General features: G+C 38.3%; 1 protein-coding gene, 1 long non-coding RNA gene and 1 other non-coding gene across 5 annotated transcripts; 1 reads left to right on the forward strand and 2 right to left on the reverse strand.

The window, feature by feature from the left end:
* Positions 1-8,870: 8,870 nt before the first annotated feature.
* On the reverse strand, positions 8,871-65,565 carry TMEM64 (transmembrane protein 64). 3 transcript variants are annotated; one of them, XM_053558880.1, is made up of 4 exons: positions 64,569-65,565; positions 48,327-48,482; positions 42,802-42,973; positions 8,871-9,004 (listed from the first exon to the last, which is right to left on the reverse strand). In XM_053558880.1, the coding sequence occupies exons 1-4, from the start codon at positions 65,367-65,369 to the stop codon at positions 8,997-8,999; spliced, it is 1,137 nt and encodes a 378-aa protein (XP_053414855.1). In that variant the 5' UTR covers positions 65,370-65,565; the 3' UTR covers positions 8,871-8,996. The 3 variants fall into 3 exon arrangements, with proteins under 3 accessions (XP_053414855.1, XP_053414853.1, XP_053414854.1); XM_053558878.1 differs by lacking the exon at positions 8,871-9,004 and adding an exon at positions 14,351-14,412; XM_053558879.1 differs by lacking the exon at positions 8,871-9,004 and having other exon boundaries at positions 39,124-42,973.
* Positions 65,566-65,987: 422 nt separating this feature from the next.
* On the forward strand, positions 65,988-76,897 carry LOC128563520 (uncharacterized). The gene is made up of 3 exons (XR_008373797.1): positions 65,988-66,170; positions 74,813-74,854; positions 76,515-76,897. It is a non-coding gene; the product is annotated as an uncharacterized LOC128563520 (long non-coding RNA).
* Positions 76,898-92,074: 15,177 nt separating this feature from the next.
* Positions 92,075-92,141, reverse strand: LOC128564203 (small nucleolar RNA SNORD77). Its single transcript, XR_008374065.1, has one exon. It is a non-coding gene; the product is annotated as a small nucleolar RNA SNORD77 (small nucleolar RNA).
* Positions 92,142-144,179: the final 52,038 nt, after the last annotated feature.

A 144,179-nucleotide genomic window follows, 5' to 3' on the forward strand; every position in this document is an offset into this window, starting at 1 on the left:
AAAATCCTGAAATTTGATGCTAATGATAAAAGGTCATTTGCTGCATTTTGTTTGTGGAGAAATACAGGAGGTTGGTGCCCCAATCAAAATTATTATTTAAGTAAAACCATTTGATACCTTTCTAGCCTCACTCACACTCAAGACATTTAAAGCATTCTTGTTAACATTAATAACCAGGCACAAAACAGATGTCTTTAGACAATTCTTTATTGGTTACAAGGGAATATACTATTTTCTTTATGGTAATACTTCAATATTCAACCAAATAAATGGAAGACATTTGGAGAAATACTTAATAAGCAATATATACAGATGCTAGAATGTTTTTTGGAAAGACATGTAAATTTTTTATGTATTTGTAAGTAGGTAGTTTATTATATTAAGCTAATGTTTTCTCTAAGATGTAATGCCTGACAATGTGTCTGTACTTTATATGGAATTCAGATGTAAGCATGAAGCAAAGATGGCTTTGGTTAGGAGGCTCTATGCATAGGAGTCTTTTAGTAAAAGATGGCATTTTAATGTGATAGTTATTCCTTTTCCTTACTGCAGTCTCTTATCCACACAGAAGGTTTCTCACTCAGCCCTAATTGGGGTTGGCAGTTGCAGTGTTAAACCCTGAATGTAGACTTGTAAAAGTGATAAACATAGTACAGGACACTGACTTTTTTTTATCTCCGTGGAAACTTCAAGAGTTTCACAAGAAGGATTTTTTTTATTTCACTTTGATAATGAATTTTCGTAAGTCATATATTCTTTCATTCAAAGTTCAAATTATTGGAGCTAGACAGAAGCCAGCACAAAAGAGAATCCTAACATTAATCTTTAATGAGATATTTTTTATCATCAAAAAATCCTTGGATAAAGACAGAGAGCAGCAGCCAAGACAAGCAGACACAGACTACCCTGTGACTTAGGCAGGTGCAAACCTCTGGAGTATCTGCTTACTGCAGACAACTGACTGGGTCACAGCCCTGTGGGGCTAGCAGTGACTGGGTGTGACAGAGCTGCAAGGTGGGGAAGGAGGCATCAACCTTCCCAGACTGACCTATTTACTGGGTGGCTCCTCCTGACTCCACACAGCACTGGAGCAAGCCATATTAGAGCAGTCACCAACCCCTGTGATCCAGTTCCCAGGGACCTCTTGAACTCTCCCACTCGAGACAGCTGCTGACTGAGACAATTGATTTGGACCTTTTGAACTGAGCCACTCACCTGGGGACTATCCAGGTGGTGCCCTGGGTGTGTGGTTGTAAGAAGGTTTGATTTTCCTTTTCCATTTGTTGGTGGGTGGGTGGACTTAATTGCTGGTATTTCTTCACAGCTGAGACTTCAACCCAGAGTAACTGTTTCACTGGGGTCAAAAAGAAACCAGCTGAAAACAAGACAAAACCACTTAGCCCCTCTACACCAAACAGGGCCCCAGTTTCTCAGGCCACAGCACTGTACAGGTCCTCGACAAAGCACCAGGGGAGAAATCAAAGGGAGTAAAACAATCATGGGGTGGAATAAGCGGAAAAACTCTGGTAACATGAATAACCAGAAGATCAATCCCCCCAAGGAAAGATATAGCAGATGTAATTGAAGATCCCATTCACAAACAACTGGCTGAGATGTCAGAAATAAATTGAATTCAGAATTTGGATGGCAAACAAGATTAACAAAATGGAACTAGGAATTCGAGGAGAAATTCAAAAGCTGTCTCAAGAATTTAACGAATTTAAAGACAAAACCACCAAAGACTTAGACACACTGAAGCAAGAATTTGCAGCCCTCAAAGATATGAAAAATACAGTAGAATCCCTCAGCAACAGAATGGAACAAGCAGAAGAAAGGATTTCCGATATTGAAGATAAAGCCTATGAACGCTCCCAAACTCTCAAAGAGGAAGAGAAATGAAGAGCAAAAATGGATCATTCTCTCAGAGAGCTCTGGGATAATTTGAAGAAGGCTAATATCCAAATCTTTGGAGTTCCAGAAACAGATGAAGTGGCCTCGCTGGGCACAGAGGCCATTCTGCATGAAATTATGAAAGAGAATTTTCCAGACATGCCTAGAGATTCCGAAATACAGATAGCAGACAGCTTCAGAATCCCAGCATGACTCAATCCGAATAAGACATCCCCCAGGCATATCATAATTAGCTTCACTAAAGTTAATATGAAGGAGAAAGTTCTCAAAGCTGCCAGGCGAAAGAAAGTTATTACGTACAAAGGGAAGAATATTAGAATGACTGCAGACCTCTCTGCTGAAACTTTTCAAGCCAGAAGAGGGTGGTCATTGACTTTTAATCTCCTAAAGCAAAATAACTTCCAACCCCGAATTTGTATCCAGCTAAACTGAGTTTCATCTATCATGGAGAAATTAAATACTTTAATGACATTCATATGTTGAAGAAATTTGCCATAACCAAACCAGCTCTTCAGGATATTCTCAGACCTATCCTCCATAATGACCAACACAATCCTATACCACAAAAGTAAACTCACTCAGAAACTTTGGATCAAACTCCAACTTCCACACTGGCAAAAGGATTCAAAATGCCCACTGGACTTTTGAAAAACTCGATACCCAAAACTTCACCAGACTTATCAATATTCTCCATTAATGTGAACAGCTTAAACTGTCCTCTAAAGAGGCATAGGTTAGCTGACTGGATACAAAAACTCAGGCCAGATATTTGTTGCATACAAGAGTCACATCTTAACTTAAAAGACAAATACAGACTCAGGGTGAAAGGATGGTCATCCATATTTCAGGTAAATGGTAATCAGAAAAAAGCAGGTGTTGCAATGTTATTTGCAGATACAATAGGCTTTAAACCAACAAAAGTAAAGAAGGACAAGAATGGTCACTTCATATTTGTTAAGGGTAATTATCAATATGATGAGATTTCAATCATTGATATCTATGCACCCAACCAGAATGCACCTCAATTTATAAGAGAAACTCTAACAGACATGAGCAACTTGATTTCCTCCAGCTCCATAATAGTTGGAGATTTCAACACTCCTTTGGCAGTATTGGATCCATCCTCCAACAAGAAGCTGAGCAAAGAAATTTTATTTTTTTTTTCTTTTTTTTGTAGAGACAGAGTCTCACTTTATGGCCCTCGGTAGAGTGCCGTGGCCTCACACAGCTCACAGCAACCTCCAACTCCTGGGCTTAAGCGATTCTCTTGCCTCAGCCTCCCGAGTAGCTGGGACTACAGGCACCCGCCACAACGCCCGGCTATTTTTTTTTTGTTCTTGTTGCAGTTTGGCCGGGGCCGGGTTTGAACCCGCCACCCTCGGTATATGGGGCCGGCGCCCTACTCACTGAGCCACAGGCGCCGCCCGCAAAGAAATTTTAGATTTAAACCTAACCATCCAACATTTGGATTTAGCAGACATCTACAGAACATTTCATCCCAAGAAAACTGAATACACATACTTCTCATCAGCCCACGGAACTTACTCCAAAATTGATCACATCTTAGGTCACAAGTCTAACCTCAGTAAATTTAAAGGAATAGAAATTATTCCATGCATCTTCTCAGACCACCATGAAATAAAACTCGAGCTGAGTAACAACAGGAATCTGCAAACTCATACAAAAACATGGAAGTTAAATAACCTTATGTTGAATGATAGCTGGGTCAGACATGAGATTAAGAAAGAAATTGCCAATTTTTTGAAACAAAACTACAACGAAGACACGAACTATCAGAACCTCTGGGACACCGCAAAGGCAGTGCTAAGAGGGAAATTTATAGCACTGCAAGCCTTCCTCAAGAGAACAGAAAGAGAGGAAGTTAACAACTTAATAGGACATCTCAAGCAAATGGAAAAGGAAGAACATTCCAACCCCAAACCCAGTAGAAGAAAAGAAATAACCAAAATTAGAGCAGAATTAAATGAATTTGAAAACAAAAGAATAATACAACAGATCAATAAATCAAAAAGCTGGTTTTTTTAAAAGGTCAATAAAATAGATAAACCTTTGGCCAACCTAATCAGGAAAAAAAAGAGTAAAATCTCTAATCTCATCAATCAGAAACAACAAAGACGAAATAACAACAGACTCCTCAGAAATCCAAAAAATCCTTAAAATATTACAAGAAACTTTACTCTCAGAAATATGAAAATCTGAAGGAAATTGACTGATACTTAGAAGCACGTCACCTTCCAAGACTTAGCCAGAATCAAGTGGAAATGTTGAACAGGCCCATATCAAGTTCGGACATCGCATCAACCATAAAAAACCTCCCGAAAAAGAAAAGCCCGGGACCAGATGGTTTCACGTCAGAATTCTACCAAACCTTTAAAGAGGATTTAGTACCTATACTACTCAACCTGTTCCAAAAGTTAGAAAAAGAAGGAAAACTACCCAACACGTTCTATGAAGCAAACATCACCCTGATCCCCAAACCAGGAAAAGACCCAACAAGAAAAGAAAATTTTAGAACAATATCACTAATGAATATAGATGCAAAAATATTCAACAGGATCCTAACAAACAGAATCCAGCAACACATCAGACAAATTATACATCATGACCAAGTCGGTTTTATCCCAGGGTCTCAAAGCTGGTTCAATATATGTAAATCTATAAATGTAATTCAGCACATAAACAAATTAAAAAACAAAGACCATATGATTCTCTCAATCAATGCAGAAAAAGCCTTTGATAATATCCAGCATCCCTTCATGATCAGAACACTTAAGAAAATTGGTATAGAAGGGACATTTCTTAATCTGATAGATGCCATCTACAGCAAACCCACAGCCAACATCATATTGAATGGAGTTCAATTGAAATCATTTCCACTCAGATCAGGAACCAGACAAGGCGGCCCGTTGTCTCCACTGCTTTTTAACATTGTACTGGAAGTTTTAGCCACTGCAATTAGGGAAGAAAAGGCGATCAAGGGTATCCATATAGGATCAGAAGAAATCAAACTTTCGCTCTTCACAGATGATATGATAGTATATCTGGAAAACACTAGGGACTCTACTACAACACTCTGAGAAGTGATCAAGGAATACAGCAGCATCTCAGGTTACAAAATCAACATTCATAAATCGGCAGCCTTTATGTATACCAACAATAGTCAAGTTGAAAAAACAGTTAAGGACTCTATCCCATTCACAGTAGTGCCAAAGAAGATGAAATATTTGGGAATTTATCTAACAAAGGACGTGAAAGATCTCTATAAAGAGAACTATGAAACTCTAAGAAAAGAAATAGCTGAAAATGTTAACAAATGGAAAAACATACCATGCTCATGGCTGGGAAGAATCAACATTGTTAAAATGTCCATACTACTCAAAGCAATATGTAATTTCAATGCAATCCCCATTAAAGCTCCACTGTCATACTTTAATGATCTCAAGAAAACAAAACTTCATTTTATATGGAATCAGAAAAAACCTCGTATAGCCAAGACATTACTCAGAAATAAAAACAAAGCTGGAGGAATCACGCTACCAGACCTCAGACTATACTACAAATCGATAGTGATCAAAACAGTGTGGTAGTGGCACAAAAATAGAGAAGTAGATGTCTGGAACAGAATAGAGAACCAAGAGATGAATCCAGCTACTTACCGTTATTTGATCTTTGACAAGCCAATTAAAAACATTCAGTGGGGAAAAGATCCCCTATTTAACAAATGGTGCTGGGTGAACTGGCTGGCAGCCTGCGGAAGACTAAAACTGGACCCACACCTTTCACCATTAACTAAGATAGACTCTCACTGGATTAAAGATTTAAACCTAAGACATGAAACTATAAAAATACTAGAGGAGAGTGCAGGAAAAACCCTTGAAGAAATCGGTCTGGGCGAGTAATTTATGAGGAGGATCCCCCGGGCAATGAAAGCAGTTTCAAAAATACACTACTGGGACTTGATCAAACTAAAAAGCTTCTGCTCAGCCAAGAACACAGTAAGTAAAGCAAGCAAACAGCCCTCAGAATAGGAGAAGATATTTGCAGGTTATGTCTCTGACAAAGGTTTAATAACCAGAATCCATAGAGAACTCAAACACATTAGCAAGAAAAGAACAAGGGATCCCATAGCAGGCTGGGCAAGGGATTTGAAGAGAAACTTCTCTGAAGAAGACAGGCGCACGGCCTTCAGACATATGAAAAAATGCTCATCATCTTTAATCATCAGAGAAATGTGAATCAAAAGTACTTTGAGATATCATCTAACTCCAGTGAGACTAGCCTATATCACAAAATCCCAAGACCAGAGTTGTTGGCGTGGATGCGGAGAAAAGGGAACACTTTTGCCCTGCTGGTGGGAATGCAAATTATTACATTCATTTTGGAAAGATATATGGAGAACACTTAGAGATCTAAAAATAGAACTGCCATTCAATCCTGTAATTCCTCTACTGGGCATATACCCAGAAGACCAAAAAATCACATTATAACAAAGATATTTGTACCAGAATGTTTATTGCAGCCCTATTCATAATTGCTAAGTCATGGAAGAAGCCCAAGTGCCCATCGATCCATGAATGGATTAATAAATTGTGGTATATGTATACCATGTAATATTATGCAACCTTAAAGAAAGATGGAGACTTTACCTCTTTTATGTTTACATGGATAGAACTGGAAAATATTCTTCTTAGTAAAGTATCTCAAGAATGGAAGAAAAAGTACCCAATGTACTCACCCCTACTATGTAACTAATTTAGGGCTTTCACATGAAAACTATAACCCAGTTACAACCTAAGAATAGGGGGAAGGGAGAAAGGGAGGGGGGAGGTGGGTAGAGGGATGGGGACAGGCGGGATCACACCTGCGGTGCATCTTACAAGGATATATGTGAAACTTAGTAAATGTAGAATGTAAATGCCTTAGCACAATAACTAAAAAAATGCCAGGAAGGCTATGTCAACCAGTGTGATGAAAATGTGTCAAACGGTTTATGAAGCTAGTTTATGATGCCCCATGATCATATCAATGTACATAGCTATGATTTAATAAAAAAAAAGAAGTAGGAACATAAAATACTGTATAATATAAAAAAATCCTCAGTTAGAAATATGTGAAACACTATTTTCAAATTTTGGACTCAAAACTTCATTATATAGAGATTGTTTAGAACAAACTGGATCTAATGAATAATTTGGGGAAAAATAATTGGACAAGGGTAGGGTAGAATAAGATAAAAGAAAATGAATTTTAGAAGTAAGGATTATAACATGATCTCAAAAAATTTTTGAAAGGTTCAGAATACAGTTTATGAAATACATAAATGCACATAGGACAAAATTGTGCTATTCTACTCAGAAGATGTGAATTGTAAGCATTTTGAAGACAATATGAATTCTTTTGGTCCAATTTATTCAAAGTATGTTCCCCAGCTATCAATATATCCATTGGTGCTCCTTGAAAAAGAAAAAAAGGACAGAGCATTTGAGATAAGCTTACTTCATTAATACTCCATCTTTTCTCATCCCAGACCCTCTCTCCAGGAAAGAGGGTATTTGAGATAAGAAAAATAATATTCAAGAATTCTACAGCCTTGCAATTAAAAAAAAGTTATGGAAAGGAAGTTCAGAAGTGCTCTTTAAAATATTGTGGATTCTAAAACATAATCTCCCCCCCAAAAAATCAAATCATTATCACTATCAAACAGTCATGCCAATGGCATTGTAAAGAGCTCATTGAACTTAGGTTGTAAAAGCCGTGAACATTTTCTTATAAAATTATATTGCAGTTGATTATAGCATATTACAAGATTGCTGAACATAAAGTCAATGGATAGGAAAAATAAACCAGATACACTGTAGGAATTTAATGAAATCTTTCACCGGCCATGGCAGAAAGACAATCATCAGACTGCCTGGTAAAGTGGTTTGTACCCACAATATGTTAGTATCAGATACAGGTGCACAACCTTATGATTGAGTTGATTAAAAGCAAGGCAGAAGGGCGGCGCCTGTGGCTCAGTCAGTAGGGCGCCGGCCCCATATACCGAGGGTGGCGGGTTCAAGCCCGGCCCCGGCCAAACTGCAACCAAAAAATAGCTGGGCGTTGTGGCGGGCGCCTGTAATCCCAGCTACTCGGGAGGCTGAGGCAAGAGAATCACTTAAGCCCAGGAGTTGGAGGTTGCTGTGAGCTGTGTGAGGCCACGGCACTCTACCGAGGGCCATAAAGTGAGACTTTGTCTCTACAAAAAAAAAAAAAAAAAAGCAAGGCAGAATATTTCCTATCTTTTTTTAAGATAAGTTGAATCATACCAGAGGCAGCAGAATGGATTACCGTACACACTGGTAAAAGCATTAGGGGATCTGCATTTAAACCCCACTTTTACCACTTTTGAGTTACACACATTTAGACAATTCATTTAACCTCATTAAACTTCAGTTGCCTCATTAGAGTCTCATTCAACTCAAAGGACTAGTATGAGGATTAAATGACCTCAAATATATAAAAGAGCAATGTAAACTATAAAGCTATATGAAATTTTAGTGGTTACTACTGCTAAAATAAATTGTAGAATTCTCTCATAAAAGAGCTTTGATATTTTTTACCTTTCAACGTAATCCCAATTGCTATGTACAAAATATATGTTTAATTGATTCAATTCGTGATCAATTAACTTTTTAAAATCCCACCTCAATAAAATGCTGAATCATCATGCAAACATATTAAACCTGTGCTCTTTTGTACAATCATTGCTTGCAGAATACATATTTCAGTTTTCCTCAGAGTTTTAAATTGAGTGCTGCTGTCCCTTTGAGAACGCAATGCCAACATCCTAATTTATTTTCAATTAGTGGTTAATTTGCTTTCAAATGTACGTTATCCACACTTGCTAGTCCTAAGAGTTTCTCAGATCAGATAAGAGTACTGGGAACCCACCTCATTTCCCTTTTGTAGCACATTAATAGGTCACATAGCATCATAGCCTACTCTGAGAAAACTTTCCGAGACACAAGAGGTTGTCAAAACCTCAGCATTCTTCTGGGGCAGCTCACTTGATCATTTCCTCTTCAACATTCTACAGGACAAGAAACAGAAATCATTTGCTTAGAACAAATATGCTAGATAAGATAGTCCCCTCCAAAGATACTATAAATAATAATAGCTTTCGAGAAGATCCCATTCACTACCAACCATAATAATAAAATATCTAAGAATAAACCCTTAAAACTTTTTCAAATAAGATTACAAAAATCTCAGATTTACAAACAAATCTCAGATTAGTGCTGAAACATATGTTCCTGAATTCAGAAAACTTACTGTAAGATGTCAAACTGATTCAAAAGTTTAGCTAGAAAGTAAATACTCCAGTATATATTATTTTTTAAATAATAATAAAACAGGAGCTGCTTTACTGTATTTAAAAATGTAGAACATTACTACAAACATTTAAAAATCTGGCACAGGTGCTAAATAGATAAATATATCAATGGAACAGAATAGAAAGGCCAAAAATAAACTCAGATATACCTGGGAAAGCACATATAGCAAAGGTGGCACTTCAAAGCAACAGGTGGACAACTGGACAATTTATGGGGAAAACTCGATCATTTAAAAAATGAATTGCAAATGTATTAAATATCTAAATTTAATATAATAATATGTAAATATATGTGCATAATGTATATAACTATATCAGAAAATGTAGGTGAATGCTTTTATAATCTTAAAGAGAAATTGGCCTTTCCAAGTATGACCTAGAATTTAGAAGCCATGTAAGGAATATTTGGTGATTAGCTGATTTGATTGCATAAAATAACTTAAATTTATATACAATAAAAGACATCTCAAAAGTAAACTACATGAACTATAGCCAAAAGCAAACAGGATGGCAGAAAATACTAAGTCCTCCTACAGATCAATAATCAAGACAAATAACAGATGAACAATAGCTACTAATGGAAGAATATAAATGGCCAATTAACATCATATTTTAAAAATTATTGTATTGAGTTTTAAGCATGTAAATATGTATTTTTCTCCATAAAAGTTGGCCAAGTTTCAGAAAAAACATATATATACACACACATTGATGTGTGTGCATACATGTGTATAATAAAAGTAGAGTATTATTAATAAAAAACTAGGAAGTATTCTATCATAATAAAGAGAAGAAGAACTCATGAGAATTTTCCTGTTTTTACAAACAGGTGCTCTATATACACTATTTCTTTTTTCCACTTAATTTTACAAAAATACTCAAAATTTGGGCAGCGCCTGTGGCTCAAGGAGTAGGGCGCCGGTCCCATATGCCGGAGGTGGTGGGTTCAAACCCAGCCCCGGCCAAAAACCACAAAAAAAATAAATAAATAAATAAAAATAATACTCAAAATTTTAGATGAAAAGAAAAATGACAAATGGAATGTATATTAGAGTATTAACAGTGGTTGTCTCTTAATATGTTCTTTTTGTTTATTGTATTTTCTGGATTCTTTACAATTTGTATAAAAAATATTTTAAGGGTATGTATAACTTTTTAAAAAAAGGAATTACCTATTCTTTTAAAAGTCACTTAAAATACCTCACATTGTTTTTGTTTTAGTTAGCACTGAGGAAAGAAGGGAAGAGCGAATCTGCAATTCAGATCCACAAATGAAATATTCAGCACAATGAAAACTTAGATAAAATAGCTTGTGAATCAACTAACAGAAATAAAACGAAAGTCTGAATTCATGGTCCAGAAAAATAGCTGGACACTGGTTATAAAACATGATCTACTGCAATCAAACAAAGTCAAGATCATATTTGAACTAGGACATAAACAAAACAGAATTTCAAATAATTCAGCAATGCTTTTGCCTTCATAATCCAACACAATTCGGCTGACACCGTTATTTCTAGCATCCTTGCCCTGGAGTCAAGTGAATATAAAGATAGAGAAAATGCATTTTCTTGTTAAGAAAAAATAGATTAGAAACAGAAAGAAATACCCATTGCTTTCTTCAAATTAAGAGAAATTTGTATTAAATGACTGGTTGTAAATCAAGAGTCAAATATCCTATGAAATCTTATCGCGTCTAAGATCAGCTCGGCCCTCCCTCTGCCCTGAGTGTATTGTTCTCTTGCTTTCTGCCAAGCAGCATTTCTCAGCTGGCCCCTTTCTGGATCAGCACGTGTTTTGCTGACACTGTCCAGAGGACCAAGATTAATTTCCTACAGACTATAGGTAGATGGAGAAAAATAAGGATTCCCGAAGTGAATCTGTCAGTCTACCAAACAAACAAAGAAGAAAGGAAGAGAAGAGAGAAAGAAAAAGGAAGAAAGAGTGAGGAAATCATAGATTTATGTGAAGATATCAAGCATCTAATAAACAGTTCACAAAGCTCAAACCAACTGACAAGGAAAGTGTGTAATGTCATTAAGGAACCAGAGAAGCTTCTGCACTGCCCAGGAGGGTAGGCTTTAGTAATGCAACATTATCTCTCCACTTAGAGATGGATCTAGGGAATCCAGACCAGACAGAACAATCTGTCAAAAATGTGGAGTATTACACATGCAGGGCTGAAAGACAGACATCTAACGTGCAGTGTGACAAATGTTAAAGGGAGGGCAGAACAAGATGACTCAGAGCACATGGAAAAGCCAACTAATAGGAACTTGAGGGAAGGAAAAATATTTTAGCTGAGACTGAGAAAGTGGAAGGGAGTTAGCCAGGCCAAGAGCAGAGAGACGTCATTCTCCAGAAAAGAGGGAAAGGATTCTGTAAATGCCCAAAGGAGAAGTAAAAGTAGTTGACTTGGAGGACAGTAGTAGCAGTGGGATTGGGTCATCCCTGGTACTGGAAGGTCTTATAGGTCCTATTTTGTAGGAGCAATGGGAGTGTAAGCAAATAAAATTAAAATCACTTAATGGCTGGCGCTATACATAATTTTACTTTTAGATTAGTGGCAATCAAAACAATTTAAAATACAGAATAATAATTTAGAAGACCCCAAGGGTATATTATAGCTTGCAATCATTATACTTTTTTATTCCAAAATATTAAGGAGCTACAAGTGTTTTTGTTACGCGGATAGCTTTTATAATGCTTAAATCAGGGCTACTAGTGTGTCTATCACTTGAATAGGGTTCATTCCACCCATTAGGTAGGTTTTATCCTCCCCACTACCTTCCTTACCCTTCTTGATTTTGAGTGACTTTTACTTTTCTCTGTGCCCATCGATTACGTTCATATTATTACAGAGTACATGTGGTGTTTGTTTTTCTATTCCTGGACCATGTAGCGTAATGGTCTACTGTTCCGTCCAAATTGCTGCACAAAGGGGCCAGGTGTGGTGGCTCATGCTTGTAATCCTAGCACTCTGGGAGGCCAAGGCTGGTGGACTTGTTTGAGTTCGAGAGTTTAAGACCAGACTGAGCAAGAGTCAGACCCCATCTCTAAAAAATAGCCAGGCATTGTGCTGGCACCTGTAGTTCTACCTATTCAGGTGGTGGAGGCAAGTGAATTGCTCAAGCTTGAGAGTTTGAGATTGCTGTGAGCTATGATGCAACAGCACTCTACCGAGGGCAACAAAGTGAAACCCTGTCTCAAAAAAAAAATACAAAAAAACAAATTACTACAAAAGACATTAATTCATTCCTTTTTATAGCTGCCTAGCATTCCTGTATATAGATAACATTTTGTTACTCCAACTCAGAAACTGGAGGGCACGTGGGTTGATTCTACATCTTTGCAATTGCCCAAAACACATTCAAGAGAGGGCGGCGCCTGTGGCTCAGTCGGTAAGGCGCTGGCCCCATATACCAAGGGTGGCAGGTTCAAACCCCGCCCCGGCTGAACTGCAACCAAAAAATAGCTGGGCGTTTTGGCGGGCGCCTGTAGTCCCAGCTACTCAGGAGGCTGAGGCAAGAGACTCGCTTAAGCCCAGGAGTTGGAGGTTGCTGTGAGCTGTGTGATGCCACGGCACTCTACCGAGGGCCATAAAGTGAGACTCTGTCTCTAAAAAAAAAAAAAAAAACATTCAAGACAGTGAATCTTCTTGATAAAAAGACTTCTTTTCCTTTGAGTAGATGTCCAGTAGTGGAGTTGTTGAATCAAATGGTAGCTCAACTTGCAGTTCTTTGAGGAGCTTCCATTCTATTTTTCATGACGGTTGTACTAGTTTGCAGTCCCACCAAGTGTTCCTTTCTCTCTGCATCCATGCTACTAGCATCTATTGTTCTTTGACTTTTAATAGTGATCTTCCTAACAGGGATAAGGTGATGTCTCAGTAGAGACTTAATTTCCATTTCTCTAATGGTTAATGATGTTGACCATTTTTTCACATGTTTTCGGCCATTTCTCTATATTCTTTTGAAGAGTCCCTGTCTTGCTAGGGCAGCAGAGCCTGTGGGGAGGGTGAGAAGCCCTGTGGCTCTTTCCTGACCTTCCCTAAGACCTCCCCACAGATACCTTCAATTTTGCCCAGTGAATCACCCTGTCACCTTCTCAGTCACTCTGAAATCCCTCATTGCTTCTCCAGAGTTTCACGATGTTCTCTCCAAGAAGAGCCATAGATAGGTAAGTATCCACCTGCAACTTTCAGTCCTCTCTTCGAGAGTGGGGCATGTGGTCTGTTTCTAGTCCTCCATTTTCTCCAGTATCTGATTATTATACTTTAATGGAAATGAACCTGGCATGTCCTACAAGTGGCTTTTTAGTTTTATTACCTGATGTATGTAATATAGTTTAGCTGTTTCTTATGGAAATATTATTTTTTTCTAAAAGTTCCGGTTATTTACATTACTGTTGTTTAGATCACAAATAAATAAATCCTTATTATATTTTAGAAATGCTAGAAGCTTAACTCTCAAATTCATTTTAATTCCAAGGATTTTATAATTTCCAAAGATCTCTAACCCACTGTACTTCAGACTGTTTTTGATCACTCATTTATCAATAAAACATTTTTGATCATATACCTCATACATGTAGCAGTACATAATTTCAAGTATAAATTATGGATTACTATTATGTACATTATACAACATTTATGTACATTTTAAAACATATACAAAAATAGAAATTAAAAAAGAATGAGCTGGGAAGAAGAAGAATAGAATTGAAGTTCTAATCAAAGAATCTTTCCAATGGACTATCTTATGGACCCACTCTGAAATCTTTATAATCCACATGAAATCTTTTAATTCCAGATGTTATTTCAATTTACTCAATAAAGTCTACACATGGGTCTTTTTAATTTCTGATTTGAAGAAATAAAATATTGTTCATGGAGTATTCCTAATTCTTAATTTACAGGCACATCTTAGCAGGGAATTAATCAATGTTCTTACTATTTTGATTACAAAAGAAAAATTTCAACCACAGTAATCACTGAGATCACCATTTACTGCTGAATGGATTCAATGTGTTATGTCGTCATATCTTTGACAAGGAATTTCAGACGTGCACAGTTGTATGGCCCTCTCGAAGCCTTATGTTTCTTACTGTAAGGAACAGAGAACAGAGGAATTTAGTATTTTAAAATATTAACCCTAAGGGCCTCAATAAAAGAAAATTAAAGATAAGAGGTTAAAAATGTGCAGTAAAAAGGATCATCATTTAAAGCTTTCCAGATGCCTCCTCACTTAAAGGAATATCTCAGCGTTCTTTTTCTGGATTGAGTAACTGCATCTGAAAATATCACTGAATACCCCAGGGTGGTGGCCACACCGTGGGTTTCTCAGGTCTCTCTCGTTTTGATCCAGCTCTGCCACTTACTGCATGATGTTAGGTAAGTCACTTAGCCTAAGTTGTTGATTCCTTATCTATAAAAGAGGTGATAGCAGCACCTACCTAGTGCCTAGGCTGTTGTAAGTACTCAAGAAATACCAGCATAATTGTTCAAAGAAATAAAAGTATATGTGGGACATACCATCAGGGTTAATGTAAATTATAAACACTTTTTTCTTTGTCCTGTTCTTACAGAATTTTTGCTCCCTTGGTGATCAGTGTCCTTTCAAATGCCATTTCTTTTAGATTAAAAACTAGAGATACAGAGATTTCAGATTTGCTCACAAAGGACAGACAGAGTCCTGAGGGCCAAGGGTATAGAGGAGATAAAAGTAATTAAATCATACGGGTAGTGGCTTCCAGCAGCAGTCTTAGCTCATGCCAGGAAGAATGCCTAAGGTTGAACAGGCCTTGGGAATGGATGGGCAAATGAGATAGGAACGTCAGTTCCCAAATATGGAGCAAGCAGCCACAGGTACCCTGTTTCCCTGAAAATAAGACATCCTCCAAAAATAAGACCTACTTACAGGAAAGATAAGACGTCCCCTGAAAATAAGACCTAGCACATCTTTGGGAGCATACCTTAAAATAAGACACTGTCTTATTTTCGGGGAAACAGGGTAGTTGTTGAGACAGAAATAAGAACCATCTCAGGGAACAAGAAGCCTGGAAAAGTACAACATAAACACTCCCATACTTCTTTCCCAAGTCTAATATTTACCTATATGCCTTACTGAAAGCCACATACTGTGCTAGGCATTTCACAAACTATCTTTATCTTCATATTTTTATGAACTATAATAAAATCTTAAGCCTCCCCCTAGATGACTAAATGGACCCCTTGTTGGCCTAGGAGGTCCCAGAAAAACTCTAAAATGAAGTTGCCAGATGTGGGGAAAGGGGAAGTCAGATTTGCCTCTTTATGTCCTCTCCAATGTGGGGTTATTCTTTGTAACAATAAGACAACAAATCATAACTAGACCCAAGGCCATGCAAGACACAGTTTAAATCCCATCTGCAGGCCATCAGTTTATTTAACAGATTGCTTGAGTTGTGATCTGCTCAACAGACATCCTTATCTTAGGTTAAAATATTCCAAGCCTTTAAACAAAGGCTTCATTTCTTTAATTAATTATGAAGCAAAGAATCTTCTTTTTTTTTTTTTTTTTTAGAGACAGAGTCTCATTTTATTGCTGTTGGTGGTGTCACACAGCTCACAGCAACCTCCAACTCCTGGGCTTAGGCGATTCTCTTGCCTCAGCCTCCCGAGTAGCTGGAACTACAGGTGCCTGCCACAACACTCGGCTATTTTTGTTGTTGTTGCAGTTTGGCTAGGGCTGGGTTTGAACCCGCCACCTTCTGTATATGGGCCCAGCACACTACCCACCAAGCCACAGGTGCCGCTCAGAAGCAAAGAACCCACCTATCACCTGTAATTTGCCCTCCTCCAGCTTTGACCTGTCCTGCATTTTCAGGTCAAAGCAATGTACGCCCCCCTCCCCCCCCACTTACTGATTTACTATCTTATATGTAATTCTTATTTCTGTGTCTAAAAACCCAGTTACTGTAAGAACATTTTCTCAGGCTTCTCAAGGCCATATGCTCAGAGCCAGTCACATACATTCAACTCAGAATAAACCTCTTTAAATTATTTTACTTTTTTTTTTGTTGTTGTTGTTTTTATAGGGGAGTTTCTGTTAACATTTTCCAGATGAAAGATCTGAGGTTGTTTACCCCAGTTTCTATAAGGAAAACAGAAACTGCAGTCAGAGTGGTATTTGTTGGCTGTACTAAGTTATCATCAACTGGATCGCAGACATCAGAAATAAAAGTGAGAGCAAACTAAAAGTCTGCCCCCAGGTTTTTAAGTGGCAGGTTTAGGACATTCCATTTGACCAACAGAGTCGCATTTGCACTATAAAGTCCCTGGGACAAAGAGGTAAAAATCCTAAGAGATTTCATGTGGATGATTTGTTGCTGCAAAAACAATTTTCTTGTTACTTGATGGTAACAGGCTTAACAATTCTTACTTTGTAGTATCCAATGTGCTCAATACTAATATGAAGCCAGTAGACATCTAACACATGCCCACGTGAAAGAAAAGCTCCATTCAATCCAAGATGAGGGAGGGGGTAAGAAGAAGGGGCAGAGGAGAGGCGGGAGGGGATTGGGGTGCTCCCACCTGATGGGCACAGTGTAAGGGTATATGGCACCTCCTGGATGCAGGACACAACTACAAAAGGAACTGTTGCCTGAAAAATGCAAACGCTATTGTAACTTAATTGTTTGTACCCTAATATTAATCTGAAATTTAAAAACAAATAAATTAATTAAAATAAAAAATAAATAAATAATTCTTGCTTTGTGTCTGTGAATGAATTGGCAATCATTTTGTAGCTCGAGGGAATGCAGATTTTGAGGCAGGGAAATAGTTACTTTAGCTCATATACATGCAAAAAGAAACAGGTTATGTAATCATTACATATCTACAAAAGAAATTGTTTTTAAATAGAGTGTTATTTTCTGAATGACTAGTCACATCTCTGGATTTAGGCCATGGTCATTTAAAATAAATTTTTAAATATTTATGCCTTGTTGCCAACTATTTTGATCACCAACTGCATATTTTACACTCACTTGGGAGAGGTGCCAAGAGGCTGGTAAGTAAAAAGGTGCTATGCCCAGGCTGAAATGTTTTATTCTCACCCCAATTAGAGCATCCACAAACTTAAGAGCTTCCCTTCTGAAATGTTTCCAGATTTTATACAGTCTTCTAAAAAAAAAAAATTCTGCTTCTGCTAGTGTAATACTCATTGAAATAGATTGCACACCCAAAACATGCCCTAGAGAAACTGTTTTCTCCTAGCAACATTATGCCTGTGACTAGTAGACGTTATCAGCAAGATGGTGGAATTCAAGTTTACAGATGGGAACCCAGGAAGTACAGAAACCCCAGCACTCAATGACTAAACAGATTTCATTTGCTATTAATAAAAATTCTTAGTAAGTCAGACACAAGTGCATAAATATTGTATAATTCCACTTACATTAGGCACCTAGAATAGGTAAATATATAGAGACAAAAAGTGGGTTTACCAGGGTTCAGGGGAGATAAATGGGGAGTTACTGTTTAATGAGTAAAGAGTGTCAGTTTGGGCTGTAAAAATGTCACAGAGGTGGATGGTGGTGACCATCGTCGTACAGCAATGTGAATGTATTACTGCTTCTTTTTTTTTTTTTTTTTTTTTTGTAGAGACAGAGTCTCACTTTATGGCCCTCGGTAGAGTGCCGTGGCGTCACACAGCTCACAGCAACCTCCAACTCTTGGGCTTAGGTGATTCTCTTGCCTCAGCCTCCCGAGTAGCTGGGACTACAGGCGCCTGCCACAACACCCGGATATTTTTTTGTTGCAGTTTGGCCGGGGCTGGGTTTGAACCCGCCACCCTCGGTATATGGGGCCGGCGCCCTGCTCACTGAGCCACAGGCGCCGCCCACTGCTTCTTAATTGTACGCCTGGAAGTGGTTAAAATTAAGTTTCATATTATGTACACTTTACCACAATAGAAACATTTAAAAACCATAAACATGCCAACAATAGCAGTTTTGACTGCTAGCTGGACAATATGCTAAGTTCTTTCCATGCATTCCTTCATTGGACCCCTCGGTAAATATGGAAGAGAGTGAGATACAAAAGCTTAAGTCATCTGCTTCAGCTTCACACAATGGTAGAGCAGGCTGGGACCTGAGTCTATAGCCCTTACTATGCCCACATCATTCCATATTTAGGACTTTATAAAGCTTTCTAAAGTTTGCATATAACTTTTATATTTGATTTATGTTTTCAAATCAAACCTGGGGCAAAGTTTAAATAAGTAAAGTTACCCTGGCTCCATATGCTAATGATAACAAGTGATCTTTCTTTTTAAACTCTCTGTTTATGGAACCTCATATACACAACAAAAGCAAGCCCAGATCTAGCATCCTTTCCTCTGATAATCATTTGTAATTTCAACAGTAAAAAGGAGGGGGAGGGCAGTGAATTGACTCCTTTTCCCTTGCTGTCTCCCACTATTGCTTTCATACCATGAAGCCACTATGGATTCTAGGACTTCTAGAATAAACTTCCATGACTTCATTTTGGTTTTGCCCCATGTCATATCCTGTTTTCAAAACTGCTCCCCCTCTCCCATGAGTACTCAGTCCATCAAGGTCCCTCCTCTTTGGCAGGCAGATGACCCCAGCAGGGACAGCATCGCTTTAGAGTAAACACTGACTCTGCTGACACTTGGGAAGAGTCGGAAAATGATGCCAGTATCTAGAACTCTAGAGCCAAGAGATGAAGAGAGAACTGCTGACGCAGTTTAAGAATGTCTGACCTCTGTTCTAGGAAGGCCTGGCACACAATGGGTGTCCTTTTGTATTCTTTTTGAAATAGCACATCAGACCAGTTTATCAGAACTTGATGATCTTGATTTTTGGAATGAGGCCCTGAGCACCTCGTCACATTCCACTTCCATTTATTTAGTCAATGAATATTGTATGGCAGGTGACAAGAGAATCAAAACAGGTAAGTATTACACTCTGGTGAAGGCAGTGTCATAAACTTAAGGGAGTATTTTGGGAGCAAAAAGGGGAAAAAAAAAGCCTCTTGGAAAGCTTCCTGGGCTTGAGGATGGAGATACAGACGCCTCAGGTTGTGCTTGGTGGGTTCAGGAACAACAAGGAGATCAGTCTGCCCATCTCTTCTGCTGTCTAACTTTCTCCTCCTATGAAGATGGTCAATCAGGTAATGTGAGGAGGTCTACCTTTAAGCTTATCTCTATCCTTTCTTCCTTGGAGGTTTCTTTCACCCCTAACATTATGCATCAGTACCCAGGAGTAGAGTATCCTAAGTATACTCCTAAGCATAGGATACTTTACTCATGGGTACTTATACATAATGTGTAAACCTGCAGGTGAATGGATTAGATGTGTGTAAGTGGGCAATCATTCTCTGACGGTTGCAATGAAGAAGAAATAATTTTTTCTTCTCTGATTCATCTGCAACTTTTTTATTTTTTGCCTACAAACTTCTACTGAGATAAAATCTGGAAAACCACAAACCACATGTTCAGATGAGCTTCCATAATGAATGTATTATAAATCTATCACCTTAAGCACCATGAAAACTTCTGAGTTCAAGTTTTATGTGTCTCGCCAGGCACAGTAGCTCATGCCTATAGTCCTAGTACTTTGGGTAGCTGAGGCAGAAAGTTTGCTTGAGGCCAAGAGTTCAAGACCAGCCTGAGCAACATAGTGATACACCATTTCTACAAACAAACAAACAACAACAACAACAACAACAACAAAAAAAAAAAACAGAAAAATTAGCCGGATATGGTAGTGTACACCTGTAGTCCTAGCTACTTGGGAGGCTGAGGTAGAAGGATCACTTGAGGCCAGGAGTTTGAGGTTGCAGTGAGGTATGACCATGCCACTACCCTCTAGCTTGTGCAACAGAGTTAGACTTTATCACACACGCACACACACACAAAAAAATGCCTATGTGTCTCCATGCTTTTATTTAAACCAACTGGAATTACCGTGTTTGGTTCCCTTGAGTGGTTCATATGGTGCCCGGAAATTCTAACTATTTTGTATTTCTTTCAGTCCAGGTACTGAAGAGATATGAAGTCCCCAGTGTCACTTCAGTGCTACTCAAGGGCACCTAAACAACATAAGTTATTCCTTATCAAGACAGTATACCTATTCTCTCCATCACAAGTTTAAATTTGAAAGTAGCACGTCTTTAGAAAGTATTCCCTTATTAACTTCATGCACCTGTATGTACCTCAGCATTCAAGCATAAACATTTGGCAGTTCTGATTAATTTAGAAGTAGACAATTCATAGGAACAGTAAAATTACTTTATCAACAATCATTAAATTCAATTTTAATGATATAAAGACCTTGTTTAGCTCTAGCTAAAATATATGTTGCTTAATAGTTGAGAATAACCAATAAGCAGAATAACGAAGTATCAGTGGAAAAAGTTATTGGTTTTGCTCTCAAACCAGTTTTCTTTTCTCATTTGTTTGGTTTTTTGTTTTGTTTTGTTTGTTTTTTGAGACAGAGTCTTGTTCTGTTGACTAGGCTAGAATGCAGTGGCATCAGTCTTGCTCACAGCAACCTCAAACTCCAGGGCTCAAGCAATCCTCCTGCCTTGGCCTTCTGAGTAGCTAGGACTATAGGCACCTGCCACCAGGCTTGGCTAATTTTTTCTATTTTGAGTAGAGATGACAGTCTAGCTCTTGCTCAGACTGGTCTGGAACTCCTGATCTCAAGCAATCCTCTGATCTTCCCACATGGGCCTCCCAGAGTGCTAGGGTTACAAGTGTGAGTTACCACACCTGCCCTCAAACCATTTTTCGTATGTAATACTTGGACAAGAAATGGACTAAAATAGGGGCGGCGCCTGTGGCTCAGTTGGTAGGGCGCCGGCCCCATATACCAAGGGTGGCAGGTTCGAACCTGGCCCCGGCCAAACTGCAACCAAAAAAAAAAAAAAAAATAGCCGGTCATTGTTGCGGGCGCCTGTAGTCCCAGCTACTTGGGAGGCTGAGGCAAGAGAATCACTTATGCCCAGGAGTTGGAGGTTGCTCTGAGCTGTGTGAAGCCACGGCACTCTACCGAGGGCCATAAAGTGAGACTCTGTCTCTACAAAAAAAAAAAGAAATGGACTAAAATAGAATTATATAAGATATACAAGTAATCCCTTGCCAGGGTTCTGAATCTGAAAATTTATTTAAATGTCAGTTGACAATTAGGATACATTTAAGATACTTATCTATATATATTTTTTCTCTCTCTCTGGCAGTGTGCTTGTCAAACTTTTTCACATCTTGGCACATGTACAAAACAATCACCTTTGCGTAGCACACTGGTGTAAACAGATCAAGATGTTCACAACCATAAGAAGAGGCCTGGGATATTGGGCTGCAAGTCCTGCCTAGCACCTTCAAAGGCAGACAGGGTTAATATCAGGGTTACTTGTAGCAATTTCATGCTTGAAAAGTTGTAGTCTAGTAAATAGAAAGGCAATATAGCAAGTGGCCCAAAACTCAGCTGAATCAAAGTCTGTTTTTAAGAATCTGCTGGCTAGGCGCAGTGGCTCTCACCTATAATACTGGGACTCTGGGAGGTCAAGGAGAATGGGTGAGGTTGGGAGTTGCAGACCAGCTGGAGCAAGAGTGAGACCCTGTCTCTACTAAAAATAGAAAAATGAGCTGGGCATTGTGTGTTGTTGTGGGAGCCCGTAGCCCCAGCTACTTGAGATGCTAAGGCAGGAGGATCACTTGAACCCAAGAATTTGAGGTTGCTATGAGTTAAGCTGATGCCATGGCACTGTAGCCTGGGCAACGGAATGAGACTCTATCTCAAAAAAAAAAGGAGAGAAAAAAAGAATTTTTTAGTTATGAGAGTTCACTTCCCTTCAGTTTACTCATCTGTAAAAGGAGCTAATAAAGCCTGTTTCAGGGGGTTAGGTCATGCCTGTAAAGTACTTGGAATTGCACCTGACCCACAGTAGGAGCTGGAAAAATTTTTTTAGTTACTGAATTCAAACTGTGGGATTATCCAAATACAGACAGTTCCCAGCTTAAGAACAAGATAGGTTCTGTAGGTTTCTTCTTAAGTTGAATTTGTACGTAAGTTGGGACAGGTATATTTACTTATTATCTGTAATAGCCGCCATTTGGAAATGCCAAGTCAAAGGTCAGTCAGATGTTTGTAACTTGGGGACTTACTGTAACAGACTCCGTTAATAAGTGAACGTTGTAAGTAAGTAGGAGGATGCTTGTAACTCAGGGATTGCCTCTTAATCAGCCTCAGTGGAATAGAGAGGCACAGCCCTCCCTGGAAGATGAGTGTGCGAGTCACTGGAGAAAATGCTACATCATTACGATGGAAATCTCCGTTCTCTGACTGTGCTCTGCAGGGTCACAGCAAACTACATTGTGGCATGCATTTTTCCAAAGAATAATTCCAGACATATAAAAGAAGTCAATAGGCAAACAATATGATTTATGGGATTTCAGCATGGGTCCCTATTTCAGGAATGACTATTTTCTACATGTAAAAAGTACCATTTAAACTATTTCCTATTTTGTCCATACCAGTATAAGAACCTAGAATTACATGGACTTTGCAATACAATGACTTCATGTGCAAATTTGAATGTAAATTTAAATTTAATAAAGCCAAAGGTAATTTTAACTTACCTTAAAAGGAACCACATTTATAAATTAATCAGAATACTGATGAATATGAAAGGAGTGTTAATACTTAAATAAATTTAATAGTTTAATTCTCCAAGTTTCTATCTCTGCCTTATATATGTAACACCCATCATTTAGTTACTGCATATATCCTATAGCAAAAGGACAAATTTAACTGGTACTTTATTTCCCACTTGATAAAATTAGAACACATAATCAATATCTGAAATCTGTTTAGAATTATTTTGAGTTCTTTATATTTCCATCTCTAAAGAATTTGCTACAAAGAAATTTCTTTACAAAATTACCAAATAAATCTAGTCTCTGATAAATTAAGTCTCAAGAAGCATAAGAAAGAAGAAAAATAAAGTTGGACACATTTTCAATATTAATTTATCAAGGCACCTGGGCAAAAATACTAGAAGGAGACACTTGCTGTCACTATTTCTAGTGACGAGAATAAGTCCATGGCAATTTCAATGGGAATTATTCACTATGCTTTGAGTCACAAACACTTCAGTGACTTTAATTTTTAATTTGGGGGGAGTTTGTTTATCTTACTGGGTGGCCAATATACTTTCCCATATACAACTTTTCCTACATACAATAACATTGTACTCATATAAGCAACATTTTCCCCTGGAAACATAAATGCTTTAGTGTAATTTTAATCACAACTTAAATACAACAAGCCGTAGTAATTATAAAATAGTGTTTAGAAATTTTGGAAAATAGAGAATTTGCTTTTAACTGAGTAATGCTAAGCCATCACAAAATTTTCTTCCTACCCTAATTAAAAATATACATATTTTTCTTATTTCAAAAACTAGAAAAAGATCACTTTTAAAATGGAGAAACCTAACTATAATGACAAAAGCTCAGTCAAAATCAGATGTTGTTTACCTTTTACCAAATTACAGTAGAACTTCCATACTTGAACACCTCCCTACGTTGACCACCTACTTAAGTTGACCTAATTTTCATAGACCACATAAACACATCAGTGCAGCAGGCCTGTTCCTTATGTCGACCACCTCCATATATTGATTAGTTTGTTACAGTCCCCAGGGTGGTCAACTCACAAAGTTTCAACTGTATTTTAGTCATCAGGGGGGAAGCATGGTAAATGAAGTATTTTTTATTAACAAAGGCAAATAGACAATATTTAAATAATTAACATAATCTATATCAATGATTACTATGTGTCTTTTTTACACACTTAAAAATCATTTTGATAAACAGAATACTTTTGATTGTTGCAACCTATTTAATTAATAGGTTTAATAGAAACCAAAATTTCTGGTTCCATAAAGAATGCTTGTAGTTTTAAAGTACTTGGGGGGAAGATATTTTCAGGGGGATCTGCACCTGTACATATAAAATAACTCTCCCTTTTTATAAAACCTAAAAATGTATAACATAAAAGTTGATTTTTAAAAATAAATATCTTTATTCCTGAAAGAAAGAAAATTAAATCCTAAGCCCTAATAACAATATTCGTTACATGGAACTCTATAACATCCCTTAATAAATTTATTTTAAAAATTCAGTAAGTATCTATCAGATTAACAAGAAATTAAACGTTTTGTTTCCAGTAATCTAGAAAAAGCAAGATCCTCTGGTACAGCATAACTGTGAGTATTAAATTGTATGTCCTCTTTACTACATAACCCGTGAAAAGTGAAAAATGATTTGTCAGCATTTTAAAATATTTATTAAACCCAGTAAAGCAAGCAGTCTTTGACTTACATAAGGTGTTACTAATTTTACTATTTAGTAGGTCAACAAATATTTACAGTGTGTCTACTCGGTTCTAGGTGCAGTGCTAGGTGCTCCATTCAGTGACAGACAAGACGGAGAACCAGACAAATGCTGCTCAGAGGACTGTGTGTGCATTAGCAGTCATCTCTAATGACTAGTCAACTCCACACAACGTTCTATCCCCAAATATCTGAAACACCTGAGCCCTAATCAGGGTCCACCGCAGGAAGAAGAGGAGAAACACACAGTTGTGCATACAGAGATGAGGAAGAGAGTTTGTCCAGCTGGCTCTTTGTTTTGCTTTGTGCAATGGTGAATTCCATCAAATACCCCAATACACTACTATTACTGATTTCACTGGTAAGAGGCTCAGGAGACTAGAATTCTAGCTGTGCTTCCTCATAAATTAGAAAGGGAACTCAAAGCTAAGGAAAAGGCAAAACCGAAGCCCAGTTAGTGAAGCCTCTGTCAAGCGAATGGCAGAGGTGAGCTATTAAAAATGTTGCTGTTGGGCGGCGCCTGTGGCTCAGTCGGTAGGGCGCCGGCCCCATATACCGAGGGTGATGGGTTCAAACCCAGCCCCGGCCAAACTGCAACCAAAAAATAGCCGGGCGTTGTGGTGGGTGCCTGTAGTCCCAGCTACTTGGGAGGCTAAGGCAAAAGAATCGCTTAAGCCCAGGAGTTGGAGGTTGCTGTGAGCTGTGTGAGGCCACGGTACTCTACTGAGGGCCATAAAGTAAGACTCTGTCTCTACAAAAAAAAAAAAAATGTTGCTAAACCTACAAATCAAGAAATTCTTCAGGCTTTTCCAAAGTCAGCTGTCTAAAGAGCTCTCTCAAAACAATCTTGAGTATAGGTTACATAAAGGACATAACCCTACAGAACACTGGGCGGATTCCTTGGAATCACTATGAATGTGCATCTTCTAGAAACAGAGCTAAAATGTTGGCAAGACCACCCAGTTCTACTGCTCCTAGTTTTCTTTTTGCTTTTTTACTATTTGTTATTGGGGTACCCAAGCAGACCGGTAAGATAACCTTATCTACAGAACTCCAGCTATTTTTATTTATGTAACAGCAAGCATATAAACTATATAAAAGCAGTCTGCCTATGGTTTGTATCTTTCAGACACACATCAGTCAAAAAATTCTAAATACAAATGTTTTGTGAAAGAAAACTTATTGCCTCAGAAAACTCTCACTGACTCCCTTGATGATTACATTGATAGTGACTGAGAGTGAGCTCAGTCTCTCCCTTTTATATGCGTAATAATGCAAACAGTTACTTGTTTGTTAAGCCAAGGAAACTTCTAATGAGCCCCCAGGGGAAAAGGCTACTTCCCAAAGCTCTTTTAAGGAGTGAGTCTGTTGCGTGCAAATTTAAAACCAGATTTAGAGCGGAGGATGATGCAGAGAGTAGGGGCACACCAGTCAGCCCAGCAGCCTGAGGGAAAATTCCAGCAGAGAAGAGAACTCTTCCCGAGAGAGGAGCTGCCGAACCCAGCGCTCAGGCACTTCCTCCTGGCTAAACACGCAGGGTCCTACCTCTGTTCCTATATCATAGAGCATAGGGTTCAAAGTGCTCGGTACTGGAGACAGTGATCTAGGAAAAACCCTGGCCCTGAGTACTAAAAACAATACTCCCTGGACACAGCACACTGTCTCAGCCCTAAATCGCATTTATTTAGAGTGATAAGAAAAAGGCAAAACAGAAGTTCAGTAAACAATGTGTTAAGAGTTAAATCAGGTAAAGAAAAACTGTTTTTTTAGCCTTAACTCTCTCTTTGAAGCTTGCAGGTCTGTGAGGATCCTAAGGAGGGTTCACACCCTGTCTCTCCATGAGGTGGGCTTGCTGCTGTTGGTACTCCCCGGGCCACTCAGTTCAATGCAAAATGAACTGAATAGGTGTTATTTTATGTTGAGTTGCACCAACACATTCCATTTTAGAAGTCTGGGATAGATGAATAATTATTTAAATTTATCCCATCATAATTGCTCTCCTTAGCTGCTCTTCTCCTTACTGATGCACAAACTTTGGAGGGTATCACTGTTTAACCACAATCTGTTTCTTTAATGTCTGCTCTTTCTCTCCAGATGATTTCATTTCAGTGGCTCTATCTACATATTTTTTTAATGTATAAATTTGTTTAGTTCAGGTATTTTCTATTTAATATTTTGGGATTTGGGGTTTTTAAATTTTATTTTAGATTAATATAAGGGCACATACAATTAAGTTACATTATTTGCATTTGTTAAGAAAACTCGGAGTTGTATTTGAGTCCTTCACCCAGAAGATGTGCCGTGTACCCTACATTGCACCTGCTAGGTGGGAGCTTACTGAGATCCTTCCTCCCCCCGTTCTCTACTTCTTGAATTTAATTGTGTTTTTCCTCTCATGTGGGCCTGTAGTTGTTCATCTACTATATTCAAATTAGTATTGAGTACCTGGGATGCTTATTTTTCCATTCTCGAGATACTTTACTAAGGACAATGTTCTTCAGCTTCATCTAGGTAAATACAAAAGATGTCAAGTCTCCATCCTTTTTATGTATGAATAGTATTCCATGGCATACATATACCACAGGTTATTAATCCATTCATGGGCTGATGGGCACTTGAGTTGTTTCCACATCTTTGCAACTATGAGTTGAGCTGCTATATACATTCCAGTGCAAATGTCCTTATGGTAAAACAACTTTTTTTCTTCTAGGTAGATACCTAATAATGGGATTGCAGGATCAAATGGAAGGTCTACTTTTAGCTCTTTGAGGATTCTCCATTTCTTTCTCAAAAAGCTGTATTAGTTGCAGTCCCACATACAGTGTATAAGTATTTCCTTCTCTCCACACCCTATGTACCCCTAAATTTACATCTCTGTCCATGACTTCAACTCTAAGATCTAAATCCATACTAACTGCTGTCTAATATCTCGATTTGGATGTCTAATAGGTTTCTCAATTATATTAATTATATGTATAAAAGGGAACACTTGGAGTTTCTCCCAAACTAATTATTGCCCCAGTCTTCTTTGCTACACTAAGTGGCTAGCATCCACTCAATTGCTCAAGCCAGAAACAAAAATTTACGTTTAATAACTCCCTTTTCTTATCCTACATATCTAATTTGTTATTGTCCTGTTAATTCTATCCCTCGAATCTACTTTGGAATTTTTTTCTTGCCAAAACTGCTGGCTCAATATTTTTTTACTTGAATACCTAAAATAATTTTCTAACTTGTCTCCAGACTTTTCTTCTTGGCACCTACCAATCCATTCTTCATACCTGACGAAGTTCTGAAAAATAAGAATCTCAAATATTCAGGGACATTGCAGGAATAGTGCAGAGAATTTAGTTTTTCTAAATGATGACCTATTCAAAATCCCTCATTTCTTCAGTATTTTCTCTTCTGCCATTAAAATCAGAAAATAAACACCAGTGCATTATTAGCATCTAACACAAGGAACCGTTTCGGGTTTTCCAATTATACAACCCTAATGACCAAAAGATTTGATCCAAGACCACACATTGCAGTTAGCTATCAGGTCTCTTTAGGTTTCTTTTCTTTACTCTGCAACAGTGTCTGTCTACCGTTGGCATCCTAATTTTGACACTTTTGAGATCTACAGTTTGGGTTGGTCCAGTGTTGCCTCCTGCAGATAATCAGATTAGGTATTCTTGGCAGAAAGACCACGGAAGTGATGCGCCCCCCTCATTGCATCATATCTGGCCGTGTCAGTTCAGGTCTTCCAAAAAGTAGATGCTGAGATGGATAAAAGAAGAGATTTATTGAGAGAACATGTGTGAAAAATAATGGGGAAGAAGCAGGAGCGTGTGGGTAGAGCTTTTAGAACAGGGTACTGATCAGATAACTGCAAAAAAAGAGAAGGAAGGAAGACATTCGACTGCGACATGGGTCTGAGAAAACTTTAGCCAGGCTGATGGAGTATCCCAAAGGAAATGTCATCAGTTAGAAGAATGCCATATGAGGCAGGAATGGACAGACATTAGTACCCCACCATGTCAGTCACTGGCTGGGAGCACGCTGGGAGAATCATGACCTTGGCATTCATGGGGACAGCCGTGAAAGGGTCAGCCATTCTTGCTCTCCACAGGAGGAGGGCTCGGCCGGGCAACCGCACAGGTGCACACAGTTTTGCTTATACCATGTCAATGTTCACTTGATTAAAGGTGATGTCAGCCAGCTTTCTCCGCATAGGCACAGTAATTGCTAAAAGATGATTTTTTTATTTCTATCATTCCATCCACTCATTATGAAGTACAACTTTCTCTAACTAATTTCTTTTGAACAGTATGAACTTACATTTTCCTATCTTGTCACTAGGCTATGACTCATCATCATTATTGTTTTGGTGCTCAAATTGTTTCAGATTGGCCAGGAAGACTCCCTTCAAGCTGGCTCCTACGTCTTTTTGAGGTGTCCTATCATTCTTTGAGCACTTCTTTACTTTTGGCACAAAAAAAGCTCCAGAATCAGCTTGTATTTTCTCTGCCTCAGCCCTAGGATTAGCTATTTTTCCAAAGAGCACTTAAGTGACTTTATTAAAGAATGACATTTTGAAACCAGTATTTAAGTACTGGTAGGTAGCTTGCTAGATATGAGTAGGGTGGATGGTGGATGCGATGAAGCTATTTTGGACTGGTCTGGGTCAGGCTGATGGGGCTATTATGGGAATGAGTTAATTAAGATCCTGGGAGTCTTCCAGGAAGCTACTGATATTCCTCATAGTCATGTAGGCTGTCATTTGTACAGTGCCTGCAGTCTTTAGGACAGGGCCTGGCCTGCTATCCAGGCCACTAAAGTAATTTTTCCTTCCTTGCTAAAACTTAACTTGCTCTTTCTTGCTTTCCTTTTTTCTGTGGCTACCTGGAGCCTCACAGAGGCTCTAACAGTACCAGGTATTCTCATTGTTATTATAATGTCATTGCTCCCAGCCCCTCTCAGTGAACAGAATTAGAAAAAAATAAACTCTATCATTCTAAATTTCCTCCTTTCCATATGTGCCATTGAAACGTGGCTTCCAGTTTACTTGGTGTACTCTTCTCAGTCCTCATGTATAAAGCCGGTCTCAAGAGTCCTTCCTTGAGAAACTTCTAATCTCCCTTTGGGATACAACTGCACTCCATCCTGAAATGCTTTAGAACCACCAACGTTTTGAAACAACTGAGACCATGATAGAAATATTTCATTCTATTCAATACTATGAGAATTGAATTTAGTGAAACAGGATATAAAATTAAGGAATACAAAATACAGCAAAAACAACAAAGAAGATAAGCTGAGAGACATGAAAAATACTCGTTTATTTAATCATTTAGCAAACAGTTATATAGCATCTACTACATGCTATGTGCTATTCTAGTAACAAGATGTGTAGCAACAAAATAAATGATACAGGCGCAAACCTGTTACAGAAGTGCTAATAAAGAATTTACAAAAAATGGAATTATTAATGAGGGGTACAAGTGAAGATGGCTTTCAATGTATTGAAGAATAAGATAGCAATTGAAAGAACTGTAAGAACTGTCTTATAAGAGAAAAAATAAAAACTCAGAAACCAAGACCAAAACATGTGTTAGAAAATTATTAAGTGGAAAGGATGAATCACAGACCTAAATGTAAAACAGAAAACTATAAAACTTTTAGGCACGAAAACATGAAAGACCATTGATATATACAAAGTACAGCATCTTGGATGAATCGCCAGAGAATTATGTTGAGTGAAAAACACTAACCCTCCACAGGGCAATGTGTAGGACCCTTTCCTGTGGTGATGGAAATGTTCTGTATCTCAACAGACCAGACTACATCCATGTCAATGTCCTGATGGGATATCGTACTTTGGTGTTGTAAGATGTTAACATTGGAGAAATTGGTAAATAGTAAACGGATCTCTCACATTATTCCTTACAATTGCACATGAATTTAGAATTATCTTAAAAGTTGAATTAAAAAATAAAAGTATGTAGTTCAAGATTACTCTATTTAATCTAGGTATCATGTGTATGTAGAAGTACAGTAAAACATTTTTATTCCTGAAATATTTAGCACCTGAGTATATGCTTCCTATAAAAATCTCTAGAATACTGAAGAGAATTCCATGGATGGGGATAAAGAGTTTCAAAGTAGAGGCAATTATTTACTATAAGTATGGAGAAGTTCAGATGTATAAAACATTCTATAACTAGAAATTTACATAATTACTGATAGAACTTGAGTAACTGTGGATATTGTAGAAATATAAGAGATACTACTAATTATTAGGTATCCTGAAACATTAGAATAAAACTAACAATGACAAGAAAAGAATTTCTCATTTAACTGATGATGAAGAATGAGTCAGCACAAGATTAGTTTTCTTTCCTTAAAAAGAAACAAAAATATGGTATGTTTGATTATTATAAATTGATGATTATAACAATATGATGGTAAATTACCTTAACTCATTTATAAATGCTAATCATAGGACATTTACCTCCAAACTTCATTAAAATTTTAATGTAAATAGAATATACATTATACATGTAATACCATAATAAAAAAGGAAATGGGTAATTCTAAATATTTAATATTACAAAGTAAAATTATAACAACATATGAAAAGGCATAATCAGTTAAAATAAGTAGGATCTCATGTAATATGTACCAGTATATTCTCTAAAATAGATAGGTAAGTAGAAAACTTTTAAAATACAGCCTAGAAATGAATTTAGAAAAAATGATTTCTTTACAATTTGATTTCCAAATAAAATCATAGCAAACCTTGTTTCAAACTTGACAATGAGACAATGCGATTTTAAAAGACACCTTGTTTCCAAAATATATGTACAGAAAAATCATAGATAATAATAATATCCATAGCAAGTTTCCAATGTCACAATAACATATTTTTATATACTTGTATAGAAAGAAAAAACCTCCAAGAGTTTTATAAATTGTTAGCTGTGACTAATATATGCCTGCAAAAAAATAAAAAAATAAAAAATGGTTAAAATAACCATAAACTGATAACTAAAAATACTACACATACCTAAGAAAGATTATAACATTAAATAAGATGGAGTAGAAAATAAACACATATTTCTTCATTAAACAATATGTATATAATGACAAAAAAGAAAGCATTTTAGGGAGGTAGAACTCAGGCTTAGATTTGCCAGTTAAAAATTTTAAATTTACCTATGTTCTTTCATTCCAGTAGTAGTACCTTGTTTTCAATATCTTCCATTTTAAGTGTTTAATTCACCTTTAATTTCTCCAAATGATAGCTTGTTTTCCCAATGCTATTTATAATATATTCCTATGCACACATGGGCCTGATTCCAGACTTTCTATTCTGTACCATTAATCTAACTATTCTTCTGATTTCAGTAACTTGATATACTAAATTTTGGTACAGAAGGTCCTTCTTTATTGCTTTGTTTTGCCCATAGCTTTCCTAGACATTCTCACATATTTACTATTGCAGATGATCTTTTAAATGTTTCATTAAATTAAAAAACAAGAACAATGCTTTGGAATATTTACTATAAGGAGACTAAATTGGTAAGATAATTTGAGAGAACCCTCTATGTCAGCGGTTCTCAACCTGTGGGTTGTGACCCCTTTGGGGGTCGAACGACCCTTTTACAGGGGTTGCCTAAATACATCCTGCATATCAGATATTTACATTATGATTCATAACAGTAGCAAAATTACAGTTATGAAGTAGCAACGAAAATAATTTCATGGGTGGGGGTCATCACAACATGAACTATATTAAAGGGTTGCGGCATTAGGAAGATTGAGAACCACTGCTCTATGTGATTTGACAATGGGATCAACTGGGCCCTCTCATCTTACAGTAAGAGCACAGTCTTGCTCTTCATTCCTAGATAAAGGTAGAACTTACATTTAAATATATAACAGTCTCTATAAGAAAAACACAGCATACACATATTTTTTTATTCTGAAGATGATATGATAGTAAGTCATAATAAGAAAGGTGGTTCTAATTTGATTACAAAATTCAAAAATGGTTTATCAATCCACAGTTTTCAACTTTGGCATCAAGTTAAATCAACAGTTCTCATCTCATCTGTCAGAATAGGGAGCCCAGCAGTTCAGTGTTCCAAGGGGAACAACTGATTCTTTCTGTATGAGTCAAAAGTGACTCTGACGCCCAACAGAGACATTATTTTAAATTATTTGTTCTCCCTCCGGCACTGTGGCACTGGATCCTCCAATATAGTGAGGCCTGCAGAAGTGGTATTAAGTTTGTTACTGAAAGGAAGAGGCGGGAGCAGGGAGGGAAGGAATCCACATTGCTTAAGTGTCTGTGAGCGGGTAGGGCCCAGGCACTTTGCAGATGTTATCTTCATTTAGTAACTTCTGGGGCCAGAATACAGCACACAAGTCCAATCAAAAGCCACACTAAGTTTCACTTCTCTAACTTCAGAGCTAACAGACTTTAAAAGTAGTTTCTATCCACACTTCAGTTTTTCATAGTATTACAAATGAAATTGTTCTTTTTATCTATTTGAAGAAAACCTGTTTTATTTCTAATTTTCTCTTTTTATTTCTAATTTTCTCTGACAAATCAACGACACATAGGCTAAATCTGAAAAACTCAGCTCATAACATTTGTTCCTGAGTGTTTACCATACATTTTTAATCCTGAAATCATAGTATGACCATATGCATCTCTAGAATTTACATTATCATTTCTTAAGTTTGAGATTAATGCTGGAAAAGAAATTATGTCTTCTCTAATGCCCTACTTACATAACCAGGAGATATAACAGGTCTTGCAACTGCTACTTAGGAACACTTTTGCTTTCCTTTCAATTATTTCTAATGAATGTCTCTGTATTTAAAAAAAAATGGCTTACTTTGCTGGATGGAAATTATATCTACTTTGCCATGTAAAAAACTTTTTTTTGAGTGTCACTATACACACCAAGTACCCTAAAAACTTGTTTCGAATCTCAATGCAAAGACTTATACTAAGGGTTTGGGGTATATATCAAATATGAGTATATACCTACAAAACCATATATATACACCATAATTCCCAAACTATGTGTTACCATTCTATCTGCAATTTTGTAAGAACTTGTTACTTTTAAAGAATCCAGCCTAAATAAAATTTTATCACGTTTAAGTGGTTGGGGAGTAAAACTTTCACTAAATTAGGGCAATTCAGGTACTCTGGAGCCTTCCACATCACCAAGGGAAGGCAGGCTGGAGGCCCTCAGAGGCAGTGGCAGTGAGACGCTCTGCCACTAACTCGCTCTTGCCCTTTTTTAACCAAAAAATCTGAAGTAGATGGTCCTCATTCTTTTCAACTTTGAAACATGGCTTTCCAGAACAAACTAATTTTAAAATAAATTTCACTGGAGTATAAACATTGAAGGTAGAGAACACAGAACGAGTGTTCTCGAACCCCTGCCATTCTCTGAATAAGGTCTTGGATGTGCCTCATCTTGTGAACCTTCTCATATTCTCATTTCAGAGATGAACCAAAAAAGAAAAAAAAATACTAACAAAGCATTCTAAGACTAATTAAAATTGAAATTAAACAACAGGTACAAATTAGTTAATTATTCTACAGAGCCATGGTTCTGTTCAAAATGTAGTTCAAAACTGAAACAAAATATGGACTGGAATGAGCTTAGGTAAAGGATCGTACCTCTACACTGTACACATGTGGAGATTTTTTACTTGCACAAAATTACGTAGCTAATTGGTGACAGTTTGAAATAAAATGCAGTATGTCTCATCTCCAATGCTCATCTCACCAGCCAATGCTCTATTTATTCCTATAATATAGTATCTTGTGATATAAACTAAGGGTATCACAAATCAATGAGTTATAACACACTAATACAAACTGCAGAGAATTCATTTCCCTCAGCATTTAAATTGGCATAAGCCTCTACCATCTTAGCTGAAAACTCTTTTTCAGTGGTTTCCCACCCATCCTAGGCATCAGAATTAGCTGGAGCTCTTAAAAACAACAACAACAACAAAAAAGTCAATTCCCAGGCTATACCCCAGAAGGTTATTGATTGGTGACGGTGAGGAGGGCCAGGTGTGGGAATTTTTGAACATTCCACAGGTCTCTTAAACATGAGAGAACTACCTTTCATCTTTCCCTACTCCTCAGCTACTGCTTTCTCTTCTCTAATTCAGTGTGATTTTTATTTATTTATTTAATTTATTATTATTATTATTTTTTTTTGCAGTTTTTGGCCAGGGCTGGGTTTGAACCCACCACCTCCAGCATATGGGGCCAGTGCCCTACTCCTCTGAGCCACAGGCGCCACCCTCAGTGTGACTTTTAAAAATTTTAAATGACTGGCGGTGCCTGTGGCTCCAGGAGTAGGGTGCCAGCGCCATATACCAGAGGTGGTGGGTTCAAACCCAGCCCTGGCCAAAAACTGCAAAAAAAAAAAAATTTTTTTTAAATGATATAACTAATAAATACAAAAAATTTAAAAGAGATGCAAAATTTACACTTATAAAATGGCAAATTTGGCCTCCTTTTGCCTCTAGGTCCTTCTGCCTTCTGCCCTGTGAGCAGCAAGCCTTCCTCCCTCCACAGAGCACAGTGCACAAGGCACCTCCTTGGGAGAAGAGCCCGGCCTCACCAAACACCAAACCTGTGGTCATCTTTGTCTTAGACTCACCAGCTTCACAACAGTCAGCCAGTGAATTTCTCTTCTTTATAACTCTCTCAGTATGGAGTATGTTACAGCAGCACAACACAAATTTAATCCATCATGCCTACCAGAGGTGGAGGAGCCATCACAGCTTCGTTCCCCTCTTTTGATACTCTAGATCCTACACTTGCCAAATTTATTCTCTACATACCTCTCAAATACAATCCTTTCCCGTATATGTCATGTCTTATTTCTGGCCTTCATCATTTCTCCCCTAATCAGCCCCAACACTATACTTTTGATCCTCTTCAATTTCTCTAAACTTCTTTGAGTATGATTTAAAATGTAGACCCAATTGTCACCTCAATATGTCATCCACACATTTAAAACCCATATTTGTTAATATTTTATATGAAACTATTTATACGATAATTATGCAGTTACAGCACACACCCACACACACCCTGCATGTAATTCTCCAGCCTTAGTTCAGTATCCTCCCTCTTGCCCTGTATCCTCTTGCTGTACTGATATATCTGCCATGCTCTCTTGAGCCTTTGTCTTTGCAATGTCCTCCCTCCTCCTCCCTTGGACAATCTGCATTTATCTTTCCATGAATGGTAGCATCCTTTCCTACCCTATTCATCCCCACAACAAGAGTGCAATAAACTCAGTGTCAACTGTTAATGAAGGAAGGAATATGGATGACTCAAAAAGACATGAATTCAAAGAAGTCCAAGTTACATGTTAGCTTTAAAAATTTAAAAAGCTGCTGCTGAGGCAGTAGTCAACTGGGGGAAATTTTATTAGACTGAAAACGTCTTCCTTTACCAAAACAGACAACTTCTTGTCTGTTTGCACAAACTTTTGCCTTTGACTTCGACATTTCTTAATCTTTACCAGGCATTTTATAGTCCCTACCTGCAAAAACCAAAAGAAGGTAACAAATACATCCTCTTCAGTAAACTTTCCTGAACTGCCCCCAATTCAATGATTTCTGTAGTATTCCTTTCACTGATCAGTTTGTGCTCCAGTATTTTTACATTGATATTTTACCCTCTAAAGTATTACATAGTTGTCATTTTGTATATATGTTGTCTTTCCATCTTCATTGTGTGCTCTGTAAAAAAGGGAGCCAGGTAAGTTTTAATCCTCTCTCCTGCACTGGCCCATAAACGTCCTACTCCTTGTAGTCTTGCCAAATACGTAATGCACACTTAAATGTGAAAAAGCTTACAGTGTACTTACTACCTACCAAGTGTTACTCTTAACATTTAGCCTGTATTAAACTTTTTAATTTTCACAATTACCTCCACGAGGTAGGCTATTAGGCTATCACCCTTGTGAGAGAACTCAAGCACTGAGAAGTAACTTCTCAAGATCATGTACCCAGAAGCGGTGGCCCCATTTGAACACTGACCATCTTCAACAACTACACCTTGTTACCTCAAGTACTTCAACAGAATATCAACTGGGATGTTTTAATAAGAGGATGACTTGTACCACCATGTTACCTTTTTTAAAAAACAACGGTGCATTTTTCTCCTTTCCCTTTGGCTTTATTACCTTCCCTCTGTCCTCTTCATTCCAAACCAAGCCTCCACCCCAGCTTTTTACTCCCATCTTACACCAGCAGGTTTCCTTCCTTATTTTTATACCTACTCATTTAATCTTTTACGGGGAGACGCAGATATTCACACATGTACAAACAAACTCATGTACGAAGAATATACAGAGAAAGGATAGTTTGTCAAAACTGCAATATTTTTAGTTTTCTGCATCTTGTTTCTTTCATAAAACAATACTTGGTGGAAATCTAACTCAGCTGGTTCATCCTTTCTAATAGCTGCTCAATCTTCCTTGGTATGGATGAATCAAAATTTATTCAGCCACTCCCCTATGAACTGTGTTCACTTTGTTTCCAATTCTTTGAAACTGAGAACAATGCTGCAATTAATGTAAGACATCAGAATTGTCAGTGGTGAAATGTGAAGTAGGCAGGCTGTGAGTTCCCCACCCTGTGCATATAGTCTTCCTGAATTCTCTCCTACTAAGGTAGTAGGGAATACCCAGGCCATTCTGCTCCTCCTCAGCCACTTGTTGGGGGTAAGGCAGGGAGAACCGACATATTCTGGTAGGGCTAATATCAAAACTTTCATTTAAATGCCCACAGGTTTGAAAGCCAAAGTCTCCCTCCAAATCTGTGGCTGTGTTTGCTCCTGGCACCTGACAGTCCTTGTAGGAGAAACCCCTGCTTGGTTTTCTCTGTTAAGAGCCCCACCCGAAAGCCAGGCCTCATCTGCTCTCAGCAGCCAAGTGGAAGGAAGTAAGACACTTTCAAGGTCTATGATCCCAGAATCTATTCTAAGTCCATCTAATAATTTAATACACTGCTATGAAACCTTCTTAAAATGCTGATTCCAAACAAAGCTGTTCTACTGTACATTTAAAGTAGAAATATGACACAAAATCAGTTCATTTACTTAAAATAAGAGTAATGACCTGAAAATATTTAGTGGAAAACAACTCAGTTCCCTCCCTCTCCTGCCAAGGTCAACTTAGGCCAGGACTACAATAGATAAGAGAGTACTAAATAGGATATTCTTCAAAATATTTTTACTGAAAATGGTTTGGTAACTAACAAAGAATCAAAGCATTCCCTCTTGGCTTCTACTACTTCAAAGTGGCTGTGAATTTTACATATCCTAAGACTTATATACTTATATTAAAACATACTGCTCCAATTGTATACCTACTCTAAAAAATTTCAAATTATTATTTTTGGTTCTATATCTCTCTTTTGGTTCTAGTCACTCTTTTCTATTCACCTTCACTGCATGTTTTGTGATTTTTCAAGTCTTTCCTCCAAGCAGGCTACCTTACAGAAAGTTGAGTTACTTTTAAGAAGTGATAACAGTAATTACTCAATTTGGTTGATCAGCTTTGTTAAAACATGAAAGAATGGTTGAATAGAAATTTAGCATATGTGTATGAATACCCGTTTAACGCCATCAAACATATAATGCTATCCCTAAAAGTGTTCAATTTTTAACTCAGTACACTATTAATATACATTTTCCCCACACTCTGACTGCTGATAGGTACTGTCAACCAAGAAGAAAGAGCCTGGCAAATAGTACTATACAAGCTCGGATTATAGCACACTGCAATGCCCGGGCACCACTCTAGCTGAAAGCAGTCTGCAACATGTGGTTACCCACTGTGGTCCTCTCTAGTTTGTATTCTAGCAAGAGGTTTTGTCCCACATTGGCTAACAAAAGGTATACAGCAGTATAGACCTACTACAAATAAAACAAGGACAAATATTATTCCTGTTACTACAATGAAAGTATTATAGCAGCTGGAATGTGCCCTCAAGGAAACAGCCAAAGAAATCAGGTAGTGAGCAACAGAAAATGAGACTGGGGAAAGTCCTTTGACATTATGAAAAGCACCATAAATATTACTGCAGGCTGAAACAAATGGTAACAATTGTTTGACTAGCAAGTAGCATTTAATGACTTAGGAGTCCAGGAAAAAAACTGAAGAGCGAGCATCAATGTAAGACATCAGAATCATTTTTCCACAGGGCCTCTGCTATAATAACAACTACCCAAATAAGGCCAATTATCAGCATTCCTACTTTTAAGAGCACATCTTCCCTTATCCCCTGAATTATTCCCTCCCATGGGATATGGTTCTATAGGCATTAAAGTATAGAGGAAAAGAAAGAAAAGAGAGAAGAAAAATAAAATATCACCTTTTATTTTCTCTGGCACACAAGTGATTTGAGATATCAATTATCAAGACATCTTACTGATTCACTTTAGAATGATCTATTTTAAATCTTCAGCCATCTTAGAAAAAAGTTTGCAATTGCTTTACACTTCAGAAGTATGAGATTATAATTTAGTTGTGGAAAAAGTTAACATTTATGTTTGCTATTTGAGGTTATTTGAACTCCTGAGTTTTGAATATACTGTAGAACAGTAATTCCTCCTCCTTCTTTAATGGCTTTTCAGCTTAATGCGCTAACCTTTAAGAAAATTATTTCCTAAATACTTTATTACAACAGAAATCAACAATTCTAATCTAAATCCAGATAGCATTGTACTGACCATCATTCTGATACAGCGAATTGCCTCTGGCAGAAACAAAATTCTATCAACAAGGCCACCAACTTAGATTAAGACCATTGTTCTTGAGGACTTTTTTTCTCTGCAAATGCTTTTTGGCTGTGAACAGCATAGATTTACCTTGCATCTAAGGATTAATCTACACCACCTGGCACTCAGCTGGTTACTCTCTCATGCTTTCTGAAGATAGCCCCAGAGCTAACAAATATTAATATATGTAAGTCTTTCCCTAAGAACAATCCAAATCAGCAGTGCATATTAACAAACACAAGAATCCCTGGGATATACTTGAATCTATACCACTTAGCTCAGCCACAGCAAGGGCAATTAAAACTACTGACCTTAATAGTTCCCAAAGTGGAAAATGTTTTATACACATGTACTTGACCCTATCAGGGGAACACATCTTAAAAACAGCTGTAGCTGGTTACAAAGTGCATGAGGAGAAAGTGTGGCTGGCTCTGAATAAACCTACCATCATTTCTGAACATAAAATACACATTCAAATGACAGAGATTTGGTTGTATTATTTTCACAAACCAAAGAGTACAGATTTCAAGTTATTGCACAAATCAGATGATCAAACGAAAATGAACACAAAAGCACTCAGTAGATTTATACACATTTTTTTTAAAGGTGCTACTTTAAAATAATTTACATGATAAAATTTGGCAAAGAGTAAATGCAATTTTTAACAATCAATAAACCAAAAAATACACAAAACTTAGGAAAAGGCCCAAAGAACTAAAAACAGAAGATATTTTTCATCAGATTGATTTGGAAGTTAGGTGTACTGTACACTTTTAAAATGTGCATTAAGAAACTTTATACTGGACATAAACAGTTTGAGAAAGCTGAAACATTTTGTTTATATAAATATATATGACTGGAGACATTTTATAAATACAATATATCACTGAAGGCAATATTTGGGCAACATAAAAGTACCCCGGAGAAGTGTGTTGCTGCCATAAATCTGGGATGCAGGGTTAAAGATGGAATGAATAAGGCATAGCAACTGCACAATTTAAAGTGAGCACAACCTAAAAAACCAGCAACCAAATCCACCTACCAAGTAGCTTAACTATAAGAGACTACTGTTTACTTGGAGGCAGGAAAAGTTGAAGAAAAGAAAAACTGCAACCATAGATTAGTAGTTTAGAAATACTCAATCAATATTATCTTAAGAAAAACAATGGATGATTATATAAAATTATGATTGGCAGAATACAGAAAAATTCTCTTTTACCTTTACATATTTATTATAAGTACCGAGCAAAATGTAATAATTGGAAGAACTCATTACAAACAACCAAAAAGTATTCATTTGGTGAAATTATTCAAGTCATAAATGCTAAGTAAATAAATGCACTTCAAAATACATGAAGTGTAAAACAAGTACAAAAACAGTGATCTTAAATAATCATTTCTTTAAAAACAAATAAACAAAAAGCAACAGATAAATCTGTCAAGTTAGAAAAGAATAAATCAAATGTACTGTTGGCTGGTACTGTTAAACTAAAATCATTTAAAAAATCTAAATAGGCAATCAGAATTCAAAAAAGAATAAGAGTATTCCAATACTGTATACATATTTTTTCTACTAATAATGGAAGAATATGGAGGCCAATTATGTCTTGTAGACCCAGGTGGCTTTCAGAGTGTTTGCACTGAAGTCTTCTTGGTAGAGACATATAAACGAAATTTAAAGGTGAAAAAACTTGTGCATAAATAAAAGGAAAACCTTTATATCTGAATAGGGCAAGAAACTTATGCATTAAAATAATCAAATTCATCTCTAGCACAAGACTAGAATAATCTGCTTCTAAGAAATTCCTTTGTACTTTAGTACATCAGGGCAAAGGTTTTATCCTAATGGAAAGGCAAATGGGAGGTCTCTGATAAGTTGGAATCTTCAAAATCAAAGAAGATACCTACCAGAAAATTTGTATTAATATCTATACTCTCATTTTATTGTAAAAAAAAAAAAGCTCATCGAGTTATTTTAAAAATAAAGGTGAAAAATGAATAACATATTTTATATGAGTCATACTCCAAATTATTGTACTCTATAGTTGTAAGTGCTATTAAAGAATACACTTGATTCATGCTATAAGAGAATGACTTCAGACACTTAATTTCACATTTCAGAATTCCTGAGTCTTATCAGAGAAAAACAAGTACCAAAAAAACAAACAAAATAAGCCTACCTGGAGTAGGGCAAATAATACCTTGGGCATTAACTTAATATTATATTAATAATTGTAAAGCTGAAGACTATGGGGACAAATATATATGTACTTCAATAGACTTATAAACATGATTTTAAAGCTTGGTTTATTAAAAAGGCGTTTTGATCAAACAAGGCCACCTGAGTGACATTTTTAATGATGGTAAACCCACCATTTTAAAGGAACAGCATCTTTATTTCAAAGCCTAATTATTAATATAAAAAGGAAAGAGTTTATTTTAATAAAATGTTTTAATAAGATTGCAATGGGACAGCCCTTTGATGAAAGATCTAAGAAAGATAACGCCAATGTAATAAAATTGGAACACGAGTTCTAATTGTGAGCCACCACCTATTAAATAATTTAATTTTTTGCTTTGCATATTACACAGTGAAAATAAAAAGATATCTTAAGAGCACTTCAGTCCCACAAGGTAGGATTTAAGCTTTAGTGAATAGGTGTAAATGGCTCTGCAACAATGGGATGCTTGCAAAAATACATTCAACTGAAAGTTTTCATCTGTTTTTTAAAGAGTAAGGAAATGGGAAGCAAAGTGGTCCCACTTAAAACAATACAACAAAACAAAAAGCACTGTTTATCCTTTCTGGAAAGGTTATCAAAGCAAAGACCACCCAATAATATTATACATTTAAAAACTGCATACTTTTACTCATGCTTATAAGTAGGAAAGATACATAAAACTATTTGTGGACTTTATAAATAAAGACACTAGGCAGAAAAAATATTTGGGTCATTTCTCTGTTCATAAGAACTCAGAAATAAAACAATTAAAAAACACTAAAGTGCAGACCGAAACGCCAATCCAGGCATGATAAAGAGGTACAGCCAAAATGCATTACATTTACACTTACATAGCCAGAAAATGATTCCTGCTTTAAAAAAAAATTTGTGCAATTTAAAAACTAGTCAGTTTTGTTTGTGCCGTAATACAATTAGAATTTGTTTCTGCCCACTAGTGAAGTGACTGCTAGACCTTGGACAGCATACTAGGCTCTTGACAATCATACATTTTGTTAGAATCATACAATATTGATTCCACCTCCAGAAAATGTTAGGGTCCTCTTGTTGTAGAATGAAGAGCCACTGGTATTTGGTTGATTGCCTTTAACCAGAGATGTTTTCAGTTCCATTTCACAAGCTACAATAGCTGCATTCAATTCCACTTGAGCTCGATGAACTACATAAAACATGAGGCCTATACTTATAATAATCTGTGAATAAAGATAAAATATTACATTTATCAATATTTTGTACAAAAAAAGAGAAGTAAATCCATTAAATATTTGGCTTAGAAATGCTTCAAATAGGGTACTTCTTAAATTATAGCTAAGAGATTATACATTTTAAAACAGTTTATACACGGTGATCATTAATTCTTTCCTGCGCTGTTTCTCCTGGCAATGGAGAGCCTAAGTGTTTAGGTAACCATCATATGATATCAGGCACAAACATACATCCCTTTTGTTCATATAAATGATGTTTGGTAGATACTAGTCAAACTTGTCTCTTTGTACCCCAAAGATTCTTTCAAGGAATAAAAAATGTCTACAACAGAGGCAACAGCTGGCTAGACTTTCTTAGTGTAGTTAGTAGCGTCATTCTTTGCATGACTATAAACATCCATAGGTATTTGTAAGTCCACTTAGAGATATAAGCACTACTGTTTGCAATAAATTACCTGGTACAGACAAAATTAAAAGTACTAAAGATCACTTAAAAAGATGAAATGGCACTAAACTTCAAAAGACATTAATAAGAGACTGGGAGCATAAAATTTTACTTAAGGAAAAATAAAAACATGGTTATGATAAAAAAAAAAAAAAAGAATGTCAGTCAAAGGGAGATTAGAAAAAAAGCATCAAACTGATCAAACTAAAAGTCAGGAGGGTTCAAGTCTTCGTTTAGCCATTGACTAAGGATTTCAAAGAAACTCCCTAAATCATTTGAGCTTCAGTCCCCCATTGTTCATTGTTCAGTAGTAAGTTGGTCTCTCTGTGCTCTAACATCCTACACATAAATTTATCAGAGTGGCTAAGCCATACACATCTTCTAAATGGTTTTTATTCCAATGTTCATCTATAAATCAGTTCTTTAGGGTGAGAAGCAAATAGAGTGGGTGCTGTTTAATGTCCCAGCAAGTTTACAAAGGCTGCTTTAAGCAAAAGTCACCCTGAAATAGAACTTTCAATTAAAACTACCAATCCTTATAATGAGAAAAGTATTCTCAATCCAAGTGTCGAAGGTGTCAGGAGGGGTGGTAGGGGAGCAGAGGCAGAGCATCCTGGGCTGTGACAGGTGAAGTGGAGGTCAGGCAAGGAGGTCCCATTCAGTAAGTACCACCACTCAATAAAATTCTAAGTAAATTAGGTAAGGGGGATCTAGAAATCTTTAGTATTCTCTAATATGTTAGTTCTCTTAAAACAAACAACATATACTTACTGTAAATGTCTTAAGTTTGACACCATGTAAAGAGATGAAGAAAATGGGAGAGAACTAACTGGGGGTGGTGTGTGAATGAGATATTAAGTTCTGTCTAAGACATGCAGAATGTGAGATTTCTGCTAGACATCCAAAGTTCATGGATGTCACTGAATGGGTCTGAAGCTATGGAAAGACGGCTGAGCTAACAATGCATATTGGGGAAGGGGCTGGATTAGCAGATACTAACTGGATTTGCCTCCCCCCACCCCCCCAAAAAAAGTTTTCAGAGTGAGACTAGAAACTTAAAGCTGGCAACTTATCTTCAGCAACAAAGATAACAGGAACTGAAAGAAGACAAGCATATGCCAGGGCAAGTAGGGAAAAAAAACCAGATAGTGGTATCAAAGTAACAACGGGAAAATTGTTTTAATAATAAAGGCATGGTTAAGTGTCTAGACTGCTAAAGTGTCAATCTAGACGAGAAATGGAAAGTGTGTCTGACAGACAGGGTTAGTGGTGACCTTAGTAAGCAAAGATTGAGGGAAGGGATGTGGCAGGGCCACAGACCATAAATCCAGTAAACTTTTTTATGCTGCCAGGAATGGCAAACTGGCTACATCTTTACACAGAATCTTCTCCTGCTGCCCTTCTGGATCCCAGGGGCTGACAATTTGACTGATTTTCCTCAACATGTCCTCACCTTCCTTCTTTAGCCCAGTGTAGCTTAAAAAAAAAAAAAAAGAAAGAAAAAGAAAAAAAAATAACAAAATGGACACAGGAGTTATAAGCAATTATTGAAAGTTTTCCTAGTAAAACAGACAGGACAAGCCCCATACAGAAAACACAGGGGTCTCTTCTAACTGGAAAGTAGGTGAAAGGAAGCAGCAACACAAAGTTAATGGATTTCTTAGGGAAAACTGAGGGGATTCCTACTGGAAAAAGAGAGAGAATCGGTTGAGAAAGAAGAGGGAAGTAGGGGAACAAGTCGAAATTGTAATGAGAGTAAAGATAGTTCGAAATTGTCAACTATTTCAAGAAAATTGTAGGGGAGGGAAAAGACAAAGCAAAGAGTTGGGATGTGAGGCACTGTTGAAAAACCAGGTAAAGGTTTGCAGCCTTGAGATAAATATTATCAATACGTCTGATTATATGACTTCCCCAAAGGCAGATCAAACTTGGACTCACCCAGGTAGGAAGTCTGGGTTGGTGGGCACACAGAAAAATACAAGGCATGGAAAAGAATCACTAAATAGACCTTGGGATCTAAGTTGGATTTCGGTAGAGGTTGAGTGTCTCCAAAATTTAAAATGCTTCCAAATCTGAAACTTTCTGAGTACTGATATGATGCTCAAAGGAAACGCTCATTGGAGCATATTGGATTTCTAATTTTCAAATTAGGGATTCTCCTCAATTACTAAGTACAATGCAAATATTCCAAAATCTGAAATCCAAAATGTTCCTGGTTCCAAGCATTTCAGATAAAAAATATTCAACCTGCACAAGAAATATTAATAATAGTTGTGGCTTCTTCTGAACACCTACTTTGTATTGCTTTAATTTTACTGATACTTTGGATTCTCTTTAGATGTGGCTACAAAGCCCAGAAGCAAATTTGTGGCTCATTTCTACCGAGTGGGAGGAAACTCATGAATACACTTATATACTTACTCTATCCATCAGCTTTAATTAAGCTTCCTCTTTTTTTCCTATGCTAATTTTCCCTTTTTAAATGACTTCTTACCCTCTTTTTATTCTTCTGTATACATTTTGTAAGATGCATTAATTCCTTCCTGAATCAAATCAAGCTAAGACTAATATCAATAAACTGAAGCAGAACTGTGTCTTCTCTTATTTACTTATTTTTGGTAAACGCCTGAAGTAAGAATATGTGCCTCACAGCCCCATCCCCACAACCCTGGTCATGTATCCTAAGCTTAAATTTACCAGCTTAAACAAAGAGCAAGAAATTTCTGGATGAAAGAAGAGCCTATAGTTTAAAAAGCACTATGAACATCATTGATTACAGTTGAGTAATTTACCAAGATGCATAAAAATACAAAGTTTCAAATAGTGAAAATCCTCTGTAAGCTACTACTAAGGAAGAATTATATTTACTCAAACATAATGTCAAGGAGAAAAAAAAAATGTTTCAAATAGGTTATGATTATTCATTTCCAGGAAACTAAAAATATATAAAACATACTCAAACTCATACTAAAATCTATCTGAGAATGCAGTGTATATCAAAATATTATAGTACTTTGGGATAATCATAAATGTGAAAGTACGATACATATTATGCTACAGATATATGTATAGAAATTTTAACATTATATGATTAGTATAATACAAATATACCAACTGTAACAGAAACTCAACCTAGCTTTTGTTAGCTAGAGAAAACACTTCTCTAAAAAAAAAAAAAATTAGTAAAGAAAAATAACTCCCCGCATGTCAAAAATAACACAAAATTTTTTTCAAAGCAAGCCCATTAACTGAATAGCTTTATTTAAGCAATATTCCAATGTAAATATTTGTGGGCTTACTTCATTTATTTAACTTGTACTTCATAAGAATAAAGAAAATTAACTGGTTTTATCATAGTTCTAAAAATTTATTCATTTATTTATTCATTTATTATTTTTTATTTCAGATTAATATCATAGTATTTTTAACACAATATAGTGCCTGAAAAACTTGAGAGTGCCACCAAGAGCAAGTTGGTAATATGGTGCCATACACTGAGTAACAGTATAAATTAAAGCAAGGTAAAGGACCAGTAAGCCTGTAAGACTATTATCTGCTAAAAAGACCATATTGGTGTCCTTTGGTTATTCACAGGGTATTGGTTTCAGGAGCCCCATCGATACCAAAATGTGCAGATAGTGAAGTCCCTTTCATAAGATGATTGTAGTACCTTCACATATCCTCTCATATACTTTAAATCATTTCTAGATTACTTATACTATCTAATATAATTATACATGCTATGTAAATATCTATTATAATATATTCTTTTATGTGTAATGTTTTTATCACCATATTGTTATTTTTATCTAATATTTTTATCTATTTATTTTATCTGGATTCATTTAAATTTGCAAGTGTAACTGCTGGATATGGAATGCTGACTCTATTCTATCAGTTATGAGCATGGTCTCTTGGTTCAAATCCTGGCTCTACCACTTACAGCTATGATTTTAAACAAGTTATTGTCTGGAGATCAGAGGTTGGAGGCATGATTTATATATAGATTTGCCATTTCCCATGGCATAAATATTCCTGCCATGACCAATTTCAAGCTACCAGTGTGAAGGTACTGAACACAGAGTTGAAAAATAATGTACACAATTGGCTACAATGATAAAAAGTCTGCACCGCCTAGTCATTTGGTAGGGACTAAATGAACTTAAATATGTGCCATATAAAGCATGGAATAAAGGTTAGATATCATCATCATTTTATTAATTCACCAAAAATTAATGAGATTTTGAAAAATCTCAGAAATAAAATGTATCACAAAGGAATTCTTAACTCTTTATGTAAGCAATTTAAAGGGCCTGAATAAATTTCTCTACATGGAAATATTTTCCTTTTTCATCAACTTCTTACATGGAAACTATATTACAATTTGCAAATTCAATATTTGAATTTGTAATCAAAAACAAGGCATTTTTTTAAAAGGCAATACTTTTCAAAACAAATTTTTGTTCCATATCAAATTATATTAGGAAGAAATTTATACTGTCAGTACAACAAATACTCTAAGTATACACAAATGGAAGAATTTTGATAATTTGAATATAAAGTAGTAAGATAAACTCCCAATAAAATTACCTTAAAAAACCTCAAAATACAGAATTTGATTTGTGATGACTTAAAAAGTAAATCACCACAAAAATAACTTTTTGCCACTCCTTTTTATACCTCTTTGAGAAGGTTTTCATACGTATCAATTCACTTCTACAAATTTCCATATACCCACACAATAAAAAGAATTTAATATTGTCAAAATATGAAATTAGTTCTAAAAGAAGGAAAAAACCTAAAAAGGAAAAACCCTCTTATTTTCAATGAAATTTATCAGCAATGCAATGTAAAAAGAAAAAAAAAGAGAGAGACAACCCTTAGCCTTAAACTCACCTGTAAACAAAAAACAAAATATCCACTAACACTCTGTTCTGCAATGACATCTTCCATTGTCCGCAGGGTGGTACCCAAGTAAGAATTCAGAAGCTGGGTAGGAAGCAGTCCAACCGAAGATGCCATCAGATAGTTGGGTAATGAGAGATCAGTGATCTAGAAGAGTAGATTAAAGGGAATGATTCATTACCAAATAAAATTCAATTCAATATAAAAATGTGTGTGTAAGTTTTGCTAGTGGTTTTTCCTTGGGAATAGAGATGAAATACTTTACAAAGTATTCTTACTTTTAAAAATGATTATAAAGAGAACGTATCTACAATGTAGAAGATTTCGAATGAAATAAAGGTTTAAAGGAAAGTTTAATTTCTGTTCTACCATTAAAAGACATCATTTCTCACATATAAATAAAATTCACACATCGATCATGTTGTAAAAACATTTTTGTAAGACTTATTTTATTAAATATTCTTCACTTAAATGGCAGTGTAATTGTTGGGCTTTGAAGCCAGGTAACCCTAGAATGGCATGCTGAAAATTCAAGGAACTATGCTGCTTCTGAATATCAGTTTTTTAACTTATAAAATGAAAATAACCCCTACCTTTCATAGTTGTGGTAAGAGTCAGAAATACTTCTAAAGTACCTATGAAATGCCTAGTATATGACTGAAACTCAAAAAAAAGTAGAAATTATCATCATTTTACAATTATAGCCATTGTTTGGATGTAGCACAATTTAATCACTCCTGGTATAGAACATTTAAACTGCTTCATTATTTGTATGCATGTTATTATGAATGTATATATTATTAAAAAAGCTAAAACTATGATGAAAATCTTTGTACATTAACATATGTGGTAAGCAGTATCTAAAATACTCCGTGACCCTCCCTATCTTTTGGTATTCATGCCCTTGTGTGATCCTTTTTCCTACAGTGTGGGCTAGACCTAGTTGCTTCTAGCAAACAGACTATAGCAGAAATGAGATGTCACTTTCAAGAAGAATAAGACTTCTATCTCTTCTTGAAGCAGATAAGGTGCCATGATGTTAGTAGCTCTATGAAGAGGCCTATGTGTCATGATGTCTTCAGCAAATAGCCAAGAAAGACTTGAGGCAGGTCAACAGTCACAAGAGAGAGCCTGATGGGGATCCTCCCTCATTCAAACCTTAAGATGACGACAACCCTGGCCAACACTTTGACTGTAGAATTGTGAAGGAGCCTGAGTCAGAGACACCCAGCTAGTTGCACAGGGATTCGTAACAGAAACTGTGAGGCAATAAATGTTTGTTGTTTTAAGGTGTTAAACTGTGAAGTGATTTATTATGCTGCAATAAATGACTAACACAATATGCATCTCAATTACTTTAGGGTAGATCAGTAGGAATTACTGGCTCAGTAAAAACTTTCTATTCTCAAAATGTTCGGTGATTTATAATCTGTCAGTAATACACAAGTATGTCCATTTTGTCATACTCTTACCAACTTTAAGCATTAAAGTTCAGTCTTTCTTATTGATAGTAGTAAAAACATTCTGTCATTACTTTATCTTTGTATTTCTTTATGACTTTGTTAACATTTGCACTTCATTTAAATGTTGAGTGTTTTTCTTACTTATTCATAAGTTATTTATTAAATAACTAACAGTGAGGGAAACCTATTCTCTATTATATGTGGCATATAAAAATGTCCCTTCTCTTTTAATTTATGTTTTGACATACAAATTTTTCTAAATTTTTATATAATCAAATATTGTTAATCTTTTCCTCTTATTTTTCCATTGCCTTCAGCTTTAAAAAATTCTTTTTAGATCCCATCATTAGTTTTTACCTATTATTTTATTGCTTTCTTTTTTTAACATTTATCTACTTATTCCTTCTGGAATTCATTCAAATTAAAGATGAAAATCCATCTCCTTTCCCAATACCCAATTTTCCTAGTATTATATATTAAATAACCAATAACCTCTATTTAGTTCTGATGTTTTACTATAGAAAAGGTTATTGTATGTAAAAGAGGCTTTAATACTGTCTATTCATCTCAAATCTTATACTGAAACCAAAACTGATGTTTCAAATTTTGTACTGAAACTGAACTGTAATAAAGACTATTAGTATCTGGCAAGGAATTTCCTATTTCCTTCAAATTTCTTCATTATTAACCATTTTTTAAAAAATTGTTCTAACTAACCTCATCTATTTATTTTTATAGATCACTATGGCTACCTTCGATGGATTAACACACTCACAAGTACACATGAACTATCTCAGGTAGAAAAGGGAGCCTTGAGAAGGGCTATGTGGAGATTATAGACTAAAGGATTAAACTTAGTCACAGGAGTGGGGAGCAAAGGGCAAGTTCGTGGGAAAAGAGGCATTTAAACTGGACACTGCAAGCTAACGCTGGGTTTGGCAGGCAAAGATAGATGGGATGAGGAAGACAGGTGTTCTAAGAAGAGAATGAACATGACAAAGTGGCAGGTAAAGTACAGGATACATCAATAAAGCTGGCACACGGGACTGTTCATGGTGCACATGCAAAGAAACCTATAAAATAAAGGCAGGAAAAGTAGGTGGGTTGATGCTCACTAGAGGCCTTGGGTAAAAGAGGAACAAGCCCGCCAAGAGGAAAAGTAACCGGGGAGAAAGGGTCCTCTGTCAGTTTAGAGCACTGACAGAAGCAGAGAACTTCCTTTAGAATAAAAATGTCAAATGTGTAAAATAAGTAAATATGGCAACAATGAATCAAAAATGAATCTTACAAGGTTATACTGCAGTTAATAACAAACTTTACATTTTTAAATATCAGTTCCCAAATGTCACAACACAAAGCTTCAGTCTAATCCTTCAAGTTTCTCTAGACAGGACACAAAACTGACATTCATGGATGTCATCGATAATATCCAAATAGGTATTTTAAGAACAGATTTAATAAATATGAACTGTCATTCACCTTTTTTAACAAAACTGTTTTCAATGCAAAAATCAAAGTTTATCAAATGTTCATGACCAAACATTACCCTAATGTGTTGTTATTTACATATGCATCCTTTCTGAAAAGCAATGTATCTAAAGAAAGCAAAAAATCCATTTTGTTTATCATAGTTTTATTGGTCTGTCCAATGATTTAACCAATGGAGTAACACAAGAACATACACATACCCAGTCTTTAATAACTTTACTAAAGATAAATGGGCTCCATTTATTTTAATATGGCATTTCCTGTAAGTCAAAATCCTACTCAGAATCGTCACCTAGCTCCAGTCTTTGACAAATGTTATTAATTTAGAATGCTTGTTCCCACAAAGCAGCCCATGCAAACATCTTTCCCTTAGTAAGTCTCATGCATAACAGTTTAAAAAATCTATCTCCTTGTTCTACTTTCCAGAATGACCTTACATGTGAGGCCAGTGCACTTCCACTGTTTACATAGAATCCCTGTCTACTGTGCCCTGGGATCTTGACTTATAGGAGTTCTTCTCCAAATCCAAAGAACTGGAAATCTCAATGCTGGATATCAGTGTTTTCTTGCTGGCGAGTTTCTACAATCAGAGACACTATGGTTAAGTGTTACAACGACGGTGAATGCCACTTGACTGCCACTCTCTTGTTCTTTTAAAATTAAATGCTATAATATAGCTAGAAATAATACGATTTATTTGGAGATGTGATTCACTTATCTGGGAAAATAGGGGTTATGGTAGAAAACTGACTACTATACCAAATAGATCCTGAAGACCAAGTAGTACCTATGGGGGCGAAGGAGAAAGAAAAACTGAAGAGCAAGAGCCAATTCACCTCTAAATATGGCATTTAGGAAACTGACAAATAACAAAACCTCTGGCTTTAAATCCACCAAGGGGGTTCTCAGTGAATCTGGGTCTCTGTCCTCGTGGGCACAGCACTAAGCTCTCAGGCAACCTGCTCTAGCATCTCCACTTCCTAAGTTTACAGCTCTGTGTACAACAGCTTATAGTCCAGGGGTCCTCAAACTTTTTCGATAGGGGTCCAGTTCACTGTCCCTCAGACCGTTGGAGGGCCGGACTACAGTTTTTTAAAAAAACTATGAACACTGCACATATCTTATTTCGAAGTAAAAAAACAAAATGGGAACAAATACAATCACACCGCCGCATGTGGCCCGCAGGCCGTAGTTTGAGGACCCCTGGCTTATACTCTAGCTTACCAAGAAATTGTGTTGTTTTTACATAAACTATTTTACCATGGATGTTGTGAAGAATATAAAGGCAATCTATATTCAAAAGACTTCAAATCTGGTATTAGTTTTGGCAAATTACATTCTTCTGTATAGAGGCATGGGATGTTCTTTATTAACAAAATTACTATTAAGGTATCATACAAATTCCAATTCAAGTATATTTAATAATGTTATATAGAAGTCATGACTATTAAAAAATGGTCAAAATAAATTAAAATGAATAGTTACCTTTTTGTCTTACTAATAATTGCTGATAAATGATCTATGTTGTTGTATATTCCCCAAAATATTTCCTATCAATATTTCAGTAAAAGTTGGGGAAGGAGGAGAAAGAGCTCAGAAATGGCAACTAGCTTTCCCTTTCAGAAATATAACATTTTAAAAAACTGGCTTAAGGAAAAATATTAACTGCCCCACTGCCATCCCTTCCCAAAATACCACTTCATCTTCTTCTGTGCTCCCAATCTCGGCTGCCCTGCTTGGAGGCCAGTCCCACGGTTAACGCCCCATTCCCCACATCTGATCTTCTACTACTTCCTGTCTTGTCTACTGCACCTTCTAATTCGGCACAGGCGTCCTCAAACTTTTTAAACAGGGGGCCAATTCACTGTCCCTCAGACGGTTGGAGGGCCAAACTATAGTTTAAAAAAAACTATGAACAAATTCCCATGCACACTGCACATATCTTATTTTGAAGTAAAAAAACAAAATGGGAACAAAGACAATCACACTGCCTCCAGTGGCCCGCGGGCCGCAGTTTGAGGACCCCTGGATTCTAGGGGATTTATCCACCCTGTGAGCCTATTCTATTCAGTCTTTTCTCCAGTCTTGGCTCCCAGACGACCCCACTCAGTATCTATGCTAAATCTTGCAGACATCTTTTTAGAATGTGAACCTAATCTTTCTTAAACTCCCTCCTACAGGACAGTAAAGTTCTTCAGTGTGCAAAGCGCTTCATGGTCTAGCCTGTGACCATCTCATGCATCGCCTCACACTATGTTCCAGCCACAAAACTTTCTCAGTTCCTAGAACACTCTGTGTTCCCATTACTCCCAAGGCCTTTCTATACTGTTCTTCTGGAGAGTATACTCACATTCTTCTTCCCACTCCTTTTACTCAGGCAATTCCCAAACTCTCCTTTATTACTCAAGCATTAATTTCTCTAAAAAATCCTTCCGTCCTGCCCCAAGTCTTCATAACAAGCACTTTCAGGTGCTCTGATGGAACATTGTAACTTCCTGTACCCTACACACTGGAGAGCAACTGAAGATTTTACCATCTGTTTGCCTCTTAACCCTTCCTCAGACTAAAATTCTGTGAGCGAAGGAACCTATCTTGTTTTTCATTGTATCTCAGCCTTTAGCACAATGCCTACAACATATTAAGTGCTAAATATATATATATATATACACACATATATACACACACATATATTTATTACCTATATATACAGACTGGAGGTTGAATGTATCAACATCAAAATTGTTTTGTTTATAAATGTGGAAACTAACCATAGTTGCCAGTTTATAAACAGGTTGGAATGCAAAGTCCATTTGTAATTGGATCTTTAGAAACTGAGATCACCACCACCCCCATGTCCACAAAACACAGAAAAAAATGTTACAAAAAAAAATTAACTCATTATCAGCAAAACTTTCACCATATCAAACATACTATTTCTAAACTGGACTGCTACTGCCACAGTCAAGCAAAGCAATGGACTTTGCTTTATTCACTACCATCTCTCTACCCTGTTTCCCCGAAAATAAGTGTGCTCCCAAAGATGCGCTAGGTCTTATTTTCAGGGGACGTCTTATCTTTCCTGTAAGTAGGTCTTATTTTCCAAGGATGTCTTATTTTTGGGGAAACAGGGTAGTATGTAAAACATCAGTGGCCATATAGTAGGAACCTACCAGTTGTTTCCTGAATGAACACTACAAGTATTTTCGGTAATCTCTAAAGTGAATATAATATACTTATCAATGCTAAGACCCTCTGGTTAGCGTCTCTCAGCAACCTCGAGAGTACTGGAAAAAGTCTTGCTCCTGAAAACATAAAATAAGGCAATTTTATGGACCTGACACTAACAGCTGTAGAGGGCTATGGGTAAAGAGGCTTCCACTCACAGAAACAGTTCAGTAACTATGTCTGTCTACAAAGGAGAAACTATTTACATATGTACAAACATTTTCATTAGTCGATTGTCCCTAAATTAGGAATCGTTTTTAAATATTTTGGGGTTTACTGCTTTTAAATATTTTATGGGACCTGGAGTGACCGTGACAAAATTAGTGCAGTAGCTAATTTGAGAATCTAGTTAATACACACACTTACTTCTCCTCAGTGCAAAAAAAATTTTTTATTAGTGTATCATATTGCATGTAATTTCTAGAACATAATTTCTTGAAAAGTTCTTCTTTGACACAGATAGGTTTACTAATTTTATTTATTCAACAAAGATGTATCAAAAATGTATCGGGCGGTGCATGTGGCTCAAGTGAGTAGGTCACCGGCCCCATATACCGAGGGTGGTGGGTTCAAACCCAGCCCCAGCCAAACTGCAACAAAAAAATAGCTGGGCGGGGCAGCGCCTGTGTTTCAGTCGGTAAGGCGCCGGCCCCATATACCGAGGGTAGCGGGTTCAAACCTGGCCCCGGCTGAACTGCAACCAAAAAATAGCCGGGTGTTGTGGCGGGCGCCTGTAGTCCCAGCTACTCGGGAGGCTGAGGCAACAGAATCGCTTCAGCCCAGGAGTTGGAGGTTGCTGTGAGCTGTGTGATGTCATGGCACTCTACCGAGGGTCATAAAGTGAGACTCTGTCTCTATAAAAAAAAAAAAAAAAATACCTGGGCGTTGTGGCGGGCGCCTGTAATCCCAGCTACTCGGGAGGCTGAGCCAAGAGAATCACCTAAACCCAAGAGTTGGAAGTTGCTGTGAGCTGTGATGTTATCGTACTCTACCGAGGGTGATAAAGTGAGACTCTGTCTCTTTAAAAAAAAAAAAAAAGTATCAAATGCCTTCTATACATAAGGTCCAGCTCTAAGCAGGAATAACAAAAAACTAAAGCTGACAGTGTTGTCATCAAAAGTCTTGTTGTAGTATACTTAATGTCAAAACGTTCATTTTATCAAGTAAAAGGTCACAAATTTATTTATAACATTAACTCACAATATAATGAATGAAAAATATGTATCCGTAAGTGCAAAGACTAGAAAAATAAACACTAAAATGTTAATAACTTGTTTTGTAAGAAACAAAAAAAAAGTTTTTCTTTTTTCTTTGCTATACACTCAAAGTTTTTACAACAAACACTTACTTTGCAGACAGAAAAAAAAATTACACTTTATGGGGGCAAGACACGATTGCAAGAGGGACTTTACCTAACAATTGCAATCAGTGTAACCAGGCTTATTGTACCCTCAATGAATCCCCAACAATAAAAAAAAAAATAAAAAAAGAAAAAGAAAAAAAATTAAGTAAGTTTTAATAAAACCTGTTTGCTTTCAAAGAAAAAAATTTTTGACTAAGAAGGAGTAATAAAAGATATGTACTGTGCATACCTTACTATGATAATAGGATAGAGATAGAGATTTGAGATTCATAAGCTTAACATATGACACATTAAAAACCACAGGAAGTGATGAGATAACTAAAGAGGCACAAAGGGAGGAAAACGGTTTCAGGGAAATAAAGGTCACCTGTATTCAGTGATATTGTGAGATCTAAGGATGGGGGCTGAGATGAAATAGAACTTGGTCATCTTATCTGACCCTGCAGAGCTCCAAACTCTTTAAAAACACAAACTGTGTCTCTGTCTTTCTATTCCACCTAAATTGTATTACTGGCAGCAAACCAGTATGCTTTAATAAGAAGAAATTAATCACTACATACACGGGTACAGTAAGGGTTATGACCTATCTTATCTTTATTTGAATTCTATAGCTATATCTATAGCACAGAATACGAACGTTTAAAAAAGGAGAAAACAAGTATCATTGTAACTCAGTAGACTAAACTGTTAAAAAATAAAAGGTAATGTTAAACTGTAGCTCAGAATAGTTGCCTTTTTTAAAAGCAAACTTTGAGACCTTGTTTAATCCCTCTCACTTTACAAATAAGAAAACTAAGGCGCCGGCCCCATATACGGAGGGTGGCGGGTTCAAAACCCGGCCCCGGCTGAACTGCAAACCAAAAAAATAGCTGGGTGTTGTGGCGGGCGCCTGTAGTCCCAGCTACTTGGGAGGCTGAGGCAAGAGAATCACTTCAGCCCCGGAGTTGGAGGTTGCTGTGAGCTCTGTGAGGCCACGGCACTCTACCGAGGGCGATAAAGTGAGACTCTGTCTCTACAAAAAAAAAAAAGAAAACTAGAGGTCAGAATCACAGAATGATTTCACCATGGCCCCAAAGAAGTGAAGACAGAATAGAGGTCCCCCAAAGAATCCAGAGGCTAAGACTTTGTGACCTTAGAGTTACTTACCAAAAACTTTCAATTGTAATAAATTACAGTTCAATTGTGACCATAAATTACCAAAAGTAATTTATCTTCTTTTGGTAACTCAATGCAAACTCAGAAAATTTATTCAAGGTTGGGCACAGTGGCTCACACCTGTAATCCTAACACTTTGGTAGGCTGAGGTGGGAGGATTGCTTGAGCTCAGGAGTTCAAGACCAGCTCTGAGTCAAAGAAAAAAGACTCCATCTCTATAAACAATAGAAATATTAGGTCTCTCTCACCAGGGTGATGGGTAAGGTCTTGCACTTTAAATTTTATTTATTTCTATTTTGTTTGCTTTTTACACCAAGTATCCATGTATTCGTTTGGCTTCTTTTTTAAAGAATTTTATTAGATAAAATAGCAAATAAGACATGTGTACGTATATGTGAGAACTTAAGGGCCTCTTTTACTACAGTTGCAGAAGCTCAGGCTTGATGGCTGCTTCCTCCTCACAGCTCACAACCATACTCTATGGCAGGGGTCCTCAAACTGTGGCCCACGGGCCACATGAAGCGGTGTGATTGTATTTGTTCCCGTTTTGTTTTTTTACTTCAAAATAAGATATGTGCAGTGTGCATAGGAATTTGTTCATAGTTGTTTTTTTTAAAACTATAGTCTGGCCCCCCAACGGTCTGAGGGACAGTGAATTGGCCCCCTGTTTAAAAGTTTGAGGACGCCTGCTCTATGGCAATGATTTTCAAGCAGTGTAGCATGGCACAATGGTGTGCCCTGAGAAGATCTTAGGCATGCCGTAAAGTTTTTAAAGGTTATTAATTAAATTAGTTTTGAAAGAAGTTTCAAAGCACAGTTAAGTATATTCTTCTTTTATTCATTTTTTTGATCAACATAACTTAGTGTGCTGCAGAATAACAATAGGTTCAAGTGTACTGTGAGATTTAAAAAAGGTTGAAAAACACTGTTCTATTAGTTATTTATTGCTGCATAACAATAAACTCCAAACTTAGTGACTTAACACACATGTACTGTCTCATGGGTTCTGTGGCTCAAGATCCAATCACAGATTAGCTGGATCCTCTGCTTCAGGATCTCTGGCAGGGCTACACAGCAGGTGTTGGCTAGGGCTGACGTCTCATCTGAAATTTCAACTAGGGAAGCATTTACTTCCAAGCTCACTTCCATGGTTGTCAAGAATGAGTGCTTTCAGGATTACTAGACTCAGGATCTCCAGTCTTTACTGTTTGTTGGCCAGAGAACTCCTTTACTTACACATTTGTCTCTCAAATCTGGCTGTTTGCTTCACCAAATCCAGCAAGAGAACGGTTGTTGCTATGGCTTTAATGCAGAAGCAGGCAACTTTTTTTCATAGAGTGCCAGGTAAGAAATATTTTAGGCTTTGCAGATAGTAGGGTCTATTGCAACTACTCAACTTTGCCATTTATACAAGGAGCCACAGACAGCACATACATGAATCAGCATAGCTGTATTCCAATAACTCTATTTACAGATTCTAAAATTTGAATTTCATATAATTCTCATGTACATGAACTATTATTCTTCTTTTGATATTTTTTCTAACCATTTAAAATAAAATGGGCTGTAGTTTGCTGGCCCCTGCTCTAACATCCTGGGATGACATCTAAGTAAATTTTGTAGAACTTTGCACAGTCCTCTACAATGTTTGACAGGCAAGGTACCCTGTTTCCCTGAAAATAAGACAGTGTCTTATTTTAAGGTGTGCTCCCAAAGATGCGCTAGGTCTTATTTTCAGGGGACATCTTATCTTTCCTGTAAGTAGATCTTATTTTCGGAGGATGTCTTATTTTTGGGGAAACAGGGTACTCCAGGAAAAGTGCTGTACAACTGGGATTAGGAGGACTTTGAGAAACCCAGCTCTTCTTAGACCAACACACATGACCTGGGTATGTTAATGATCCTAACCATTTATCAACTGTATGATGTTGGGCAAGTTACTTTATTACTTTATGCCTCAGTTACCTCAACTATAAAATGAGAAATAGGGTTAACCTGAATATTAAATAAATAATGTGTACATGACAGAACAGTGCCTGGCACATAGTAAATATAATATGGATATCTAATGTTAAGTTTTTTAAAAAGTGGGGGTGGGGCTGGGTGGCGCCTGTGGCTCAAATGGGTAGGGCACCAGCCCCATATGCCAGAGGTGGTGGGTTCAAACCCAGCCCTGGCCAAAAACTGCAAAAAATAAAAATAAAATAAAATAAAATAAAAACAAAGCAAGACAATCAGACTCATTATAAAAAAAAAAAAAATGGGGGTGGGACACAATTATAAGAGGGACTTTACCTAACAAATGCAATCAATGTGACCTGGTTCTTTGTACCCTCAATAAATCCTCAACAATAAAAAAAATATGTTTCCAAGCTTCATTATTTTCATTTTGAAATACAGAGATTAAAAGAATAGTAAATAACGAGCAATTTTATCATAGTTTTGAAGCAGGTATTAAATACATTTTACAACAGAAAATAAGGTTCAAAAGAGTACGTATTAACTACCTCAAGATGACACAGTAAATGGAAGAACCAAGTTTGATTTCAAGTTTGCAATATTTGTCCTCTATATAACTCTGCCTCTTAGACAATACCTATTCACAATACTGTTGTGAGGATTAAACATGTATGCAAGTTTGCTCTCCTAACTGCAAATGGTATTAGCATATGCGTGCTTTACGTTTTTATTTTAGGTTTCAAAGATTTAAGAATGACTGAGAACAAAATTTCCCGTGTAGATTTTTTTTAACAAAATCATACCCAAGTATGACTTTTTAAGTTTTTCTTAAGCCCAGTGAAAAGAGGGAATGGTTTTAAGAATTTCCTGTAGAACCACCTAACATCATACCCCCTGGAAGTGCCAAGAACCAGGATGAACACTGTTATCCTCAACAATTAATTATTGTGTAATATTTTTGGATCGAAGATAACATTTTACAGGAGTTAACTTTAAACTGTAGGTCCCAAAGGGCCAGTGCAGAGGCAGAGCAAACCTTACGAGGACACTTTAATGCTTACTAAATACGGAATGGGGTTATTCTTACAAATACCTCCAATTTTCAATTTCATCCACAAGTTTCCTCTACATGGCTTTACACTTTTAGGATTCCATCTCCTTCTACACTGCATTGGCAGTCTTTTCTTACCAATCCATAGTTTCTTATTCCAACAACTGACAAAAAGGAGAAGCTGAACTTTCAAGGTTACAGATAGGATATCATTTGTTATGTATAAATCAGAAGGTACTCAGAATTATAAATAAACACATCAAAATAACTGTAAAATGGCAAGGGAGAGGCTATAGGTAAGTCTTTGGGGTTTAGAATTGGGGTTTGGAATTTATCTTGAGAGGAAAAGAAAACTCATTTGAGGTCACCAGGACAGCACCAAGATCACATTTGCATTTGGGAAAGATCGTTCTGTATAAAGTAAAGATGAGAAAGCCAAGGCCCAGAGGTGGGAGGTTGAGACCTCAACCAGCTTAGTGGCAGCGGGCTGTACTGAGGTGTTTAGGAGGCAAAATCCACAGGACCTGGCAGGTGACTGGACATGGGAGAGAGGGAGGAGGTAGTCAAGTGCCAGAGCGATTGAGATTGCTACTAAATGCTCCAGTTCTCTCTCCTTCCCGGCACACCCATTACCCCCTTCAAGTTGTTTGTGGTCATGTAACTTGTTCAGCCAGCAAAAAGTGAGATCTGTTCTGATGGAAGCTTTAAAAGCAATTCACTATGTCTTGATAACCACGTGTAAGATGGTGAGAGTACAAATGCAGTACAGAAAGAGAACACACCATTCCTTTTGCCAAAAGTAAGTTTGACCTGGATCTGCGTCAAAAAGAATAAATAAAACTCTGCTCTTTAACTACTGGGATTTAGGGGTTGTTACTGCAACACAATTTAGCCTATCCTGACTAATCCAGTAAGAAAACAATAGCGATCAACTTTGACATGTGCCCACGTTAAGAACAGTATGTGAAAATACACAAAAACTACAAGTTTAGAAACCTATCTATCTTAATAGACACAAGATGCCTAAATAAAAGATTACATTAAAACAATTAAAAAATAAAATGCTTTACCTATTTCCCAGTAGAAATGATATATGCATTTTTAAGAGAGAATAATTTAAACATTTACTTGAGAAATGTAAAGCTGTATTTCTGTATTTCTTACAGCTTAAGAACTAATACTATGAAGTGTCACATACAGACACATAAGTCTCTGTTTTGAGAATTTAAAGAGTGGAGTGTCAACAGGCTTATCTCTTTCTAGCACACATGAGAGAAGAAAAAAATGGTTAAGAATACGTAAGAAGTAAGGGAAAGCTCCTTTCCTTCTTCCATATATTAGTATTTTACAATCAGCTCCTGCCTCTAAAATGTAAATACAACTGCCTCCACCGCTAAGAATAACAATAATAGGAAGTGACTATGAGCCAAGCATAATACTTAATGCCTTCACGGAATTAGCTTAGTAACTCTACTGCCCTGTACAGATGAGGAAACATGGAGAGGGCACCATGACACGGACTAATCAAGGACTGTTTATTTCCAAACCCCTCATCCCTCATGACGACCGTATTTAACTTTCTCTTTGAGGTAAGCCCAGAAAAATTTCTTTAATCATGGGCACTGAGAAAGTAAGTTCTAACTGGAATTTTTTAGAAAGGATAATTTCAAAGGTAGGGAAGAAAGTGAAAAACCCAACAGAAATACACCTTGGGAGGTGCAAAGTGGGCAAGCAGAGTGGTATGAAGTGGAGAAGGCAGAGGTAGAAAGGAATTCTAGAAGGCAGAAGGGAGGTTCAAACTAAAACCAACGTCAGCCTAAACTAAGCTTTCTTTTCTCTTACAAATCCTAGATAAATTCAGTAAACTGTGTTGACTGAAAGGGCCACTTCTGTAAGCAGAAAGTTCAGAACAATAGGAATAAAGAAGCAGTCAGAGACCACATCCAGCAGCTTCGAAACCCACTCCATTGCTGGTTGTGAGTAAGAAGATGCATCGTATGAGCCCATCTCAGGTTCAAACCTCAGCTTGCCACTTGAAGGTAGGTGATCCTACGTAGATTTCTGGTTGGCTGAGGTCAGCTTCCCAGTAAAATAGTGATAATAATACCTATCACAAAAGGCCATTTTTCTTCTTTCCTTCCTCTCTCTTGACCCCACAATGCCAAATTGAGAGTTGTCTCTTGTCAAACTTGTTTTCAACTACATAATTACCTTAAATTATTTCCAAGCACAAAGTACAACATCCATAGTTAATATATAAAGGAGGCATTATTAAAAGTAAAGCCTACCTTATTCTCAATTAATAGAGTCCTTACTATGTACCCATGACCCCACTAGGCATTAAACATATGATGAAGAAACAGAAGGCTATGTGCTGAGATCCTACCATCAGATCATAGTTAAAAGATTGACTCTACCATTTATTTCCTGCCTAGGCGACCCTGAGTAATTACAACAGAAACAACAATAGCCAACACTGTGTTTGTTAGGATGGGCTCTGTTGCATGTATTTATTATGTAATCTCCTCAATAGCTTCATTAAGTAGGTACCTCTACTTTTTCCACTTAACAAATGAGAAACTGAAACACAGAGACCAGACAACTTGACCAAGGTTACCAGATTTTAAGCACACAGCAAGACTCCAGAGCACTAGCTCTGTGCTCCTAACTAGAGGACTTGAGTCTATAACTGCAGTCCCTAACCCCTGGGCCTCGGGCCTGTTAATAACCAGGCCACCACAGCAGGAGGTGACCATGCGAGCAAGAGAAGCTTCATCTGTCACTGTCTCCATCACCCCCCAGATGAGACCACCTAGTTGCAGAAATACAAGCTCAGAGTTCCCACTGATTCTGTATTATGGTGAGTTGTACATTATTTTATTATATACTAAATTGCAACAAAAATAGAAATAAAATGTATAATCAATGTAATGCATCTGAATCATCCGGAAACCATCTTTACCCCTCATTCTGGTCCATGGAAAACTGGTTCCTGGTGTCAAAAAGGTTGGGGACTGCTGATCTATACAATATGTGCATAATTACTTTCTGCAGGGCTGGCTTAAAGATTAGGACTAACAGCTGAAAAGAGTCTAGGATCCCAGTTGGCACATAGTAGAGGAACAAGAAAAGGCACAGAACAAAGCTATACAATGAAGGACAAAGCAACTGACAGAATGAATCCATATGCATTTCTCAGCCCCAAACGATTTTCAAAGTCTTAGCACAAGTTGATCCATTATTATCCAAGATTTCATCAAAGTTCACATTGATATTTCATACTACACAAATACCATTCTATAGTCATTGCTGCTGTTTGTTAGAATCAACAAAAAATCTGCATATGGCATTTAGAAAGAAGGGAAAAGGGGGAAAATATCTTAATTATGTCACAAAAAGCAAGCTGGTTAGAATTATTTTTAATTCAAAACCAAATCAGTTGAGTTTCCGGAGACTAGCAATGATTCCAGAGACAAAACAGTAAGTCAGAGTTACTAACATAAAACACATCAGTTCCTCCGGTTCCGAATGCTGCAGCATACGTTTTACTTGAACACATAGTTCTCTTTAAGTATAGGGAAAGGAGTGAGTTTCTGGAAATCTCTGTATGAACTCCTTGTGGTTTAGAATCATTGAATTTGGGGAACTCAGTAATCTCAACACTTCAGAAAAGAGAAAAGCGAAGCCAGATAGGGTTCTTTAATTTGTTTCAAAGTCATAAAGTTTGTAAAGATCAGACTCCTTTGCTCTCATCAGATGGGCTCACTTGGCAAAGTTGCTCAGAGATGCACACTAGCTATAGAAATCTGACTAGAATAAGCAGAACATACAGAATTCAAGAGCAAAAAAGAGTCTTGGGAGAGCATAGAAAGAAAAAAATATGTGCTCACTGACTATAAGATTATCTGTTCTACTTTGTTTTATTCACCTCTCAGTGATTCCAAAATGAAGTTCCTCCAAAGAAAAACAGCAAGATTTTTCTCCTTTACATCAATTATAGCAAATTACTTGAAGGAAAGGTCTACTACAGATTTAGGAAACTCCAAAATTTGGAGTCTTGATACAGTCTCTACTGTTTACTCAAAAGCCTGCTTCAATACCATGTTGGTAAAAACTTGAGCAAAACCCTAGGCGCGTTTATGCAGACAACAGACAAAACCAGAAGGTGAAGCGTTCCTCCCTAACAGTTGTCAAAGCTGCTATAGGAATACAACAAATGTTGAAGATAAGCATTTCCATCCAAGCCTCGAACTGTTCCCACCACCCCCACAGTTAAAAGGACTCTTGATTAATTAAACACACATCTCAAAAAGAAACAGTTCTTTCTCTACCTCGCCTACTGAGTTCCACCTTCGATCTCTCTTATTTGTATGACAGATTTTCCCTGGTGTGATGGAAAGTAACTGTAACTCCCATAGCCAATGTCACTTCTCTGCTGGTATTTATCTGATAGAGCGCCCTCCCGGGGCTGTCATAAGACCGCTCCAAAACAGTCTTGGAGAGGGATAGGCCAGCGGGACTCCACTTACCGAAAACACTGCATTCTGAAGCCCGAAAGGTATGGGGGTCAGTCTGGCCAGCGCCACCACTTTCAGGCCGCTTCCTCCCTCCACAACGCGAATAACGGCGCTCAGCTTCTCGCTGTTCTGGATCCTGGCGGCCACCCAGGCGGTGAGCAGCCGCTTGCAGACCACATGGGCTATGAAGGTGCCGATGAGGACGCCCACCACCATCAGACCCATGCCCAGCACGAAGCCGTACAGGTAGCCGGCGGCCACATTGAGCACGATGTAGCCCCAGCCGCAGGGGAAGGAGACCACGATGAAGCCCACGACGAAGAGGAGAACCCCCAGCAGCGAGTCAAGGCTCTCCACCCAGAGCAGGAGGTGCTGGAGGTAGCGGCGGACCAGGGCCAGGGAAGCGAAGCACAGGGCGGCCAGCACGCACACCAGCAGGAGGCTCCGGCACCAACAGGTGCTGCCTAGGCAGCAGCAGCGCCAGTTTCTCACCTCGGCCACGCCGACCACCACCCCGCCGCCGCCGCCGCCGCTCCCGGGGCAGCCCGCCAAGGCGCCGCCCGGCTCCGGCAGCTCCGAGGCCGCGGGCGGACCGTGGCGCTCCAAATAGGCGCCGAGCAGGGCGCCCGAGGCCGCCGCCGCCGCCGCCGCCGCACTCGCCCCGCCCCCGCCGGGGAGGCGGGCCGCCGGGTCGTCCCCGCCCGCCGCCCGCGGCGGGGCCCAGTGGGCCGGCAGCTCGGAGCGGCCCGGGAGGGCGGCGTGCTGCAGGAGCCGCGGGAGCGACTGGAACAGGATCCCGCCAGGGCTCCGCATCCCTCGGCCCGCGCGGGCGCTCAGCCGGCCAGCCCGTCCTCCGCGGCGCGCGTCAGGCGGCGGCCCTTCATGGCGCCCCGCTCGCCGAGTCTCGACTCTCTTGGTGGGGTGCGGAGGACGGCCGGGAAAAGGACGAGGAGTCAGCGGCGGAGTAGCGGTCTCACGGAGAGTGGGAAAACTCCGGGCCCCGCGCCGCGCCGCCCCGCCCCTTTCGGCCCCAGAGGGCGGGGCCGCGGGCGCGCGGGGGCGGGCTGGGTCCTGGCCCCGCCCCTCGTGACGCGCCGGCCTGCCGGGCCGCGGCGTCGGGGGTGGTCCTGGATGGCCCGCCTAGGCCCCAGGCGGCGGAGGTCGGGCGCTGGGAGCCGCGCGCACCGGGGAGGCGGGGCGTGCCGTGAGGCGGCCTGTCCCACGACGGGCTGGGGGCCTGGCGTGCCCCCGGACTTCCCAGACGGGCGCGCGCGTGCCTGCGTGTCCGGGCGCGCACCTCGGGGACGCTGGAGACTCGGGTCCACAGGCGGCTTGGATCCTGGCCCAGTATCTCCGGGTCGCTTCCGCAGTTAACTGTGATCCGAGCGGGCATCTTTGGCGGCGCGCACATCTACAACTGCCGTGGCGAATTAGGGAAGAGTTCTAGGTCTGTTCTGAAGAGGTTTACCGACTGTCCCCCCACCTTCTCTGACTTTGATTTGCCTCCCCGGGTAGCAAGGTCTGAGTTTCAGGTCGTGTGGTCCTTTAGGCTGGAATGGGGGCCCACCCTTGACATAATTCTGCTGACTCCAGAGTTGCTTCGTTGAGTGCCAGGTACGGAACTAGGGTTTTTGCCTTTTTAAGGTTAGTGTTTCCCGGGCCCCCCTTTTCTTCTTTTTAGAGTTCTCTGAGCCATCTCATCCAAGCGTCCCTCCCACAATCCCCAAGTCTGTATCTCCTTGCCCATCCTTCCCTGTATGACAGGTGGAATTCCTGCTGCCACCTCAAACTCAGAATAGCTTGGTAGATCATCGTTTAGGCTCTGGTGCAACACACATGTAGTAACTAGTTGTGTCATTATTCGTAGTGCTCCTGAGTCAGGAAAAGATCCTGCACCGTGCCAAGCACCTGCTGCTTCCTTCAAGTCCTTTCCTGCTCCTGTGTTTACATGGAGGAGCAGCTCCTACTGTTCTCACAGGATTTACCTGAAGTTTTGCTGTTTTTGGAAGTATCCCACACTACCTTCCCTTTACCATCACTCTTAGTTTGGTATTTATTTCCTTTCCATTCCCAGGGTACTTTCTACATAACTATTATTACATTTGTCTCATTGTGCTGTAATTTTTGTTTACATCACTGTCTCCCTTTTTGATTTTGAATTTCTTCAAGGTGGTCTCATTACTTGTTTAATCTGTGAAGCAATAAACCCTCTTTAAATGTCCATTGAGTAGACAAATGACTGCAGTTTATAGGGGAAGAAATAAAGGCAGGAGAACCTGACAGGAGGCTAACCGGTAGAATTGCCTGGACAAAAATCCATAAGATGCTGAAGTAGGATGATGATCCTAGTGTTAATAGAGTGGGGATAAGTTAGAGAGAAACTTAGTGACTGATTAGGTGTTAGAAGATATAGAGAGGCGGGCAGCACCTTTGGCTCAGTCGGTAAGGTGCTGGCCCCATATACCAAGGGTGACGGGTTCAAACCCGACCCCAGCCTAACTACAACAAAAAAATAGCCGGGTGTTGTGGCGGGCACTTGTAGTCCCAGCTACTCTGGAAGCTGAGGCAAGAGAATCTCTTAAGCCCAGGAATTGGAGGTTGCTGTGAGCTGTGTGATGCCATGGCACTCTACTGAGGACCATAAAGTGAAACTCTGTCTCAAAAAAAAAAAAAGAAGATATAGAGAGGGAATCAAGGGTAACATCTGGGTTTCTTATTTGAGGTAGTAAGAAGACAATAGGGCCATTGACCAAGGGAGGGACTACAGAAAGTTTGTAGGAAAGATGAAAGGTTCAGTCTGGATATATGAGACTTGAGATGTCTGTGATGCCATCCAAATGTGGTATTCCAGTAGGTGATTAAAAATACAGATATGGAGATAAACTGGGGCATTTCTTTTAGAAATTTTTTCATTGGTACATAGGCAGTCATTAAAGCCATGGTTCTGTATGAGTAGATGGTAGTAGGTGTACCGAGTATTGTTCTCTTTCAGTGTATGCTTGAATGGCATGCCCTGGCTTCCTGTGGCTGGGTCAAGCTACATGACACGTTCTACCAATGAATTGTGAGTGTAGCATTTAATTGCTGATGCAAGACCTTCCAGAACTCTTTCTCTTTGCCATGGCAATCAACAATATTCCAGAGAGGGTACGCTCTGTCAGTCTTGTCCTTGGAGGAAAAATAATGCAGAATAGAGAGAGTCCCATCTACATCGTGGTGGATATGTAAAGTGAGTGAGAAGCAAACCTGGGTTGGTTTAAGCCACTGGTAATTGAGAATTTTGTTACCTGAGCAGAGCTCTGTCACTTCTGACTAACGTAAATGACAAGAAGAGGTCTAAGAAGGAGACCTTGGGGATACCAGTGTACTTCTTAGAGTCTTTTTGCTTGCAAGAAAGGAAGACTCTGAGAGTATGTTAATTAAAATTGATAGAGCAAGAATATTTAAAATATTCTTTTTAAGATAAGAAGATACATAAGTAGCTCTTAGGAACCCAGCCATAATGACTACCCTCTTCTTTCTCACAGTGTCTCTGTTGTCTACCTCTTTAATCTATGCATATATAACTGCCTCACTAATCCTCCTCTTACTCTCTAGTCCTTGTCTCAGAGGAATATAATCCAGTTGCACAGCTATTCATTCTGAGCCACTTTATGGGCCACCAGAAAGCCTATGATGGGCCCCTCTTGAGTCAGGCACCCATCTTGATCTAACCATGCCACCCCTACCTAAAACACCATCCAGCTCTTCTGGACCTGGGAACTCTGATCAGGGCAATACAACTGTAATGGGACATTTCCACTCTTGTCTCTCAATAGTTTGTTTTCCACAGAATTGTGAAAATTATATTTTACAATTGGAAATCAGATGTGTCTTAATCCATACATACCAGCCTAAAATTGTTATATTGTATCAGGGAAAAACCCAACTCCTCACCTGGCCTACAGAGCCCTTTATGATCTAGCCTTTGCCTGCCATCCTCACCTCACCTCCTGCCACCCTCCCTTTAGCGTGCTGCAGCACCCTGACCTCCTGTGTCTCTCCTGGCGGAGCCAGATGGTTCCACCTCAGGGTGTTGACACTGTCCCTTGTTTATCTCTCTGTTTTGAACACACTTCCCTTGGTCCTTAGAAAGGCTGATTTTGTTCTTATTCATTTTAAGCTCTACTATCATCTCAGAGATGACTCCCCTGATTACCTTCAACTAAAGCACTGCCCTCTGCATCAGAGTGTGGTGCTCCTTATTTTCTTCATAGCACTTTGCCCACTAGAAATTGCCTTGCACGTTTATTCCTTTACTTTCTACCTCCAAGTAAGGTAAAAACGCCATGAAAGTGGGCATCCTTCCTGTCCTGTGAACCCTTGCATCCCGATTCCTTGCCATAGTCCCTGGAAGGCAAAACGTATGTTAAGTGAATGGTGGGCATTGTGCACCTGTGCTGGCTGCTCTCTGCTGGTCCTCCATCTAGGTTCACTTTCCACCCTCCCCTGGCTTGTTGTGCGTCTTAGGAGGTTGACCTCTACAGCCTGTGTCATCCAGGCTCTGTTGTGTTCTGGGTTTCTAGTTAGGTTTGACTAGTGAGAGACATCAGCAGAATATTGGATGATAGTAGGAATAACAGGTGGTCAGCATTTTCCTCTCTTTCCAGCGAAGTTTTACTATGGTTTTGGCAATGGTTGAATTATTCCGTGAACAAAGTCTTGTTGCCCAAGTTCTCAGCTCTACCCCAGCTCTGATAATGGTTTTCTGATGCTTCACTATCCCTGGTTATACTGCCTTGATTAGACTCTTTACTGTTGCTTCACTATCCCTGATAATGCTGCCTTGATTAGACTCTTTACTCTTTTCTTTACAGAGCTCTACCCCAGCTCTGATAATGGTTTTCTGATGCTTCACTATCCCTGGTAATACTGCCTTGATTAGACTCTTTACTACCTTGATTAGACTCTTTTGTACCTACTGGGACCTGGACTGATGTGGCAGGGACAGATAGAAGCTGAAAAGTTTATAATAACACTCAGAAGTCTCATCATTTGCCCAAGGCCACACAGAGAAAGTGGTAGAACCAGGCTTTAAATTTAAAACTCAAGGATCATGAGGAAATCAAGGGAAACCTTTATACTACATGTAGAAATGTAAGGAAGGAATGTTAAGAAGGGAGAGTCAACAGTGCCCAAGGTAGCTAAGGGCTTAAGGTGAGAGAAGGACCAATGAGGTTCCCTTAGATATTTCTTTTATTAATAAAAGTAGCTGCTAGAGCCTTAGGGAAAGTACTTTGAGTAACAGGCAGTTTGCAGCAGTGTGAGAGTAAAAGGTGAGTGTGAAAGAGTGAGTTGAGATAGCTGATTTTTTTGTTTGTTTAGTTTATATTAGAGAGAGGGAAGAGAGTAGGGGAAGAGATGAGGAAAAGAGAGAGAGAAGGGATCAGAGAGAAGGATGTGAGAGAGGGGAAGATGGAGGGTGGGGAAAAAAAGAAAAGAAAAGGAGCCAAAGAATGGCATGGCATCCCAAAGAAAGAAAGGAAGAAGGCCAGCTTTCCGATACTCTTAAAGGATAATGAAGGGCGAAAAGGGTGACACACAGAAGGTAATACAAGATGAGGAAGATGGAGATATTACACGTGAAATGTTATAAATTGCTGTAAGAGAGCTAAAGAAAACAGGTTGAGAAACACCAGAGAAAAACTTAGTGATGAGGCTAGGTTCTAAAGGAGATGGGAAATGATGGGATTAAGATGTCGGGGAAGAATTAGTTACAGGGGAAACAATACTTCCTCTGCTATTCAAAGGAAAGATGTAAAAATGAATATAAATTTGCCAGTGCTTATTTCTAATTGTAATGGATTCTGTCATTTGAGGTTGTATTTGAATGTAGTTGTGGAATGCAGATAGTTTTTTTTTTTTTTTTCTCCCCTGTGATATCCTGGGGCTTCGTTTCCATGAATTTTCCTCTTCACAAATAAGGACTGATGTATCTTCTTAGCTCTTCAAGGGTCAATCATACAACAGGCAAGTTATTTCAGGCTTCTTATTGTAACAGATTTTCCACTGCACCTCTGATTTGGGTATGTTACTTTGTTAATAACTGTGAGGACTGGGAATAAAAGAGAAGAGGGAATCCAATCAAGTATTGTTAACTAATCACATTTAAATGCAAAATGGGAAGATGCTATTAAAAACTAATTCAATGGTAAATCACTCTCCAAACTCTAAATTATCAATTTTATAATTATGGATTTTCATGTACTGTACAGTATTACTTTCAGTTACATTTAAGTGCATCCATAATGATAAATATATTTTAATATGTGGTTATTGCAATTAACTGTTAAAATTAGTTTTCTGTGATTTATTATTATTCATATAAATTGTTCCTCTTCAAGTACAATTTGGAGTCTCTCTTTCTTCTGGGGTTGGTGGCCTGCTATGTCTTTGCCTTTCTCTCTTTCCCATTAAAATCTTTAGTTAGGGAAGATTTTAGGGTTCTGAGCTCAAAATTAGAATCTGGCGGCTTATTTTACAATAAGCTTCCAGAGCCTTGAAACACATAGTGTAGGCCTCCCTATGTGACTGCTCCTATAGCCAAAGAAAATGAAAGCGCGTATGTGCCCTGTGTCAAATGGTGGTGGCCTCAGGAGAACAATGCTGCTCTTCCAAAGGCTCTTTAGCTACCAAGGCAAATAATTTAAATACTCTTTTTGGTGAATTTTACAGAAGACAAGTGCCTTATTTTTTCCAGACTTACTGGAGATCTATAATTTCAATGAGTACATCTGGACACTGCATGAAATTGCTTTTCAGTGTTAGCAACTAATTCCTTCTGAATGATGGTTATCCTGACTATTTGTTCAACAAGAGTAACATGGAGGTATATACTTTGCTAGACTCCCTTGAGAACATAAAGTTGGATTAAAGACATGTCCTACCTTTAGGGAGTATAATCCAATTGTGAAGAAGAGAATAAGACTTCTTGACAAATGTTGTGGGATGTGAATGGAACTGCTTAACGGTTATTTTATAGTCTTTCCACCTATAACAAAGCCAATGTGATGAGTGCATCAGAGTGGTGGGGGGAAAGTCACCAATAGGGTGGCTATTTCGAAACAGTTTTCTTAGCACTATTGATACATTTAACTAGACACTTCAAACTGAAGTCTTCCTCCATGCCCAGAGCTAATTGTGAACGTACCTGATCTTCAACAATATCCCTGTCCAGTTAGTGGAAAATGTTGCCGTCTTTTCCAGCCTTGATCTGCCACCATCATACTTACATGCCCATACTTTCCCAAGTATATACTGTCCTGGGACGTGTTTCTAGCTGTCCTCTCCCCATACTGCTTCTCACTACTTAGAAGTGAGTCTTGATGACAGTGACAGAGAAACATTAGTAGAGAAAGGGGAACCACCAAATCATATCAGCTAAGTAATTGTTTAGTTAATTACCACTTACAGTAAGAAAACGAAAACTTATAAATTGACTCTCTACATATGTGACTTCCAGCCCAGAAGAGTCAGAAGATTTGGTATTTCCAGTTTTGATTAGTCTCAGCTCTATGGAAAACAGTATTTCAGGGTTCCAAAAAGAAAGCTGTGGTTCGTTTACGATAGTGAATGAAAATGCCAAATCTTGCAGTTATTTCATATATAATTCTGTTGCTGTACAAGTTGATGTACACACAAAGAGTGCTCAGCCTAGTCATTGCACTAATTAACACCATATAGGATATTAAGGAGAAAAATGAGTATGAAAAATCCACTTTACATTTTTGTTTAAAAATATAAGTAAAAGGAAAATTACAATATTCTAATGCTAATGACCCTTTGTTTTCTAATATAGAAAATGTGATTGGAGATTGATAGTGATTACTTCCACAGAATAAATCCATTGCTTTTTGGTCACATAAACACAGAATTATGTTTTCTAATATTTATTACATACTTATTGTTTTTCAACTCTTCTCATAAGTCAAAACCAAAACAAAATCTGTAATTAGAGAAAAGTTTAGGAATTTGAACTTGAATCTGGATTTACATAAAGGTCATTGGTTTCATTTATTAGGTATGAAGTAGAGAGGAAAGATATATTCTGTTGATCTCGTCTAATGTGACTGTCCTCATCGCTTCATGATTATTTTCTCTCAAACTTGTGTGCTCAATTTAAGAGGAAGATGTGGGAAAACTTCTCAGGAAGAAGAGTATTTGTCTTCCATTAAAAGAAAGGGTGGGGGGAAAGCACAGGAATAAATGGGCTTGCGTGCTCAAAAATTTCTTCTTGGGAACATCTACTCTAATTCTGTCATTTTGAAGGCCACCCTGAGGATATGCCCTAGAGAATCCATCTTCCAGTGTGAGAAGACATAAACAACTGTATCACAAAGTGTTAATTACAGTGACAGCACAGTAGGAAGGAGTGACTAAATCTGTCTGGGAGTCAGAGAAAGTTTTGTAGCAAAGGTGATATTTGAGCTGGGTGTTGAAGGTTGAGTATAAGCTTATTTATATCCTACTCATTCTAAAAGGTTTTAAGCTGCCTTGTAGAATTTGACCAGACAGTGGAGGAGTAGAATAGCTCTTCAGGCACAAACAGTACCAAAGCACAGGGGTGTGAAAGGACACGATGTGCTGGGGAAGTGGCGAGACGTTCTGAGGCAGATGGTGTAGAAGGTAGTCTGGAGAGCAAAGCAGACAGCATCAAGCACACATGCCACCCTCTAGCAGTGGTTTGCAAACTACAGCATGTGCCAGAATGCCCTGGAGAGCTTTTAAAAGCACAGTTCACTGGGCCTCATTCCCGGAGTGTTTGGTTCCAAGAGTTTCATTCTTGGCCTAGGAGAGCAAGCATTTGCAGTTTTCACAAATTCCTTAGTGATATTGGTGCAGCTATTCCCAAGACCATTCTTTTAAGAACTACTTGTGTTTTCTGGATTTTCCCCTATAGTCAGTTGGAAATAACTGGAATTTTTATAACTTGAGAAAGAAATAAGCAGATGTGGATTTGAAAAGTTTAATGGAAGCTAGGAGGGGAATCAGGGAAGAAAGCCATTTGGTAAATTATTTCACATGTCCAAAGAGTAAATTATCTTTGCCTACACCCATTTATACAAAGATGAAATGGATTTGGGTATTTCTAAAGCATAATCGAGATTACTGGAGATGATTGAATAAATATGGGGAATAAGAGAAAGGGAAAGAATCCAGGATTTTACAACTTATGGTCCATAATATAAGCGAAATACAATAATACTTATGTATTCAAATGATCGTATTCTACCAAAATCTTAAAAATGAGTTCCAAAAAATCACACAAAGTTGCCGACCATTTTCTTGCTGGTGTCATGGATTAAGCTTTTACAGCTGAGAAGGAGATATTTTAGTCAATCATTCAGCAGTCATACTTTGAAAACGTGAAGCACACTCAAATAGGAGCCATCTTTCCTAAGGACACTTCTAGGTGTGCTGTTTACTCTTAGTATCAGAACCTTGCTTGGAAGAATCAGTTGTGGTGTTTCCAGCCTCAGTATATTCTTTTTAAAAGCATAGGATTCCTGCCCCAGCCCCAGTCTATAGGACTTTTTTTTTTTTTTAGAGACAGTCTTACTTCGTCGCCCTTGGTAGAATGCTGTGGCGTCACAGCTCACAGTAACCTGCAGCTTTTGGCCTTAGGCGATTCTCTTGCCTCAGCCTCCTGAGTAGCTGGGACTACAGGCGCCCGCCACAGCACCCGGCTATTTTTTTGTTGCAGTTTGGCCAGGGCCAGGTTCAAACCCACCACCTTCAGTATGTGGGGCCGGCGCCCTACCCACTGAGCCACAGGTGCCGCCCTATAGGACTTTATAGAGACTAGTAGAAATTAATAAATTAAGACTGGCTAAAGCCACAAAATGGAAAGAGAAGTAAATGTGTATGAGTGACTTGAACCTAATGATATTGAACACATAATAACATGGGAAGTTTTGTTATTAATTGCCAGTTTATCCTCCTAGCTACTCTTGAGCCCTCAGCTAGTGTGCCTGAGAAAGTTTCTTAGCTCCCTTCTCTTTTCCTTTAAATGTTGTTCTTTTTCAGGTGTTTATGTTCTTTTTCCTTGCAGGGCTGTTAAAAAGGTCAAATCTTTGTATAAACCCTTTTTTATCCTTTTGAATTTTTGGATTATCTTATTAACATAATCACTGTCAATAGTATTTCTAAGGTGGTTGCTTTCTTCAATCCTCATTGCTAAATACTTAAAGCCCATTAGTTTCTCCTTGCTTTTGCAGCCTGTTAACCCTCTGGAGGGGATGGAGTGTGATGGGAGTAAGGTAGGTGTTACATTTTGCTCCTTGTGATTAGAAGAGTAACTTTCATATTGGATCTAAACTGAAAACAAGTTCCTCCTGTGGACCAAAATGTCATCCTTTCTTTATAACAAAATTAAACACAGTCTTTGGCTGCAACTTCTCAGGAAATAATTCTGATTCACCACTTTATGCTCACAAATCATGTGAGAAACAAAAATTTTCCAAATAAATTTAATCACTACTGGGGTTAAAGGAGTTAATAAATTACTTCTTCTCTTCATCACCCTGAGTTCTAAATCATAGAGAGAGACATATGGTCAGACAAGTGAAGATCAAAACTATAACTCTATTCCCGATGGAGCTGATGGAGAATGAACCTTAGAGGAAGAGTCAGATAATTATTCCCTGCAGCCAGGTGTGAGTGGGTGGAAAAGACACACTGACCCGGGCCAATTGCTCTCATCCACCCGCCAGGCAATTCTTTCCAGCACCACAGAGAGCATGCAGCCGAGAAACACTTCCTTCTGGAAACCACAGGATAAATTACTTAATACATGCATTTTATGAGAGAATTTTTCAAAAAACAACAGTGACTAACAATAACAGTGTGTAATAATGACTTCTAAATTGTAGAAAAAATAATTTTTCTTTAAATGTAATTACTGTCAAACATGATAAAGCATTTTAAAAATCAAGAAAATTTATTTTTCAGATTATGAAGATGATGAATGTTGTAATTAGATGTATATTTTGTGGTGTCTCAACTAATGATCTGTTTATTTTTTGAAAAAATATAATTAGGAGAGTTAAAGTCTTTTTAGAAACAGGGTTTCATTCTGTTTCCAAGCTAGAGTGTAGTGGTCCAATCATAGCTCACTAAAAACTTCGAATTCCTGGACTCAAGCGATCCTCCTACCTCACCCTCCTGAATAGTTGAGACTACGGGCATGTGCCATCATGCTTAGCTAATTTTTAATTTTTTTTGTAAGGACAGAGTCTTGCTACTTTGCTGTCACTGGTCTCAAACTCCTGGCTTTGAGCAATCGTCCCACCTCAGCCTCCCAGAGTGTTGGGAGTACAGGCATGTAATTAGGCCTAAGCAGTTTTTTTAAGTTGTCGAATGCTGTTAATTCTCCTCCGTCTTGCTTAGTAATAGAGTTAAAGCTGGATACATGGCCACCAGCTGGAGATATTATTGTCCAGTGTCACTTGCACCTAGAGGTGGCCACAGGAGTTAAGTATTCATCAGAGGCAACACGCAAGTGATGGGTATAACTTCAGCATCACTCGTTTAAAAGGAAGTGTCTTGCTCTTCACTTTCTTTCCCTTCCTGAGATGAGATACTGACGTGGCAGAGATCACGGCACCAGGACACTTAGTGAGCTAATGGAGCAGAGGCACTCTGCCTACCTAGCTGGCCAGACTGGGAGATGAAAAGGAAAAACTTCTGTCTATTTAGGCTGCTGTGTTTCTGGGTTACTTTGTCTGTATCAGCTTAACATTTATACTGTCTAGTACAAATATTTATAGAAATAAATTTGTACATTTAGCTACTGTAGTGGTTTGAATGGTAGCCCCCAAAAGACATTCCTGTTCAGAACCTATGAATGTGAGCTTATTTAGAACATAGCCTTTTTAAATGTAATTAAGTTCTCTGACAGGATCATTCTGGATTAACCAGGTGGGCCTAAATCCAATGATGTCTTTATAAGCGAGAGAGAAGAGAAAGAAGCCATGTGAAGACAAGAGGCAGAGATAGAAGTGATTTTTCTGTAAGCCCAGGAATGTCTGGGGCCACCAGAAGCTGGAAGAAGCAAGGACGGTTCTGCCCTAGAATTTGCCTAGGAGGCACGGCCCAGCTGGCACCTTTCGGCTTTTGGTCTCCAAAACTGTGAGAAAATACATTTCTATTGTTTTCAAGCCACATAGTTTGTGGTGATTTGTTATGGCAATTTGTGGAAACTAGTACAGTCACCTAATAAGATTTGATAATGAAGATGAAAAAGCTGGAAATGGAGAAGTAAAAGGAATAATTACTTATTTTGTTATACAATACTAATAAAAGCATAGAACACTAATATAAAACTGGCTCGTTCATCCATTTCTTTCTTTCCTTTTTTTTTTCTTTTTTTTTTTTAATTTGGAGACAGAGTCTTTCTCTCTCTCCTCAGATAGACCACAGTGGCCTTATCATAGCTCACTGCAACCTCTGACTGCTGGGCCCAAGCGATTCTTCTGCCTCAGGCTCCCAAGTAGCTGGGATTCCAGACGCATGCCAGCCACCATACCTAGCTAAGTTTCTTTTCCACTTTCAGTAGAGATGGGGGAAGTGTCTTGAACTCCTGTCCTTAAGAGGTCCTCCAGCCTCGGCCTTCCAGAGTGCTAGGATTTCAGGCATAAGCCATGCTGCCAGGCCAATAAAACAGTTTTCTGATTGCTTAAAACAAAGGTGATCAACTTTTGTTGTTTTGAGACAGAGTCTCATTCTGTTGTCCAGGCTACAGTGCCATGGTGTCATAGCTCATAGCAGCCTCAAACTCCTGGTTCAAACAATCCTCCTGCCTTAATTTACCAAGTAGCTGGGACAACAGGTGCCTACCACAACACCCAGCTAATATTTATATTTTTAGTAGAGACAGGGTCTTGCTCTTGCTCAGGCTGGTCTCAAACTCCTGGGCTCAAGCAGTTCTCCCACTTTGGCCTCCCAAAGGTTCCTCAAACTTTTTGGCACCAGGGACAGATTTTATGGAATTTTTCACAGATCCTCCATGGTGTGTGTGTGTGTGTAGACGTGACAGGAGGTCAGGCCATGATGCTGTGTAACCCATTTCCTAAAGCTTGTCCCCAGCCCTGGGTGGGGGGACTACAGGAATGTGTCAACTGCTGAAAGGTGCAGGGCATATAAAAATGAAAGAAAACAATCTCAGCCCTCAAGAGGTTCATTACCTCATTGGAAAACATAGATATACATAGACAATGCTGTTTGATTCATTTTTTAAAACACTCAAAGAAATTTCATGTTTGAATTGTAGGCTGTGTGGCAATGAGAAAATCACCCACTGAGTTGTTGGATAAATAAGTTTTCCCAACATAGGAAATCAGATATACGTTTTGTCCCATAGTGATAATTCTATCTGTGAATATGATAAAAAGTGTTATTTTTAAAAAGTTATGTGTACTTCTCGAACTATTCACACTATAATTTCTTTAAAATATCCACTGATTTAGTGAAATGCTTGTTAATAGTTAATTTATGAATTGAAAAGTAAACTAGAAAGAAAAGAATTTGAAAGCATTCTTAAAATTATCAAAATTTTAAAATGGCCTAAAGAGGCAAACATTTTATGTACTTTTAATAATATCTGTTGTACTAAGAATTAAGTACTAAGAAATGATTTAATCATTTTTAATGTGATATTTGTTAATTCTCCTATGTTCTTCAGACAAAACGATCTCATAAAAAACTGATAAAAGGGAATATGGCTTCACTTAGTTAATAAATTTTAAAAAATAACAGGAAAGACACTGATTTGTTTAACAAAACTAGGTTAGTATTTAAAAAGAAATAATATGGCTAAATATTTTTCTTTGGCTTGTAGAAAGAAATCTGACGAATTTCCTTTTCAGGTTTAATTCATGTGAATAGAATTTAGGATTATTATAGGTTTGGACTCCTGTTTTTATATCTTTATTGACTTATTGGTAACTTGATAAAATAGCATTCCTTTCTGAACAGTGAAAATCTCCAATTTGGAATAAGTTTGAAAATCAATTTAATAAAAGGCTTTATCTACGTGACCATTTGTGTATAATTCTTCCTCACATACACAGTTTATAAAATACAAATTATAAAAGATATTCTGTCAGCCTATAAATAAGGGACCTATTTCAAAATTATATTTGTCCTGAAGCCATTCCTCAGGTTAAAAGCCAAAAAACAAATTAGTCCCATGATCACATAGAAGAAAAATGCATTTAGCATTATTTCTTGGATTGTGTTTAGACATCAGTATGAATAATCCAAGATTCTCATCTATATCAGTTTCATATGGGTATTCAACTACAGAAAGCCATAAAGAGTATCTCTTCTGGTGTTATAGGTAAACTATAAAACCATATGGGATCTATTGTCTAAGTTACTTCTTTTATTTTGGAACCTAAGGTCCTTACTTGATTCTCTCAATGGAAGTGGTATCTGACTTAATTATTTACGTGCCTTTAACATCATGTAAGTAATGTAAAAATCTCTTGAGTTCCTTTCCCTCCTAGTATTCTGGTCTGTTTCATATTATCTTTGATTTTGACTCACTTCTAATTTTTCACTACTTACTGAACTTGTATGATATTCCCTTTTATGCTACACAGTATTATCAATGAGAACTTATTGTGAAAGAAGTATATATTGGAAAGATGTACGCATAAAAACACCAAAAGGACATACACCAGAATGCTTTCCTTTCAGTGTTGAATGATTTAAAAAAAATCTCTCATTCGTGATTTCTATCCTTTCTAACTTTTTTTTAATTTTTGAGGCAATCTCAAGCTGTTGCCCTGGGTAGAATGCCGTGGCATCACAGTGCACAGCAACCTCCAACTCTTGAGCTTAAGCGATCCTTTCGCTTTAGTTTTTCTATTTTTAGTAGAGATGGGGTCTCGCTTTTGCTCAGGTTGCTCTTGAACTCCTGAGCTCAAGTAATTGACCTGCCTCAGTGTCCCACACTGCTAGGATTACAGGCATGAGCCACTGCACCTGGCCCTTTCTAACTTTTTATAATAAAATCTTAACAGATTTTGATATTTGTTTATTTGCAATTTGAAGTATTAGCTTCATGATACAAATGTAAATAAGTGGAAGAAGATGATAGTGGGCTCTCTAATGCCCATCCTCAAGTAAAGGCAGTTGGGCGTACAGTTGTCACCCCAGGATCAGTTGGAGAGATCGGAGGATTCCATGAATCCCTTCTAAGTAATCCCTATCTAGGCACACGTACATGGCAGAGGTCATGTTGAAGGGTCTTCATGTTTTCTGAACAATCCATGAAGCAGGAAAGCCAGAAAAACTACCACTGTAACCCCTTTATTTAATCCAAGCTCATTGTTAAGTAAAATTATTACAATGATAGTGAGAAACTACAGACCCAATGGAAAAGAAGAATCAAACATAGTCACTGACATATTCAATTTTAGCTCAAGTGAAAAAAAAGAAGGTAATGAAAATGAATTTTTGGTTAAGTGTTAAAGTATTTGCCATGATTTTAGAATGCCACTTGATGGTTACTGATTTATTGGGTAGGGGATTAGAATGTATTTGTATATATTTCTAGATACATAGCATTTTAACAAATTATCTTTTTTCCTGTTAAATTCTAGGTACTATAGCTTGTCTCAACAATATTGTTTTTTAGTAATACGATGTTGGATAAATCTTTGGAAAGGTTAACATGAAATCCATTGTTGTTCTGTTAAAGCAGCCCGAAAGCATTTTATTTTAAATGGTATTGAAGTAGTGGAAAAATAATATCAGTTTTATGTTAGTACTACATATTACTGTTTTTCACTTTCTCTCAGTAAGATTTTTGTTGAGCTGAAGCCATTTTGCTTCTTGGAGCAAATTTTCTTTCATATTTTTCCAGCAAGCTTAATATGAGTACTTTCAAATAAATATACAGGTGAAGACATACTAAACTAGTACTATTACTTTCCAAGTCTGTTCAAAAAAAGAAAAAAAATTAAATAGGATTCGAAATAAAGTCGCACTATGTTTTTTATTTTGGCCGGGGCTGGTTTTGAACCCACCACCTCCGGCATATGGGGCCGGTGCCCTACTCCTTGAGCCACAGGCGCCGCCCCACACTATGTTTTTTTTTTTTTTTTTTTTGTAGAGACAGAGTCTCACCGTACCACCCTCGGGTAGAGTGCCGTGGCGTCACACGGCTCACAGCAACCTCTAACTCTTGGGCTTATGCGATTCTCTTGCCTCAGTCTCCCGAGCAGCTGGGACTACAGGCGCCCGCCACAACGCCCGGCTATTTTTTGGTTGCGGTTTGGCCGGGGCTGGGTTTGAACCCGCCACCCTCGGCATATGGGGCTGGCGCCCTACTCACTGAGCCACAGGCGCCGCCCCCCGCACTATGTTTTTAAGATTTATAACATCCACTTATAAAAATCATATTTTCAGACAAATAGAAAAATGTTCCCTGGTGAAATATTTGCTAATATATGATGTATAAATGAGAATAAGAACAAGAGTAGGCTAATAATAAAGCAAAACTTCGATCTGCAAATAGCCTCAGAAATAACTTTGGAAAACATATCTCTCTGATTATGAAGATTACAAAGTAATACTTATAAAATTCAGTGGGAGTTGTGTATTCATACATTTCTCATCAGAACAAAGGATTTTAATAATTCCAAAGCCTTACATAAAGGTCTGTATGATTTCTTGTCTTAATTATTTTTTCTTTTTTTTTTTTTTTTTTTTTTGTAGAGACAGAGTCTCACTTTATGGCCCTCGGTAGAGTGCCGTGGTCTCACACAGCTCACAGCAATCTCCAACTCCTGGGCTTAAGGGATTCTCTTGCCTCAGCCTCCCGAGTAGCTGGGACTACAGGGGCCCGCCACAACGCCCAGCTATTTTTTGGTTGCAGTTTGGCCGGGGCCGGGTTTGAACCCGCCACCCTCGGTATATGGGGCCGGCGCCCTACCGACTGAGCCACAGGCGCCGCCCTTGTCTTAATTATTTTAAGCAAGAGTTCCTGTTTTCATGTCCAACTTTTCTACTGACTTAATTTTTTTAAACACCAATTTCCAAAAATGAAGGGATGATCAGTATTTCACTTGTAAATTATTGGGTACCGTATTTACTTTTGTAAACCTGATTTGTAATTTTTGTTTGAGCAGTTACATATTAGCATAACACCAGATAACCTCAAGTCATGTTTGGATAATGCTTATATAGACATTTTATCTGGGAGCGGGGCTATGTCTGTTACGGATCAACCCACTAGTAAACTGTGCTGATTTGAAACCTTGTGGCTTACTTATCTAACTGACTTTTGGGGACTGTTAAAGAAAAAAATAATTCAAAATTAAAAACAGTTTATGTTACACAAATGGAGAAACTACAATTTTAAAGAATAAACTAAAGCAGTTTTAGCATATCAGATTTGATGAGGGAAATCTGATTTTGCTGCCTGTATAACCTTTTTTATCTGCAGATGCAGCTGAAGAGCCCCTGCCTGCAAGACCAGCCCCTTTTCAGCCTTGAGACAATATGAATCAAGTTGGCATTTTTTTCCCAAGCAGTTGTGAAGCAAGCAAACAGACAGGTTTGTCAGAAGATGAGAGAGAAAGCCAGCCTGGAGATGCAAACTTAGAAGGCACCAGTGTTTTAATGGTTGATAAACTATGGCAGTGGATGAGATTGGGAGCAATTTGTAACAGCTGTCTAAGTCTGATGCCCTTTTTGAATAAACAAAGCACTCTTCCCCTATGGCCTTGTCATTGAGAATCTCAGCCTCAATATCTATATAGTTCCAGCTTTAATTTTTGTGGTGTATATTTATTATAAAACCAATATTTTTGTTCCAGCTTTAGTTTTTGTGGTGTATATTTATTATAAAACCAATATTTTTGTTCCAGCTTTAGTTTTTGTGGTATATATTTATTATAAAACCAGTATTTTTGGCTTCGTTATCAAATTACTTTAAAAATTTAATATGATTTTTAGACTATATATGTCAAATCTCTAATGAATAGGAAGACAAGGCAGCTGAGCAGAGGAAGGCTGCAAAGAAAATAGCCATGACTGACTCACCTACTTCACAGGGTTGCTAAGAGCAGCAAATGGAATCACAGAGGTAGAGATTTTTGAGACTCCATATACAAAAGCTAAAATTTACAAGGCACTCTTGCTAAAAATTGATATTATCTATTTCTAAACATGTGGGCAATGGGAAATCTTTATTTTAGCACTTGCTTTCGGAAACTCTAGTGTGGTATATTACAAAGATTAGTAGTTCAATTTATTGCACAATTTCAACCACATGGCAGCAATGTGACTCATGGTAGATATATTTTATTACTACCATTCAAATTATTTCCCTCTCTCTTAATATTTAATAGTCTCTAATTTAAAGCCTAGCAAGTCAAAGTGGCTCAGGGACGGTGTGGGTAGTGATGTGGGTATCCTTTGTTCAGTGTGGGCAGTTTTGAGTTCACTGTCAAGACTTTGTTGAATTCCATGGACTGATTTGTTACATAGCTTATTGCTCTGTATGCTATGCTTGGTACAGTGAATTCAGGGCTCTTACTAGCACCAGTACAAGTAAAATATATTCTGCAAGCAAAAATAGCATTTTTACTTTTTTTTTATTAAATCATAGCTGTGTACATTAATGCAATCATGGGGCACCATACACTGGTTTTATAGACTGTTTGACATATTTTCATCACACTGGTTAACATAGCCTTCCTGGCACTTTCTTAGTTATTGTGTTAAGACATTTACATTCTACATTTACTAAGTTTCACATGTACCCCTGTAAGATGCACCACAGGTAACATTTTTACTTTTAAGACAATATTTTATCCTTAGGTTGTTTAGAAATATGAGATTAGGGTACTATTTAATAGCATTTTATAAACAGTACTAAAGATGTTTCTAAACAGGGCCTTAACTAATCATCTCTTTCTCTGATTCCTTTGAGAGGTATATTCTCACAAAGCAAATGATTCAAGGGAGAAAATAACCAAGCAACACCAGTAAAACACTTTATTAGTTGGGAATTTGGCTTCAAGCCACAGTACAAAGCTCTAGTAAACCTGGCAGAGTACATGAAAGGCTTCTCTTTCTTGAGCTTATTAGGCCTGAATAGCCTCAGGCTAAAGCAGGCTCTTGGGATGTTTTCTCTTCTTTTTTTTTTTTTTTTTTTTTGCTTTCCTAAGACTACAGGGGACGCTAATGGAAATGGAGAGAAAGATAAACAGGAGGACCCTGTGGTCTCCCTAAGCATTGCTGAAGTGGCCTAGGCCATGTTCCAAAAGTAGGGAGAAGGAGAAAGAAGAGAGGACGGCCCCAGCATTTCCACACTCAAACCCTGCCTGCCAGCTGGCCAGGGGGAAGCAAGAGAGAGGAGGGCCTGGTGACTTCTCCCTGGCAAACGGGAAACTCTCACTCTAGAAAAAGCATTTTAATCAACATCCTGTGTTATTGGCACAAAGAGTGTAAATGTAGACTGGAGTTCTACATCTAAGAAACAACACAAATATTGCAAGTATTTAAGGATATTTCCTGAAGAAAGCAACATATTATAGTCTTCCTGTTTTGTTAGATAGATCTCTAATTAAAAAAAAAAAAAGAGGCTTTGTTGGGCCCCCTCTAAAGCCCTGAAAATTAAACCAGCCATCTTTTGACTCCTTGGGGACCAGTGAAAAAGTCTGAGGCACACACACATTCTTTACAATAAGACTCTGGCACTAAACCAGAGCCCTAGTGAGCAAGGCTGAGTCATGGAGTTCTACAAGGATTTCTTTTGTGCAGTTGGCCTGAGGCCTAGATGAAAAGAAAGCAAAGAGGTGTCTTTGGCTCTTCTGCCCCAGGCCTGCACCTTCATCTTAGCTTTCAGAGGCTTGCCAAGTAAGTACTTCAGCAGTAAGAAGTGGAGAAAGTCAAGTTAAAGAAAAGGAGTACGTAGGGTAAGAGATCACATAGAACTGATTAAGTTCTAAGTTAATCATTCCTGGGCCATTTGGCATTGGGGTGGCTGTGTGTGTGTGTGTGTGTGTGTGTGTGTGTGTGTGTGTGTGTGTGTGTGTGTGTGTGTGTTTTGGGGGGACATTACGGAATATTTTAATGCAAAATGAATAATGAATCTCCACAGAGCCCTAAAGGTGCCAAAGTCAGAGCTGTTTACTTTTCCTTTTTTGTAGTTTTTGGCCAGGGGCTGGGTTTGAACCCACCTACCCCTTTGAACCGCAGGCGCCACCCCAGAGCTGTTTACTTTTCTGCAAATCTCTTTAAAAACCTGCAACCAACAGCTGACTGCTTACCTTTTTCATTTTATCTTCCCTTACCCTCTCTGGGCTCCGCCTCTTCCTCTTGACCTTGTCATTTATTTTATTCTTCAACAGTTATTTTCTTCCTACATTGGATGCTCCTCAAGGGCCCACACATGTCTGTCTTGTTCTCTAGTACTTACTGGGCACTCAACAGATTTTTTTCCTGTTGAATGGTATTTAACCAACACTAGCTCTAGAAATATTACTATTTAAATAACCGATAATAGGCTGAGCATGGCGGGAGGCTAAGGTGGGTGGATTGCTTGAGCTCAGGAGTTTGAAGACCAACCTGAGCTACAGCGAGACCCCACCTCTAAAAATAGCCAGGAATTGTGGTCGGCACTGTAGTCTTAGCTAGTTGGGAGGCTGAGGCAAGGGAATCACTTGAGCCCAAGAGTTTGAGGTTGCTGTGAGCTATGATGCCATGGCACTGTATTGAAGGTGACAAAGTGAGACTCTGTCTCAAAATAAATAAATAACTGATAATGTTAGATAAGTAAATCCGTGTATATATACACATTCACGCCTGTATATGAGGTCTGACAAGTTTGGGAACTCATCCTAGGAAAGGTGCTTTGGAAGGTGGACTGGGCACTGGCATTAGTGCATAGCTTCCCAAGGGGAGTACTTAGAAGGTGACCATAGTGATATTCAGCACTGAGGTATGTAGCATGTAGCAGCCTGTATAGCCTCTGGCTAGGAGGAGTGAGAGTTCTAAGAAATACCTGTATAGCTCTATAATGGAACACCTTGGTGGAAAGGGCATGGAGAGGGATTCAGCTCTCCTAACAAGCATGAGAGTTCACAAGATGAGAGCGGTGGCAAATTGGCAGTCTCCACACCTGTGGTGTTAGAGGCACGAGATCAGCCTTGTATTAGGCTGGAGCTGAAGGCAGTCAGGAGCATGCGCATTCTATCACAGACGCGCTTACTCTGACTCTGTCTCCTCTCCGCCTGCAGAACGCCAGGGTGTCTCTCTGCTGAAGATTCCCAAGCTCTTCTAAAGATTAAGATCTATCTATTCTAAGACTGCTTTAGTTTAAGACTCTGTCTCCAGCCAAAGAAGAAAGCCCTCAGGCGCCTAAGAGAAATTGTTACCTTGCTCAGTTACCTGAGCAAGATAACTTAGCGGTCTGCATCTGGAATCCAGTTAAGCTGGGCCCGAGACCTGGCCAGTCCCGGGCCCTGACAGTAGCACTTTTTCTAGGATGAATTTTCAAACTTAATTGTCTGACCTCATATGTTTCAACATACACAAACATATATATTTTAATCACTAGCCACTCAGACTAGATTTCATATCTTCATAACCTCATGGACATCCTCTTTTCATACACGCACTTGTAATTTTGTCATAAAAATCTGTATTTCAGTTAGACTATAAACTACAACAGTGCAGGAGACAGAGTCTGTTAACTGCTGGATTCCTAGGACCATGGTGGCTCATGCCTGTAATCCTAGCACTCTGGGAGTCCGAGGTGGGTGGATTACCTGAGTTTAGGAGTTGAAAACCAGCCTGAGCAAGAGCAAGACCCTGCCTCTACTAAACAGAAAAACTAGCTAGGCATTATGGCAGGTGTCTCCAGTACTAGCCACTTGGAGGCTGAAGCAAGACAATTGCTTGAGCTCAAGAGTTTGAGGTTACTGTGAGCTAGGATGCCATGGCACTCTACCCAGGGCGACAGAGTGAGACTCTGCCTCAAAAAAAAATAAAAAAAATAAAAAATATGTATATATATGTATGTCTGTATATGTAATACATCTATATAAATCTGGACAGTATAATATGATTTTTACTGCATCAAAACTTATAAATACATTTAGATATAACTGAAATTTTAAACTATAAGCCCAATTCATTTTTGCATTTACATGTGGCCACAAGTAACTCTTGCTTCCCAGTGGTATTTCTGTTGTAGATAACCCTTACAGTTCCATGAAAGTGAGATACTTCACAAAACACTCTTTTTAGTATTTAATCTAAACATAGATATCAAATGACTCTTCATTTCTTGAATTACTGAATTTCCAAAAGATTATACCTTAGGTTTGATAGTAAAAACAAAGACAAATAGGACTTGAAAATTCAATTATAAATGCCAGTTGCTTCTGGATATTCTTATTCAAATTTTTATATTTAGTTAAAGTGGAAAATGAAGAGAGCAGAAGATAATGGTAAAATCTTACCTATAATTTGTGAGCTTTTAAAAAAATTTTTTTTTCATTTTCATGTTAGGTACCTTTTAATTAACATCATCAAATTAATAAGGCCCCAGAAGTCAAAGCAATTCAGAAAGATGTTTGATCTGAGAAAAATCTGTTAATTTAAATACAGCATTAATATTTAGCCTAGCAAAACTTAATTTTGTTCAATAAATAAACATTTAAACCTAATTTATTTCCATAATTGGAATAGTGTGTATAGAAAGAATGAAAGTAGAAGAGAGAAAAAGAAAAAATATAGACAAAAAAAGTGGCAAATTTCACAAAGAAGCAGAGGAACAGAAAATGAAGGCCTGAGGTATGAGTAAAATACTCTTGTTATACCCTGTCAGCCACTGGGGTGTAAGATTCAGAATATGACACAAGTTCCCAAGCCTTTTGAAGTACTAATTACATGTTTAAGTACACTACTCTTAACCCTGACCTTGGAAGTTTCATGAGCTTTCATTCATTATTTATTCATGGAGCTCAGACTGTTCTACAGTAGAACAGTTCTACAGTAGAACAGTCTGAGCTCCAGTGGTACAGAGATGACTATTTGCCTTCTAGGGATATACTGTCAATTAGAGCAGCAGCCCCCTAGCTTTTTGGCACTAGGGAGTGGTTTTGTGAAAGACAATTTTTCTGAGGACTGGGGGGATGATTTTGATATGAGTTTGCAAGTAATTGATCTATTATGGTCTTTGTGCAGTCAAACCTTTCTGCTTATGATAAATCTGTATTTGCAGCTGCTCCCTAGTGCTAGTATCACCACCTCAGCTCCCCCTCAGATCATCAGGCATTAGATTCTCATAGGAGCAAGTAACCTAGATCTCTCACATGCACTGTTTACAGTAGGGTTCGTGCTCCTATGAGAATCTAATGCTGCTGCAGATGTGATAGGAGGCAGAGCTCAGGTGTTGATGCAAGTGATGGGGAGTGTCTGTAAATACGGATAAAGCTTCCTTCACTGGCCTGCCGCTTACCTCTGCTGTGTGGCCCAGTTCCTAACAGGCCATGGACTGGTAATACTCCATGATCTGGGGGTCGAGGACTACAGAGTTAAAGGACACAAACAAGTAATTGGGGGATGCTGATGTTAATATATATAGTAATACTTGAAATGCTATTTTTTGGTGCCAAAACATGCTAGGAAAAGGGTCTGAAAACTTCTCAGAATTTTACATGTTAGATGTTAAAATGGCTTTTCTGAGCCATTTTTTAAAAACTAGGTGTTAGTTGCACTTATAATATGCATTCTATAGCAATAATACTTAATATTATTTTTATCTTTCCTTATGTAATAAAATAAGTACAATTTAGTCATATTTTATTTCAAGTTAAGGTACAAATTCTTCCTTCTTCCAGAGTTAATGAGGGATCAGCATGTTTCATAGTTGACATCTCACAGCAAATGCAAAAGAACAGTAAATTGAATTTGACATTTAATTTTTTGAATTAGAATATACATAAGTAGTAACTTTTTGAAGTTGTAATAACTTTTTCTAGATCTGGGGTGCAGTGTACATGTAGGTATGTGTCACTTAAAATGACTGGGATGTGTTCTTTGAAGTGCATCCTTAGGCGAATGAGCGTCAAAGATAGGCTTGCCTACTACACACCTAGATTGTGGGGTGTAGCCTACTGCTCTGACCACCGTCACACATGCCATTTGTCTTTGCCCCAAATGTGGTTATGCGGTACATGACTGTATTTGGTGCTGTGGGTTATTGTTACTGAATGCAGGTTTGGCTGCCCACCACCAAACACAGAAGGTGGATGTTGGTGATATTGGTTTAGTTAAATGCCAGCCGCCTCGGGAGATGGCAGACGATTGTCTCTAAGACCATCTCATCTTTCTCTGCTTACTGAGCAACTTATAAAAGGAAAAGGGAAGGGGACAAGTAGCAGAAAGCAAGCTTTCTGCAAGTCTTCATGGTTTGTGTGATCATTCCCAGTAAACAGCTGGTCATTCTGGTGGATCTTGCTGTCAGCTGTTTGCAGTGGGGCTCTTCTAGACTCTTCTGTCTTTTCCTCAGTCATTTTCTAATCTTGTGTCCAGCAGCTGTGTAGACAAACAGTAGGTTAATTTTAAACTTTTAAGATAGAACAAGCCAAAAGCATACTGGAAGCAAAGTGATTTGCCTTTAGCACGCCTAGCAGTACAGTCTGAATGGCCCTTGGGGGCATGCTTACACGTGGAGCAGTATTGCTGGACAGAACTAACTATAGCACTACACACCATTTTAGCACCTTTGTTTTTGTGGGTGATCATGGTGGGGGGTTTTCATCTAAAAGTTCTGAATGTTTCAGAAGTACCATTCCAGTATCTAAATTTCTTTTTTTTTTGTAGAGACAGAGTCTCGTTGTATTGCTCTTGGGTAGAGTGCCGTGGCGTCACACGGCTCACAGCAACCTCTAACTCTTGGGCTTACGCAATTCTCTTGCCTCAGCCTCCCGAGCAGCTGGGACTACAGGCACCCGCCACAACCCACGGCTATTTTTTTGTTGCAGTTTGGCCGGGGCCGGGTTTGAACCCGTCACCCTCGGCATATGGGGCCGGCGCCCTACTCACTGAGCCACAGGCACCGCCCCCAGTATCTAAATTTCTATTAAGCAAGGATTCTAATGCAAAGGCTACTCTAAGTATTTTCATGTGAAAGATACAATTTAGTGGGTTACAGGTAAGCAAGAGAGACAGGAGCAAAATCATAAAGGATCTTTTATGTCATACGAAGGAACTTACACTTTATAGTGAGTATAAATTATTCTCTGTCCTAATGATATTTCACAATCTAACAGAGATTTAGACAGAGGTCCTGCTGCCTGGTGTATTTAATAAAGTATGTGTCACGATTAACTACTCTAAAACAAAAATCACAATTTGGGTAAAACATCCTCTCCTTGCTCTGAGGAAGGCCACGTCATCTCTCAATGGTGAGCTGAGAGGTGGTGAGTCTTGTGGACATTGTGGGCAAAAGATTCCCAGTGGACATTGTGGGCAAAAGGTGAGGAAGAAACAGAAAAGGATTGCTGAGCCAAGGCTATGAATTTATAAGGAAATAAATCCATATACAGTGTGATTATTTTTCTCCAGAAGTTCTCAGCAACATAGGAGCAGCGGAGGCCAGTTCTCAAAATGTTGGGGTACTAGAGACAAAGGTATTTATGATCTTTTAAATTAATATTTGGTATTTAAATTTACATTTTTTTTTTTTTTTTGTAGAGACAGAGTCTCGCTTTATGGCCCTTGGTAGAATGCCATGGCCTCACACAGCTCACAGCAACCTCCAACTCCTGGGCTTAAGCGATTCTCTTGCCTCAGCCTCCCCAGTAGCTGTGACTACAGGCGCCCGCCACAACCCATGGCTATTTTTTGGTTGCAGTTTGGCTGGGGCCGGGTCTGAACCCGTCACCCTCAGTATATGGGGCTGGCGCCTTACCGACTGAGCCACAGGCGCCGCCCTTAAATTTACATCTTAGAGTAAGTAGTATGAAAGATCCTCACTCCTGCCAGAGCAAGGGGATTAAAGGTATTATTGCTTTGGCCTCTTAACCACACATGAATACCTAACTAGAGATGGTATTTCCCAGGCCCCTTACAGCAACAGGTGACTATAGAACTTCATATCAACATGGAAAATGGTCAGAAGTGGTGAGTGGAACTTCCACTTCTCTGTTTAAAGGAAAGTACTTTCTCTCTTCCTTCTGCCTGTGGACTAAGGCCTAAGATACGGCTGCAAGCTGGTTTCACTACGCAGAAGAGGACTGAGTCCCAGGGATTGGTAGAACAGCAAATGGAGGGAATCTGAGCTACTCAATGTATTTGTAGAGTAAAATTGGCTCACCATGTAGCCTGCATGCTTACATGACAAAGAAACATTTATCTCATTTAATCCATTGCATACTGGGGGCTCTTTCTTAAAGAGCACTAACCTTTACCCTAAAAGTCAGGACTAGTTTGGTTTGACTTTAAATAATCAATATTAAAAGATGCAGAGAGGTAGAAGGAATTTGACATACTAAAGTCTTTAGATACAAACTAGTTTGAGAATAGGTACTATTACTTTTAGAGAAACAAAGGGAATAATTTCAGTACAAATAATGAGACAACCATGGGTATATTGTTAATGCCTCCCAAGAAGCTGACCCAGGAAGTTCTTTGTTTGTGGATTAAGTAAATACAGGTTTGCTGTAATTCTGTCTACTGAATCAATTAGTTTTCAGTTACATGAAGAAACTGAGAAAGTTCTTCAGAGCTTCCAGGCAGAGAGGACAGGGGGGATAAAGGTCCTAAGCCAGGGATAAACCTGACATGTTTGAGAGTCAAGAAAAGCAGCATACACAGCACACAGGGGGTACGATTGGCAGCGGTCTGATTAGACAGGTCTTTTCAAATCTGGATAAGGAATTTGGATTTTACTCTAGGCATGATAGGCAGCCATTGGGAAACTTTAAGCAGCTGACTGGCATGAATAGGTCTGCCTTTTAAAAATGCCACTCTTTAGAGAATTGGACGCATAGGCAGAAGCAGGGAAGCCCGGATAGGAGATGCTGCAGGAGTCCAGGCAAGAGACAAAAAGGACTTAGACAGAGGTTCAGATCTTTGAGACCATTTTGGTGATTTTGAACAGCAGCAAAAGAATAATTAGTTGAAAGTGAAGAATATCATAATGTATCAAAGGCTTTTTTTTTTCTCATCTGACATTCTGTAGACAGAACCTTCTTCTACTCCCAAACTCTGATAATCATGTCTTTGTTGTCAGAGGGGAACGTCTTGGCTCAGCCCTGCAACCCTGAACAGGGACCCTGAACCACAGCTGCCTGCTTGTAGGAACATGGTCTGCAAAATGGTTGTCTACTTTTCAGTTAATCAAATCAAACACCAGCTAAAGCCTGTGGTTTGGTGTTTCCAAAGCAAGTTGCTGCCAAGTTCAGTCGATGTACTAAGTGATTTTTTAAACATTTTATTTTGTTCCCAGATACATCAGACAAATGGTAAATCTTTTTATGATTTGATTGCTAAACCATGCAACCATCATATGATCTAAACCGTTTTTAAAAGAAGCTTCTGCAGCTATTGGGCCCGGACTAGGCTTCTAATGGTAAGGCAACAGAAAGTGCCCAGATGGAAGAGCTTTTGATATTAGTTGATCCAATGTACCAAAAGAAGGAAAAATAACAAAATTTGATAGTGATAGGTGTCTTTTGATTGGAAGTACCAGGAACTTGAAGTTAAAGATGATATAAAAGAGCATCCTATAATAGGCATTAGATTTTTTTCTTTTTCCTTGATAAGCTGGTCTCCTTCCTTTAATCTTTGCATGTGGTGCAAGTTGAAGCAAGTTGAACAGACTCCTTTGGACAATGGAGCCCTTTCTGCTGGAGGGTGGTGCTCCAGCAGCACCAGAGAGGGACTCAGGGACAAATTGGAGACCCCACCCCTATAATTCCAAAATAGATACTACCCACAACCAAACCTAACCAGATAACCTCAATCTAAGGAAAATTTATTTTAAAATAGACACCTTCAAATAACAAATTATGTACATCTACTGAAACTAAGAATTTCAGTTTGGTGGTTCCTGTGTATACGTGTATATGTGTGTGTGGAAGCAACATTATCTCTTGAAAATGAGAGTGGTAGAGAATTTTCAGGGACTTTGAAAAGAATAGTAGGTTGTTGAAATAGCTGTTATGAAGACTGGGAGAGAGAGCTGACCAAACATTTGAAAGGATTGCTGAGAGATTCTGAGGGCCCAACCGAGGTGAAAGGACAAAAACTATAGACTCATAATCTGCAGTATTACATTGTTTTCTCTAATAGCGCTCTGTGAGACTTGCAATTAGGAGGTTGGTGCAGTGGCTCACGCCTAGAATCCTATCACTCTGGAAGTCCGAGGCAGATGGATTGCCTGAGCTCATAGGTTCAAGACCAGCCTGAGTAAGAGCAAGACTTCATCTCTAAAAATAATGGGGTGTTGTGGCTGGCACCTGTTGTCCCAGCTACTTAGGAGGCTGAGGCAAGAGGATAGCTTGAATCCAAGAGTTTGAGGTTGCTGTGAGCTATAACGCCACCACACAATACCGAGGATGACAAAGTAAGACTCTGTCTCAAAAAAAAAAAAAAAAAAGAAAGACTTGCAACAAGGGAAGAGAAAGCAGATAGCTGTACAGAGCATGGACTGTGGTTTTCCAGGAAAGTGAGGCAGAAAGACTAGAGTTGACTGGTGACCACGTGTTTGGAGCAATGGAAAAGGTAGCTGAAGCTGTACAGAAATGGAAATGAAATCAAGGAGCTGCACCTATAATGGGATTTTTTTCATGAAGCTTATGGAATCAAAGAGCAGTTAAAGTAAGAGCAAAAAAGAAAGAGGTCTGGAAAAAACAACAGTAGCTCAAGGATGCATTTTTATTTCCAAAGTCACATTATTTAGGATCTAACCTCTACAGAGGTGCTTCATCTCCTTTTCATGAGTTGAAAAATCAGAAAATAGATAATTCCCCTCCTGCACACCAATATTTACTGACGTTTACGTACTTTGCACAGAGCCACTTATCAGCTGAGTGACGGAGTTGGGATTCATACCTCAGCAAAACACTATAGAGCCCTTCTCCCCCAGGCTTCACCATTATACAATATATCACCCTACCAGGAAAGGGAACTATTGAATATTGTTAACACAAATTGTGTGTTCGAAAATTATTATTGAACATGGAATCCTTCATAATTTGTGCCATAGGCATAACACATGAATCACAACAGTTGATTCATTTTTTTCTTAACAATCTTTTGTTAAGCACATACATATATATTGATACCCTGATACCATCTACATTTTGAATTAGTTTTATGAATTGAATTTTATGAATTGAATTTTATGAATTGAATTTATTTATTTTATGTGATACCATCATCACATAAAATAGCCTATATGCAACAATGATGGAAAAAATTATTAGAATATTGCAAGTGAATTTGTTAGAATGTTGTCTGTAATTCTGAACTTCACTGAGATGAGATACAAGAATTATTCAGGAGGAGTCAAAGAAGTAAATAACTTATTGACACAGAGATATTAAAGTAAAACTCAGAAATGATGTCCTAAGTTTGATAAGAGAAGAAGAAAATTGACGGGAAACCAATTAGTTGTCTCTGTGTGATTATTTATTCAAGACTTAATTTTTTCAGAGTGGTTTTATCTTCTCAGTAAAATGGAGAGGAAAGTACAAGCAAGGTACAGAGATCTCCCGTGTTCTCCCTCCCCCACGTGTGCATTGCCTTCCTCTGTCAACATCCCCCAGGGCAGTCGACTGTTACATTGGTTGCAATTGATGAACCTCCATTGACACGGAATAATCACCCAGAGTCCATAGTTTACATTAGGGTCTACACATGGTGTACATTCTAAGAGTTTGGACACATGTACCTATCATATAACATCTTTTCACAGTCCTAAAAATTCTGTGTTATTGCCTATTTGTTTCTCCTTAGCCCCTGGCAACCATTGATCTTGTTATTGTCCTCCAAGTTTTGCCTTTTTTCATATAGTTGGAATCATACTGCATCATTTCAGCCTTTTCACTTAGTAACATGCATTTAAGGTTCTTCCATATCTTTTCATGGCCTAATTGCTTGTTTATTTTTAGCACTGAATAATATTCCATTGTCTGAATATACCACAGTTTACTTATCGCTTCACCTACTGAAGGACATTAGGGTTGCTTCCAAGTTTGGGCAATTATTGATAAAGTTGCATCACTGTGTTGTTTTCAGGTGTTTTTTTTTTTTTTTTCTTTCTGATGGCTAGTAAGTAGCTTACTTTGTTGTAACACAACAAATCTTAAAGGAAGAAATGAGCAGTTATACATCTACTAGGGGCACATCGAGAGGGCATAATCATACAAAACAAGAAGAGAAATTTAGGACAGATGAAAAGTATTTCTTGCCTATGGAAACAACCAGAGACTGGAAGGCCAGGGAGCCCAGGAGTTCTTCTTCATGAGCAATAAAGGATGGGCAGAAGACAGGGAGTTACCTTCTGAGTTTTTTTTACTTAATTTTGGGGTCATCTATGTTATATTGATTCTAAATGTCTTTCTCACCCGTACAATTTGGGTGATGGGCCATGTTTTAGTTTATCTGAATAACCGCAATTTGACAGAAATAAGGGTTCTATTGTGGTACGATTGCCCTAGGGAGAGGAGGTAAAGTTTATTGGGAAGTAAGTCCTTTAACTTCAGGTACAAGCAAGAATGAAAAATCTCTTTGAAACTTCAAAATGGACATCCATTTTAGAGTGTATTTCAGTGTTTGTCTTTTACATAATAATATGTTAAAATAAGTTCAACATGGTGGAGAGAGTATCAATTATGATGTATTTTGGTCTGACCAGAGTTGGCTTATCTGAGCCAACGTTCCCTTATCTGAGTCTGCTGTTATTAATGCAGTTGAGTTGGGAAATTAGCACTTATTTTATTCAGAAGCTTTTCTGTTGCTTGACTCATCCTATTAACTTACTCAATTCTCTACTAGTTAAGTATCATCCAGATGGAACATGTTTATGCTAAATAATTTAAAGTGGATAATGTAGTGTGTCAGGGTGAGTTTATTAAAAGTAGACAAAATTAAAAATTGAGACTCAGCCTTTTATGAATAGAAACAATCACAATTTATTTCCTTCAGTAACTGGTTTTGTTAAAAAGGAGGTCTCAGTCAAATTAAAATCAATTTTTAAAAACTCTCAATATTTAGAGTAATCTCAACAAATCATGTTTATATTTTCAGTGGAATATCTTATTATAGGATTCCATACTTCAAATATTTAGCAAAATAGGTAAACCAGAAGTTCTTGCTTTCAAGTTTTAAGAAATGCTTCTTGGAAAGATATCTAGCCAGTGTTATTTAAGAACTCGTACATTCTTCTAGAATGTGTTCGTGGTAATTCTGGCTGCATGCCAAGCCTCCAGTCATACTCCAGGCCTTTTATTTAATGTTTCTTGATTTTTCTCCATTATTGTTTTCAGGGTTCTTTTGTTCTTCTTTATGTCATCTCTTATACTGTACTTTTAGTAAGCAAAATTCTAAAACAGCAGTTCTCAACCTGTGGGTCACGACCTCTTTGGGGGTCGAACGACCTTTTCACAGGGGTCAGCTAAGACCATTCTGCATATCAGTATTTACATTACGATTCATAACAGTTGCAAAATTACAGTTATGAAGTAGCAACGAAAATAATTTTATGATTGGGGTCACCACAACATGAGGAACTCTATTAAAGGGTCACGACATTAGGAAGGTTGAGAACCACTGTTCTAGAATCTTCTAACAACTTGGAAAAAATAGCCTTGTGGTACTGAATGTAAAACCATACAACAACCCCACCACTATCACCCCATAATTTCAAATGTTTTCTGATGATAAAATGTGAAAACTTTATGGACTATCACTTGGGCTTAAAATCTACTCTCCAGATTGACACCTTTAGTTGCATACGTATATGGCAAAAACATCTTTCTGAAAAAACAAACAAACAAAAAAAAAACTTAAGACTTGAGTACATCATAGGCCAAGTTAAAATTTGGAAAAGTTAAAATTTGCTTGCTTTCTTGGAGTATAGAATTAAAATTTTACAAATTATGTTCTAGAAAAAAATATTGCTTTGTAAAATTTTAATACAGACTGTACTATCCCTGCCAAAAAAATAAATATATATATTTATATATTTAAAATAAACATATATGTATATTTAACTTTCATCTCAGAAATTAAAAAAAGAGAACTGATTCTTGGAAGGGGATTATGAAGGTATACTGAGGGGAATTCAATCTTGAAATATTATTTAATGTAGCTTTCATTTATATCATGCCTTTACTCTGAAGCCCCTTTGCCATTAAAATTAGAGTGATAATCCACTTTATTAGATCAAAGAAAGGAGAAAAGGGGACATAAAGAAGCAAGGAACCAATTGAGTTTGTAAATGAATTTTTTTTTTTTTTTTTTTTGTGGTTTTTGGCCGGGGCTGGGTTTGAACCCGCCACCTCTGGCATATGGGACCGGTGCCCTACTCCTTGAGCCACAGGCGCCACCCTATAAATGAATTTTTAAATAACTCAGTATAAACTGGTTTTGGAAGTCTGATTTTCAACTGTCAGACTAAGTCACTTGCATTTTTGGAATTCCAAAAGATTCCTTTTAATATTCATGATTTAGAACAATCACTCTTTAATGAAGGGAGATTGATTATAAAATGTTGTTAATGAAAGTAATCCACTGTAACATTAACTATAAGTTTACAACTGTGCAGAAATAGAAGCTTTTGAATGAAATTCAATTATAGGCAAAAAAGGGAAAACATTTCTGCAAACTATGTGATTTGACCTGCACAGGTCAAAATAATAAAAGGAAGAACACCATGGAGCATCCCTCTCCTTCTGGGGCCAGCTTTAGTTTAAGGGAGGACAGTGGTCCTTACACTAAGAAACAGCAAAATAAACGTGATGGAAAGCTAGGGCGATTTTGGAATTACATGACCCAGGAGACTGAGGCATGGACAACTTCCTCCCACTTTCTCAGTCATCTTACTAGAAAAACAGGAACCTTAGAAAAGGGAAGGGAGATTGAGGTTCTTTTACCACAGGAATTGGAGCCAGTAAGTCAACACCAATATGTTTGGATGTAAAAAAAAAAAAAAAAAAATGGAAAAGGAAGATGTGTGTATTGTTGCTTTTTAAACTTAAATTCACTAAAAGATTTTTAACACAAGACAAATAACTGAGACAGGAGAGAGATTAAAGATGGTGGCCGAGTAACAGCTTCCCTGTAACTGGGAACAGCGAGTCTGGGGAGACAAGACTCCAGGCATCTCTCTCCGGTGGGATCTGCCTATAATCATCCCTTTGAGGATACAGGGAGCCAGCAAGGGACTTCTGGACCCCAAGAGGAGGACAAAAACAGTGGAAAACTGGCAAGTGGTTGTTTCTGTTCGACCGACCTAATCACGCCGGCAACCGTAAGTACAAGCAGCAATGAGACTGCAAACCGGAAAGGACTTACCTGTGAACTGTTTTGGTGTTCTTGGACTTAGCACTCAGTTGAATTGCCTTGGGGAGAGCTTGAGGAGGAGTGTGGAGAACTTTGGGCATTGTCTGGGGCCCCAGACTGAACCACTGAGCTGGGTGCAGAAAGCCATTGTGAAAAAACTGCCCTGGCAAGCTCCGCCCTCAGGGTCTCAGAGCAAGGATGGGGCGGGTCAAAGTAACCTACTGACTGAGCAGCCTAAAGGTGGGGACTGAGCTGCCTTACAGCCTTAATCCTTAGGGGCAGAGTGAGACGGTTTTGGCACACTGGAGCCTTGGGCTGTTGCCCTGGGTAGAGTGCCCTGATGTCACAGCTCATAGCAACCTCAAACTCCTGGGCCTGGCACCGCCCAGATCTCCATAAGAGCTGTGCAGTGACCCCCAACCTGTGACCTGCACACACCGGGCCTCCACATTCCCTGACCAGGAACTGCGGGAGCCACGCAACCCTGCGTCCTCCCTCCTGTGTCCTCCCAGCTTCCACACTAGCCTGTTCATCTGGACAGGGACTCTGGTAGCTGTGTGCCCTTTGGAGCCCTTCCTGCCTCTGCACAGAGCTCTTCTCCTGGCCAGAGACTGATGGAGCCTTGGGCTCTCTGTGCCAAAGTCACTGGGTGCCTGGCACTCCCAGAACCGTGCGCACCACCCCCAGCCCTGTTGCTGGATCCTGGTGTGTCACAAACCGGAGCTACTTCCACAACCAGAACTCCCTAGCTAGAGCAGCCCCAGAGGAACTACACAGGGACACTCCGTACAAAGATCCAGCAACAATAGAGTGATTCTGCTGGGGTCTAATCTTGGATAGACACCTCCCCGACTCTGAGGACAGCCAGAGGCAACAGTGAAAAAACATCATGAGGTGAAATCAACAGGAAATCTCTGGCAATATGAATAATCAGAGTAGATCAACTCCCCCATGGATCAATGGGGCAGAAACAGCACAAGACCCCATGCACAAACAAATAGCTAAGACGTCAGAAATTGAATTCAGGATCTGGATACCAAATAAGATCGAATTAGAATTCCAAAAGTTATCTCAAGAATTCAACAGATTCAAAGACCAAATGACCAAAGAATTCGACACATTGAGACAAGAAGTTGCATCCCTCAAAGATCTGAGAAACACAGTAGAATCCCTCAGTAACAGAATGGAGCAAGCAGAAGAAAGGATTTCTGACATTGAAGACAAAGCTTTCGAATGCTCTCAAACCCTCAAAGAAGAAGAGAAATTGAGAGCAAAAACACACCACTCTCTCAGAGAGCTCTCGGATAATTTGAAGAAAACCAATACTCATCTTATAGGGATCCCCGAAAGTGACGAAGTGGCTTCACAAGGCACAGTCTCTTCTCCATGAGATTATGAAGGAGAACTTTCCAGACATGCCAAGAGATTCCAAAATTCACATAGCAGACAGTTTCAGAACTCCAGCACGACTCAACCCAAATAAGACATCCCCCAGACACATCATAATCAATTTCACTAAAGTTAATATGAAGGAGAAAATTCTGAAAGCTGCCAGATAAAAGAAAACCATTACCTACAAGGGGAAGAATATCAGAATAACTGCAGATCTCTCTGCTGAAAACCTTTCAAGCTAGAAGAGGATGGTCATCGACTTTTAATCGCCTAAAACAAAATAACTTTCAACCCAGGATCATGTACCCAGCTAAACTGAGCTTCATTTATGATGGAGAAATTAAATACTTCAATGACATTCACAAGTGAAAGAAATTTGCCACAACTAAACCAGCTCTCCAGGACATTCTTAGACCTATCCTCCATAAGGACCAGTGTAATTCTCCACCACAAAAGTAAACCCACACAAAAAATTTTTGATCAAATTCCAATTTCCACAGTCGCAAAAGGATTAAAAATGTCCACTGGTCTCTCGAAAGGCTTATCAATACTCTCAATTAATGTGAATGGTTTAAATTGTCCTCTAAAGAGGCATAGGTTGGCGGACTGGATACAAAAACTCAAGCCAGATATCTGCTGCATGCAAGAATCGCATCTTACATTAAAAGACAGATATAGACTCAAGGTGAAGGGATGGTCATCTATATTCCAGGCAAATGGAAAGCAGAAAAAAGCAGGCATTGCAATCCAGTTCGCAGACACAATAGGCTTTAAATCAACCAAAATAATTAAGGATACGTATGGACACTTCATATTTGTTAAAGGTAATACTCAATATGATGAGATCTCAATTATTAATATTTATGCACCCAACCACAACGCACCTCAATTTATAAGAGAAACTCTAACAGACATGAGCAACTCAATTTCCTCCACTTCAATAGTAGTTGGAGATTTTAACATCCCTTTAGCAGTCCTAGATAGATCCTCCAAAAGGAAGCTAAGCAAAGAAATTTTAGATTTAAACTCAACCATTCAACATCTGGACTTACCAGACATCTACAGAACATTTCATCCCAAAAAAACTGAATACACATTCTTCTCATCAGCCCACAGAACATACTCCAAAATCGACCACATCCTAGGCCACAAATCTAACCTCAGCAAATTTAAAAAAATAGAAATTATTCCTTGCATCTTCTCAGACCATCATAGAATAAAAGTTGTACTCAATAACAACAGGAACCTGCATACCCATAGAAAAACATGGAAGCTAAACAACCTTATGCTGAAGGATACATGGGTTATAGACAAGATTAAGAAGGAAATCACCATATTTTTGGAACAAAACAACAATCAAGACACGAATTACCAGAACCTCTGGGGTACTGCAAAGGCAGTCCTAAAAGGGAAATTTATAGCACTGCAAGCCTTCCTCAAGAAAACGGAAAGAGAGGAAGTCAATAACTTAATGGAACATCTCAAGCAACTGGAGAAAGAAGAACACTTCAACCCCAAACGCAGCAGAAGAAAAGAAATAACCCAAATCAGAGCAGAATGAAATGAAATTGAAAACAAAAGAATTATACAACAGATCAGTAAATCCAAAAGCTGGTTTTTTGAAAAGATCAATAAAATAGATAAACCTTTGGCCAACCTAGCCAGGAAAAAAAGAGTAAAATCTCTAATTTCATCAATCAGAAATGGTAATGATGAAATAACAACAGACCCCTCAGAAATTCAAAAAATCCTTAATGAATACTACAAGAAACTCTACTCTCACAAATATGAAAATCTGAAAGAAATCGACCTATACCTGGAAGCACGCCACCTACCAAGACTTAGCCAGAACGAAGTGGAAATGTTGAACAGGCCTATACCAACTTCTGAAATAGCATCAACTATACAAAATCTCCCTAAAAAGAAAAGCCCAGGACCAGATGGCTTCACCTCAGAATTCTACCAAAAATTTAAAGAAGAACTAGTACCTATACTACTAAACCTCTTCCAAAATATAGAAAAAGAAAGAATATCACCCAGCACATTCTACGAAGCAAACATCACCTTGATCCCCAAACCAGGAAAGACCCAACAAGAAAAGAAAATTATAGACCAATATCACTAATGAATATAGATGCTAAAATACTCAATAAGATCCTAACAAACAGAATCCAACAACACATCAAAAAAATTACACACCATGACCAAGTCAGATTTATCCCAGGGTCTCAAGGCTGGTTCAATATACGTAAATCTATAAATGTAATTCAACACATAAACAAACTTAAAAATAAAGACCATATGATTCTTTCAATTGATGCAGAAAAAGCTTTTGATAATATCCAGCATTCCTTCATGATCAGAGCACTTAAGAAAATTGGTATAGAAGGGACATTTCTTAAACTAATAGAGGCTATCTACAGCAAACCCACAGCCAATATCATATTGAATGGAGTTAAATTGAAATCATTTCCAGTTAGATCAGGAACCAGGCAAGGTTGCCCATTGTCTCCATTGCTCTTTAACATTGTACTGGAAGTTTTAGCCATTGCAATTAGGGAAGAAAAGGCGATCAAGGGTATCCACATAGGGTCAGAAGAGATCAAACTTTCACTCTTCGCAGATGATATGATAGTATATCTGGAAAACACTAGGGATTCTACTACAAAACCTTTAGAAGTGATCAAGGAGGGCAGCCCCTGTGGTTCAGTGAGCAGGGTGCCGGCCCCATATACCGAGGGTGGTGGGTTCAAACCCAGCCCCGGCAAAACTGCACCAAAAAAATAGCCGGGCGTTGTGGCAGGCGCCTGTAGTCCCAGCTACTCGGGAGGCTGAGGCAAGAGAATCGCCTAAGCCCAGGAGTTGGAGCTGTGTGACGCCACGGCACTCTACCGAGGGCAATAAAGTGAGACTCTGTCTCTACAAAAAAAAAAAAAAAGAAGTGATCAAGGAATATAGCAATGTCTCAGGCTACAAAATCAACACCCATAAATCTGTGGCCTTTATATATACCAACAATAACCAAGCTGAAAAAACAGTCAAGAACTCTAAACCTTTCACAGTAGTGCCAAAGAAGATGAAATATTTGCAGTATACCTTATAAAGGACGTGAAAGATCTCTACAAAGAGAACTATGAAACTCTAAGAAAAGAAATAGCCGAAGATGTTAACAGATGGAAAAACATACCATGCTCATGGCTGGGAAGAATCAACATTGTTAAAATGTCCATACTGCCCAAAGCAATATATAATTTTAATGCAATTCCTATTAAAGCTCCATTGTCATACTTTAAAGATCTTGAAAAAATAATACTTCGTTTTATATGGAATCAGAAAAAAACTTGAATAGCCAAAACATTACTGAGCAATAAAAACAAAGTAGGAGTAATCATGCTACCAGACCTGAGACTATACTATAAATCCATAGTGATCAAAACAGTATGGTACTGGCACAAAAGCAGAGGAGTAGATGTCTGGAACAGAATAGAGAACCAAGAGATGAATCCAGCTACTTACCATTATTTGATCTTTGACAAGCCAATTAAAAACATTCAGTGGGGAAAAGATTCCCTATTTAACAAATGGTGCTGGGTAAACTGGCTGGCAACCTGTAGAAGATTGAAACTGGACCCACACCATTAACTGAGATAGACTCTCACTGGATAAAAGATTTAGACTTAAGACATGAAACTTTCAAAATACTTGAAGAAAGTGCAGGGAAAACTCTTGAAGGAATCGGCCTGGGTAAATATTTTATGAGGCGGACTCCCCAGGCAATTGAAGCAGTATCAAAAATACACTACTGGGACCTGATCAAACTAAAAAGGTTCTGCACAGCCAAGAACATAGTAAGTAAAGCAAGCAGACAGCCCTCAGAATGGGAGAAAATATTTGCAGGTTATACCTTTGATAAAGGTCTAATAACCAGAATCCACAGAGAACTCAAACGTATTAACAAGAAAAGAACACCTGACCCCATCTCAGGGTGGGCAAGGGACTTGTAGAGAAACTTCTCTAAGGAAGACCGACGCAAGATCTAGAAACACATGATAAAAAGCTCATCATCCTTAATCATCAGAGAAATGCAAATCAAAACTTCTCTGAGATATCACCTAACCCCAATAAGAGTAGCCCACATAACAAAATCTGCCGCACCCTCGGCATCAAGCCGCAGCGAGGTGGCGCTGTCCGCGTTGTAAGTGACGGAGTGGAGGTCTGTGCTCCCCGGAGCGAAGCCCCCAGCACCCCCAGTGTGCGCAGCAACAGAAATGTTGCCCAGCATGCCGTTTTCTATCGCATTAATCTAAAGGTATGGCTTTCTGTTACAATGTACGTGCATGTTAGACTGAATGTCTGTTTGTCCTAATAAGTAAGCAATAAGAATGAACACAAAGATAGCTGGTCCAGAAACAGCACAAAAAGTGTGACTGTGCCAGACTCAGTGGCTCCAAGTAAGCCTGCACAACAGCATGTTCCCTACCATAAATGTCAGTGACTTGAGACAATGCAGGCACAGCAAACAAGATGTTCCAACACGACATGCACTATCACCACCTGCAGTAAAACTTTACTTAGAAAAACATCTTGCTTCACTAATTTTCATAAGTAATACAAATCAATAGAGTAGTTTAATGTTTAACAAACAATTAATTATGAATCAAAGTATAGTTACTAATAAGAGTAAAAATATATAGAAAATATATATAGAAGTAGTCAAGCATTATACGTAAAAAAAAATACGTTCAGCTGTTTTTAAAACTGAGAAAAATTACAGGGCTAAGAGAAGTCACAAGCCTTAACATTCCTAGATAAGAGGGAGTAACCAAGTGTTACTGATAAACCACCTCCCTCCGGAGAACAAAACCTTGAAAAGATAAACCACCTCCCTCCGGAGAACAAAACCTTGAAAACATGTAATGCATGATAAACCGCATATGCAGACACAAAGATAATTTACAAACATAAGCAGAATAAAGATTACATTGTTTAAACCTTGGAAAGAAAATGTATAAATACCAACATATACTCTCAGTAAAATTTACAGCTGCTTCCTTCATCACATGCTGTGTGGCAGTCTGTCATTTTTCCTGCGTCGACCTCTCAACCAACCTGTACCGTTCTCCCTGATCACCCTCGGACTGAGGCCCATCGACCGGCGGTCAGCGGCAAAAATCCCAAAACCAGAAATGTTGGCGTGGATGTGGAGGAAAGGGCACACTTCTGTACTGCTGGTGGGAATGCCCACTAATACATTCCTTCTGGAAGGATGTTTGGAGAATACTTAGAGACCTAAAAATAGACCTGCCATTCGATCCTAGAATTCCCTTACTAGGTCTATACCCAGAAGACCAAAAGTCACAATATAACAAAGACATCTGTACCAGAATGTTTATTGCAGCCCAATTCATAATTGCTAATTCATGGAGCAAGCCCAAGTGCCCATCGACTCACGAATGGACTAGCAAATTGTGGTCCATGTGTACCATGGAATACTATGCAGCCTTAAAGAAAGATGGAGACTTTACCTCTTTCATGTTTACATGGATGGAGCTGGAACATATTCTTCTTAGCAAAGTATCTCAGGAATGGATAAAAAAGTATCCAATGTACTCAGCCCTACTATGAAGCTAAATTATAGCTTTCACATGAAGACTATAACCCAACATAGCACAAGACTATGGGGAAAGGGCCAAGGAAGGGGAAGGGAGGAGGGAGGTTTTGGTGGAGGGAGGGTAATGGGTTACCACATCTATGGTGCATCTTAGAATGGGTACATGCGATTGCACTAATGTACACAGCTATGATTTAACAATAAAAAGTAAAAAATAATAAAAAAAAGAAATATAACTAAGGCAGAGTAGTATCCCTCTTCTCTTACAAGTTTATTGGCACCCTAAGCATGGAAATGAAGGAAAATCTTGAATCCCTTCAGGGGAAGTTTGGGGCACCTGGTTAGCCCGAAAAGTGAATGGGCAACTTGCTGAGGACAATGGCCCCCCAAGCAGCCAGAGTCAGGAGATGTTTCAGTTCCACAATGAAGCTAAAAGATGGCATCTTCACATGTGTTCTTGAGTTGTTTCTTTCAGGAACCCCCACCAGATGGAAAATATAGACAAGGGGGAGCTGAGGAATTGAACACTGACAGCCATTCTTTGTTCTAAATTTCTTCCAAAGGGCCTAGAGGGAGTTACATACATCTTAATATTTCTTTCCACACATCCAAGAATCTCTGAATCCATTTACTACCTAATTGCTCCCCACTTCAGGATTATCTTAATTTTTTTAAAGCCAATAGGTCACATGCTTAGAATACCTATTACCCTAAGCAAGCTGCCACAATGATTAAAACGAATACTGTAAAAGGAAGGAAAACTGAATAAAGTTTAGCTAACTTTAGTTAATAATAATGTATTATTATTGGTACATTAGTTACCACTGCCATATTAAAAATAGGCAACACTAGGTGTGAGGTATATGGGATCTCCCTACTACCTTCAAAACTTTTCTGTGAACTGTTTTGGAACCAGGCCAATGTATAACGTTCATGTATTGATTTACAGTTTTGCTTGCCTGAGATATACCCCTGCCTTTAAAAATTCTGGGTTGTAAGCCACCTGAGAGTTCAGGTCTTAAGTGTTAGCTGCCAATAGTCCTGGCAAGAGGCCATGAAATAAACATGCTTCTTTCTCCTGCTGCAACTCTCAGCTTTGCATCTGGCTTTGCAGCTGTTGGTGAGCAAATGGCAACTTGGTTTGGTAAAATAACTGCTTCATAGCAATATCATTTGAGACTCTAATGAACATGTAAACAACGTATCTTACTCTTCCAAGACACCTAAATATGCATATGCTTTTTCTTTTTGCATGTATTAAATATAAACACTCTTATATTTTGCTATTTTCACCCACCACTGCATAATTATGAATTCCCACTATTCCTACAGTTATTTTATTCCAAAAGGACACATAACATTCTATGATGTTTACATGCCATAATTTACTAAGGCCATTCCTAATGACAGATATTTATATTCTTTTTCTTTTTGAAGGAAAAGAGGGATAGAGAGAGAGCTAGTGTATGTAACCTTTTGCTTCTATTTAATTATTTCCCTTAAGTTTATTTTACTTTGAACTTGAACTGACTGGGGCTGCAGATGGTTGGCTTACTTCCATGCCCCACTTTCAGTTGACAGTGGAGGAACAGTTGGCTTTTTAAAATGAAAACAAAACTCTGAGTCTCGATTTGAACAACAACAAAATTCTCTTTGGCCAAAAATCAAACAGAAAGGAATAGAATTTGAGTATGGGGCTGCATCAATGTATTTTTTTTTTTTTTTTGTAGAGACCGAGTCTCACCTTATGGCCCTCGGTAGAGTGCCGTGGCATCACACAGCTCACAGCAACCTCCAACTCCTGGGCTTAAGCGATTCTCTTGCCTCAGCCTCCTGAGTAGCTGGGACTACAGGCGCCCACCACAATGCCCGGCTATTTTTGTTGTTGTTGTTGTTGCAGTTCGCCCGGGGCCGGGTTTGAACCCGCCACCCTCGGTATATGGTGCCGGCGCCTCACCGACTGAGCCACAGGTGCTGCCCTTTTTTGTTGTTTTTAAACAAAACTTTTAATTTGAGAATACTTTTAGGTTCACAGAAAAGTTCTGAAGATAGTAGGGAGATCCCATATAGCCCACACCTTAGTGTTCCCTATTTTTAATATGGCAGTGGTTACTGATGTACCTATAATAATACATTATTATTAACTAAATTTTATTCAGTTTTCTTTCCTTTTAGAGTATTTGTTTTAATATTGTGACAGCCTTCTTAGTGTAATAGGTATTCTAAGTGTATGAACTATTGGCTTTTTAAAAATTAATTTATATTGGCATAAATGGATTTTCTGAATTAGCCTAGAAGACTTAGGGGGTTTTATCAAAAATATTTTCCAACTAACTCACCACACAGATATGTCTAGGTAGGGGTCTTTCATATAAAAAAGAAAAGAGGAAATTCCAGCATCTTGTTTCTCTAATTTTTCATTTTCACTCTTCTTTTCTCTCTAGTCCCAAGGCAGGGCACTGAAAGTGCTGGGCATTCTCTGTGGGGACACAGGGAGCAGCAAGGGTAGCCTTGTTAAGGGATTGGTAAAGTCAATAAATACATCACAAATGAATGAATGAACCTTTACCCAGTTGGTAAATCCTTGAGAGGAGCACATTTTGCCTGGGTCAAGCTTAGGAACTACATCTTTACCTCAGCTAGGTTATTCAGGATAAATTTCCTGAAGAAATACAAGTATGCTGTTGTGAAATTTTGAGTTTTGAATAGGATGGTGACATTAACTGAAAAGGTACAAAGGAGGAAATGATTCTCCATATAAGAAACAACAAGAAAAAAAGTCATAGTGAAGAAAATAAGGACAGAAAGGAAAATGAACTTGGATTAAATTAGAAGTGGCACTTTTAATGTGATCAATTTCAAATATAGGGAAGTTGGATACCTATTGTCTGGATAGGTTATTTGAGAGGGATGCTATAAGCAATAAGGAATCATTTAAATTCAGTGAGAGATGACCAAGGCATTGTTGAATCTTTTCATTATTTGGTCACAGCCTTCTGCACTGATCAGGATGTAGAGTACGGTGCAAAGCAGGAAGCCAGGAACAGAAGAGGCTTCATTAATCTCCACAGCCCGGATAAATGATTGATTACAGACATAGTGCTGACGGGAGTATTTGAGAAGCTATTCCACAGAGAGAAGACACCGCCTCCTTTGAAAGCTATTTTGAATATTGAAACAATACTAATATGATTATTTACTTCTCTTCCTGACTTTTACAATTCTCCTTTTATTTCTCTTTTGCTTCGTTATTTGTCAGAATTAGGTGTTGATTCTTTTTTTCCAAGCCAAACTATATCCAGCTTTATTAAAGACATTTTTCATGAACAATCATGGTATTTCAGGAAGGACATGGGCAGATAATTATTCACAGTACACAACTTTTGAACTCCCCTCTTCAATGAACTACTAAGACACAATGGAGTCTTCATCTGGTGCTCTGAACAGGAAATGTTTAGCTTGAGGGTTGACATTTCACATTTAGCATGCTGCTTAGCAGCTTTTCATGAGCCAACCCTGACTTTTGGGAAATGAAATGTAAATGGCAGAATTTGTCTGAAGACCCACTATGTAGAAATCCAGTGCTGTTCTTTTGAGGGACACCATCTCAGCGGCATCACTGGCAAGTCCACATTGTTTGACATACTCTCACTGCCCAAACAGGCTCACCTGCCGACTGCCCAAGAGAAAGCAGGGTTTACATCTCAACTCTGCCTCCCTGAGAACTGGGGAGACAGGGATTTCAAAGACAGTTTGGTGGACAAAGCGTTAAGCAATCAAGGTCTGCTGATCGGCTGGTTTCAGCAACAACCATCTGTCCTTTGAGATGAGTTGCTGTCTAGGTGAGCCAGTTACTGCAATGCAGGACCTCCATTGGGCAGAGGGTCAAAGATCCCCTGAGTCAGCTTTTTGGTCTCAGCGTGTCATTCATTCTATTGACGTGCAGGACCTAGAGGGTATTTCAAAAGCTAATCCGAAGTTCTGAACAGGTGATGTTATTTAAGGAGAAAAGTTAAAAATCTTTACAGCTACCACCTGTGCCCTCTAAAGTAGCAAGTCCAGATCAGCAAACAAGGGGACAGTGGCTATTATTAAACAAACAAGGGGAAGGTGGCCGATTATCATTATTTTAGCTAAACCTGTTCCTTCACACATTCGATTATTATCATTATTTTAGCTAGTGGGGCCTGTTTCTTCACAGTGTTTTGTGGCCCTTACTCTAGATCTCACCCTGTCTCCTTTCATCCATCTGTAAGGTAGTTTCAATACCAATTCTTTTTTTTTTTTTTTTTTTAATTTGGCTGGGGCTGGGTTTGAACCCACCACCTCCGGCATATGGGACCGGCGCCCTACCCGCTGAGCCACAGGCGCCGCCCTCAATACCAATTCTTAAGGGTCCCCAAAGGTATCTGGGTCTAAGGGAGCTAATTTTACACTAAAGGCAGAGAGGGAGAAGAGGCTATAAAAACAAATTTCAGTTTTTCACACAAATTTCAGTTTTTCATAAAGGGTTTGTGTGAAGGATGTGAACATGTGTATTGACATCGAGAAATCCTTCCTTTTCAAAGCCAAGAGAAAATCTCTCAAAACTAGAAGGGAAAGTATTTTTTCTCACATGAATCCAGCTTCAGAGACATTTTGTTGTTGACGTATGCTCCTTCCCCCCACACAACAAGGAAGTGTTCTGTGTGCAAAAAGAATCTCTTTTTTTAAAAAAAAAAGAACAAAATTCTGAATTTTTAAAAACCTTATCAAAAATAGTATTTTGAGCCATATAGTCAAAAATCCACCCACTCCCTTTGGCATCTCCAGCGCCTTCAGCTTTCTGTGCCTGTCTGTTCTGGCATCTCCATTTTCTGCAAGGTTCCTCCCCTCGTTGCCAGCATCAGCTTATCCCTTTCTCCCTTTGGGTAGCTTCTGTCTATTCTTGTGGTTTGTCCTTCACCTGGGCTTCATCTCCGTCAGCATCCCCTTCTGCCTTTCTTTGGGCATCATGGTGAGGGTAGCAGGATGCAGGGGCTAGATGGGCGGTGGCAGCGCATGGGCTTTGGCTGGTCTGGGGTCCTTCTCATCTCTTCCCCTTCACACTGCTCTAGAATTATATGTTCACTGAGTCTGAATAAGTACAAAGCCTAAGAAATTTTAAGTGTAAATACAGTATCAAATCTCAACTATTTATGTCATCTAGGCATCTGTAATATAAAAAGTCCCAAATCATGCCTTTTAACTTAAAAATTGCATGTGGTGTACTGGAGTGCTCAACGGCAGGTAAGTCTTTTAGTTTCGTTTTGCTAGGGTTGCTAGTGAAGTAGATTTACATTCTTACAAAACATGAGACAGGCAATGAAGAGAAAGTCTGGGGGAGGAGTTTCACAGTTTGGAGTTTTAGGGAAAGACCAAAGGGAGATTTAAAACTTACTTTGAAAAATAAACTTAAGATTCTGAGATCCTAACAATAAATTAGAATCCTATCTCATTAATAGTTACTTTCCAAATACCTATCTGACTGGATAATTTTGACTTCAGAAAACATTTAAATAAGTTCAAAAGATGTAAAATGCAAAGTTTAAAATCATATAATATCAGGCTATAATTGTAAAGTGATTATAGCAAGTATAGAGGTTGCAATGACTAAAGAGATTAGTACTAAGTAAATACTTGGAAAATTCTAACACTAAATATCTGATAACAAGTTACTAGTTACCCTGGGGGACTTTTAACTGCATACTAGTGCTGTAACTTTTGAAATTTGTACAAATGAAAGTGTATTATTTATTATAGAAAGAAATTAAAACCAATAAAATTATAAACACTGAACTGTTTTCTTGATAATATGTCCTTAAATTAAGGTGTCTTTATTTGAACTATGTAAATATTGAATGACTCTATTCAGGGAATTGGTATGAGACCATAAGATAGTCCAGGATTTTTTATTAGAGGCTCAAGTATTCTCTACACTAAAGAAAAATTAAATTGAAAATTTAAATGGAAGAATGGCATGCTTGCTCCCCTTTTAAGCAATACAATTCTCAGGTTCTCATAATGCTCTTTCTCTCCGAGCTCTCATCTTGCAGGCTGCCTCTCTCATGCAAAAATACAACTCTGAAGTGGATAGTGGGGAGTGCCAACAGGGGAGAGCCTGCAATCAATCACACTGCAAACAGCAAAACTTCCTAGGAATCTTTTCTTACTGTCTTTTTCTTCTTCCAAGATTCCACTCTGCATGGAAGCTATCATGTATCTCCCTTCTCACTTGCACAAAAATCCTTACAGCTGTGCCAGTAAAATTCCTGCCACTCTCTTCTCCTGCTTTCATGTACAGAAGTCCAGACGTGCTTGCACATCCCCCTTAGCTAAACAGAAACAAAACAAAACAGCACCTGCTTAGATCTGCAGACACCGAGAGTGTCTACCATGATATAATAATATATTAAATAAACTAGCTGAAAGTAAGATTTTGGTGTTTTTGTTCTGTTTTTTTCCCTCCAATGAAAGGGGCAAGGAGAAGCATTCCTCTTCGTTACCCTAGTCTCATGCCGTAACTGTTATTTCTCTCCTCATAGATATTCATTTCACTCTCCTGGTTTACTCTTCACGGATGTAAACAAGGTCACATACCAATCTATCTGCAAAATATTTTTTTAAATATAGGAAAATATTAAGCTACCTGATGAGTCATTTATACAAGAATGATTTTTAACAGATGCGGTAGAAAAATGACCTGAATTTATAGGTCAAAGTTTTAAGAACTAGTTTGACTAAGAGTCAATGTGTGTGCATACCAGTCTTTTTATTATTATTTTAAATATTTATTCAGCTGATGGTAAGGAGATACTTCTGCAACAGATGTTAACAGAATTGAAGAGCCTGCTTAGGAGAAAGCTGTGGTGTATAAAGTTTGGAAATGAGAGGAAGGGAAGCCACCTAGTTTCGTGGTGGGTCCAGTTGACTGAAAACCCAAGTGCAAATATTGTGCATGGCCCACAGGCCCACGAATGGAGTGTGTGTAAGGACAGGATTCAGGTACTTCAGCTGTCTATCTCTCTGCTATTACTGCCCAACATTTTCATTTTGGGGTGATGAACATCAAAGGCACAGCAAAAACAACATGGAGTCATATCAAATGCTAAATAGCATTCAATTATGATTACTGAGTATGTTAAATGTGAAGTGGTTTGTCTTTTACTTTTACTTTTATGGAGGCAAACGAATTGATGAAATAATTTAATGTACTTTACTTACAAGTTGTTATAGATAATATGTTAACCTTCACAACAGAAAACTATGACTTTTATTACAGTTAACACCTGGAAAAATATTTTCTTGTCCTGATGGTTAAAATTTGATTCTTACCAGGCATGGTGGCTCACGCCTGTAATCCTAGCACTCTGGGAGGCTGAGATGGGTGCATTGCCTGAGCTCCCAGGTTTGAGACCAGCCTGAGCAAGAGTGAGACCCAGTCACTAGCTACTCGGGAGGCTGAGGCAAGAGAATCGCTTGAGCTCAGGAGTTTGAGGTTGCTGTGAGCTGTGAGAGACTCTGTCTCAAAAATAAATAAATAAATAAAATAAAATTTGGTTCTCTAATGAGAAGCAATCCCATGAGAACATAAGTGCCATGAGGACAAGAACTCATTTGCCATGTTCACCATGGTGCAGTGCCTGGCACACAACAGGCAACATGACAAATGTTTGTTGAATAAATAACAATGTGGAGCTATATTGTAGATCTGACCCTTGCTGATCTGAAAGAACTTGTAACAACATAATGATAATGATGATAGTGATATAATAATTTTTATTTAAAAAATAAATTATGCTTAATGTTTTCAGTTGTCATTTGCCTTCCTTATGAGTTACCGAATTCCTTCTTGTGCCAGCAACTGCACTATAGGTTTAAGTATATTATTTTACATTTCACTTAATCCCAGGGAATATTATTTTTAATCAGCCTTGTACAAATGACACAGTTGAGTTACATTACCCCACCCAGATCAGTCTGACATCAAGACCTAATATTTTACTGCACTTCTTTGGACAAACACTATATATTGTATATACATTATGAACACAGAACCAGGGTAAGACCAACATAATAAGTAGTATATATTCTTGGCACTTAAGGAACCAGTTAAAGTAAAATACTGGATGTATTACAAGGCCAAAGATAATTGGAGAGAAAACCAGTGCTACAATTTCAAATGAGAAGACACTGCCATATCCTGAGGATATTGGAAAATTCTTCACGGGGAAGGAAGCTTATACTGGACATGGAGACATGGATAGAATTTGAAGAGGGAGAAAGGGGGGGGAGGATGCAAGCCGAGCAGAGAAGTAGGGACACACAATGCACATTTAGAGGACAATGATCAGACTGAAGTGGCTGAGGCCAACTCAGTGTTTGCAGATATCATGGTTGGGACACCAAAGCCAGGTAGCTCAAATGCCCACATAAGAAGTTTAACACATCTTGGCTTGACAACCAAAATTTGCAGAGATTGCATCTCATTAAAAGCAATTATTTTATTTTACTCTTAAAAATATTCCACACTGGGTGGTACCTGTGGCTCAGTGAGTAGGGCGCCGGCCCCATACGCCGAGGGTGGCAGGTTCAAATCCAGTCCCAGCCAAACTGCAACAACAAAAATAGCCAGGCATTGTGGCAGGTGCCTGTAGTCCCAGCTGCTTGGGAGGCTGAGGCAAGAGAATCGCGTAAGCCCAAGAGTTAGAGGTTGCTGTGAGCCATGTGATGCCACGGCACTCTACCTGAGGGCAGTACAGTGAGACTCTGTCTCTACAAAAAAAAAAAAAAATTCCACACTAACATTTTAGTTATCTTTCTCCTAGTCTTATTTCCATGAATGTAATGTAAATGGGAATCACTTTCTATCAATAGTTTGAAATAGACTGCATCAAAGTTAAAATTGAGTCTCTATCCCAGAGGCAGAAATGTCCCTTGCTGTATCTGGTGTGGAGGCCAGATGCTGGTGCCTGTGGCCTGCAGCTGCATGCTTCCGAGAATGTCCACACAGCGGTTTCCTCCAGTGAGTTCCCAGAATTGCTGGACCCCTGAGGCTTTGCTCATGGTCTGATGTTGGGAAGAGATGAGGCTCTCAGGGAGCTTAGAGCTTCTCCTTTCTTGAATTACTCCAACTCCCCCTCTCACTGTTTACTAAATTGATTTTTATTTAAAATATAAATTGTGCTTAATGCTTTCAGTTGTCATTTGCCTTCCTTATAACTTTATGACTTTTTGACATCTTAAATTTTCAAGATATTACATAGTCAAATCTGATTCTTCTTTTGTGATTTGTTTTATAATTATTTTTGGAGAAAATACTTTGATTATCAAGGAGAAATCTGCCTATAACTTTCCTAAGTTTTATGTGGTGTCTTCTTTTTTTTAACTTCTAACTCTTTAATCTCTTTAAAATAATTTTGGAATATAATGTGGGCACTTAGTTATTCTATAAACAACCATTATACCAATTCCATTTGCTGAATAATTCATTTCCTTTCCATTAATGTGAGCAATTTGTATACCAAGGCTTTTTCATACAATACCAATTATGTTTTATTAACCTTTGTTGTCGTTTATTTTGTTTACAGGTATTATCTGCAGCACCTAAACCTAGGCTGGACTTGTAGAAAATAGCTAGCTGGTCCCTTTTTTTTTTTTTTAAGACATGGTGTCTTGCTCACAGCAGCTTCCAACTCTTGGGCTCAAGTGATGGTCTTGCCCCTAGTTTTTCTATTATTAGTAGAGACAGGGGTCTTGCTTTTGCTCACTCTGGTCTCCAGTGCGTGAGCTCAAGCTATCTGTGCACTTCTCACCTCGGCCTCCCAGAGTGCTAGGATTACAGGTGTGAGCCACCATACCCAGCCTGTTCCTTTTTTTATTTAAATAAGTTTCAGAACCATTCAATTTTCCCAACCCTCACCTTCAACCCTTCAATGCACACATCCCAAAATTGTGTTTTATAATGATGAGGAATAGTTGTAGAAATTTCATGTAGGTTCCATCCTTGTGAGGGAAGTCTAGTGCAGTGTTTATCATGTTTTCTTTTACATTTCCAACAAGATTTCCCTGGTCAAGAGCCGCTGGTGCAGAGGTGTGATAGACATTCAGAAAATGCTTCCCAGGGTAGGCATGAGGCCAGAGGGTCTAAATAACGGTAGTGATCGTGATATAGACATGGAAGGTATAAGCTACTTCAAGGCAAGAATTGATAGCCTTTATTTTGAGCATTTGTTTCCGCTGGTTTGATTTTAGGAGATTGTTGAAATGATACACTGCTCATAAAAATAGGGAATTGAGAAAGGATGGATCCCTTCTTGGGGAAGGCGATTAATTCACTTAAAAATAATGTCAAGATTTCTTATCTTAAATACCTAAAAAATAAATGGGCACATGTGATTCAGCTCAGGTGAGAGAAGGCTGTGAGCAGAAGTTGCACAGGAGTTACACCGGAGGTACTAGAGGCAACAATGCCTCGAGCTGTCACATGAGTGACCTCGAGCAGACAATCCTACTTCTCTAAGCTTCAATTCTGTTCCGGGATTGGAAATGGGAGGTGGATGGACTATCTGCAGAGAGAAGATGACTGTGAAGTTTTCAGACTGGATTGCTTCTCCAGCGGGGAGTAGCTGAGAACTGGAAGCAGAGGACAAAGGACTGGGTCCCGAGGAGCAGCCACATGTAAAAGCTGGAAGGAAGAAGAGACAGTAGCATAGGTCGTACTTGGAGAGAATGCAATTAGGAAAGAAAATGTCTCACTCTCTATCTCCTCAAATGTCTCTGATTTCCATTTGATCTTTGTTAGCAGCAGCACTTTTTAAATGCTCTCCATGGGTAGAGCCCAGAAATGCTCTGGCTGAATGAGGATGGGAGCCCCGTGTATGAATCTCCTCCTGTGACCTCTCTGAGCAGAGCCCACAAACATCTCTCTGTAAGCTCAGGCTCAAACCCCAGGGTGTGGGATTTGCAGCTGGGAGGCTCACACTTCCTCTGTTTAGGAATAGCAAGCTGAGCCCTAGGACACCTGACAGTCCAAAGGAAACCTGACTTTTGGCTTGTAAAAACATCTGCTGAGAACTCAGTACTGAAGTGGGGGTGGTGACTGGAAGAAGGCAGGCTTTGAAGTCCCACTTTTGCCTCTGTGTGAACATGTTGCTATCACTGACACCTAGTTTACTGTAACCTCCCAGCAGTCAAGGAATGAGTTCTACTTAGTACATTTCTATCTTTCTTGTTATTAACCATAGCAGACGTTTGTGTTCTTTAATTAAAAATATTTATTATTCTTAGTCTACTCAACAGTTGATAATAAAGGCCTCAGACATAAATACAAGGAGAACAGGTGATTATAGAGAAACATGCAGTAGATTTGTAGGAATTTATCTTTTATGACCTGTTATATCTTTTTCCCCATATCTACTGCCTTGCAAATAAATTCTGAATTTGTCTAATGTGTATTTTAAGTATGTAAATTTAAGTATGTAATTTCTCTATCTCTTGTAAGCATTAACTCTGTTTGTCCCTTGACCTCTGTATGGCTTCTGGTATTCTAAATTCTACTTAGTAAACACTTTGTCCTCTATCGAGAAAGATAACAATTAATTTCCCATTTAAGACTGATTCTGGCTTTGTATTCTGGTCTTCTGGGGACTGAAATTAGACCACAAATTACTTTAACGAAGAGCACAAAGTTCTGCTAGGCAATAGCAGCTTCCTGTAATTTTCTGAGAATTAGGGATCACGTTGCAGAGCTGATGCAGAAATTCAAAGCTTTTCCTGGAAAAGTGGATTCATGTATACCTTGTAAAACTTAGGGAGGAATTTGTTTAAATCACCCAGTTGTGGATCTCAAATTTTCATGTGAATAACAACCACTTGGGGTACTAATTAAAATACAAAATCCCAGGTTCTACCCTCAGCTATTTTTGATTTCTGTAGGTATGAGTTGGGACCAGGGCTCTGCTTCTGAAATAACTACTCCAGGTGACTCTGACACAGGTTGTCCATAGATCCGACTTTGAGAAAGGCTAGGCTAGAGTACAGAGTAGGTTCACATGGAGGAAATATTTTGAGGGAAAAACTTGATAGGTTTCACTACAGTGGATAAATCATAGAACATTTCCACTTTACCTGGCACCCCTGTGTAGAGCCACACTGTGCCAAAAGGTGAGTGAGCATCCAACCTTAGAATGAGGAAGTAAATACTCAGGACCATTATGGCCTTACCTTAGTTATGCAGGTATTGCTGTTTTTTATGTTTGGGCCATTCCACAGGGCTCCTTAGAGGGTTTCCTAACTGACTTTCAGAAGACACACTTGCTCATCCTTGAATTCTGTTCATTTTTTTAAAAATGAATACATTCTGCTAATCCACTTGTTCAGAAATTACCTCGATAACTTTGGTTCATATTTTAATTATTTAAACTTCTGTTCATTATCTATTCTTTCCTCAATATATCATCCCATACTAGAATTTCTCTTCTGAAGACTCTGAAGAAAACATAATCAAATAGTTTGAATCTGAAGCAGTTTTCTGAATTATGAAAGAGGTGCTGTTGTAATGTGCACACAGATTTCCTGGAAAAGTTTCTTTCAAAGGAAATCTTGTAAAGAGAATATTATGCTCTATTGGTCTCGATAGCAACTTGGTAAGAGGGAAGGTTTATCTCCTCTTCTGTTGATCTTCAATCGTTAGTGGCTCTAACTTCTCGTTAGGACAGGCAGTGAACGACTGACTCCAGAGAAATGTCACAAGTGCAGTCTTGAGATCTGGATCAGCAGTTCTCAACCAAAGACTTGGTAATTTGATTACCACTTTCTGCAGTTTCCTAATCTATCTGTTATCTACCAAGTATCTGTTTATCTGTCTAATATATCTTATCCCATTCATTTGTTCTTTCATACCCACTATACATCATATTCAACACATTCTATTTTATACTTACCATGTGCAATCTGTGTGTCCTAAGGGTGCGCTGTTGGCCTTTTGGAAGGATGGTGATGGTGCTGAAGATGAAAAGAAGTAGATAGAATCACCACGTGTTCTAAGCTTTAAAGGTATTAATGCATGTAAACATTATTTTAAAATAAAAAGTGCTGAAAATTATTAATATTTTATTTTTCATTCCCTATCCCTGTCTGCCCATGTGATTCTTCATTTATTTGAAGAGTCTTATAAATACAGATCTTCACTGAATACTAATTATGGTACTTCATACAGGAATACATAATGGTAATAATGACAATAAGTAACCGCTGGATATCAAAGGTGACTCTAAATGCTTTGCTTACACATTAAATTGCTTAATTACTATAAGACACCTAGGAGATTCTTATTTTATATATAATAGAACTGAAGAACATAGAGGTTAAGTAATTTGTCCAAGATTTCAGAGCTAAGAGGTACAGAATTCAGATTTGAACCCAGGAAATTTGGTCCTTAGTCTCCTCCTCACTTAACATTAGTCTTTTTCATAGTTAGAATGAGTTAAAGCAACTCCATTATGTGGGGAAAAAGAATACTTTCCAAGACATATTAGAAAGGAGGAAGAAAGAAAGGAAGGAAAGAACAAAAGAAGAGGAAATTCAAATAGACACTATGCATGCCTGTGCATAGACTATCTCTGGAAGGGGGAAGGGCTCACAAGGAAATGATAACTGTGGTTGCTTTTTGGGAGGGGCTCTGGACAGCTGGAGAACAAAGATGGTAGTCTTCACTATCAAACTCGCCCTTTTTTATTTTTGTGCATACATTACCATTTAAAAAGTAGATAGATTTTTTTTAAAAAAGAAAAGCCCTCATTGTAAATTTTTGTAAGGCAAACAACACTCTGCAGTCAGAGACCCCTATTTGGGGTGCCTAGAGGGCCTTGCTGCAGGAGAGTGACTTCAGGTGATTTCTCTGAATGGTCCTCTGTGATCCAAATCAGCCTGCAGCTGGAAAGCAGGCAACATTCACAGTGCCTGGCCTCAGTCAGCCCGCTCCTCAACAGGCCTTTCCCCTGGAAGCCCAGGTCACTCTACATGCTTTGCTTACACTGTGGGTGGGGCCTCGCAGTCCAGGCCAGCACATTGAGGTCTCAAGCCTGGAAGAGCAAAGGGGAAGGGATTACCCAGTTACAGGCACATAGAAATTATTAAGATCTAATAAATATCTTTTAATTACAAGCCAAAAAGAGCAAAAAGGGAAAACAGAAAAACATAGCTTTACTAACTTATATGCTCCATAATTATACAATTGTGAGACAGATTTTTCACCTGTGCTTGGCAAACTAGCTCTACGTTCATTCTGAACAAGTCTCCAGAATGGTTCTTTGGTCACAAGCCATTATTTTAAAAGTCATCAATGATATAAAAATGTCTACTTATTTCCTTCCTTCCCAGGGGTGTATAGGTAGATGTGGGTATGGGAACAGGATATTAACTTAATGGTCTTAACTTGTACCATTTATCTGGTACATAAAAATCTTTGAGAATGTTAAAAGGAAAACATAATGTTTTACTTAAAAGTTTAATTTTAAATAGGGACTTGTAGGACTATAAAGCTAAAACAAAGAAACTTTAAGATTATGGTTTCGTGATCAGTTTGGTTACCAGGCAAGACAGGGCTCTAAAGTTTTTAACTCATTGGAGGATGATAAATACAAGATATGTCCAGTTTGGGTCATGCTTTTAAAGATGTCAGAGCCAAAATTAAGTTCCTGGTCCTGATGTGATGGCAACTTAAGAGATGGGAAACACATTCTACTTTTGACCAAGAATGTATCCTAAATGATATTATTTTTCCTAATTTTTCTCTTTCTTCCCTAAAAGAAGATCATACTCCTGAGCATGCTATGCAACTTTCAGTGGTGCTTTCCATGTGGGAGGAAGGTATTTCTCATCCCATTTATATCAGGCTTGACCACAGGACTTGTTTGGTCAATGGAATATGAGTGAAGAAACATACGGGATGTCTGAGCAGAAGTTTTAAGTGCTATCACATAGTCCTGCCTTAGCTCTCTTCTCCCACTGCCCTCAGAGTGGCACATGCCAAAGAAAAACTGCTCCTTGGGCCTGGATTCTGTAATGAAGAAGACATTTGGAACTGACCTCTCTGAACTTCCTTACTCTCCTTTGTAAAACAGGTAGACAAATACCCATTTCAGAAAGTTGTTACAAGAATTAAAAGAGGCTGTGTTTTAAAATATTAAACTCACAGTGCACAATGAGAAAATTCAATTCATTTACTCAATTTGATAACATTCCTGACCTCTAAAAAGGAATTTGTTTCTTGTTTCCCTATGAGGAACTATTCATTATATTCCTTTTTACATTACTTTCCCCCAAACCATGCATTTGTTTCTGATATGATCCTTTCCAGTATCATAAAATGTATGAATAGAGAGGATAAGTCAAATTCATTAAATAAAATGTAATTTCTAATTCAGGTCCTAACATTATAACGCAAATGAACATTGCATTACCCCAAATACCTAACTAAATCACTTTGTGTTTTTGCATTATTATTAAAAGTTAATTTTTAATGTTGCTTTGCTTTCATGAATCCTGGAAACAGTGTTTCTCATTTTGAATCCTGCAGCATAAGCACAATCCACACACACTGTTGTTTTGATTATTGTAACTTTGATCGCTTTCTGTTACATAAGTACTGTGTGTTCATCCTAGAAGAATCAGAAAATGCTGACTCAGAAAGAAAAAGATTCCATGAATCTACAAATCGGAGATAAGCACTAACTACATTTTGGTGTAAGTATCTTGAGTTATTTTTCTATCTATATTTATACATAAGTAATATAAACACCCATAAGTCATTCTTAGATAAATAATGACCATCTCTCTCAATAAAAGATAATATCTATTGGTAATATGTTTATAATATTTTGGGCACCATATTTAGTTGTTTTAATAAGTGATTATTCATATAATATATATTTTTGAGTGTTTAGATTATTTGATTATTATTATTATTATTTGCAGTTTTTGGCTGGGGCTGGGTTTGAACCTGCCACCTCCGGTATATGGGGCTGGCCCCCTACACCTTTGAGCCACAGGTGCTGCCCTCGATTACTTTTGTTATTATAAAATGTTGCTGTTAGAATTGTTTTTTATAAAACAAATTCCTTCATTGAAATTTTGACTGAATCCAGGCACATTTAAAATTCATCATAACTTTCCTAAAGAGCTTATTTCTAATTTCTTCCTGTTTCTTTTTCTGCTTCTAAAAGTTGACTCACTGTAGCTAACATCACAGACCCCCAGCCCATCATCCTTTCTTACTGTTAAAGTTTAACTACTTAACTCGATCACTTTTGTTTTTACATTATTTTTAAAAATTAATTCTTAATGTTGCTTTGCTTTCATGAATCCTGGAAACAGTGTATCTCATTTTGAATCCTGAAGCATAAGCACAATCCAAGCACGCTGTTGTTTTGGTTATTGTAACTTTGATCTAAGGGCTCTAAGGTTTCTAACTCATTGGAGGAAGATAAACACAGGATATGACCGCATATCTGTTAACACTCAACTTCCGATTAATTCTATGAAGTTTCTTTTTTTTTTTTTAAGAATTGTAGTTGTCCCCAAATAAAGTTTTTCTCTATCACTCATTTATTTAAGCAATAATAAAAAATCTAATCAGAGAAAGACAGTGAAACTAAAGAGGATTTTGAGCACCTCCTCCTCAGTCATGAATTGTGAGATTAGAATAAGAACATAATGTTTAACTTTGGAGGGGTCCTATGAAGGTGAGTTTGCTGCAATAAATGCCACTCTACTCTCTGAACTAAATTTCCATGTTCCCTGGGTTCTGAATAAATCCTTTCCTGCCTGTGTTGGGCATCATGTTGATACCCCAAAACTTTTTCCCACTTCTTGGTTCTAGCAGCTTCCAGAGATGCACCCCCTTGACTAGCCCTCTGGCTGTCATACTCACATCGGACTGGGTTTTACTCCTTAACTCTGTCCTTTAATTCATACTGAGAGATTGCCCAGATTTTCATATTCACACTCTGAAGCTACTCGTTTCTTGGAACATACTTTTTCTATTTCCATGCTAAGAATGAAAATCTCAAGTCTGTTGCACATTTGCTCCATCATTTAGTCTTTCATCACATAGTCACTGGATACCCACCCTGTGCCGGGTGCCCAGTGAACAGCAGGGAGAAAAACAGACCAGTTCCTGTCCCAATCAGAGTGTGCAGTCATGAAAGGAAAGTGTCACACGTCTCCCAGGCATTTGTTAACCCAGAGGTATGTGTCTGTCTGGCAATGTCAAGTGTCATGAAGGGCATCATCAGGACTTGAGGTGGGAGGTCTCTTCTGAATTAAGGACATGGATAGAGAATCTGATAACAAGATTGCATTTGAAATTGACCTAGCGGGAGGAGACAAGATGGCTGACTGAAGCCAGCTTTCCACAGAGGCTCCCGTCCAGAAGGAGAGTTAAAGGACAAAAATTCAGCAAGTAACCTGGTGGATTTGAGCTGCAATAAGAGAGAAGGTTGTAGAACGCACGTCAATCCCGCTGAGGTGAGCTGCGACCACAAGGATACAAACAAAAGTTACAAAATCCATCACCAAGTGGACGGGAGTCCCCTTCCCCATGAGAACGGCTCAGAGTGCCCCACAAACAACCGGGCAGAGTTCAAAGGTCCTCCTATTACACTCCACGGGAGAGATCCTCTAAAAACTGGACCTACCTCCCCTACTAGGGTGCCACGGTGTCCTCCTGCCAGGCATAAAACTGTATAAACTGTATATAGTCTCTGCCTGGAATTCTGAGCTCTCAGTGCTCCCCTTCGCTCACACTGGGGTCTGGAGGCCAGTCCTGGTCGGTCGGTCGGCGGAGAGGGGACTGCACGGGAGTGGCAGTTCCCTGAGGCACAGTGCGACAGCCATCTTTTGGTGACAATATGGCCAGGCATAAAACTGTGTAAAGCTGTGTGTGTTCTCTGCCCGCAACCCCAGGCTCCCAGCGCACCCTGTGCTCCCCTCTGCTCTCGCTCCAAGGTCTGGAGGCCTGTCCCCCAGGGGTCGAGACTCTTGGGCAATTGCTCAAGGGGTGTAGACAGTGCTGGGCTGCAGCCGGTTGGTGCAGACTCTGGGGTATGTGAGCCGAGAGAGGATGGTTGGCCGGAAGGGAGGTACACCGGAGCAGCAGTTGCCTGAGCCATAAAGCAGCAGCCCTCTTTTGCTAGCAATATGGCTCACTACCAAATATTCTGAAGCCACACCTCCTGTCTCCCTGGGCAACCAGAGACCATGAGTTTGCCTGAGGCAACTCCAACTTGCAAACCAGGGAAACTCCCAGGGCGGGGCTGACCCAGAGGTCCACTTTACTAAACCTAAGACACACCTGGCCATCAGGGGATTGTCAGCCTATAGACAATACAAGAGCAAAGACAAGCTGATTTGGAACTCAATTCAGCTTCTCTTCTGCAGGGGAAATGCAGAGTTGTTCTGTTCTGTTCTGTCAGTAACATTAATCAGGGGCGAGACTGGACCTGAGTGAAAACCCCTCAACCTTCATCAAGCACCCAAGGTTGTCAGGCCTCACCTCCTCCTGCCAGAGAGAGGCAGAGGGCAGTGGCCTGGCAGACTTCCTTCTGATTCAGGCAGGTGCAAACTCCTGGAGTACCGATTCACTACAGGCGATTGGGTCAGCCAACTGCAGGGCTATCAGTAACTGGGTGTGAAGTGGTGCAAGGTGGGGAAGGAGGCAGCAACCTTCCCAGACTGATCTATTAGCAGGGTGGCTTCTCCTGACTCCAGGCAGCACTGGAGCAACCCACACCATAGTAGTCACCAGAACCCTGTGATCCAGTTCCCAGAGACCACTTAAACTCTCTCACCTGAGACAGGTGCAGATTGAGACAATTGATTTGGACCTTTTGAACTGAACCAATCGCATGAGACAAATCAGGTGGTGCCCTGGGTGCACGGTGGTAGGAAGGTTTGATTTTTCTTTTCCAATTGTTTGCCGGTGGAGGGCGGGGTGACTTAATTGCTGATATTTCTGCACAGCTGAGACTTCAATCCAAAGCATCTGTTTCACTAGGGTGGAACAGAAACCAGCTGAAAACAAGACAGAAACACTTAGCCCCACCACACCAGACAGGGCCCCAGTTTCTCAGGCCACAACACTGTACAGGCCCTTGACAAAGCCCTAGGGGAAAAAATCAAAGGGAGTAAAACAACCATGGGGCAGAATCAGCGGAAAAACTCTGGTAACATGAATAACCAGAATAGATCGACACCCCCAAGGAAAGATATGGCAGGTGTAATTGAAGATCCCATTCATAAACAACTGGCAGAGATGTCAGAAATCGAATTCAGAATTTGGAATGCAGACAAGATTAACAAAGTGGAATTAGAAATTTGAGGAGAAATTCAAAAGTTGTCTCAAGAATTTAATGAATTTAAAGACAAAACCACCAAAGACTTAGACACATTGAAGCAAGAATTTGCAGCCCTCAAAGATATGAAAAATACAGTAAAATCCCTCAGCAACAGAACGGAACAAGCAGAAGAAAGGATTTCTGACATTGAATATAAAGCCTTTGAACGCTCCCAAACTCTCAAAGAGGAAGAGAAATGGAGAGCAAAAAATGGATCATTCTCTCCAAGAGCTCTGGGATAATTAGAAGAGGCAAATATCTGAATCCTTGGAGTTCCAGAAACAGATGAAGTGGCCTCGCTGGGCACAGAGGCCCTTCTGCATGAAATTTTGAAAGAGAATTTTCCTGACATGCCTAGAGATTCTGAAATTCAGAGAACAGACAGCTTCAGAACCCCAGCATGACTCAACACCAGTAAGACATCCCCCAGGCATATCATAATTAACTTCACTAAAGTTAATATGAAGGAGAAAATCCTCAAAGCTCCCAGGAGAAAGAAAACCATTACCTTCAAAGGGAAAAATATTAGAATGACTGCAGATCTCTCTGCTGAAACTTTTCAAGCCAGAAGAGAGTGGTTACCAACGTTTAATCTCCTAAAGCAAAATAACTTTCAACCCCGGATCTTGTATCCAGCTAAACTGAGTTTCATTTATGATGGAGAAATTAAATACTTTAATGAGATTCATATGTTGAAGAAATTTGCCATAACCAAACCAGCTCTTCAGGATATTGTCAGACCTATCCTCCATAACGACAAACCCAATCCTATACCACAAAAGTAAACTCACTCAGAAACGTCAGATCAGACTCCAATTTCCACACTGGTGAAAGGATTCAAAATGCCCACTGGACTTTTGAAAAACTCGATACCCAAAACTTCACCAGACTTATCAATATTCTCCATTAATGTGAACGGCTTAAACTGTCCTCTAAAGAGGCACAGGTTAGCTGACTGGATACAAAAACTCAGACCAGATATTTGTTGCATACAAGAGTCACATCTTAACTTAAAAGACAAATACAGACTCAGGGTGAAAGGATGGTCATCCATATTTCAGGCAAACGGTAATCAGAAAAAAGCAGGTGTTGCAATGTTATTTGCAGATACAATAGGCTTTAAACTAACAAAAGTAAGGAAGGACAAGAATGGTCACTTCATATTTGTTAAGGGTAACACTCAATATGATGAGATCTCAATTATTAATATCTATGCACCCAACCAGAATGCACCTCAATTTATAAGAGAAACTCTAACAGACATGAGCCAACTTGATTTCCTCCAGTTCCATAATAGTCGGAGATTTCAAAACTCCTTTGGCAATGTTGGATCCATCCTCCAACAAGAAGCTGAGCAAAGAACTCTTAGATTTAAACCTAACCATCCAACATTTGGATTTAGCAGACATCTACAGAACATTTCATCCCAACGAAACTGAATACACATACTTCTCATCGGCCTATGGAACTTACTCCAAAATCGACTGCATCTTAGGTCACAAGTCTAACCTCAGTAAATTTAAAGGAATAGAAATTATTCCATGAATCTTCTCAGACCACCATGGAATAAAACTTGAGCTGAGTAACAATAGGAATCTGCATACTCATACAAAAACATGGAAGTTAAATAATCTTATGCTGAATAATAGCTGGGTCAGAGATGAGATTAAGAAAGAAATCACCAATTTTTTGGAACAAAACAACAACGAAGACACGAACTATCAGAACCTCTGGGACACTGCAAACGCAGTTCTAAGAGGGAAATTTATAGCACTGCAAGCCTTCCTCAAGAGAACGGAAAGAGAGGAAATTAACAACTTTATGGGACATCTCAAGCAACTGGAAAAGGAAGAACATTCCAACCCCAAACCCAGTAGAAGAAAAGAAATAACCAAACTTAGAGCAGAATTAAATGAAATTGAAAACAAAAGAATAGTACAACAGATCAATAAATCAAAAAGCTGGTTTTTCGAAAAGGTCAATAAAATAGATAAACCTTTGGCCAACCTAATCAGGAAAAAAAGAGTAAAATCTCTAATCTCATCAATCAGAAACAAGAAAAATGAAATAACAACAGACTCCTCAGAAATCGAAAAAATCCTTAATGAATATTACAAGAAACTGTATTCTCAGAAATATGAAAATCTGAAGGAAATTGACTGCTACTTAGAAGCACGTCACCTTCCAAGACTTAGCCAGAATCAAGTGGAAATGTTGAACAGGCTCATATCAAGTTCGGAAATAGCAAAACCTCCCTAAGAAGAAAAGCCTGGGACCAGATGGTTTCATGTCAGAATTCTACCAACTTTTAAAGATGAATTAGTACCTATACTACTCAACCTGTTCCAAAAGGTAGAAAAGAAGGAAGACTATCCAACACGTTCTATGAAGCAAACATCACCCTGATCCCTAAACCAGGAAAAGACCCAAAAAGAAAAGAAAATTATAGATCAATATCACTAATGAATATAGATGCAAAAATATTCAAAAAGATCCTAACAAACAGAATCCAGCAACACATCAAACAAATTATACATCATGACCAAGTCAGTTTTATCCCAGGATCTCAAGGCTGGTTCAATATATGTAAATCTATAAATGTAATCCAGCACATAAACAAATTAGAAAAGAAAGACCACATGATTCCCTCAATTGATGCAGAAAAAGCTTTTCATAATATCCAGCATCGCTTCATGATCAGAACACCTAAGAAAATTGGTATAGAAGGGACATTTCTTAAACTGATAGAGACAATCTACAGCAAACCCACAGCCAATATCATATTGAGTGGAGTTAAACTGGAATCATTTCCACTCAGATCAGGAACCAGACAAGGCTGCCCATTGTCTCCATTGCTTTTCAACATCGTAATGGAAGTTTCAGCCACAGCAATTAGGGAAGAAAAGGCGATCAAGGGTATCCATACAGGGTCAGAAGGGATCAAACTTTTGCTCTTCGCAGATGATATGATAGTATATCTGGAAAACACTAGGGACTCTACTACAAAACTCTGAGAAGTGATCAAGGAATACAGCAGCGTCTCAGGTTACAAAATCAACATTCATAAATCGGTAGCCTTTATATATGCCAATAACAGTCAAGTTGAAAAAACAGTTAAGGACTCTATCCCATTCACAGTAGTACCAAAGAAGATGAAATATTTGGGAATTTATCTAATAAAGGACGTGAAAGATCTCTATAAATAGAACTATGAAACTCTAAGAAAAGAAATAGCTGTAAATATTAACAAATGGAAAAACATACCATGCTCATGGCTGGGAAGAATCAACATAGTTAAAATGTCCATGCTACCCAAAGCAATATATAATTTCAACGCAATCCCTATTAAAGCTCCACTGTCACACTTTAAAGATCTTGAAAAAACAATACTTCATTTTATATGGAATCAGAAAAAACCTTGAATAGCCAAGACATTACTCAGAAATAAAAACAAAGCAGGAGGAATTACGCTACCAGACCTCAGACTATACTACAAATCGATAGTGATCAAAACAGCATGGTATTGGCACAAAAACAGAGAAGTAGATGTCTGGAACAGAATAGAGAACTAAGAGATGAATCCAGCTACTTACCGTTATTTAATCTTTGACAAGCCAATTAAAAACATTCAGTGGGGAAAGATTCCCTATTTAACAAATGGTGCTGGGTGAACTGGCTGGCAACCTGTAGAAGACTGAGACTGGACTCACACCTTTCACCATTAACTAAGATAGACTCTCACTGGATCAACGCTTTAAACTTAAGACATGAAACTATAAAAATACTAGAAGAGAGTGCAGGGAAAACCCGTGAAGAAATTGGTCTGGGCGAGTATTTTACGAGGAGGACCCCCCCCTGGGCAATTGAAGCAGCTTCAAAAATACACTACTGAGACTTGATCAAACTAAAAAGCTTCTGCACAGCCAAGAACACAGTAAGTAAAGCAAGCAAACAGCCCTCAGAATGGGAGAAGATATTTGCAGGTTATTTCTCCGACAAAGATTTAATAACCAGAATCCACAGAGAACTCAAACGCATTAGCAAGAATAGAACAAGGGATCCCATCGCAGGCTGGGCAAGGGATTTGAAGAGAAACTTCTCTGAAGAAAGGCACGCGGCCTTCAGACATATGAAAAAATGCTCATCATCTTTAATCATCAGAGAAACGCAAATCAAAACTACTTTGAGATACCATCTAACTCCAGTGAGACTAGCCTATATCACAAAATCCCAAGACCAGAGATGTTGGCGTGGATGTGGAGTAAAGGGAACACTTTTGCACTGCTGGTGGGAATGGAAATTAATACATTCCTTTTGGAAAGAGATATGGAGAACACTTAGAGATCTAAAAATAGATCTGCCATTCAATCCTGTAATCCCTCTACTGGGCATATACCCAGAAGACCAAAAATCACATCATAACAAAGATATTTGTACCAGAATGTTTATTGCAGCCCAATTCATAATTGCTAAGTCATGGAAGAAGCCCAAGTGCCCATGATCCACGAATGGATTAATAAATTGTGGTATATGTACACCATGGAATATTATGCAGCCTTAAAGAAAGATGGAGACTTTACCTCTTTCATGTTTACATGGATGGAGCTGGAACATATTCTTCTCAGTAAAGTATCTCAAGAATGGAAGAAAAAGTACCCAATGTACTCAGCCCTACTATGAAACTAATTTAGGGTTTGCACATGAAAGCTATAACCCAGTTACAACCTAAGAATAGGGGGAAGGGGGAAAGGGAGGGGAGGGAGGGGAAGGTGGGTAGAAGGAAGGGGATGGGTGGGATTACACCAGCGGTGCATCTTACAAGGGTATATGTGAAACTTGGTAAACGGTCTGTGAAGCTACTGAATGATGCCCCATGATCATATCAATGTACACAGCTATGATTTAATAAAAAAAAAAGAAATGAAATTGACCTAGCATAGGGAGAATCTTTATAGGTAGAATAGGAAAGAAAGTTTTCATTATGTCTCAACTGAGTAATAATGAGGAAAACAAAGTGAGAACATATGTTCTAATTCTATCTCTCCCACTTTTGAGTCATAGACCCTTATTGGCCTACTTTTGTCATCCGAAATTAGAAAAGTTGAGAAAAAAATGCCCTGATATTCCACTGCAGAGCTGTGAATTCAAACTAAGGTAAGATAATTGGAAATATTTTTTTCTTTTCAATTCAATAACTTTATTTTTTTTAATTAATTAATTTTTTTTTTTTTATTGTTGGGGATTCATTGAGGGTACAATAAGCCAGTTACACTGATTGCAATTGTTAGGTAAAGTCCCTCTTGCAATCATGTCTTGCCCCCATAAAGTGTGACACACACTAAGGCCCCACCCTCCTCCCTCCATCCCTCTTTCTGCTTCCACCCCCATAACCTTAATTGTCATTAATTGTCCTCATATCAAGATTGAGTACATAGGATTCATGCTTCTCCATTTTTGTGATGCTTTACTAAGAATAATGTCTTCCACGTCCATCCAGGTTAATACGAAAGATGTAAAGTCTCCATTTTTTTTAATGGCTGAATAGTATTCCATGGTATACATATACCACAGCTTGTTAATCCATTCCTGGGTTGGTGGGCATTTAGGCTGTTTCCACATTTTGGCAACGGTAAATTGAGCTGCCATAAACAGTCTAGTACAAGTGTCCTTATGATAAAAGGATTTTTTTCCTTCTGGGTAGATGCCCAGTAATGGGATTGCAGGATCGAATGGGAGGTCTAGGTTGAGTGCTTTGAGGTTTCTCCATACTTCCTTCCAGAAAGGTTGTACTAGTTTGCAGTCCCACCAGCAGTGTAAAAGTGTTCCCTTCTCTCCACATCCACGCCAGCATCTGCAGTTTTGAGATTTTGTGATGTGGGCCATTCTCACTGGGGTTATCTCAGGGTTGTTTTGATTTGCATTTCTCTAATATATAGAGATGATGAACATTTTTTCATATGTTTGTTAGCCATTCGTCTGTCATCTTTAGAGAAAGTTCTATTCATGTCTCTTGCCCATTGATATAAGGGATTGTTGGCTTTTTTCACGTGGATTAATTTGAGTTCTCTATAGATCCTAGTTATCAAGCTTTTGTCTGATTGAAAATATGCAAATATCCTTTCCCATTGTGTAGGTTGTCTCTTTGCTTTGGTTATTGTCTCCTTAGCTGTACAGAAGCTTTTCAGTTTAATGAAGTCCCATTTGTTTATTTTTGTTGTTGTTGCAATTGCCATGGCAGTCTTCTTCATGAAGTCTTTCCCCAGGCCAATATCTTCCAGGGTTTTTCCTATGCTTTCTTGGAGGATTTTTATTGTTTCATGCCTTACGTTTAAGTCCTTTATCCATCTTGAATCAATTTTTGTGAGTGGGGAAAGGTGTGGGTCCAGTTTCAGTCTTTTACATGTAGACATCCAGTTCTCCCAACACCATTTATTGAATAGGGAGTCTTTCCCCCAAGGTATGTTCTTGTTTGGTTTATCAAAGATTAGGTGGTTGTAAAATGTTAGTTTCATTTCTTGGTTTTCAATTCGATTCCAAGTGTCTATGTCTCTGTTTTTGTGCCAGTACCATGCTGTCTTGAGCACTATGGCTTTGTAGTACAGACTAAAATTTGGTATGCTGATGCCCCCACCTTTATTTTTGTTACAGAGAACTGCCTTAGCTATACGGGATTTTTTCCGGTTCCATACAAAACGCAGAATCATTTTTTCCAAATCTTGAAAGTACGATGTTGGTATTTTGATAGGAATGGCATTGAATAGGTAGATTGCTTTGGGAAGTATAGACATTTTAACAATGTTGATTCTTCCCATCCATGAGCATGGTATGTTCTTCCATTTGTTAATATCCTCTGCTATTTCCTTTCTGAGGATTTCATAGTTTTCTTTATAGAGGTCCTTCACCTCCTTCGTTAGGTATATTCCTAGGTATTTCATTTTCTTTGAAACTGTGGTGAAGGGAGTTGTGTCCTTAATTAGCTTCTCATCTTGACTGTTATTGGTGTACACAAAGGCTACTGATTTGTGGACATTGATTTTATATCCTGAAACATTATTGTATTTTTTGATGACTTCTAGGAGTCTTGTGGTTGAGTCTTTGGGGTTCTCTAAGTGTAAGATCATGTCGTCAGCAAAGAGGGAGAGTTTGACCTCCTCTGCTCCCATTTGGATTCCCTTTATTTCCTTGTCTTGCCTAATTGTATTGGCTAGAACTTCCAGCACTATGTTGAATAGTAAAGGTGACAGAGGACAACCTTGTCTGGTTCCAGTTCTAAGAGGAAAAGCTTTCAGTTTTACTCCATTCAGTAAAATATTGGCTGTGGGTTTGTCATAGATAGCTTCAATCAGTTTTAGAAATGTGCCACCTATGCCTATACTCTTCAGTGTTCTAATTAGAAAAGGATGCTGGATTTTATCAAATGCTTTTTCTGCATCTATTGAGAGGATCATATGATCTTTATTTATGCCTCTGTTAATATGGTGGATAACGTTTATGGACTTGCGTATGTTAAACCAGCCTTGCATCCCTGGGATGAAGCCTACTTGATCATGATGAATGACTTTTTTGATGATAAGCTGTAATCTATTGGCTAGGATTTTGTTGAGAATTTTTCCATCTATATTCATGAGTGAGATTGGTCTGAAATTCTCCTTTTTGCTTGGGTCTTTTCCTGGTTTTGGTATCAGGGTGATGTTTGCTTCATAGAATGTGTTGGGGAAGATTCCTTCTTCCTCAGTTTTTTGGAATAATTTCTGCAGTACAGGAATAAGCTCTTCATTGAAGGTTTGATAGAATTCTGGAGTGAAGCCATCTGGACCAGGGCATTTTTTAGTTGGAAGCTTTTTTATTGTTTCTTTGATCTCAGTGCTTGTAATTGGTCTGTTCAGGAGGTCTATTTCTTCCTGGCTAAGTCTAGGGAGAGGGTGTGATTCCAAATATTGATCCATTTCCTTCACATTGTCAAATTTCTGGGCATAGAGTTTCTGGTAGTATTCAGAGATGATCTCTTGTATCTCTGTAGGATCAGTTGTTATTTCCCCTTTATCGTTTCTGATTGAGGTTATTAGAGATTTTACTTTTCTATTTCTAGTTAGTCTGGCCAATGGTTTATCTATTTTATTTATTTTTTCAAAAAACCAACTCCTTGTTTCATTAATTTTCTGAATGATTCTTTTGTTTTCAATTTCATTGATCTCTGATTTGATTTTGGATATTTCTTTTCTTCTACTGAGTTTAGGCTTAGATTGTTCTTCTTTTTCCAATTCTATAAGATCTCTTGTGAGATTGTTGATGCGCTCTCTTTCTGTTTTTCGAATGTAGGCATCTAAAGCGATGAATTTTCCTCTCAAAACTGCTTTTGCAGTATCCCACAGGTTTTGGTAGCTTGTGTCTTCATTGTTGTTATGCTCAAGGAAGTTAATGATTTCCTGTGTTATTTCTTCCTTCACCCATCTGTTATTCAACAGAAGATTGTTTAATTTCCATGCCTTTGGGTGGGGTCGAGCATTTTTGTTGAGTAGAGTTCCACCTTTAGTGCCTTATGGTCTGAAAAGATACAAGGTAAAATTTCAATTCTTTTGATTCTGTTGATATTTGTTTTGTGTCCCAGGATATGATCAATTTTAGAGAATGTTCCATGGGGTGATGAGAAGAATGTATATTCTTTATCTTTGGGGTGGAGTGTTCTATATACGTCTATCAAGCATAATTGTTCTAGGGTCTCATTTAAATCTCTTACATCTTTGTTTAATTTCTGTTTAGAGGATCTGTCCAGCTCTGTTAGAGGTGTGTTAAAGTCCCCTGTTATGATGGTATTATCAGATATCATATTGCTCAGACTGAGTAAGGTCTGCTTCAAGAATCTGGGAGCATTTAAATTGGGTGCATAAATATTTAGAATTGAAATGTCTTCTTGTTGTAGTTTTCCCTTGACCAATATAAAGTGGCCATCTTTGTCTTTTTTGGCTTTAGTTGCTTTAAATCCACATGTATCTGAAAATAAGATTGCAACTCCTCTTTTCTTCTGAATTGCATTTGCCTGAAAATTTGTCTTCCAACCCTTGACTCGGAGCTTTAATTTGTCTTTTGAAGCCAGGTGTGTTTCTTGCAGACAGCAAATGGATGGCTTGTGTTTTTTAATCCAGTCAGCCAATCTATGTCTCTTCAGTGGGGAATTCAAGCCATTAACATTTATTGAGATAATTGATAAGTGTGGTAGTATTCTATTCGTCTTATTTGGTGAGAGTCCATTGCTTAGTTTTATCTTTTGCATCAGTGTGGAGGTTAGGTTCTGCCCTTTGATTTTTGAGTTCTTACTTTGCTGCTGATCCATTGTGGTGGTCAGTGTGCAGAACAGGTTGAAGTATTTCCTGTAGAGCTGGTCTTGTTGTGGCAAATTTCCTCAATGTTTGTGTATCCGTAAATGATTTGATTTCTCCGTCAATTTTGAAGCTTAGCTTAGCAGGGTACAGAATTCTGGGCTGAAAATTGTTCTGTTTAAGTAGATTAAAGGTAGATGACCATTGTCTTCTTGCTTGGAAAGTTTCATTAGAGAAGTCTGCGGTAACTCTGATGGATTTGCCCCTGTAGGTCAACTGATGCTTACTCCTGGCAGCTTGCAGAATCTTTTCTTTTGTCTTGACTTTGGACAGGTTCATCACAATGTGTCTTGGAGAAGCTCGGTTAGAGTTGAGGCGACCCGGGGTCCGATATCCCTCTGAAAGCAGTGTGTCAGAATCTTTGGTGATGTTTGGGAAATTTTCTTGTATAATATTCTCTAGTATGGCTTCCATTCCTCTGGGGCATTCTTCTTCCCCTTCTGGAATTCCTATAACTCGTATGTTGGAACGCTTCATAAAGTCCCATAATTCTGACAGTGAACGTTCTGCTTTCTCTCTCTTCTTTTCTGCCTCTTTTACTGTCTGAGTTATCTCAAGAACTTTGTCTTCTACCTCTGAAATTCTTTCTTCTGCATGGTCTAACCTGTTGCTGATACTTTCCATTGCATCTTTAAGTTCCCTAATTGACTGTTTCAGTTCCTTCAGGTCTGCTATATCCTTTTTATATTCTTCATATCGTTCATCTCTTATTTGATTCTGTTTTTGGATTTCCTTTTGGTTATTTTCCACTTAATTAGCAATTTCCTTCATTGTTTCCATCATTTCTTTCATTGTTTTCAACATGTGTATTCTAAATTCCCTTTCTGTCATTCCTAACATTTCTATACTGGTGGAATCCTCTGCAGTAGCTACCTCATGGTCCCTTGGTGGGGTTGTTCTAGACTGGTTCTTCATGTTGCCTGGAGTTTTCTGCTGATTCTTCCTCATGAGTGATTTCTTTTATCTGTTTCTTTGCCCTAATTTTCCTTTCACTTCCTCTTGCTCTTTAAGTTCTTGTGCCTGTGGAAGTTGTGGGCGGGTTTAGATGGATTGAACACACGCGACCACTTGCCGGTTTTCCACGGTTTTAGTCCTCCTCTTGGGGTCCAGAAGTCTCTCACTTACTCCCTGTATCCTCTCAGGGGTGATGATAGGCAGATCCCACCAGCCAGAGATGCCTGGAGTCCTATATCCCCAGACTCACGGTGCCCAGATGCAAGGAAGCTGTTACTCGGCTGCCATCTTGCTCCGCCTCCACTTCTGCAAATTTCGAAACCTCTCAGGAAAGGATTTCTCCCAAATGAGGCTATAAATTTAGCCTATCTGCACTGACCCTGAAGAAGTCGAAACCAAGCTTCTCTTCTGCTCTCTCGATAATTGGAAATATTTTTATAATATACAGTGATCTGCGAGCAAAAGGGATATTTAAATATTCATTTAATGTTAGCATTTTAGGTGTCAGACTATCAATTTATGTATTTAATAAAAATCAATTATAGGAAAATAGAAAATGATTTCAATATAAGTTCAGCTATTATTTTGACAATTGATCTTTCAAGTTAGAGCATTTGAAGTTTCGTGGAATTACCAGTAAGTTTATTGGTTTATGGTAGTAATTGCGATTACTATCATAATGTATGAAGTACCATGTTAAGTAACTTGCAGGTATTATCTCGTTAAATTCTCATCATGACCTAATGGATAGATACCATACTCTTCCTATTTTAAAGACAAATACATTGAACCTTAGAGATGTTATATGACTTACCGTATAGTATGTGACTGGTAAATGACAAAATAGGGATTGCAACACAAAATGCTACATAAAACCTAGCAACCTGTAACCACAGAAGTATATTTACAAATAGTGCTTCATTTAATAATTTATTTTCCATATTTTAAGAGCTACTTAACATAATGACAATGTTGGTCATGACTGAAAAGTTTGAAAACTAACCCTGAACTTGTGACTTAACACAATGGTCTTATTTTCCTCAGGATTTTGAGGGTCAGGAATTCAAGAAAAGCCTGGCTGGGTGTGTTGTCCCTGATTCACCTGGTATCAGCTGGGGCAGGTGGGGCTGGAGGAGCCACTTTCAAGAAGCTTCTTTACATGTCTGGCACATCAGTCTCCTGGGTTTCTCCCATTTTCCATGTGATGTTTCATTCTCACGGCCAGTCCACATGGCTTGGGCTCCTCCCAGCATGGTGATCTAAGATATTTGTGCTCCTTAAATGACATCCACAAAGCAGGAAGCAGGGACACCAGGCCAGTTAAAGGCAATGCCCCAAACCGGCCTAGCATCACTTCTCCCACATTCTATTGGCAAATAGTTACAAGGACTGCCCAGATTTAGGAGCTGGAGAAGTGAGAGTTACCCTTACAAATATCTTAATCTACCATGCATTTATCTAATACTGTAGATGAAATTCTTCATTTTTGTATTACAATGAAACACAGATAGCCTAGCACAGCAATGATCAATGCACCTCATTTTAAAATTTCAGAGTGACATCAATATATGCCATTGCTGATCAGTTGACACTCATTTTTCCATTATACTCCTGAAGAGGAAGAAAAAGTCCCTCTATTGAGTATGCTAACTTCCCTATTTCTTGCCTGAAGGCCTTGCCCTTATTTTATGGCTCCACCCTCTCCTACATGCATAGTGGATTGGTAACTTCAGCAGATAGGAGAGGTACATTTCAGGGGTCAGAGGCTGCCTGGAAACGGCATTGTTTTTAATCCTTAGGACATACTCCACCTGGGACCGTAATCATTCCAGAATCCTTTGGAAAGGATCTTTACCTCCTCTCTGTCTTAAAGGAGTTTGTATCAGACTGATACTCCTTAAATGTTTGATGTGTAGCATAATTCACCAATGAGTGACATGATTTGAACCTGTGTTATTCTTTTTAAGACAATTTCTATTTACATATTCAATTTCATATATATATATACAATAATCAAATTTTCTATTCTTGTACACTTAAAGGAGTTTATTGATTTTATTAAACCTTCCATAAAAGCCACTTTTATTTATTTTCTCTCTTTCCTTTGTCTTCTATTTCATTAACTTATGTTCCTTATTAGTTTCTCCTCAACTTACTTTGAGTTTAATTTTTCATCTTTTTCTAGCTTCCTAAGGTAAAATATTTGGTAATTAAGTTACAGAAATTCTTCTTTTCCAATAAAAGGATTTAAATGTAAAATGCATTTTTAAGCACTACTTTAATGACAGCTCACAATTTTGATATGTTGTGTTTTTGTTATTTTATTTTATACTATCTTCTATTTTCTCTTTTATTTTTTCCTTAATTTAAGGATTATTTACAGAAGTGTTGCCTAATGGCTGAATAATTGAGCTTGCTTCTTTTCTTTTCCCTTTAGTTATGCCAGTTTTTTTTATTCCTAAATCTGGAAGTTCAGTGATTAGTTTGCATACACACAGCAAGGTTAGCATTTTTTAAATATAAATGGCCAAATAGTAAGTATTTTAGGCTTTAGGAGTCACATAGTCTCTCTTACAACCCAAATCTGCCTTGGTAGCACTAAAGCAGATGTAACAATATGAGAACAAATAAGCATGGCTGCGTTCTCGTAAAAAAGTTTGTAAAAGAGGAAAGAGGCAGCAGAGCAGACTTAGCTCACAAGCTTTATTTGTTGACTCTTGGCATGGACGTTATTATGTCTTTTTAAGGAATACGCCCTTTATCATTATGTAATGATATGTCTCTGGTAGTGCTCCTTTTCTTGGTATCTTCATTGCCTTATTAATAGAACTACTTCTTCATATGCTCACTGTTTTCTTCATATTTTTGCTTTTAATATATCTACATTTTTAATGTGCTTCCTTGTAAAAAGTATACAGTTGGACATTGCTTTTTTTTCTACCCTAATAATCTCTGCTTTTTAATTGAAGTTCTCTAGTTCCCTTACCATGATTATCAATCTGTTTGGGTTTTTTTTTTTTTTTTTTTTTAAATTTCAGTGATCTGCAATTTATTTCATTGTAGAAGATTATTTTTTACTTATAAAAGCATTTTTTTGTTTAATATATTTTTTTTTCTTTTTTTTTATTGTTGGGGATTCATTGAGGGTACAATAAGCCAGTTACACTGATTGCAATTGTTAGGTAAAGTCCCTCTTGCAATCATGTCTTGCCCCCATAAAGTGTGACACACACTAAGGCCCCACCCTCCTCCCTCCATCCCTCTTTCTGCTTCCCCCCCCCATAAACTTAATTGTCATTAATTGTCCTCATATCAAGATTGAGTACATAGGATTCATGCTTCTCCATTCTTGTGATGCTTTACTAAGAATAATGTCTTCCACTTCCATCCAGGTTAATACGAAGGATGTAAAGTCTCCATTTTTTTTAATAGCTGAATAGTATTCCATGGTATACATATACCACAGCTTGTTAATCCATTCCTGGGTTGGTGGGCATTTAGGCTGTTTCCACATTTTGGCAATGGTAAATTGAGCTGCCATAAACAGTCTAGTACAAGTGTCCTTATGATAAAAGGATTTTTTTCCTTCTGGGTAGATGCCCAGTAATGGGATTGCAGGATCGAATGGGAGGTCTAGGTTGAGTGCTTTGAGGTTTCTCCATACTTCCTTCCAGAAAGGTTGTACTAGTTTGCAGTCCCACCAGCAGTGTAAAAGTGTTCCCTTCTCTCCACATCCACGTCAGCATCTGCAGTTTTGAGATTTTGTGATGTGGGCCATTCTCACTGGGGTTAGATGATATCTGAGGGTTGTTTTGATTTGCATTTCTCTAATATATAGAGATGATGAACATTTTTTCATATGTTTGTTAGCCATTCGTCTGTCATCTTTAGAGAAAGTTCTATTCATGTCTCTTGCCCATTGATATAAGGGATTGTTGGCTTTTTTCATGTGGATTAATTTGAGTTCTCTATAGATCCTAGTTATCAAGCTTTTGTCTGATTGAAAATATGCAAATATCCTTTCCCATTGTGTAGGTTGTCTCTTTGCTTTGGTTATTGTGTCCTTAGCTGTACAGAAGCTTTTCAGTTTAATGAAGTCCCATTTGTTTATTTTTGATGTTGTTGCAATTGCCATGGCAGTCTTCTTCATGAAGTCTTCCCCCAGGCCAATATCTTCCAGTGTTTTTCCTATGCTTTCTTTGAGGATTTTTATTGTTTCGTGCCTTAAATTTAAGTCCTTTATCCATCTTGAATCAATTTTTGTGAGTGGGGAAAGGTGTGGGTCCAGTTTCAGTCTTTTACATGTAGACATCCAGTTCTCCCAACACCATTTATTGAATAGGGAGTCTTTCCCCCAAGGTATGTTCTTGTTTGGTTTATCAAAGATTAGGTGGTTGTAAAATGTTAGTTTCATTTCTTGGTGTTCAATTCGATTCCAAGTGTCTATGTCTCTGTTTTTGTGCCAGTACCATGCTGTCTTGAGCACTATGGCTTTGTAGTACAGACTAAAATCTGGTATGCTGACGCCCCCAGCTTTATTTTTATTACTAAGAACTGCCTTAGCTATACGGGTTTTTTTCCGGTTCCATACAAAATGCAGAATCATTTTTTCCAAATCTTGAAAGTACGATGTAGATACTTTGATAGGAATGGCATTGAATAGGTAGATAGCTTTGGGAAGTATAGACATTTTAACAATGTTGATTCTTCCCATCCATGAGCATGGTATGTTCTTCCATTTGTTAATATCCTCTGCTATTTCCTTTCTGAGGATTTCATAGTTTTCTTTATAGAGGTCCTTCACCTCCTTCGTTAGGTATATTCCTAGGTATTTCATTTTCTTTGAAACTATGGTGAAGGGAGTTGTGTCCTTAATTAGCTTCTCATCTTGACTGTTATTGGTGTATACAAAAGCTAATGACTTGTGGACATTGATTTTATATCCTGAAACATTACTGTATTTTTTGATGACTTCTAGGAGTCTTGTGGTTGAGTCTTTGGGGTTCTCTAAGTATAAGATCATGTCGTCAGCAAAGAGGGAGAGTTTGACCTCCTCTGCTCCCATTTGGATTCCCTTTATTTCCTTGTCTTGCCTAATTGTATTGGCTAGAACTTCCAGCACTACGTTGAATAGTAAAGGTGACAGATGACAACCTTGTCTGGTTCCAGTTCTAAGAGGAAAAGCTTTCAGTTTTACTCCATTCAGTAAAATATTGGCTGTGGGTTTGTCATAGATAGCTTCAATCAGTTTTAGAAATGTGCCACCTATGCCTATACTCTTCAGAGTTCTAATTAGAAAAGGATGCTGGATTTTATCAAATGCTTTTTCTGCATCTATTGAGAGGATCATGTGATCTTTATTTTTGCCTCTGTTAATATGGTGGATAACGTTTATGGACTTGCGTATGTTAAACCAGCCTTGCATCCCTGGGATGAAGCCTACTTGATCATGATGAATGACTTTTTTGATGATAAGCTGTAATCTATTGGCTAGGATTTTGTTGAGAATTTTTCCATCTATGTTCATGAGTGAGATTGGTCTGAAATTCTCCTTTTTGTTTGGGTCTTTTCCTGGTTTTGGTATCAGGATGATGTTTGCTTCATAGAATGTGTTGGGGAAGATTCCTTCTTCCTCAGTTTTTTGGAATAATTTCTGCAGTACAGGAATAAGCTCTTCATTGAAGGTTTGATAGAATTCTGGAGTGAAGCCATCTGGACCAGGGCATTTTTTAGTTGGAAGCTTTTTTATTGTTTCTTTGATCTCAGTGCTTGTAATTGGTCTGTTCAGGAGGTCTATTTCTTCCTGGCTAAGTCTAGGGAGAGGGTGTGATTCCAAATATTGATCCATTTCCTTCACATTGTCAAATTTCTGGGCATAGAGTTTCTGGTAGTATTCAGAGATGATCTCTTGTATCTCTGTGGGATCAGTTGTTATTTCCCCTTTATCGTTTCTGATTGAGGTTATTAGAGATTTTACTTTTCTATTCCTCGTTAGTCTGGCCAATGGTTTATCTATTTTATTTATTTTTTCAGAAAACCAACTCCTTGTTTCATTAATTTTCTGAATGATTCTTTTGTTTTCAATTTCATTGATCTCTGATTTGATTTTGGATATTTCTTTTCTTCTACTGAGTTTAGGCTTAGATTGTTCTTCTTTTTCCAATTCCATAAGATCTCTTGTGAGATTGTTGATGTGCTCTCTTTCTGTTTTTCGAATGTAGGCATCTAAAGCGATGAATTTTCCTCTCAAAACTGCTTTTGCAGTATCCCACAGGTTTTGGTAGCTTGTGTCTTCATCGTTGTTATGCTCAAGGAAGTTAATGATTTCCTGTTTTTTTCTTCCTTCACCCATCTGTTATTCAACAGAAGATTGTTTAATTTCCATGCCTTTGGGTGGGCTTGAGCATTTTTGTTAGAGTTGAGTTCCACCTTTAGTGCCTTATGGTCTGAAAAGATACAAGGTAAAATTTCAATTCTTCTGATTCTGTTGATATTTGTTTTGTGTCCCAGGATATGATCAATTTTGGAGAATGTTCCATGGGGTGATGAGAAGAATGTATATTCTTTATCTTTGGGGTGGAGTGCTGTTTGGGTTTTTAAAAAAACATCTTGCTTCTTGTTTTATATTTGTTTTACCTGTTTTTGAGACTCTTATTCCTTTTTACCTTCTTTTCAACTAATCAACTTTTAAAATATTTTATTTTATTTCCTTTGAATTTTTATCTGTAGCAATCTTATTTTAAGTGGTTTCTCTAGTTATTATAATACATATCCTTAACTTTTCACAATCTATTATAATGTAAGGGTCCTCTAAATAATACTTTGATTATATACCAGTACAAAAATAAAATGATAATAAGAACACAACATATCAAAATTGTGAGCTGTTAAAAAGTAGCGTTTAAAAATGAATTTTACATTTAAATCCTTTTATTGGAAAAGAGGAATTGCTGAAGATTAATTACCAAATATTTTACCTTGGGAAGCTATAAAAAGATGAAATATTAAACTCAAAGTAAGTTGAGGAGAAAATAATAAAGAACATAATTATAAAGAACATACGATTACATACTGACATAACTAAAGGGAAAAGAAAAGTACTTTGTGCTATTATTGTCATACATTTAATTTTTACATGTGATTTAAACCCCAGGATATATTATTATTATTATTATTGTTTTAAACAGTGTGTGTCTATGTCTAAAATGTCACTATCTGGCTGACCTGAGCATCTGTTACATTGTCTATTGTTCTGGGTTTCCATTGCATAGTTTTGTTTCTCTGTGTGTCTGATCTTTTAAATTCAGTGTCAGTTTTTGTACTTGAAAAATTCTGGAGGTAATTTGATGTCTGACGTAAAGTTATCTTCATCCCAGATAAGATTAACATTTGTTTCTGGCAGGTATGTTTGGACAAAAGCAATACCAGGTCACCTTAATCCATGAGGAATTTGAGGATTCAAAACTAAGGGGTCAGTCCTTAGGAGGGCTGGACTATTTTAGTTTACCCTCAGTCCTTAGTGGGGCGTCTCAACCGAAAACCTGGGGATTTCCAGGGACCCCTCTTCTTGAAGGTTCTACATCCTAATTTTTATCCTTTTAAATACACAGTGCTGTTGAAAGTTGGGTTTAGCTTCTCAGCCTCTGAACCATCTCTTGCAGAATTATCTACTGTAGTTGAAGAAAAACGGTCCAAATATCAGGCTTACCTTTCTGGGTTTTCTTTTCCTGGCTTTTGGTCCAGGTATTCATTTTCTCTACATTTGTAGCTTTCCAATGCTGTCATATTTTTGAAAGTAATTTTTTCAAGCCTTTTTAGGTGTTGTTAACTGTAGAATTGGTGCAGATTACCCAGTTGCCTACCCAGAATACATACTTTCATAATTTCTAAATCTGTTCATGTACCTCTGTAGGTTTATACTTATAATTTATCTTATATCTGCCTAATAATATTAGAAATAAAACATTTTTATTATGAAATATGATGCATTTAGAAAAACTCATACAAAATATATGAGGTTGAACAATTAAGTTCATGAACTCACCTAGAAAAAGAGCAACATACCTCATTGCTGAATTATCACCAGGGTCAGCTTTGAGGTCCTCCCCTTGAGAAGCTATGCACTAATGCTAGTGTCTAGTCCACCCCTTAAAAAGCAGTTTGGGAATTCTTTTCCTGGAATGACCATCAGAACTGTTGTTGTACAAAGATCTGACTATAACGTTTGTGAACTCATCCCAGAAAAAATGATACATACCTCATAGCTATTGAATATCACTATGGTAACCAGATGGCCAAGAGGAGTACTTCAAAGGTGACCATGGTGATATTCAGCAATGAGATATGTAGCACTTTTTCTAGGATGAGTTCGCAAACTTAACTGCCTGAAAGTGCAACTTAAGTAATTATTGTGAAGTGAATATTTATGTTCAGAAACCAATTCACTGACAAAGGCTTAAATGCACATTATGGATAATTTAAGTAAGTAGGAAATTGATTATATTGTTCATAACACTTTTCTCACCAAGATTAGGATAAACAAAGGTTGACTATCACAACATGGGGCATTTTCAATTTGTAAAGATTAATTAAATTTCATTCATTAATTTCATGCATTTTAAAATTTGGTATTTTTTATAAAAGCATATAAATATAGAAAAGACAAGAATATCTGGTAAAAGAAAAAATAATTGTAGAACATGAAATGAGCTCAGAATAGTAAGTAAAAATCCTTATCATAGATTCTGTAGTATATTTGGAGTTGAAACACGTATTTGACTATGAATTTCTTTTAATGTTAAAACATACAGGGAAATACAATCAATTTTGAGATTCACGGTACCACAAATGATTGTTTGTAGATTCTCAAACAAACTAATTGTTTAGGAGATGCACACCTGTTCCCAATACTTATGTCTAAGATAAATTTCTGCTATAGGATCTTATTCAGAAGCCATTTAAATAAATGCATAAATTAGAATGAGACATTTATTATTTATTTATTTTTTTTTTTTTTGAGACAGAGTCTCACTATGTTGCCCCCAGTAGAGAACCGTTGTGTCACAGCTCACAGCAACCTCCAACTCTTAGGCGTAAGCGATTTTCTTGCCTCAGCCTCCCACGTAGCTGGGACGACAGGCACCTGCCACAACACCTAGCATTTTTTTGTTGGATTTGTCATTGTTGTCTAGCTGGCCTGGGCCAATTCGAACACGCCAGCCTGGGTGTATGTGGCCAGCACCCTACCCACTAAGCTCCGGGAGACATTTGTGGACATATGTCTCAGACATAA

The sequence above is a fragment of the Nycticebus coucang genome, chromosome 13, assembly GCF_027406575.1.
Source record: "Nycticebus coucang isolate mNycCou1 chromosome 13, mNycCou1.pri, whole genome shotgun sequence".
Classification (NCBI taxonomy): Eukaryota; Metazoa; Chordata; class Mammalia; order Primates; family Lorisidae; genus Nycticebus; species Nycticebus coucang.

What these genes read in the sequence shown, in the direction of transcription:
- TMEM64 (XM_053558878.1), bottom strand. Translation starts at nt 65,369, where the DNA reads ATGCGGAGCCCTGGCGGGATCCTGTTCCAGTCGCTCCCGCGGCTCCTG. An exon ending in TTCAGAATGCAGTGTTTTCG is followed by an intron (nt 48,483 to 64,568) that starts GTAAGTGGAGTC and finishes CTACTCTTCTAG; the next exon opens with ATCACTGATCTCTCATTACC. An exon ending in GACCCTAACATTTTCTGGAG is followed by an intron (nt 14,413 to 42,801) that starts GTGGAATCAATA and finishes TGTTCCTTACAG; the next exon opens with TAAGAAACATAAGGCTTCGA.